The 141326-nt window shown below is 38.1% G+C and overlaps 1 pseudogene; it reads right to left on the bottom strand.

The window, feature by feature from the left end:
• Positions 1 to 23410: 23410 nt before the first annotated feature.
• LOC150042147 (vomeronasal type-2 receptor 116-like) lies at positions 23411 to 101138 on the bottom strand (annotated as a pseudogene).
• Between the last annotated feature and the right edge of the window lie 40188 nt (positions 101139 to 141326).

Below are 141326 nucleotides of genomic sequence, written 5' to 3'. Positions count from 1 at the left end.
TTAATTTTAAGGTTGGGTTTAAGTTTTGGGTTAGGTTCTGGTTAGGTTTGGGGTTGAGTTTACTGTTAGGGTTAGGGTTTGGGTTTGGGATAGGTATTAGAGAAGGATTAATATTAGATTTAGGGTTAAATTTACAGTTAGGTGTAGGGATAGGATTAGGGTTTGTGTTCAAGTTAGGGATAGGGTTAGGATTCAGTGTAGGTTTTGGTTAAGGGTTAGGGTTAGGGTTAGGTTTCAAGTTATGTTTAGGGTTAGGATTATGGTTCACGCTCGGGTTAGCTTTCAGGATAGGTTATAGTTAGGGATAGATTTTGGTTTAGGGTTTGGGTAAGGATTAATATTAGGGTTAGGGTTAGAGCTTGGGCTAGAGTTAGGGTTAGGTTTAAGTTTAGGATTTGTTAGTGTTCACTTTAGGGTTTGGGTTCATGTTAGTTTTTGGATTAAAGTTCAGGTTAGGGTTATGTTTAGGGTTCAGGATAATTGTGATTATGGCTAGTTTTGGGGGTAGAAATAGGTTTAGATTTAGGGTTAGAGTTATGATAGGGGTTCAGGATTGGGTTCAGACAAGGTTTAGGTTTTGGGTTAGGGATCGGGTTAGGATTAGTGTTATCATTCGGGTCAGGGGTATATTTAAGATTCTAGTTAAGTTAAGGTTTCATATTTGGGTTCTGGATATTGTTAGGATTAGGGTTTGGTTTAGAGTTACGGTTAAGGTTGAGGTTCGGTTTAGTCTTAGCTTAAGGGTTAGAAGTAGGATTTGGGTTAGGGTTCTGGTTAGAGTTAGGGTTAGGGTTCGGGAAGGGGCTTAGTTTTAGGGTTAGGATTCAAGTTCGGTTTGGGGTTAGAGTTAGTGTTAGGGTTAGGTTTACCGTTCGGTTCGGGTTAGGGTTAGGTTTCTTTTAGGGTTAGGATTCGCTTTAGGGTTTTAATTCGGGTTTGGTTGGTTAGTTTCAGGTTCCCGTTATGGTTACGGTTATGATTACGATGTGATATAGGTTACAGCTTAGAATTATGATTAGGTTTTAAATTAGGTTTCAGGTTAGGGTTAGGGTTAGCGTTAGATTCCAGGTTCAGGTTCGGGTGGTTTAGGTTTAGTGTTCAGGTTAGGGTTAGGGCTCTGTTTAGGATTAAGTTTAGGGTTAAGATTAGGTTTCAGATTATGGTTATGTTGGGATTATAGGTAGGTTTTAGGTTAGGGTTATTATTCGGCTTTGGGTTCAGATTTAGGTTAGAGTTAGGGTTCTGTTCTGTTTAGGGTTAGGGTTCAGGGTTGGTTTAGATTTAGGGTTCGGGTTACTGATAGGGTTTGGGTTTGAGTTCTGGTTTGGGTTAGGATTAGAGTTCGGTTTAGGGTTAGGGTTAGGGCTTGTTTCTGGATAGGGTTAGATTTTGGGTTCGTGTTAGGGTTACGGTTAGGGTTAGGATTTGGGTTAGGTTTGGGTTTAGGTTTCAGTTTCAGGTTAGGGTTAGGGCTGGTGTTAGGGTTCAGGTTAAGGTTGGGTTTGGGGTTTGGGTTCATGTTTGGATTAGGGTTCGGGTCTGTGTTAGGGTTACAATTACTGATAGTTTTCGTGTTAGGGTTTGGGTTAGGTGTATCATTATGGTTAGGATTAGCGTTCAGGTGAGGATTGGTTTTCAGGTTTGGATTCATGTTCAGGTTAGAGTTAGCATTTGGGATATGGTTAGGATTCAGGTAAGCGTTAGAGTTCGGTGCAGGTTAGGGTTATGGATTAGGGTAAAGATTTGGCTTTGGTTAGTGTTATGGTTAGGGTTAGATTTTGGGTTCAGGTTAGATTAGGGTTAGCCATAGGTTTAGGTATAGAATTACAGTTCTGGTTCACATTTGGGTTATGGTTAGGATTTGGTGTTGGTTTTGGTTTAGGGGTAGGGTTAGGTTTATGGTTTAGAGGTAGGGTTAGGGTTTGGGTTACGTTTGGGGTTCAGGTTAAGGTTAGGTTTCATGTTAGGTTAGGGTTAGTGTTCGTGTTAGGGTTCAGTTTGGGTTCAAGTTATGGTTATGGTTAGGTTTAGAATTAGGTGTGGAGTTAGGATTTGGGTTAGGTTTTGGGTTAGGGTTATGGTTAGGATTAGGGTTTGGTTTAGGCTTAGTGTCCGGGGTAGTGATAGGGTTAGAGTTAGGGTTAGGGTTCAGATTCTGCTTAGGGTAAGTGTTCGGATTAGGGTTAAGTTTAAGTTAAGGATTACTTTTTGTTTAGGGTTAGAGGAAGGTTTACAGTTTGGCTTTGGGTTATTGTTAGGGTTTGGGTTAGGGTTCAGGATAGGGTTAGGGTTAGGGTGAGGGATCTGGTTTGGCTTATATTTCTGGTTCAGCTTAGGGTTAGGCTTTGGGTTTAGGTTTAGGGTTAAGTTCAGGTTACATTTACGGTTTGGATTCGGTTAGCCTTCGGGTTAGGTTCGGGTTTGGGTTAGGATTATGGTTAGGGGTAGGTTTCAGGTTAGGGTTAAGTTTCGATTTAGGATTTGGGTTAGAGTTAGGGTTTGGGTTCTGTTTATGGGTAGGGTTTAGGTTAGGTTTAGGTTTATCGTTCGGGTTAGGGTTATGGTTCTGTTTCAGAATACGTTTCAAGTTAAGGTTACGTTTCTTTAAGGATTAGGATTAGGTTTAGAGTTTGGTTTAGTGTTAGGATTCGGGTTAGACTTAGGGTTAGTGTTAGGGTCAGGGTTTGGATTCAAGTTAGAGTTTGGAATGGGAGTTATATTTAGGGTTCGGGTTAGAGTTAGGGTTAGGGTTTGGTTTATACTTATGGGTAGGGTTAGGGTTACAGTTTGTGTTATGGTTTGGTTTAAGTTTAGGGTTTGGTTTAGGGTTCTGTTTAGAGTTAGGGTTCAAGTTTGGGTTAGGTTTAGAGTAAGGTTTCCACTGATGATTAGGGTTTAGGTTAAGGCTTGGGTTAAGGTTAGGGTTAGTGTTCAGGTTAGGGTTGGATTTTGTGTTAGCATTAGGTTTCAGGTTAGAGTTCAGGTTAGGGTTAGGTTTCAAGTTAGGGTTTGGTTATGGTTTCTGGCCAGGTTAGGGTTTGGGTTAGTGTTAGGATGCAGTTTAGGATTACAGTTAGTGTTAGTGTTAGGTTTCATATTTGAGTTATGGTTGGCCTTAGGGTTAGGACTCTGGTTAGGGTTATGCTTAGGTAAGGGTTAGGATTATTGTTAGGGTAGGGTTAAGTTCGGGTTCAGGTTATGGTGATGGTGAGGGTCGGGTTCGATTTCAGATTCGGTTAGGGGTAGGGGACTGCTTAGGGTTAGGGTTAGGTTTAAGGTTTGGGTTAGTGTTCGTTTTAGGGTTTGGATTAGGATTCATGTAAGGTTAGGGTTCTTGTTAGGGTTAGGATTAGGATTATGGTTATGGTTAGGGTTAGGGTTGGGTTTGGGTTCACGTTCCAGTTAGGGTTAGGTTGTTTTTTATTGGGTAGTTTTTAAGGTTAGGGTTAGGGTCCAGGTTAAGGTTAGTGCTAAGTTTAGGGTTCGGGTAAGGGTTAATGTTAGGGTTAGGATTAGAGTTTGGCTTATGGTTGGGGTTAATTTTCACTTTCGTCTTAGTTTAGCTTTAGGTTTTGGTTTTGGTTTTAGTTTGGTTTTGGGTTCGAGTTACGGTTCATGTTTGGGTTAGATTAGGGTTAGGTTTCACCTTTGGATTAGGTTTATGCTTAGAATTAGGTTTAGGGATAGTATTAGGAATTATGTTCAAGTTTGGATCGGGTTAGGACTCAGTGTAGGTTTCTGTTTAGGGTTAGGGTTAGCTTTGTATTTGGATTAGGATGCCGGTTAGAGTTTTTTTTAGGGTTAGAGTTAGGGTTCAGTATCAGGATAGGATTAGGGTTCTGGTTAGGGTTAGGGTTAGCATTTGGGGTCGGTTAGGTTTAGATTCCGGGTTAAGGTTAGGCTTAATATTCAGATTAGTGTTCAGGTTTTTTTTAGGATTAGGGTTAGCGTCTGCATTAGGGTATGGGTTAGGGATATGGTTTGGGTTGAGGGTAGGGGTAGGATTTGGATTAGGTGTCAGATTAGGGTTAGGTTTCAGTTTCAGGGTCAGGTTCGTGTTCCGGTAAGGGATAGGGTTAGGGTTCTGTTTAGGGTTAGAATTAGTTTGCAGGTTACAGTTAGGATTAGGGTTAGTGTTAGGGTTCACCTCCTGTTCAATTCACGTTCATTTTAGGGTTAGCTTTTGGGTTCATTTTAGGGGTATGGTTAGGGTTCATGTTAGGGTTAGTGTTCGGGTTAGGGCTCAGTTTTGGTTTCGGGTTAGGGTTAGGGTTCTGGGTTGGGTTCCGGTATGGTTAGGATTATGACTACGTTTTGGGTTAGGCTTAGGGTTGTTGTTCATGTTAGGGATAAGTTTCGTGTGAGGGTTAGGATACTGGTTAGGGTTATCCTTAGGATTCTGCTTAGGGTTTGTGTTCAGGTTTGGGTTAGTGTTAGTGTTAGTTTTAGGGTTAGGTTTTGGGTTAGGTTCAGGTTAGATTTAGGGTTAAGTTTCAGGTTAGGGTTAGGGTTCTGGATTAGGGTTATGGTTAGGGTTAGGCCAAGGATTAGGTTTTGGGTTAGAGTTTGGGTTAGATTTAGAGTTAGGTTTCAGGTTAGGGTTAGGGTTACAGTTTCAGGTTATGGTTATTGTTACGTTTAGGGATTGGGTTGTTTGCGTTAGGGTTAGGGTTTAGATTAGGGTTAATGTTAGGGTCCGTGTTTTATTTAGGGTTAGGATAAAGGTTAGGGTTCGGGTTCATGCTCAATTTAGGGTTAGGGTCAGGATTTGGTGTAGGTTTCTTTTGTATGTTAGGATTGAGGTTAGGCTCTTTGGTTCAGGTAAGGGTTACAATTAGGGTTAGGTTTAGGCTTAGGTTTCTGGTTAGGATTGGTTTCGGTTAGGTTTAATGTTAGGTTTAGATTTGGGGTTCGGGTTCTCACAGGGTTAGGTTTAGAATTAGAGTTAGGATTCTTGTTATGGTGAGAGTTAGGTTTAGAGATAGAATTAGGGTTCGGGTTCAAGTTTGGGTTAGGCTTAGGATTCAGTGTAGGTTTTGGTTTAGGGTTAGGTAAGGGTTAGGGTTAGGGTTAGGGTTAGGATTCAGATTAGGTTTCAGATTACGGTTAGGGTTAGGGATAGCGTTCTGCCTCCAGTTCGGGTTCAGGTTCAGGTTCAGGTTAGGATTAGGGTTAGGGTTAGGGTTATGATTAGTTTTCAGGTTATGGTTATGGTTGGGGTTATTGTTAATATTGGGGTTCCAGTTCTAGTTCGGTTTACTGTTAGGATTCGGGTTCATGTTGGAGTAGGCTTAGGATTTGAGTTCCTGTTAGGGTTACGGTTAGGGTTCAGGATAGGGTTAGGATTCAGATCAGGGTTAGGATTCAGGTTTGGATATGTGTTAGGGTTAGGGTTCTGGGTAGGGTTCTGGTTAGGGTTAGGATTAGTGTTTAGGTTAGTGTTAGGCTTGGGTTTCAGGTTAGTCTTAGGGTTATTCTTAACAAGAGTGCAGTAGAGTTTCATGTAAGCCACATCCCCACCAGCATTTGTTGTTATGTTTCCTGATAAGGGCCATTCTAATTGAAATGAGGTGGAATATCAGTGATGTTTTAGTTTGCAGCTCTTTTATGGGTAGAGATGTTGAACACATCTTTATGTGTCTTGTGGCCATTCTTATTTCTTTCTCAAAAAAAAAACAACCCTCCCTACCCTAACCTTACCTTACAACCTCAATACATCCATTGGATAGTCAAATTTTAACATCTTATTTTTTTCTTCATTGACATTGGGGAGTGGACATTGTAATAGTAAATTGGCATACATTCAGACATGAAATACACTTTGTTCTACTATAGGAATCTTTGGATGTAGACATTTAGGAGATGCTTAGGCATGTGGGAAATAGGTTTGCTTGGAGGAATTTAGACAAAACACCAAAGTTTCAGTTGGGAATTATTGCTGTCTTCTTTCTTATGTCAGGAGCATTCAGGGAATTTTGTCACTAGCTGATGTGAAACATGATAAAGGACTTTTTCTCTGTATAAAGCTATTATTTATAAACACCTATGTTTAAATCTCTGTATTGCAACATTTCAGAAAATGTAAGATTTAAACTTCTTGTGTTTGAAATTCAGTGAAAACTGAACATCCAATCTTTGGCCATATACTCTGTGCTTTTACTGTAAATGATATGAAAGTCTTCCTTTCATTCAAAGGAATCAATAGGGTTGAACATAATTTTCTCAGTAAAAACTTCATCAGAATTTAACAATAGCTAAAATCTGTAAGAGTAGTAATGCACTATATTTGAGAGTCTCTGCTTAATACTGAATTATAACTGTTTTTTTACTTTAATAAGACTTTTCATGCTTCTCTTCTAAGATGTCAGTGTTCTAGTTGTATTTTAGTGGGGTAGGCTATCACTTGGGAGTAAGTAGGGAAAATACACTCTACTTCTTTCCTTCAACCTAAAGGGAGAACAATGGAAACAAAAGAGGTAAAACTAGCTTTAGTAGTTGCTACACACTAGCAGATTGCTTGCAAAACATCAAGAGTGTGTGCCATGGTACTCACATAGAATTATGTCAGAATGTACTATTTAATTCCAGAATACCATATACTGAGTAAATTACTTTTACTTGCATACTTTTTTAAGAGTTTTGTTTGGTTTTAACCAGAAAAAAAACCTTGTGTCATTTTCTGCCAGTCCTGGGTCTTGATTTCAGGGGCTGGGCATTTCCGTGAGCTTTCTCAAGGCTGGAGCTCTACCACTTGAGCCATGGCATTATTTCTGGCTCTTTCTGTGTATTTGATAATGAGGAATCAAACCCAGGGCTTCATGTATGGTAGGCAAGCACTCTATTACTAGGCCATGCCCCCAACCCTACTTGTCATTTTTTAATGCAGAGAAGAATGAAGAATATCTAACAATAACAGGTGTAGGAATGGGCAGATCAGTGTATCCAAGGCTTGCTACATGAATGGAAATGAAGAAGAATCAGTGAAAGACTGGCATTCCCTATCTGATGCCTGGAATGGGCTTCACATGTATGTGCACATGAACGCCCTCACACACGTGTGTTTGTGTGTGTGTGTGTGTGTGTGTGTGTGTGTGTGTCTTAAAACCAGAGCCTAGGTGCTCTCCTTGATTTTTTTTGCTTAAGGTTAGCGTTCTGCCTCTTGGACCATAGCTCACTTCTGGCATCTTGGGGAGGAATGTGATGGTTAATTGCAGACTTTCTTGTCTACACTGGCTTTGAAATATGATCTTCAGAACTCAGCCACCTGAAAAGCTATGAACCTGATGGTTTTTCCTGTTGTAGTGCATTGCTGATTTATTCCAGGAAATAGTATCAATCTACAAGAAAGAGTATCTATATACATCAATTATCGCTTTACTTCAGTCCTCATGAGGTAGCTGTTATGGTATTAATTCATTCTTACCATGTCTTTATTGTATTGTTTTTCTGTCAGTAGACATTCTGTTATGCTTTCACTTTCACCAAAATTTGCTGACACAACAACTGCAATATAGGTGTTTGTGGATGGCTTTTCTTGAAGAATAAATGACTAATAAGCGGCATGTTTCCATTCACTTCCACCAACCATCCTCTATCAAATATATATGTTGCATATTTTTTACTTAAAAAGTGTGTGGGTCCCACTGAAACTTTCATTGAATTCTTTTTCTAAAGTCTGTGATTGTTGTTACGGATGTCATAAAATAATACTTTGACTTGTTGTTTTGTTTTGAAGAACTGGATGAAAACTGCCAGTGATATAGCACACATTTGCTTAGAGAGCTGAAGCTACATGATTGTCATTCCAGGGTTTTTCTTTGACATTGGCTTCATAACAAGCAAATAGAGGCATGATTTACAAGCATCAATATCAGAATTTCTGCAGCCCAAATCTCAGTAGCCAGGTTAACCTCTAACAAGGCTAATCTCTAGAGTGGAGTTTTAGTTTGCAGAGTCTATTAGAAGTACCAGCAATTTTCATGGAGTGTTTTGAAATTTGTTTCTCTCTGCCTCCAGCATTTCACTGACTTGTTTGTTTTCAGGAATTTTAGCCTAAGAAACATACTGCTTCTCTGAATCTTTTCTCTGGGTTGAGGCTTGTCCTCGAGGAATAGACACCCTCTACCTGAATGGTTTTTGGCTCAAGGCTTGTATCCTACCACTTTGAGCCACAGCTCTACATCTGGTTCTCTGGTTGTTAAGTGAAGATAAGTTTCTTAGGACCTCCTGCCAGGGCTGTATTTGAACCTCAGATCTCATCCCCCTGAATCACTAGGATGAGTAGTGTGAGCCACAGAGCTCCGCTGTTTCTAGTAATTTCCATTAACCTTGAGCTTAACACACTGTGTCTAAAAGAGGTGTTGAGTTTTATTTCATTTGTTTTCCTTGTGTGCATGAGCATATGGCTTTCTGTATCCTCACAACAGGCAATAAAAGTAAAATTGTGTGACATCATTTAACCCTAAAAGTACCAGAGTTTTGCTCTGTTTTTGTGCCTCTTATGAAAATAAGATGAGCCAAAGCCTGGAATATATGTTACAAGATTGAGTGGCCAGTGAGCCCTCATCTTAGTGAGCAGTAAAATTTGAATATTCTGTCATTTTATGATGTTTGATTATCACCAATGTTAACATCAGAACTTCACCTCTCTAATGACTATACCATTTGCACATCATTGACAGGATATATAAAGCATCATCTCTCGTGTCATTGTCTTAATTAGACTTCATAACCTTATTTCCTTTCTGATGGCCAACATGCATACTGACATAAGAATAGTGGATATTGGGGAATTCATGTGTTCTGACGAGTATGAGTTGATTCTTACTAAATGGGACATCACTGTTTTACTTGTGAATAATAATCCAACCCCATTTAATAACGTATTAAAATAAATCAGAAAATAAATTATGAACTTCAATAGAAACTGAAATATTGTCACCATATATTTAATGAAAATGCTAACAATTTAGGAATATTTGCACAGTAGTGTCCCATTTAAAACAAACATTAACACAATGGGTTTTTTGACAACTACATTATTATATTTCCAGTACAAAACTAATGTAATAGGTGTCTATTGGAAACACAAAGGTGAGAAGAAAAGTACAATGTGAATAAATGTGTAGTGCAATGTGTAAATGAATGTGAAATACTAATATTATGTGATTATGTGTGTTAAAGAGTCATATGTTTCTTTAAATATGTAGAACACAGTAATTCAATCTGTTTAAAATAACGAATGATAAAGCACTAGAAATAAAATATCTTCTTGGTATATATTGCAACAACATTAAGTGATAACATAAAAAGAAAAAATATGTATATATAACATATATAATTGTATATATATAATGTAAAGTGATTAATAAAATTTGAAAAATGCATTCAACAATTTTTTGTTTTTGTTTTTGTTTCATTTTTCTGTTTTTTTTCCTCCGCATATCTCAACTTTAGTTTTTTTATTTTTACATATATATTTTTATTGTAATTAAAGAAGGATTACATTATATTCACCACATAGAAGGTGCATTACTTTACAAACATAGATATCCCTTCTCATGTCTTGGTCCCCATTTCCCACCCCCCAAATCTGACCTTCATCTTCTTTGTTTTTGTCTCTCTTTTTTATTGTAATTAATAAAATGGTTACATGATATTTGCCAGATAGAAGGTGCATTAATTCACATACATTGATACCCTTTCACATGTCTTGGTCCCCATTACCCTCCCACCACCTGCCCATCTTATTTTCTCCCCTTCCCTATCCAATTTCAAATAACCAAATACAAATATATCCAATATATCAGATAAGAAAGTAAGATACTGTAACAATATGAGATAACCAAGGCACAGCAAAAGAGATGAGAGATAACATAGTACATTAAGTACAACAATCACTCATTATATGGCTTTTGTTTCTTTATCCTGGAGATACTTTCATTTAGAATCATACTATATGACCTCATGTATCTAGATTTTATTCTATTTCAAATCTCTGGTATGAGAGCCCAAGGTTTCTACTGATTAAAACAAATGAGGGAAACCATTGAGCATATGTTACTTTGAGTCTGCCTTAACTTCACTTAGTATGATTTTTTTCTAAGTCTTTCCATTTCCTAACAAATGGGGGGGATGTCGTTCTTTCTGACAGCAGCATAGAATTCCATTGTGTACAAATACCACATCTTGTTGATCCATTCATCAACTGAGGGACATCTAGGTTGGTTCCATATATTTGCTATGGTAAATAGGGCTGCAATTAACATTGTTGTGCTAGTGGAGTTAGTATGTCCTTGTTTCTGGATGATTGTTAAATGTCAAGCAGTGGAAGTGCTGGGTCATAGAGGAGCTGTATGTTTGCCCTTTTGAGGCACAACCATACTGCTTTCCATAGTGGCTAAATGAATTTGAACTCCCACTAACAGTGTAGAAGTGATCCCTCCTGGCCACATCCCGTCCAGCTTCTGTTGGTATTAGTTTTCCTGATCCTGGCCATTCTAACTGAAGTGAGGTGTAATCTTAGTGTTGTTTTGATTTGCATTTCTTTTATGACCAGAGATGTTGAGAATTTCTTCATGTGTCTATAGCCCATTTTTGTTTCTTCTTCAGGGAAGACTCTCTTTAAGTCATAGGCCCATTTTTTAATGGGATGGCTGTTACTTTGGAGATTAGTTTTGGAGTGATTCAATTTTTGAGCAGTTGATATATTTTAGATATGAGGCCTTTGTCTATTGTTTGGTTAGTGAAGATCTTCTCCCACTCTGTAGGCTTCCTAATTAATTTACTAGCTATGTTCTTTGGCATGCAAAAGCTCTGAAGTTTAATGCAGTCCCACTTATCCAGCCTTTCTCTGATTTGTTGTGATTCTTGGTCCTTATTAAGAAAGTTTTGACCTGTGCCAAGGAGGCCTAGTTCATCTCCTATTCCTTCTTGTAAAGTTTTTAGTGGGTCGACTTTTACCTCTAGGCCTTTGATCCATTTGGAGATATTTCTAGTGCAGGGTGACAAAGAATGATCCAACTGTAGTTTTCTGCAAGTGCTTAACCAGTTCTGCCAGCACCTGCTGTTGAAGAGGATATCTTTCTTCCATTCTATATTTTTGGCTCCCATGTCAAAGATTAGGTGGCTATAAGTCTGTGGTTTAATATCTGAGTCCTCAGTTCTATTCCATTGGTCTTCAGGCCTGTTCCTGTGCCAGTACCAAGCTGTTTTGTTAATTATAGCTCTGTAATAGAGTCTTACGTTTGGTACTGATATTCCTCCTGCGCTGTTCTTTCTGCTAAGAAGTGTTTTTGCTATACGGGGTCTTTTATTATTCCATATGAAATTTTAGATAGGCCTCTTCTATTCTTTAAAGAATGACATTGGGATATTGATGGGTATTGTGTTGAATTTTTTAGATAGCCCTTGGCATGATTGTCATTTTCACAATGTTGATTCTTCCAATCCATGAGCATGGGAGCTTTTTCCATTTCCTTAGTTCTGCTTTAAATTCCTTTTTCAGGGTTTTAAAGTTTTCATCAAAAAGGTCCTTTACATTCTTAGGAAAGGTAATTCCTAGGTACTTCATTTTCTTTGAGGCTGTTGCAAAAGGAGTTGCTTTCCATATTATTGCCTCATTCCTCTCACTGTTTCCATAGAGGAAAGCAGTTGCTTTTTGAGGGTTAATTATATAGCCTGCTACCCTTCCAAAGTTTTGAGTCAGCTCAGGGAGCTTGGGAGTAGAATCTATAGGATTCTTTAAATACAGAATCATGTCATCTGCAAAGAGGGAAAGTTTTACTTCCTCTTTCCCTGTTTCGATCCCCTATATGCTTGCATCTTGCCTTATTGCACTGGCTAGGAATTCTAATACTATGTTAAGAGGTGTGGAAAGAGGGGGCATCCTTGTCTCATTCCTGTTTTTAGATGGATTGGCTTTAGCTTTTTGCCATTATGTGTAATACTAGCTGTGGGTTTGTCATACATAGCCTTTATTATATTGAGGAATGTTCCATGGATTCCTACTTTCTTCAGAGCTTTTAACATAAAGGGGTGTCAGATCTTGTCAAATGCCTTTTTTACATATATTGAGACAATCACGTAATTTTTGTCCTTGCTTCTGTTGATGTGCTGAATTATATTAATTGATTTGTGTAAGTTGAACCAGCTTTGCCTCCCTGTGATGAATCCTGTTTTATCATAGTCTATTATCTTTTTGATAAGTTGTTGTAGACGGTTGGCCAGTGTTTTGTTGAGAAGTTTTGCAACGATGTTCATCAAAGAAATACATTTATAGTTCTCTTTCTTTGATGAATCTCTGTCTGATTTGGGGATGAGGGTTATACTGGCTTCATAGAATGATTTTAGTAAAGAACCTTCATTTTCAATTTCATTGAAAAGCTTGTGGAGTATTGGTTTGAGCTCTGTTTTGAAGACCTTATAGAATTCAGCTGTGAATCCATGTGGCCCTGGGCCTTTTTTGGTGGAAGGTCTCTTATTGCCATTTCTATTTCAGTGCTTGAAATAGGCCTGTTTAGTTGGGGTAGTTCTTCTTGGTTCAGTGTGGGTATGTTAACATGGGCTAGGAATTCATCCGTTTCTTCTAGATTCTCAAATTTGTTAGCATAAAGTTTTGAGAATTATTCCCTCATGATACTGTGGATCTTGGTAATTTCTGTCGTGATATTACCATTTTCGTCTGTGATTTTGTTTATTTCAGTATGCTCTCCTCTTTTTTGCTAAGATTGCTAAGGGTTTGTCAATTTGTTAATTCTTTCAAAGAACAAACTCCTTGGTTTGTTGATTCTTTCTATAGTTTTTTTTGGATTCAAAATAATTTAATTCTGCTATGATTTTAATAATTTGCTTCCTTCTACTTGGATTAGGGTTAGTTTGTTGCTCTTTTTCCACGACCTTAAGGTTACACATTAACTTGTTGGTTTGCGATTTTCCCAACTTGTTCTTGTAGGCACTCAGATATATAAATTTTCCTCTGAGTACTCCCTTTGCCATGTCCCAAGGGAGCTGGTATTTTGTGTGTTACTTTTTGTTAAATTTCTAGTGAGATACACAGACCTGAGTCACAGAGGGAAAATGTAGAAATCCAGCACAAAGAAGACAGCTGGGACCAGTTCCAGCCACTCGGAGTGGCCGCGGAGACAAAGCGTCTCTTCTGAATCTGAGCAGAACCACTGCTCAGCACCACAAACCAACCAGGTGCAGACAGAGCCACACAGAGCCTTCGTGAGACCAGAGCCGACACCCGGCCATGCAGGGACCTTCCAGCTTCACGGAACAGGAAAATCCAGCAATTTGTGAGTACCTCCGAGGAGAAGTTTCCACTTCTGCTCGAGGATTGGCATTGGGAGGGAGCCCCTCCCTGACAAGCTGAGAGCAGCGCCATCTTGAATACTGGTAAAGACCTGGCCAAAGCAATTATAACCGGGGAGGTGTTCCTGACAGCACCACCTTTCTTACTGGCAAAGGATTTCCCAGATATCCTTTAACCAGAAATCTGGCCCCAGCGCTGCTGAAGTCCATCCCCTGTGCCAGCCACAAGCCTGGTAAACAAAACCTGCCTGCGAATCTTTCAGCTTGTTTTCACAAACAAACAATCGGACCTGAAGAACCTCATAGCCAAATCACAAAAGAAAAAGACTTTCTGAAGTGTTTACATTCCAGACTTTCTGAAGTGTTTACATTCCAAATTTAGTGGAGACACAATTTTCCTTCCCTGCCCTGACCCCCCCCCCAAAAAAAATCCTGAAGAATACCCTTTTTTATTTTTTTTGTTCTTTTTCTTTGTTTGGGTTTGTTTTCTTTTTTTTTCTTCCATCCCTTTTTTTCATTTTCATTTTTAGGTGTTCTTATTTTCTCTTCACCACCCTACCTACACCTTTTTTTTTCTCTTTCCTCTCCAGCATCCCTATGTCACTGTGGTTTTTCCTGGAAACTTAGTGACAGCTCTGGGTACCATCTGAATACAAACGATATCTGTATTGATACAGTCACCTGCTTTTTAATCTCCTAGTCTCAACCGTAGTATTTCTTAAGTAAGAGCTCACAATGGCGAGGAATCTCCTCCCACCTTTTTATTTTTCTTTTCTTTTTTTGATTTTGTTTTTTTTCTTGCTGTTGTTGTTGTTGATGATTTTGCTTGTTTGTTTTTGGTTTTTGTTTCTCTATTTTTCGTTCTGTATGTTTTTTTTGTTTTTCTGTGCTTGTTGTTGTTTTTGTCTTACTTTACTTTTTTTCTTTCTTTCTTTTTAAAATTTTTCATCATTGAAATCTCCTATATCTACCTCCCTCTTTTCTCGATATATTCTTCTTATTACCCTTCTTACTTTCATAAGTTTTATCTAATTCTTTCCAAACTTTGTACTCAAATACGCTACCTGCTTTTCAACTTAGGTCATTTACCCTTATGCTATACCTTTTATTCATTACTATAATAATCTTACACTCCTACATTATTCCCTCATACTTCCCCTGTTCTCTCTCATACTATTTTTCTATCTCTGGTCCTCTGTTCATCTTTCAACCCTTATAATGCATGGATCTACACTTGATGGTTATTGAGCAATACTGTATATCTAGGTGTTCAATTATATTCTAGGTCCAGAGTGACCTAAATACAACAGAGATTAGATTGAGAGGCTTATTGTTTTGGTCATAAATCGGTTATCAGTGGTTGTGTAGACTGGTCGGTATGTGCACAAAAAGAAAGAGTGATAACACCAATCAAAAACTGTGAACATCTAATATCTGCCAGCTACAGAGGTCTAGGTTGGTTATATGTGAAAAATTATAATCTTGTTTAGTATTAATCTTGCTCCCATTTTCAAATGGGCAGAAGAAGAAACTCAAGAAAACTGTCAAATCAAGGAATAACATCCCCCACCCAATATAAAAAGACAATCACTGGCAAACCTAGAGGAGAGTCTTCCACGTGCTATACAAATGCAATTGATAAATATCCTTAATGAAAAATGTGACAATAAAAAGATAGAGATAAGGAAGGGAGCCATAGCTAAACAAGAGGGAACCATAAACAAGGTGTTATGTGAAAAAGTAGAAGCCATAAAGGAGGCCATAATAAAGGTTTTTCAAAGAAAAATGGATGAATTCATAGAAACCACAAACAAAAAGGTGACTGAACTCTAGCAAATGTCCAAAGAGTATGAAGCTACTGAGCTAACTGTAAGGTTTGCCAAAGGAAACTCCATGCAGTTCAGGAGAAGAGGGTTTATTGCATGAGGAAAGAGCAGACTCCTGCCGCCCAAGATGGAGTCTGGGGAGCAACAGAGCTTAGGGCGGGAAGTGAGTGATTATATAGGGGGAGGGATATAGACACAGCAGAAACAGATGTGATCTCAGAGGATGGGGAAATGCCTCAGTGGGGACCTCCCACTACTCCCAGGGATGCCAGTTGCCAGGGTTAAAGGTGCTGGGCGGGGATTTCCAGGGTGCAGTGGGAGAGAGCCAAGGGAAGAAGTCATTTCTTCCAGTCGGACCTACCACTAACCACTCAGATGGAAATCAAGAAGCTACAGAAATCCATACATGATCTAAAAGAAGAGATGCAAGGCATCAAACATGAGCAATTAGAAGCAAGATAGATGAAGAATAAAGTAAATAGCTTTGATAGCAGGTTAGACAATGCAGAAGAGAGAATTTCTGAGGCTGAAGATAATTGCATTGTTATAGAGAAAGAACAGAAAATGAGTCAATTCAAATCTGGAAATATGAGAAAACGCTACAGGAGGTCCAAGATACAATTAGGAAGCCTAATTTAAGGCTAATTGGTATCGAGGAGGGTCTGGAGAAAGAGATCAATGGTATTGGAAATATACTTCAGGGAAGCATTCAGCCATGTTTAAGCAAGCTATTTTTGTCTATTCCTTCTTGGCTATTAATCCATAAATGTAATACAATATGAGCATATGAAAATATGGAACATTTTTAACCATATATTTTTATTGCAATTAATAGAAGGGTTACATTATATACACCAGATGGTAAGTGCATTACTTCACAAACATTGATACACTTTCTCATGTCTTCGTCCCCATTTCCCTTCCTCCACCCCTGCCCCTCCTCTTGTTTACCCCCTTCCCTATCCTGTTTCCAATAACCAAATAAGCATATGTACAATATATCAGATAAGAAGGTAAAATACTGTATCAGTATGAGATAACCAAGGGAGAGCAAAAGAGAAGAGAGATAACATATTGCCTTAAGGACAACAATCACTCATTATATGGCTTTGTTTCTATAACCTAGATACATAAGTCCATATAGGAGCATTCTTCAGGGGAAAATGCTAACAGAATGTATGTAAGGATTAAACAGCATAGTGAAAGTTAGTATAATATAAAATATAGAATAATATCTATAATTCTAGACACTCAGGAAGCTGTTGATTGGTGATCACGGTTTGAATACAACCAGAAGAAAAATTCTTATCTCTAATTACCCAGCAAATAGCCAAATGTGATGTGGGTAGTTGAAGTGCTAAAGCCCCAGCTTTAATAAAACACCCAGGGATGATAGCCAGGTTTTAAGTTCAAGCTCCAGGACAAGTAATGAAAACACACATTTTAGCAAAGAATTATGAAAAAAAGTAAAAGAAGTGGCATTGAAAGCCAGAACTACAGTTAAAATTTTAGCCAAGACTGCAGAAACAGTTACAGTGAATGTAACTCCAAATGCGGTTTGTTGTAGAATGCAGGTGACTGTGTTGGGACAGCGAATAAAGAGCAAAGGAAAGAGAAATCAGAAGATAAGGGAGATGAGCAGGATGTAGTTGAGAACCTGGTTATTACCCTTGACAATAGGGGTGTTCTGATGTTTCATAAACACCCCAAGAACAACTGCTGTGAGTGTAGAAAAAACAAGACATATACATGTTTAGCCATCCCGAAAGGCTCTCCATAACCTAGGATACTTGTTGCTCTTTGCAAGCACTTGTTTCTCTCTGTTGGCATACTGATGATCTGGGCAACTCACATATGGTGCAGAACTCAAATAACAATCAGGCCCTCTTAAAGAATTTAAAAGGAAATTAATAAATCCTTATGTAGATATATTTTTGACATGTCAATAATTACTAGCTAAACAATATTTTCACTAAATATTATAAGGTATGCTCATTACTATTTTTATACCTAATATGTTCTCATATTGACTGCCACAATCCAAGTTGAAGTTGTTTACTTGAGATGACTATCATGCATGTTGTGTCCTGCATATCTAATAACATAACAATAATTCTCTATATTTCGTCATGCTTCCATCATAATTCTCATCCTTTCATGTACAGCTCAATGTACTCAACAAGGTGAATAGGAAAGCTTGTACTCTCCTGTATGTCTATGTGCAACATGAATACTTGCCCTGTGGCCCTTCCTTGCAGTTATATTTGTCTCTGCTACTCACCTGTCATGCAGTAAGGAACCCAGAACCAAATCATTTATTGAAGGTATAAATTCATGATATGTACAACATTTGTAGCTTCTTCTTACATCAAACCTGACCCAACACTTGCTCTGTTTTAAGAACATATCTGCCCACAAGAAGCAAAGCTGTGGAAGATCTGTGTTTCCCTTATAATATAAAAATAATTTGGAGAGAACTGAGACCTTGTAATTAAAAGGGTTTTTCATATAATGTAACAGAGATCAAATTTAAATTACGGAGTAGTTGAATAAACATGAATACAATAGACTCCAGAAAAGGTAATCGTATATGTAATTCAGAACCCACTGTATTTTTCTCAAAAAGCAGTATTTGGGGCCAGGAGTTTGGCCTAGTGGTAGAGGGCTTGCCTATCATTCACAAAGACCCAGGTTCGATTCCTTGATACACTACACACATAGCAAAAAGCCGGAAGTGGTACTGAGGTTCAAGAGCTCTAGCCTTGGAAAACCCAAGGAGAGTGCTCAGGCCCAGGACTGGCAAAAAAAACAAAAAGCAGTATCATCCATTGTCACAATTAAATTACTAAGTAAAAGAAGGAAGACTGATTCTTAACGCACAATATTCTTACACATTTGCATGGGTTTCAGGGGCACTAGCAAGAGTATAAATTTCTCCCAAAGCCGAGAACATACCTGTCCCATTAGCAGTCTCATTCTCTGAGCAAGGATTACAGTCAAAGCAACAGGCAGCCTTTTCCTTCTGAGAGGATTTCCTGAATCCAGGAGCAAAACTCTCACAGCAGGCAGAGTGAGTAGGCTAAAAAAATCAAATGAGTGCCAGTATCTGTTTAGCCTTTTTCCTAATTCTCCCAGCGTTCTATTATTTCCAATAATTGGATTTTGAAACAAAGTATTTCTACACATATAAATCCAGTCCGTTAATTAAATGGTGTTATGGTTTGCACATCATGTGACCAAAAAGGCTTATGTACTATCAGGTTGTTCTGTAGGCTCTTGAACTACTGATATACATGAACTTTTAAAATTCAGAAATTAATATTGAGAATGTAAATCTTTGTGGAGCATCCTTGAATTCATGTCATTTCATGTCTCCTAACCATCTGTGAAATGGTAAAGAGCAAGGAGGAAGAACTAAAAAATATGCTATAAGGTAAAGCACAGAGCTCCCAATTTAGGATCATGTGAACCACATATACATATTATGTTCTTACTTTTTCAGTGTCTGTACTGGGAGAATCTTTTTCTCACAAATTCAATGATTTTATTCAAAGATTCCTTTCTTAAAAATATCTGTGTAGCAGACCAACCTACAATTAAATGAACTTCCACAGAAGTGATCAAAATTAACCATTCAAACACATAAAGTGATCCCTCAGATAACCTATAACAAGGTTGGAACATGCTAACAAATATGCAAATTGTATTTTTGATAAATAAATATTTAGAAACAAATTTACAGTTTCTTAGGGGGATGCTGATTTTGGAGCTTGAATTCAGGGTCCAGACAGTATAATAGACCTTTTCTTACTCAAATTTAGCACTGTACCATTTGACCAAGAGCTCAAGCTTATTTTATTGGTTATATGTTGACAGAGTCTCACAGACCTTGCAAACTCTTAGGCTTAAAATTCGTCTGTAGTTTTATATCTGAGCAAGGCAGCGTCCTGATTAGATAGGATTACAGGCATCAGTCACCAGCACACAGACCTGATTTTGTGGTGGTTAAATTAAGATAACTCTTGTCCAGGTATTCCTGCTTGGATTGACTTCAAACCCGTGATAGTCAGACCTGAATAGCTACCGTTATAGGAATCACTTGTTCCCATCCAATCAGCTATACATTTTTAGGGTAAAGTTAACCTCTATATCCTTAAAATATTACCGTTAAATGCAAGCCACCTGTGTTGATTCTATGGCCCACTCTATCATATCTTCAGATAAAGACAGTTGATGACCATGTAGAACATTTGGAGAAAATTTTCCTATTTTCACATCAAGATGAAGACCTTCTGGAAAACTCCAAATGTTCACAATGTCATATTCTGCCACAAATTTGCTGTTGTCATCTAAAATCACCTGATCTCCACCAGGATTATAAAATAATGATGTTTTTCAGAAAATAGTGTATCAGAAAGAGATACATTATCTTATTGTGAAGTATATTCCAAGGTTCAGTTAGAAAACCTGAATTGAGCAAAGTTCCTGATTGCTTTTAATTTCTGATTAAGAATTCAAGGGTAGAAGAAACATCTAATGAAGTACTCCAGAGGAAAATCTTTGAAGGAGTGAAAATAATCTTTCTGAATCTTGGTCAATTGGCAAAGGAGTAGAAAGCTTTTTTTCAAGAGACTCTTATTTCACATAAATAATCATAAATGAGACATTTCTCATATAGCTATTTCCAGTTTGCCACAAACATTAACTCTATCAGAGTCTATAGTTTAAGTTCCTGAAAATTATAATACCTACAGTAGAATGCAAGTAGGTCACTTACAAGTATATATGCATACACACACACACACACCCATACATACACACACATACACATATATATGTATATGTAGTTACTATTGTTCAGCAGACCGTAGAAACTAATAGGGAAGTGTATACATTTGTTCTTTTTCAAAACATTAGTTACAAATACATTGAGTCTATTTGTAACTTAAAGAATTTGTAAAACATGGAATTCATTTGGTCCTTGTTATTGGCATGTTCTTCCTTAAGAGCAGATGAACACATGTTTAGACTGCCTAACAAACATGTACAGAACTATAATTTCTTTTTGGAAAAATATCTGAAAAATTTAATGTGATATGGTAAGAAATACCTTTAGGAAGTGACTTGGCTCATAGTTTGAGTCATCCAAAAGAGAAGGCCTTACCTGTACAGAGGAAGATACTATCCCTTTCCTATTTCCCATTGCTTGTACTTCTGTTTGATGAACAAGGAGTTCATGCAGAGCCTGGGCCACAGCATACACAGTGTTGTATATATTGTTACTGTGTTCAGACACAGTCATGTCAAAAATGTGCCTAGGCAACCAACCCAAGAAAGCTTAGTGAGGACAGTTTTTCCATGTTATACAGTCAGACTCAGAATGTGAACAATTAAAAGAGAGAGATCACAGCCTAGCAAGGAACAAGTCTTTTGGGTATTTGGAAGGGCTAACTGCCTTGACAAAATCTGTGAATCCAGAAAGCTCTGGGGAATGGTGTGAAAAAATGTATTGCTTCCTTCTACTGGGATTAGGATTGGTTTGTTCCTCTTTTACCAGGAGCTTTACGTGACACATTAAATTGTTGGTTTGCGATATTTACAATTTGTTATTGTAGGCACTCAGAGGTATAAATTTTCCTCTGAGTACTGCCTTTGCCATACCCAAAAGGAGCTGGTATTTTGTGTGCTCCTTTTTGTTAAATCTCATAAACTGTTGGATTTCTGTTCCATATCCTCGATGATTCATTGGTGATTCAACAATATGTTGTTCAGTCTCCATGAGTTACAAGGTTTTTGTTGGTGGAGATGGGTGTTCAGTTCCAATTTCATGGCCTTGTGGTGTGAGAGAGTGCAGGGAATAAATTCAGTGTTTCTGAATCTGCCCAGGTTTGTTTTATGCCCTAAAATGTGGTCTGTTTTGGAAAATGTTCTGTGTGGTGCTGAAAAAAAACATATATTGTCTTGTTGCTAGGTGGAATAATCTGCAGATGTCTGTTAGATCTAGTTGGTCTATAAAGTTGTTCAAATCTAAGGTTTCTCTGTGGAGTTTTTGCATGGTTGATCTGTCCATAGGTGAGAGTGGTGTGTTATGTCACCAACAATCTGTCTAGTTCGATCTATGTATGTTTTCAGTGAAAGTAGAGTTTGTTTGATGAGGTCAGTGTTCTGAGATTAGGTTTGTAGATATTTAGGATGGTTATGTCCTCCTGGAGGAAAGACCCCTTTAGTAGCATGTTGGATTTCTGTCACCTATTTGTTGTGGATTCTATGAATTCATCCATTTTTCTTTGAAAAACCTTTTTTATGGCCTCCTTTATGGCTTCCCCTTTTTCACATATCACCTTGTTTATGGTTTCTGCTTGTTTAGCTATGGTTTCCTCCCTTACTCTTTCTTTATATTTTCACACTTTTCATTAATGATGTTTATCAATTGCATTTGTATAACACTTGGAAGACTCTCCTCTAGATTTGCCACTGATGGCTCCATTGCCGGTTTGTATTGGGTGGGAGATGCTATTCCTTGATTTGACAATTTTCTTGAGTTTCTTGTTCTACCTGTTTGAAAATGGGAGCAAGATTAATACTAAACAAGGTTATAATTTTTCATATATAACCAACCTAGACCTTTTTAGTTGGCTGACAATAGATGTTCACACCTTTAGATTGGTAATATCACTGTCTCTTTCTTTTTGTGCACTTACATACAAATCTAATACAACCACAGATTACCGATTTATGACCAAAACAATAAGCCCCTCAATCCAATCTCTATTGTATTTAAGTCCCTCCTAACCTAGAATGTAATTGAACACCTAGATACACATCATTGCTCAGCAACCTTCAAATGTATATCCATGCATTATAAGAGTTGAAGGATGATCAGAGGACCAGAGATAGAAAAATAATATGAAATACAATAAGGGAGGTAGGAAAAGAATAATGCAGGAATGTAAGTTATTATAGTAATGAATAAAAGTTATAGTGTAAGGATAATTGACCTAGGATGATAGACAGGTAATATTTTTGTTCACAGTTTAGAAGAACTTAGATAAAACTTAAGAAAATAAGAAGAGTAATAAGAAGAATATAGAGAGAAAAGGGGGAGGTAGATATAGGAGATTTCAATGATACAAATTGAAAAAAAAGAAACAAAAAAACAACAAAACAAAACAAAAGAGAACACAACAAAAAAAGAAAAAAAAGTTTGGGGGCGATTCCTCAGTATTGTGAGTTCTTACCCAAGAGATTCTATGGTTGAGAACCAGGAGATTAAAAACCAGGTGACAGTATCAATATAGATATCATTTTTATTTAGACTACACTCAGAGCTGTCCCAGTGTTTCTTGGAAAAACCACAGTGGCAGAAGGAATGCGGGAGAAGAGAACAGAAAAAGAAAAAGAAAAAAAAAGGAATGAATCATAACGTTTAATAAAAGGTGCAGGTAAAATGGCAAAGAGAAAATAGGAACTCCTGAAGATGCAAATGAATAGGGGTAGAAGAAGAACAACAACAACAAAAAAGGTTATTCTTCAGTTTTTTGGGGGGCGGGGTGGTGGGCAGGGTAGGAATCTTTTGTCTCCACTGATTTAGGGATCCAAACAATTCACAAAGTATTTTTCTCTTCTGATTTGGCTTTGTGGTTTTTTGGATCAGATTGCTTGATTGGGAAAACAAAGCTGAAAGATTTGCGGACGGCTTTGTTTACCAGATCTGTGGCTCAGTGCTGGGGACAGACTTCAGAAGCACCAGGGTTGGATTTCTGGCTAAGGTATCTCTGGGAAATCCTTTGCCAGTTAGAATGGTGGCACTGCCAGCAGCACCTCGCAGGCTCCAATTGATTTGGCCGGGTCTTTGACAGCAGTCAAGATGGTGCTGCTCTCAGCTGGTGCCTGAGGGGGCACCCTCCCCATGCCATTCTGTGAGCCAAAGTGGAAACTTCTCCTCAGAGATACTCACAAATTGCAGGATTCTCTGGTTCCGTGAAGCTGGCAGCTCCATGCACGGCCAGGTGTCGGCTCTTGGCTCCCGCAGGCTCTGTGTGCCTCTGTCTCCATTTAGCAGTTCTGCGCTAATCAATTTTTGGTAGAGAACTGTCCCCTAGGCAGCCAGAAATTGCATCTTGGTGGGACATCAGAATGACTCACATTGAACCGCCGCCATCTTCCGCCAATCTCCTCCTCATTGAAGAAATATCTATATTATTATCTAATGTAATTCCAGGAAAGAAATACAGATTAAGTTCAGATCTTCTATCCCATGACCATTCACATTAGTCATGTAGGGTAGGCTTTGTTCCTCTAGTATGTGTTTTATATCTGAAGCCATATACAGAATTTCTTTCTGGTCTCAACATGATGAGGTAACATTTGGGGGCAAAGATGCAGCCTAAGAGCCCTGCACTGGAAGCCAAGATAGAGAATATCTTCACAGCTGCCATGTTCTTCCCCTTGGTGCTATGATATACTGGCAGAAAATTAGCCCAGACACTGCAGAACAACAGCATGCTGAATGTTAGGAACTTGGGTTCATTGGAAGCATCAGGTAGGTTCCTATCAAGGAAAGCTACAGCGAAGCTGGCCAAGGCCGGGGAGCCAAGGTATCGCAGAACACAATAGAAACTTGTGAAGAAAACTTGAGGACGTGGCCATATTCATAATGTGCATCTGTATCAATGAAGGAGGAGAGGCTGTGACCCAGAATCTAGAGATTGCCACCTTGATAAGGGTGCAGAGGGGGATAATGAAAATAAGAGCCCCTGATAACAACAGCCACTTTATTCTTTTTTCCTAGAGAAGTGACCTTGAATGCTTGGACCACAGTCACAGTTTTTGGGAGCACTGTGGAAATTGCTGAGATGAACACAATTCCAAATGTGATCTGCTGTAGGATGCAGGTGATTGGGTTGGGATGGCCAATAAACAAAAGGGAGCAGAGGAAACCGAACATAAGGGAGATGAGCAGGATGTAGCTGAGAGCCTGGTTATTGGCCTTCATGTTTGGAGTGTTGTGGTGTTTCACTAAAACTTTTAGAACAATAGAAGTGAGAATAGAGAAGCAAACAGCCATAAAGTCCAGGGCCATTCCTAAGGTTTCTCCATGAGCCATAAAACTTACAGATTTTAGGAGACAATGGTTTCTCTCTGGGTTGGCATATTGATTATCTGGACACCTCACATATTGCTCCATATCTAGGGAGGAATATGAATTATCATTAGTCTGTGATCCATAGTTTCCTTTCTTCATAGGAAATTTGGCAATCACCCTTTAGAGGTAAATTTAACATGGCAATATTTATGATGGTAAAAGCAAGAATTCGCAGATACTTCAAGAAATATCTGCTATTCTCTTTCTATCTCTCTCTACCACCATAATTCACCTTGATTCCTGTGTTCTATTTTTTAGTGCTAAGAAATCTTTCTGGATCTTTATTAAGTGAATAAATAAGGAAGAAGGCAAGCAAAGAAGCACACGGATAAGCAGAAAGGCAGGGAAACACTCTGTCAGAGTTTGGATGCTGTCAAAGGGAGAGAGACACCATGCTCTATTTTTTACTTTCTGAATGCAACTCCTTTTTACCTTTAGTTCTTATCATAGATAGTGATATTGTGATAGTTTTGTAATTTCTAGTATCTTGGCAATAATTATTAAAATTTATGATGGTACAATATTAATGTTCTTTACTGTATACACAATTCAGTGAACATCATTCAAAATTATCGATAATAAAACTTATACTTTCCTATGTATTTGGCTAACATTAATAGAAGCCTTTTAGCACACTCTTGAATTTAGCACGTTATATTTCTCACCTCACATCCTGTAGAACAAGAACCAAAGAATTCATTAAAGCTCAGTAGTCACGTTATGTATGCATAACACTTGTATCTACTTTGTTAAAGTAAACTCAGCTTTCAGATCACTTGCTCTGTGGAAACAGCAGTTGTAAGCAGTGGGAATAAATTTTTATGGGTTTTATTGTAGTTGAATCCTAATTAAAAAAACATAAAGACACTATTCTACATAATACTTCACATTATTTTTGATAGAGGTTCAACTCAACTTGCTGAATAGAGAGAGGAGAGAATTTTTTGAAATAAACACCTATATATCCAAATCCGACAGTTGTGTTATTATAAAAAGCAGTTTTCCCAAGTGCCAGTGGCTCAGGCCTTATGGAAACTTAGAAAGATATTTTCAAGATCTCAGTTTGAATTCAATGGGACAGAAAATTCTGTGAGAATTAATCTCAATTAACCACCAAAAGGGCTGTAAAGTATAATTGTGCCTCAAGTGTTAGAATATTAACCTTGAGTAAAAAAGATTAGGGACAGTGCCCAGGCACAAGTCACACACACAACACACACACTCAGACACACAGACACAGACACACACACACACACACACACACACACACACACACACACACACACACACACAAAGAAGAAATAGCATAAGGAAAGAACTATTTTTTTCCTACCATCGTAATTTAGAACTATTTTTATCAAGTTAGATGAATTAAGAAAAATGTGGAGAGTTGGAGAATGACTACATAGGACATATGCTTTCCAGTCACATTAGCAATTTCATTCTCTGGGCAAGGGATGCAATCAAAACAATAGGCAGCCTTTCCATCCTGGGGGGATTTCCTGAATCCAGATTCACAATTGTCACTGCAAACTGAATGAGATATCTGAGAAAAAGAAAGGAAGAAAGATATCAGTAGCTACTTAGAAATTATCTAGAAATCACAAATGTTCACTCTAGATACTACCCAGGTAATGGCAGCCACAAAATATCAAGCTCTGTATTATCAGTATCTTCCCCCATAAATACACATCAGGCAGTAAAAAATGAATTTTATTTCTGGTCCTCTGCTCAGCTCTAGGTACAGATGAGACATTGTTAGGCCACCATCAACATAAGAAAATCCTGTGATCTTCATTAACAAAGATCTCATTAGTGTCTGTGAATTGATGCTCCTCAGAGGTCTACCAATTGATGAGTTTTGAGAATTTCTAAGCCTCTCACGCCATTGAGATGTTTCAAATACTATGGATATAATGGTTACATTTTACACGTGAAACCCTGCTTTCTGACCTCACATTAGAATATGGCAACATAAAGAATAGAACTCCCATTTGCATGCTCCTGGAATGCAAAGACTTGGCATGTCTCCTAAGAGGTGATCTTCATGTATTTGTCTGCTGAAGCAGTGACAAGATAGCGCTTTGATTTGACTATTCAGATCAACATTAGAAATTTCATTATTGTGTGCTTTAAGTATATAAACTGTCTTGTCTGAATTGGCATCACATATAAATACAAATCCATGTCCCATGCTAGTTAAAAAATGCACAGGTATGAGCTGGGAGTTTGGCCTAGTGGTTAGAGTGATTGCCTAGCATGCACGAAGACCCGGGTTCAATTCCTCAGCACCCCACATACATAGAAAAAGTCAGAAGTGATGCTGTGGTTCAAGTGGTAGAGTGCTAGCCTTGAGAAACTCCAAGGACAATGCTCAGGCCCTGAGCTCAAGCCAAAGGACTGGCAAAAATAAAAAACAATGCACAGGTAAAAGGTGATTCTAAGTGACTCATCATCTGCACAATGAATTGCAACATTTGCTGGATTTATTCCGGAATTTGGAAGTCATACATTGGCACTGATTTATAATCTAATTCAGAAATCAGTGTCTGCGCTTTGAGTGGATGAAATTGTCAAGTCTGGACTTTGTCTGTGTGCATGAAAATGGTGGCCACTGCTTTCCCTATGGACATATGTGATGGGACTATGTGGTTGTCAGCCAATGCCCTCACCAACACATTCTGCCATGAACAGTCAAGGAAAACATCAATATGCCCTTCTGCTGAGGAGTTCTTACATTTTTGACAGAGGAATTCATTTTATTTGTTTTCAAGAATTCCAACAAGCCCCCTGCATATCATTCAGGTGAAGATATGTACAAAGACAAGCAACATCTTGCCATTACATTAATTTCTGTCACCACAGATAACCATTTAACAGGCCAACTAACCACTGAATGACTTACCCACAAAAGCGATCAAATGAACCTTTCAGCTTTATAAATTTATACTCAGGAATATTGTCACAAAGATGGAAATTGTTAAAGCAGGCTTTATCTTTGATTATACATCAACATTCCCAAATTTACTGATTCTTTCCACCCAAGACTCAAGAATAGAAAATTTTTGAAGCTGGATATACTTAAATGTACAATGGTGGGGCATAAATGAGAAAGAGGGGCATAAATTTCAGATTTTTGCTTACTTCTGTGTAATTGAAATTATGATGATTTTTATCAAATCCACCTCGGTAAATCCTAAGGCCCACTCTATCCTATATTTTGATAAGTACAGCTGATGACCATGTGGGGCGTCACTTTACTTTGAAGACCCTCTGGAAAATTCCAAATGTTGAAAATATTATACTCTGCCTTTAATTTCTTTCTTCATCCAAAATATAATTGTTTCCAGCAGGATTGTGAAACTGGATACGCTTTTAAAAAAAGGGTGCAGTTATTAAAATAGGTGTGGTGGATCACATCTGTAATCCTAGCTATTCAGGAGGCCGAGATCTGAGAATTAAGGTACAAAGCCAGCCTGAGACTCTTATCTCCAATTAACCCAGAAAATGGGAAGTGGGGCTTGGCTGAAGTGTAGGGTGGTAGACTTGAGCTGAAGAGCTCAGGGGAAATGCCCTGGCCCAGTTGTAGGATGGTAGCCTTGAGATGAAGAGCGCAGGGACACTATCCAGGCTGAGTTCAAGCCCCATGACCTACAGAAAGTTGGGCTTATTAAAGGTATATATATAATTACAGATTATAATTTCAGATAATATTACAGAAACTCAGAGACTACAACCAGATACCTAATTTAGAATATAATAGCTGTGAGCATGCTGACTCATTTGGATCACAAAAAATTAAATGGAATATGACATTCATTTCTTTTATGTCAAATATTTCTTTACGTGCACATGAACACAGGTTAGGAGTACCTTCAAATATTTAAACAAATAAAAGTATCTTTTGTCAGTTGCAAGTGTCTCACACTTGTATCATCCTAGCTACTCAAGAAGCTAAAATATGGGAATTGAAATTTGAAGCCAACCCAGTCAAAAAAGACCCTTTGAGACTCCTATTTCCAAGTAACTACTCAAAAACTGGTAGTGAAAGCTGTGGCTCAAAATGGTAGTGTTCTAGCCTTGAGGAAAAAGAGCTCAGGGAAAGTATCCAGAGGTCAAGCCCCAAGACTGACAAAGAAAATAAAAAGAAAAGAAGCTGCTCTTGAGCTTTACAAAAATGATCTGAAAGTACTTCATTTAATTCTCTATAAAATCCCCTTACAGAATGTTGTGGAAAAGCTTCAACCAATACAAACACGATACTCACTACACCCTATGTTAGAAATGAAGTTTACAATTTGGGGAGAGGACAATAGGAATGGGGGAATAGGGGAAAAGGAGGGTGGGGTAATATTTTTAAAAATAAATGTACTAATACATGATCTTTACAATAAAAATTTAAAAATAAAAATAAAGCTAAATTAAAAGCTAAATTACTTACCAGAAAAAAAACAGACCAGAAATAAACAAAAAAATGTGACTCTGCTGTTCCAACAAAGGGAATGACCGGTGTAGGGGAAGGCAGCATCCTTTTCCCAATACTCATCAGTGTCAATTCTGTTTGATCAACAAAGGTTTCATGGACAGCATGGGCCAGAGCATACACAGCATTATATATGTTGTAACTCTCTTCAGACATGGCCATGTCAAAAATATGCCTCGACCACCATAAGGAAGGATGATGAAGACAATTCTCCCATGTAACACAGTCTCACTCAGAAACTGAATAATTAAATGAGAGAAACCACAGCCTTGCCAGATAAAAATCCTCTGGGAATTTTGAAGGGTTAACTGTCCTGACAAAATCTGTGAATCTGGTAATATCTTCATGGTGGTGTGAGAAAATGAGAGGTATTTGGAATGAGTCTACCATGAAATACCTCCTTCTGATGGTTAAATTCTGCTGTGAGTTTATAATACAAAGTTTTCCTCTCATTAAAAATTGTTCAATAGCACTGAACTTTATCAAGCAAACCTTACTTTCACTGAAACCATGCACAGTGATGGACAGATCAACCAGGCAAAAACTAAACAGAGAAACCTTAAATTTGAACAACTGTATAGACCAACTAGATCTAACAGACATCTGCAGACATCTGCAACAACAAAATATACGTTTTTTTTTCAGCAGCACGTGGAACATTTTCCAAAATAGACATTTTAGGGCATAAAACAAACCTTGGCAGATTCAGAAACACTGAAATTATTCCCTGCACTTGCTCCGACCACAGGGGCATCAAATTGGAACTGAACACCCATCTCCACCAACGAAAACCCTGTAACTCATGGAGACTGACCAACACATTGTTGAATCACCAATGAGTCATCGAGGATATCAGAACAGAAATCCAACAGTTTATGAAATATAACAAAAAGGAGCACACAAAATACCACCTCCTTTGGGACTCAGCAAAGGCAGTACTTAAAGGAAAATTTATAAATCTGAGTGCCTACAATAACCAATTGAATATATCGCAAACCAACAATTTAATGTGTTTCCTTAAGCTCTTGGAAAAAGAGCAACAAACCAACCCTAATCCCAGTAGAAGGAAGCAAATTATTAAAATCAAAGCAGAATTAAATGAATTGGAGACCAAAAAAACTATAGAAAGAATAAAAAAAACAGGAAGTTGGTTCTTTGAAAAAATTAATAAAATTGACAGACCCTTAGCGAATCTTACAAAAAAAAGAAAGGAGCATACCAAAATAAAATCACATATGAAAATGGTAATATCACGACAGAATTTACCAAGATCCAGAGCATCATGAGGGCATACTTCTCAAACCTTTATGTCAACAAATTTGAGAATCTAGAAGAAATGGATGAATTTCTAGCCAATACTAACATAACCGCACTGAACCAAGAAGACCTAATCCAACTAAACAGGGCTATTTCAAGCACTGAAATAGAAATGTCAAAAGAGACTTCTACCTAAGAAAAGCCCAGGGCCAGATGGATTCACAGCTGAATTCTATAAGGTCTTCAAAGCATTTGGCAAAGTACCATAATTTATAATAATATAACAATATTTTGGAACATCAGTGGGTGTAAAATTGAGTAACCATATCTAGCCTACTAATATCTAATTGCAGTAGTCCAGTTTTCTACAGGAAAGAATTTCCTGAGAAAATATTGCCATCTGTGCTCAATACCACACATAAAATTGTATTTAATCCAAGCTACACTTCTCTTCATATCTATTGATATATAAGAAACACCCACCGGCTGAAAGTGTAACATTTAATGTTTCTTAGAATACTAATAAAAAATAGTCAGATATATTCTGGGCAATTAAGAGAAGGAAAATCAGCAAAACATGGGTAGATACAGTTGAGTAAGAAAAATATGCTAAGCTGAGTACTGATGCTTCATGCCTGCATTTCTAATTTCCCTTGTAGCTGACATCTGAGGATTATGTGTTGATCTCATCTTAGACTTGGAGTCTGGGAAACAATTAATTTAAAGTTAACAACCAAAAGTGCCAGATATGAACCTGTGGCTCAAATGGTAGAGCAATAACCTTGAGCCAATAAGTTCAAGAATAGTTCCCAAAAGCAGCAGAACAGAAATAAAGATATGCAAACAAACCAGCACCATATACAAATATATATATATTTTCTATACCAGGGAAGAGAATAATTTTTAACACTGCCACCTTCTCTTCAAGCTATGGGAGGCAATCTCAGGATACACTTGTCAAACAAACAATTGAGAAGAATGAAAATATAGAGGCAATTACATCTTATCCTGCAACAGGCAAGGAATATGTTTCCAGATTATCTTGAAATTATGTTCTTTTCTTGAAGTTCTTTACGTTATACAGCCATTTATTAGTGAGAGATTTTTATAACTGTTTGTGTCTAGATTGTGAAGCATATCTGACATTAAATAATGATGCAATGCTTAGTTGGAAACAGTGATTACTTGCCTATAATAAAGTGTATGTGTGTATGTGTGTGTGTGTGTGTGTGTGTGACAGAGAGAGAGAGAGAGAGAGAGAGAGAGAGAGAGAGAGAGAGAGAGGAGTATTTGTGTATGTGTGTGGGTTCTAGAGAATGAAATGAGTGGCAAAATGTTCTTTGTGAGTTTATTGTCTCAAGGCTAGGATTTTGGCACTTCAGTTACTGGTCTACTTCCATATTTGAGTGTTTAATTGGAGATTAAAGTCTCATAGGCTGGCTACAAACTTCAATCATCAGACAGAAGCCTTCTTAGTACTTAGGATCACAGTCATAAGCCACCACCCTAAAGTAATAATTTTGTAACTACCCTCACAATGTAAGTATTAGCCAATAAATCTCAGACCACTGGTCATCATGGAAGGAAATGGGTCTGCAGACTTTTAGTACAGAACTCATGCCACTGATTCAGTTTGTTTGTAATAGCATTACTTCGTATTCTACATTGCCAGCTGGTATGGAGGAGATACAGGGAACCTGGAATAAAGTGTAGAGATTACAGCCCTGGAAAGATAGCAAACCACAAATCCTCTCCTAACACCAGATAGAAAATTACTCCACAGTAGCTACAAGATAATACAATGAAAGTAATCTACTTCTTGTGCATAGGGATGGAAGTTCAGGGTAGAGAACACAGAACATTCTTATGTGTACTTGGAGTTCTCACAGCTATAGCTCATACTGAAAACAAAACAGTACATGAAAAGGCAACATTGAGTTACTTACGGCTTGTTCTCTTCATGACGAGAATCATCACTGGTATTGCCTTCTCTTCCCAAAGGGTAGAGAGGGAAAAACCCAGAAATCATCACATCTCCATCCATGTGTGCTCGGGGTTTCATTGTAGAAAAGCAGCTAGTGCCAGCCAAGGACCTGAGAGAGTGTGAAAGCTGGTGAATAATGACGGTGAAAATCAAAAGGCACATCCCCAAAGCAACTACACAGCTGAAATTCTGGCTAGAAGTGAGGCCCATAATATCAGATAGTATATCCATATACACTTAATTCTAAAATTCTCATCATATGTTATTAAGACATGTGCATGTGTGTATGCATGCAATGGGAACTCAGACTACAAAAAATATAATTTCTTGTAAAAAAAATCCATACCAATTTCCTTAGCACATGCATTAACTTGCATTAATCATGTGCTTGTTTCCCCTTTACCTTCGTTTTTGGCAGCATATATTCTTAGTCTTCTTCATAGACATTGTCACTGGAGTGAGATAAAAGACAGTGTTGAGGGTTGGGAGGGTGACCTAGTAGTAGACTGCTTACCTAGTATGCACAAAGCCCTGGATTTGAGTCCTTGGTGCCACAGTGAGGGATCAGGATGAACTATTTTAATTCATCTAGCTTTCCTGTAAAGAAACATAGCTGCTAGAAGTGTTGCCATGACACGCTGTAAATTTGCAAAGAAGAAAAACTAGGCCCAAGCCTAAGTTTTGCTTCCCTGCCAATGAGTTGCAGTTTCCTTAAAGTCCTCTGCCATACCATAATATTAGGTCCCCCAGCAACAACCACAGGAAGGCAGAGACTATGGGCATAAAACAACGGTTTGGGGAAGACTTCAGAACCAATCAAAACACAAATGATCTTTTTGTTCAAATTCTATCCATCCAGGGTATACTGTGATGGGATTTCCCCTAACCTCCTACCATTGCAAGTAAAAATCACTTCGCCACGCCTTTTGAGATTCACTGCCAGCTGGCCCTGCTACTTTAGAATGTGCTGGTGTGAGTCCAGCCTGGAGCTTGCCCTGCAATAAAGACCCTTTTGCTTTTTGCACCTGTGGTGGTCTCCTGATGTTCTTTGAGGATACCTCAATCTGTACATTTCAACGGAAACAGAAAAATCTGGAAGTAGTGCTTTGGTTATGTATATTATTAATTCACAATAGATTTCTATGTTTCTATCTGAAAGAAAGACTTGCAAATTTTGTAATTACATGGAACGACTGGGAACTTTTTTTATTATGATCAGTAAATCAGTCACAGAGATGACAATAGTGCCTTTCTACCTTTGGAAAACCTGAAGGATAGTGGTCTGAGTTCAAGCTGCAAGACTAGCAAAACAAATTTCAATGTTGAGTAGGAGATGATGGCCAAAGGAGAATAGGGAAAAGTAAAACTCTCTCCACAGAAGCAGAGTTTATTTTCCCCTCAGGATTTATGCATTTAGGAACCGACACCAAGTAAGATTTAATTCTCCACATATAAACCAAAGAATAGGTGAGCTGAGTCAGGGAAAAGTAACCATGACAACATTGGCCTAGCATGTGGGCTTCAGCTGTTCCTTCAGTTTGAATTTAAACAGAAAAAAGGGAGACCAAAGCTCATCCATATAGTTGGTTGCTCAGCCCCCAGCTGGCCTGGCTCCCCTCCCCGACACCAACAGGTGGCCAATGACCCCGCGGTAGTCGGAGGGGAGATCAAGGCTGTCAGTAGGCCAGCAACAATGCTGAATTTTTGGGAGAGCTCACAACTGTTCAAGGAAGAGCCTCCATTCCGACCTGCCTTTTTTCAGGATCCCACAGGACCTGGATAGGTGTCAGAAGTGGGTGGAGAATTGTAGAAGAGCAGACTTGGAAGATAAAACACTTCATCACGGAAATACACATGATTCACAATGAGACCGCCATGATCTGTAGAACTAGTCCTCACAGGACAGTTATCTGTTTCTATGTTTGACGGCTGATTGAGCAGTGGGCTCCTATTCCACCCATTTAATTTCAGGGAAAGCCCACCAGCTGGGCTGACTCTGCTACTGTTGCCACCTCTGACTTGGCTCACTGATTCTTTGGAGAAGACCTCTGTATCATTATAGCTTCCTTGATGTGAATCCATAGACTGGAAAGCCTAATGCCCACCTAAAACTCTTCTATGGAGAGATACTAGTTGCTCATTGGAGACATAATTTCTTCCCTGCTATTTACATCATCTTCTCCTACTTGAGATCGAATTTTTTCTCACTCTGATGACGATGTCCTTTAGGAAGTCTAATAATAAATGCTGCCGAAATTAAGGGCCAAGGAATAATTACACATCATTCAAGTAGGTTACACAAGGAAGTATAAAGAGCTTTATGATATTAAGCATAACAACTAGCTTGTGGGAATGAGGCCCATTGCACCTATATATGTATTCTTTCTATATAATCTCTTTGTATGGTTAACTTACAATAATGAAAATTTAAAATTTTACGTCATGAAAACATCCTATAAGAAACCTCCACACTGCTTTCCAGAGTGGCTGAATTAGCTTGCAATCCCACCAGCAGTGCAATAGGGTTCCTTTATCTCCACAACCCTGCAAGCATTTGTCATTGTCTGAGTTCAAAATCTTGGCCATTCTTGTTGGGGTAAGATGGTATCTTAGGGTTGTTTTTACTAGTATTTCATTTATGAACATGGATGATGAGAATTTTCTCATATGCTTTCTGCCATTTTAACCTCTTCTTTTGATAAGTCTCTCTTTTCTATCCTGAACATCATAACCCAGGATATGATAAGGACACCTGCTCAGCTCTGTTCATTACTGCACTATACCCAATAGCCAAGGGGTGGAAACAATCCAGATGCCCTACTGCAGATGAATGGATAAAACATGTGATATATATATATATATATATATATATATATAATGGAATACTACATAACCAACAGACAAGATAAAATAATGGCATTTGCAGGTATGTAGATGAATCTAGAGCGATTCATGTTGAGTGATAGAAGTCAAGACCAAGGAACAAAAGATGCATGCCGTCCTTAATATTGGGCTATTTGATCCAATCAGTACAAGAGAAATGACTCCATATTTCCTTACCCAATGCTATGGACAAGGTATTAGGAATGTAAACACAACTATATAGACATAAAAATTTGTGACTCTAAATTATGATCATATAAAATGTAATGAATAGGCTATTACAATAGAATGGAATTCTCATTAGAAAGTACAGAATGGGATTACAATCCTGAAGTAAATCTGTTTTCAAGGCCATTGAGATGTCTTCATTGAAAATGTGTCTTATATATTTTGACAAGTAGAAATCATAGTTAGCTATAATATTAAGGCTTATAATAGAGAACTTTTTCTTCTACTATCACATGTTCTCAGACAAGTACATCATGAAAAAAACTGATTTGTGTGTGTAGAAAGTTCAGTATAAGTTACCAGTTTTATTGGGGGCTGAGTGTGGAGTCAGACTGAGCTTGCACCTGCAGTACTGCTTAGAGCAAGGCAGACAGGAGATGAGCTGCCATGAAAAACAACTTGTATCATAATGAAAGATGCCACGCTTACCAACTTTGAGCTATGTCAACAGTATTGTGAACTTTCTGGCTTTATCGCTTCTTGTTGGGGTGCTATGTCTGAAACTTGCTTGTTGTTTTGTATGAAAGTAACCCCTGGATGTTTCCTGTTTCTAAGATAGTATAAAAGACTAGAACCAAAAATAAATGGTGCTACAATATAAATCTGCTCTCTCTTAGGCTCCCGTCTTAAGCTGTAGACCTACCGACCCCATCTGTTTCTTGTGTTTTTCTTCTCATCCTCACCCCCTAAATCAGGAATCCTGCCTTGATTCTGCCTGGCTCTGGCACAGTTTGAAGGAGCAATGTCAGAATACAAACATGCAACACATTTATGGCAATGACTTTATTAACATGAAATTGCTGGTTTCACCAACGTCATTGCTGAATTAGGCAATAGCATATGGCTGCATTTGTGGAGGCCACTGTACAGTAGCTTGAATCAAATAGTAATGTGTGGATCTTATGGCAATTTGGTGTGCAAATTGACCATCTGTGTATGATGCCCTAATAACTTTGGTTGACATGTCACTGGGTAAGAGTTTTTTCTAGCCATTTCTATGTGCATCTGATGTAGCATCCTCTGATGCAATCCAGTTGCATCATCCTAAATGCCTATCATGAAAGTAGTTCCTTGGCACAGATGTTGAACCAAACTTATCAAAGTTAACTTCCTTCCTGGGGCCTCACTCTGATTTTGGAGGAAATCCATATTACCTGAGATGAACAAGGAGAATCTGAAAACATGTTTTCCAAGTCGTGGTATTTTCCAAGATGCATAGCCACAGCTGCAGAGCCACAATAAAAGAGGTTTACATATTCCACCTGTGGCTTCACCAAAGCATTTGGTGGAAGATGAGCTACAGTGTCACTACAGACAAAACTGCACCTATACAAAGATATATGATCATGTATACCTGACACTGTGGGCATCTTTTAGCCAGAATTTCAGCTGGACAGATATTTCAGAGATGTGTCCTTTGATTTTTACCCTCAGTCTTCTCCAACTTTCCCTTTCTGACAGGTCCTTGGTTGGAACTAGCTGCTTTTCTACAATGAAATATTGAGAATATGTGGATGGAAATGTGATGATGTCTGGGTTTTTCCTTCTTTACACACGGGAATCAGATGGCAGTAACAGTGATGATAACAGGGATGAACATACAAGCCATAAGTAACTCAATATTTTATTTCCCTTTACCATTTTCTTCTCAAGATGGGAAGCAGGTGAGGGAAGTCTAGGTACACAGATGATGTTATCCATCTGTACTACTATGACATCCTACTCCCTATGCACTTGAAACAGTTTATTTTCATTGTTTTATTTTGATTCTGTTTGTGGTAATATTCTGCCTGCTAGTATGAGAGCACTCTGGTTTCCTTCTCTTCCATATCTGTAAGCTCCTCACTTCCAGCATTACTTTATCCACTCCATCCAAGTTGTTATTGCAGGGGATTAAATGATGTTATTACTATCATCCAGAGTCAGTGGCATGATTTCTTTTTTTTCCCATAGTTCTTTTTTTATTGTAATTAGTAAAAGGGTTACATGATATTTGCCAGATAGAAGGTGCATTAATTCACATACATTGATACCCTTTCACATGTCTTGGTACCCGTTTCCCTCCCCCCCCACACCCCCCACCCGTCTTGGTTTCCCCCCTTCCCTATCAAATTTCAAATATCCAAATACAAATAAATTCAATATATCAGATAACAAAGTGAGATACTATACCAATATGAGATAACCAAGGGACAGCAAAGGAGATGAGAGACAACATAGTACATTAAGGACAACAATCATTCATTATATGGCTTTTGTTTCAGTATCCTGGAGGCATGATATACTAAAAGGCTTCAGAAACATTTCCATCCTCACAGACAAGTGGTCTGAGAAGATCTGTTTGGTAACTTGTATAGTGGGGACATCAATAAAAATTCTTATTGTAGGCTGGTGGCTCATGACTGTCTATTCTTCACTATGCTGGAGGCTGGTATTTGAGGACTAAGGTCTGAAGCAAGCACCAACATAAAAATCCGTGAGACTATTATTTCCAATTACCCATGAAATCTGGAAGGAGAGCTGTGGGTCAGGTGGCAGAGTTCTAGCCTTGAGAAAATAAGCTCAAAGACAGTATCTGGCCTCTGATTTCATGCCCTAAGACACATACACACTAAGACACACACACACACACACACACACACACACACACACACACACACACAAATACACACACAGACACATTCTCTTTTACTGCAGACAAATAGTTACTTTTACAAACTAACCACTGTAACACTATTTCATGTCAGATATGCTTCACGATTCAGGCATGACCAGGCATTGTAAAAGATCTTTTATGATAGACTTTTGTCTGCCCCCAGTAAGTTTTGGTTTACTCATGTACATATATATCCTTGGCTCTTGTCCTGGAACAGGGCCTCAGTAATAAATGCCTATACAAAGAAAATGGAAGGGAAGAGAAGGGGAAGGGAGGAGATGGGATGGGAGGGGGGAGGCATAAGAAAATAACTATTTGGAACTCTAAGAAACTCTAACAGCCTACTCCACATGTATTGTAAGAAAAAATGTCACTGCCTCTATCATTTTCATTATTTTTCAACTGCTTGGTTGACAAGTGGGTCATTGGGTAATTGCCCACATTTGGGAGCTAAAATGGCAGTGATAAACCTGATATATTGCATATATGTCTTTATCTTATATGTCACTGATGTTTCCTTATCTTTATTTCTTTTGTGCTGGCCCTGGGATCCCAGCACCTGCACACTCTCCCTGAGCATTTTGGATGGAGGGCAGTGCCCTACCACTTGAGCCACAGCTCCACATCTGCCATAATTTGGATGTTAAATAGAGATTGAGTCTCTTAGACACACCTACTGAGGATGGGTTCAAACATGGTCCTCAAATCTCAGATTTCTGAGTAGTTAAGTATGCAGACATAAAAGACCTTTGCCTTAGCTTATTTTGTTTCCTCACCACTATTTGCCTATGTTTTTCTAATTTTCCTTCTCTTAAATTTCCCCAAACATATTTTAGTCCCTTTGCACATTAGTGCTAAGATAGACATATTAAGCAGTATAGTTTCAACATATTGATGTTTCTTATCTATCTGCAGAAATGAAGAAAAGTATGGTCTGGGTTAGGTAAAATTTTATGTTTGGAATTGATTACACACATGAGTATTTATTCATGAAGTTATTCATATAGATAAGTATATTGCTGCAACTAGAAATTGGTAAGTTAGAGATTTGACTCAATTCTACATCCACTGATGCTCCAAATTTTTTCTCAATTGTTATACAATAGGGTACTTTTGCCACCTAACTGATTCATATTGTTCTACCTTAGATGCCATGTACTTTGATTGTATTTATGGTCATATTTATACCTTGTCACACATCCTTTTTTCTCTCTCATATCACTTGAGCCACCCATCTACTTCTGGCTTACCATTGGTTAACTGCATATATGAGTGTCTTGGAGAGATTTGCAATAGAGCAAAACCTAGATACATAAGACCATACAGTATGATGCTAAATGAAAGGACCTCTAGGATATAGAAACAAAAGCCATATAATGAGTGATTTTTGTCCTTAATGTACTATGTTATGTCTCATCCCTTTTGTTGTCCCTTGATTATCTCATATTGTTACACTATCTCACTTTGTTATGTGATATATTGGATAAATTTTTATTTGGTTATTTGAAATTGGTTAGGGAAGGGGGAAAACAAGATGAGGGGTGGGGGTGGGGCGGAGGGAAATGGGGACCAAGACAGGAGAAAGGGTATCAATGTATGTGAATTAATGCACCTTCTATCTGCCAAATATAATGTATCCCTTCTATTAATTACAATAAAAATATATGAAAAATTTTTTTTAAAAAATTTTAAAAAAGGGTATCATGGAACTTTCTGCTCCAGCTTGCCTTCATTGAGGCTCTTTGGATATCATCCTCTTGGTCAGCTATGATTATAGGAACAAATAGTTTTAATTTCTTTAGGTATCCCCAATTTATACTTTTTACCATCAAAAAAACTGCAGTTCCTTTTTTATAATTTTTATTTTGTCTGTTACTTAGTACAAATTATATTTTGAAAGGGTTCCATTGTGATTTTTTTCCACAAAAGTGCCTAGTATATTTGGAATAAATTTACTTTCTAAATTTACCTTCTCCTTCATATATTTTATAATAAAGAAATTAAGCAATGATTTTCCGAATCAATCTCTGTGATCCAGAACATTAGCATGAACACTGACTGATTCATTTTATGGACATAATTCCAGATACAAATGTGCATGAATGACTACTTGGACTGTAAATTATCTACCTATAAATATATTTTTAATGTTATCAATGAAATGAGAAGCCTCTAGTTTTCATGGCATTTGCATGACAAACTTTACCGACATGTAAATAAGCAATGAAAATGTAAACTCATACTATCTCTATGGGACTCTTTGAGGTACTAATCTGCAAGTTCTCTCCTTACAATGTTATTTCTTCACTTGAGGTTGCAGGTATTTAATTAAAAATTAAATGCTATACCAGAAATATATACACCTTCATGTCTACAAGAGAGGAACAGCACTTAAATACCTTGTGTCTAGCATGCAACTCCAGCTCAGATCATAGCCCTTCACTTTAAAGGCTTCATGTCATCATAACATAAACTGGAGTGTCTCAAAACAAGATTTTTCACACAGGTAGAGCTAGTGACTCTGAGATAATGGTAATAGAATATATGCTATCTGCTGAAATCCCACTCTATTGTTCATGGATGACATGTTTTGTGGGTGTGCATCTGTTAATAAAGCACTTTTTCTGCTGAAATAAGTTTCTGAATCTCATTCATGAAAAATTCTCTTCAAGTCCTTACATAATCCTATATACACTGCATTAATGTTCCATTCCCATTGTGGTTCATGTTTATACATACTCATTGGCAAAGGAGCAAGCATTCAATCTATCAAAATCATGAGCTTTGAAGTACTCTCAAATTTCTACACTCTGTTCACAGATGTATCTTTATTGAAGTACTTCTAAATTTCAGTGTTCTGTTCACAGATTTATCTTTAAGAACTATCAATTTTCTTTGGCCTTGACTTTTGCTATGAAGAGATCAATGAAAACCCTGATCTTTACATAACTTGAGTCTTGGGTTTGATGTATGTAATGTTCAATGTGAGGCTTGGAAAGCATTTAAAATTCCCTTCAACAGCCTCTTGGGGGAACTATAACATTCCAAACTACTCCTATATGAGAGAGAGAGACCAAATCTCTAGCAGCACTTACAGGACCATCGACATTAACAACTGCTGAAGTTGGGACACTTTTGGACCTCTACCCTTTTCTAAAAGTAAGGGTGGGAGGAGTGGAGTGATATTGTTTAAATGTGAAGTTTGGTACTGGAAAATTATATAAAGAGACTGGATTTATGAGCATATCAAATTGGTAATATTAAAACATAGGTATTCAAGATAATGGGAAATATTGTCCAATTTCTTGGCAAAGATGAAGGAAAAGTGGAGCATACAAATGGAGTTTTTTGAAGGTTTTAGCTTTATCAATTATTTTCTTTAAACTACCAGGAAATGAAAAATGAATATAGCATATAAAGGCATAATGAGCTGGTGCTTTTGGCTCACAAGTGGAATCTTAGCTACTCAGGAGATATATTTCTAATTCACTAGCAAAAAGACAGGAGGAATATGTGGTTCAAGTGATACAATGCTACCTGTGTTATTTATTCACAATGGAATTCTATGCTACTATCAGAAAGAATGACATCCCCCCATTTGTAAGGAAATGGAAAGGCTTAGAAAAAATCATATTAAGTGAAGTAAGCCAGACTCAGACATAGGCTCAATGTTTTCCCTCATTTGTCATAATCAGTAGAAACTTGGACTCTCCTATCAGATATTTCCTATAGAAGAAAACCTAGATATGTAAGGCCATACAGTATGACTCTAAATGAAAGACTTCCAGGATATACAAACAAAAGCCATATGATGTGTGATTGTTGTCCTTAATGTACTATTTTATCTCTCATCACTTTTGCTATCCCTTAGTATGGTTTCTTTTAAAAGATATCCTCATACTTGTCATTTCTTAAAGACATAATACTAATGAATTCATTACCCTGAAAGTACATTGAATTCTTGGCATTGGGGGTTCATATTTGTAATTGTAGTTATTAAGGAGACTGGGATCTGAGTACAAAGACAGCCCAGGTAGAGAGGAACATGAGGCTCTTCTTTACAACTATAAAACAGCCTACAGTGGAGCTATGGCTCAAGAGTGAAGTACCATCCTTGAGTGAAAAAGCTAAGAGGCAGAACTTAGGCTCTGAATTCAAGCCCCAGTACTGGCACACACAGACACACAGACACACAGACACGCACAAACACACAACACACACACACACACACACACACACTTGCACACACAGATGTGCGTTTTGGATCTAAAACTAAGAATATGATGTATGTATGAATCCTTCTTCTTTATTTAAATTTTATTCATGCGACAAATATTTTTATGGTAAAGGTGATATACAGAGAGGTTACAGTTATTGTAGTCAAGTAATAGTGGGTTGCTTCTTTCATGTTTAATAAACAAGTGTTCAAGGAGGGATTCTTTTTTTCGTATATTTTTATTGTAATTAATAAAAGGGTTGCATGATATTTGCCAGATAGAAGGTGCATTAATTCACATACATTGACTCCCTTCCACCTGTCTTGGTCCCCATATCCCTTCCCAAATCTCCACCCCTTATCTTGCTTTCCCCCCTTCCCTATCCAATTTCAAATAACCAAATACAAATATATCCGATATATTAGGTAATAAAGTGAGATACTGTAAAAATATGAGATAACCAAGGGACAACAAAAGAGATGAGAGATAACATAGTACCTTATGGACAACAATGATTCATTATATGGCTTATGTTTGTATATTCTAGATATGCTTTCATTTAGTGTCATAACATAAGGCCTTTGGTATCAAGGTTTTGCTCTATTGCAAATCTGTGCTAGAAGAGCCCAAGGTTTCTACTGATTATGGCAAATGAGGGAAACCATTGAGCCTAAGTTCTTTGAGTCTGGCTTGTTTCAATTAAGATGATTTTTTCTAAGTCTTTCCATTTCCTAACAAATGGGGTGATGTCCTTCTTTCTGACAGCAGCATAAAATTCAATTCTGTACAAATACCACACCTTGTTGATCCATTCATCAACTGAGGGGCATCTAGGTTGGTTCCATATCTTTGCTATGGTGAATAGTGCTGCAATGAACTTTGTTGTGCTAGTGGATTTAGTATGCCCTTGTTTCTGTTTGATTGGGTAAATGCCAACTAGCGGAATTGCTGGGTCATAGGGGAGCTCTATGGTTAGTCTTTTGAGGAACTGCCATACTGCTTTCCATAGTGGTTGAATGAATTTGCACTCCTGCCAACAGTGTAGTAGTGATCCCTCCTAGCCACATCCCCTCAAACATCTGTTGTTATTAGTTTTCTTGATATTGGCCATTCTAACAGGGGTGAGGTGAATCTTAGAGGTGTTTTGATTTGTATTTCGTTTATGACCAGAGATGTTGAGCATTTCTTCATGTGTCTATAGGCCATTTTTGTTTCTTCTTCAGAGAAGACTCTCTTTAAGTCTTTGGTCCATCTTTTAATGGGATCGTTGTTACTTTGGAGATTAGTTTTGGAGTGATTCAATTTTTTGATCTGTTGTTATATTTTAGGTATGAGGCCTTTGTCCATTGTATGGTTGGTGAAGATCTTCTCCCACTCTGTAGGCTTCCTAATTAGTTCACTAGGTATGTCCATGCCATACAAAAGCTCTGAAGTTTAATTCAGTCCCACTTATCCAGCCTTTTTCTGATTTGTCATGATTTTTGATCCTTATTAAGAAAGTTTCGACCTGTGCCAAGGAGGCCTAGTGTATCTCCTATTCCTTCTTTTAAAGTTTTCAATGTGTCGGCTTTTACCTCCAGGTCTTCGATCCATTTGGAGATAATTCTAGTGCAGGGTGACAAAGAAGGATCCAACTTAATTTTCTGCAGGTGCTTAACCAGTTCTGCGAGAACCAGTTGTTGAAGAGCCTATCTTTCTTCCACTCTAATTTTGGGTACTTTGTCAAAGATTGGGTGGCCACAGGTCTGTGGTTTAATATCTGGGTCTTCAGTTCCATTCCATTGTTCTTCAGGCCTGTTCTTGTGCCTGTACCAAGCTCTTTTGATAATTATATCTCTGTAATAGAGTCTAAAGTTTGATATTGAAATTCCTACTGTGCTGGTCTTTCTGCGAAGCAGAGTTTTTGCTATACGGGGTCTTTTACTATTTCATATGAAATTTTGGATTTCCTCTTCTGTTTCTTTAAAGAATGATATTGGGATATTGATGGGTATTGTGTTGAATTTGTAGATAGCCCTTGGCAAGATTGTCAGTTTCATAATATTGATTCTTCCAATTCAGGAGCATGGGGGGGGGGGTTCCGTGTACTCAGTTGTGCTTTAATTTCTTTTTTCATGATTTTAAAATGTCCTTTACATTCTTAGTTAAGGTAATTCCTAGGTACTTTATTTCCTTTGAGGCTATTTCAGAAGGAGTTGCTATCCCGATTGTTGCCTCATTCCTCTCACTGTTGGCGTAGAGGAAGGCAGTTGATTTTTGAGGTTTAATTTTAGAGCCTGCTACTCTTCCAAAGTTTTGAATCAGCTCAAGGTGCTTGGGAGTAGAGTCTATAGGATTCTTTAAATACAGGATAGTTTTACTATCCCGCAAAGCGGGATAGTTTTACTTCCTCTTTCCCTGTTTTGATCCCCTATATGCTTGTATCTTGCCTTATTGCACTGGCTAGGAATTCTTATACTATGTTAACTAGTAGTGGAGAGAGTGGCGTCCTTGTCTCATTCCTGATCTTAGAGGGAATGGCTTTAGCTTTTCACCATTAAGTATAATACTAGCTGTGGGTTTGTCATACACAGCCTTTATTATATTGAGTAATGTTCCTTGGATTCCTAATTTCTCCAGAGCTTTTAACATAAAGGGGTATTGATACTGTCAAATTCCTTTACTGCATATATTGAGACAGTCCCTGCTCCTGTTGATGTGATGAATTATATTAATTTATTTGCGTATGTTGAACAAGCTTTGCCTCCCTGTCATGAATCCTGTTTGATCATACTGTATAATTTTTTGATGAGTTGTTGTAGACAGTTGGTCAGTATTTTGTTGAGAAGTTTTGCCTCGATGTGCATCAGAGAAATAGGTCTATAGTTCTCTTTCTTTTATGAATCTCTGTCTGATTTGGGGATGAGGGTTATGCTGGCTTCATAGAACGAATTTTGTAAAGAACCTTCATTTTCAATTTCATTGAAGAGCTTGAGGAGTATTGGTGTGAGCTCTGCTTTGAAGACCGTTTACAATTCAACTTTGAATCCATGTGGCCTTGGGAGTTTCTTAGGTGGAAGGTCTCTTATTGCCATTTCTATTTCAGTGCTTGAAATAGGCCTGTTTGGGTTTGTTCTTCTTGGTTCAGTGTGGGTATGTTAATATTGGCTAGAAATTTATCCATTTCTTCTAGATTCTCAAATCTGTTGGCGTAAAGTTTTTAGAAGTATTCACTCATGATGCTCTGGTTCTTGGTAATTTTGGTCGTGATATTACCATTTTTGTCTGTGATTTTGTTTATTTCGGTATGCTCTGCTCTTTTTTTGGAAAGATTTGCTAAGGGTCTTTCAATTTGTTAATTTTTTCAAAGAACAAACTCCTTGTTTTGTTGATTCTTTCTATACCTTTTTTTTGGACTCCAATTCATTTAATTCTGCTTTGATTTTAATAATTTGCTTCCTTCTACTGGGATTAGGGTTGGTTTGTTCCTCTTTTCACAGGAACTTAAAGTGACCCATTAAATTGTTGATCTACCACCCCCCCATCTGACTATCTTCTACTTATTGCTATCTATCAATCATCCATCCAACCATTTATCATTATCCTTTGGGTATCTATCTTCAATCAATTTATCTATCATCCATCTATGTACCTGCCTATGTATGTACATTTGTATGTATATATGTATGTATGTATGTATGTATGTATGTATGTATATATGCATGTATGTAATCTGTCTATCTATTGTTTGATTGATCTGTCTTTCTACCTGTGTATCTTTATTTTCTATCATCTGTTTTTGCTATTCAGTTGAAACTCTCAGGTTTGTATGCTAGATAATTTTTACTGATTTGCCAATGGCTATATTACTTTTTAAATTTTAAAAAGTGATATGGTACATGATTTTGATATTATTTATTAGAAGAACATACCTGAATTATTGTTGTTCTCAAACAACTCAGATATTAAATAATTCCATGGTTCAATGTTTCTTGATTTATAATCACCTAGGGATGGTGTTTTATAAATCTCTTTGATTTATAAAATTTATTTTATTATATTTTTTTGTCCTGGGGATTGAACTCAAGGCCTAAGCACTGTTCTTGGGCTTTCTCAAGCTAGGATCTTTACCACTTGAGCCACGGCACTACCTGTGCCATTTTCTATGTTTTTGTCACCAAGGAATTGAACCCAGGTTTTTATTCATGATAGGCAAACACTACCACGAGGCCAAACCGCCAGCCCCTCTCTTTCCTTTTTTTGATAATTTTGTTCAGACACAAAGTTTGGCCTTTTCAAATGACCCATGAGTAGCTGGTATTGGGATTCTTTCTGCTTCATATTAGCATTGTGTTTGTGGGGGGGGTTGTGTGTGTGTGTGTGTGTGTGTGTGTGTGTGATCTTTGTGTCACTCGAAACGTTATTCTCTATTATCATACTATGGAAAAATTACCTTTGCTCCCTAATGGTCCACTGCTCCAGCCTTCCAAAAATGAGGTAAAATCCTGGAAGTCACTTTCTCTTACTGTTACAATGACAGATTCATTTCTAAAATTGTTCTTACCGACATGCCATTGAAAGGTGTATTGAGATGTGTTGTTTATAATTCATGTTCCAGTTAGGGAAGCCCTGGCAGTTTCTTCCTAGATAAGCAAAATCTGTCTTGGCTGTGTTTCTTTGATTATATGCTGACTTTATACATTCTCTTCTACCTAAATGAATCAACATCTGGTACTTGAAATATCTGAGGAAGAAAGCTGTTGATCACAGAATTTAGGTCAGGGATAATGGGAAATGTGGTACATTTAAAGTGAAGACTTGAGAATTATTTGGTTTGAAGACAATTGTATTTCAGAAATATTCCAGACTTTTACAGTAAATGCAACATAATATAAATGATATAGGTGCATTATGTGTGAATAAAAATTTCCAATGCGTTGCCAGTGGCTAATGGTCAAAATCCTTCTCAAGGGGCCTAAGATCCAAGGATCCTGATTTGAAACTAGCACAGGCAGGAAATTACGTGATACTCATATCTGCAAAGATCCACCAAAAAGCCAGAAGTGGAACTGTGGCTTAAATGGTAGAGTTCTAGCCTTGGGCAAAAAGAAGTATAAGGACAGTGCCCACGCTTGAGTTCAAGCAAAGACTGGCACAAAAAATAAAAATGAAATAAAAAATAAAGTTTCCAGCCCAAGTGAGTTCTAGGAAGTTGCTGTAACAGCCTTCAGAGGTGCATTGAGATCAAAAATTTTATTTATTAAAATGACAAACCCTTCAGACATCTATGAGTGGTTCAAATAAAATGCTTTTCTTTTTTCCAGCAAGACATCTTTACTTTGTTGGGTTTGTTTTCTTACCTTCTCATTCTGATCAGAGATTTATAATCTGATCTGTTTTGCACTTACAGAGAAGAGTCACATTCTCCTTAGGGCGTTAGAATCTAAAGTCAGCCAGCAAATTATGAAGGATCTATAATCAAAGTTTCTCTGAATAAGTTTTCTGACCTGAACAATCTACAAAGGACAATATAAATATTTCAAGATCTATAATCTCCAATGGTATTTTTAAATCTTTTTTGTATCCTGTAAGTACTGCAGCCTGGGCAGTGTCCCTTAGCTATTTTGCTCAAGGATTGTACTCAATCACTTCAGTCATACTTTCACTCCCAGGTTTTGGCTAGGTAATTGAAGGTAAGACTTTTTTCTAATTGTATATTATTGTAGGGGTAGTATATACAGGGGTTACAGTTACATTTGTCAGGTAGTGAAGGTAAGTCTTACGGACTTTCCTGCCCTCGCTGGTTTTGAATAGAGATCCTCACATCCCAGACACCTGAGTTGAGTAGCAGAAATTTCTTAAGAATAACAAGTTATGAGAATAAATGAAAAAGAAACTGGTTAGACTCATTTAAAGAATTGTACTTTAATGAAAAGCATAAAATGACTTCGATAATTGACAAAAACTTCCCCTAAAATAAAATGACTCTCTTAAATATTGTCTCTATGTTTAATATTCCTTTGAATGAATAGAGGGAAATTTATGTGAAATTAACTAGTAAAGTGCATTTTTCATCCATATATATATTTATTGTAATTAATAGAGGGTTACATTATATAGACCAGATAGAATGTGCATTACTTCACAAACATTGATACCCTTTCTCATGTCTTGGTCCCCATTTCCCTCCCCCATCCCTATTACAGAGCTTTATATAAAGTGCTATCTTAGTTTCACACTGCTACAATAAAATACCTGAAAGGTTTATTTTGAATCACAGTTCCAAGATTTGGGTCTATCATGAAGGTGTCATATAAGGATGGGAATATGTATTTGAGTATTTACATTTTGAGCCAGGAGGGAGAGAGGGAGGGAGGGATGGAGAGAGAGAGACAGAGAGAGAGAGAGACAGAGAGAGAGAGACAGAGAGAGAGACAGAGAGAGAGACAGAGAGAGAGAGACAGAGAGAGACAGAGAGAGACAGAGAGAGACAGAGAGAGAGAGACAGAGAGAGAGAGAATTTTATAATCCAACTTGAGGATATAATTTCAGTAACTTTCAACTAGGCAATACTTCTCAAAGTTAAAATAGCATTTATCAATCTTATGACATAAACCTTTAGAAGAGAGCTTTGGGGAACACAGTCGTATTTAGGTGGAAACCATTTGGTCACACCTGCAATCTTAGCTACTCAGGAGGCTGAGATTTGAGGATTGGAAGAAAGATTGTGAAAATCTTATCTCCAATGAAGCATTAAAAATGTTAAAATGGAGTGGTTGGCTTAAATGATAAATCACTAGCCTTGAGCACAAAAGCTCAAAGAGCACTAAGTTCAACCCCAAGAACCAACAGGCACGTGAGCACACACAGACACACACTCACACACACACATACACACACACACACACACACACATACACACACACAGTTACATCATAGAAAATAGTGAATAAATATTTGCTGAATTTGTATCAAGTACAGCTTGATCCTATCCATGAGTACGCTATGTTTGGAAAAGTTATTTTGTTTGTTGATTCACTTCTGTCTTAGCTGCCCCATTGAACACGTTATTCTCACAAAATCTTCGTTTTCTTAGAGTTTATCATATGTTGATGGAGTCTATGAATATCAGAAAAAAGTCTTAGTTTTTGTTTTCAATAACTTCTCTCTCTATTCTTGCAATATGAAACCTTGTTGCCAAGGAAACAGTTTCCTTTCTAGGGTCAAAGACCTTCAGGTTGTCTTTATGAATTCTTTTGGACTTGAAAGCTGCCTCTGGTGTTGGCTACAGTGTCTAGAGAAAGCCAGCAGATGGACATCTTTGCCCATTACTTATGTTTGGTTGACCTAGTTGTTCTGTGCTCTTGGGGATCACACGATACATTGAAGGCAATGGCTGTGGTTAGAATGAGCCTAATTCTCATCTATCCCAGAATCCTCCTTCCTTGTTCATTTACATGATTGAGATCTCTGGGGCTATATGCTATCCATAATATGAAATGAACAATTTATTTTTGAGGATCATGCAACTTTAACCCTGGACCTGGGCGCTGTCCCTGAGCTCTTCGGTTTAAGGCTACCACTCCACACTTGATCCAAGCCCTACTTCCCCTTTTCTAGTGATTACTTGGAGGGAATATCTCACGGTCTTTAGTGCCTAGGCTGGTTTGGAACATTGATCCTCAGATCTCAAACTCCTAAGTAGCTGGGATTGCAGGCGTTAGCCACCATGCCTGGTAAAATGCACATTTTCTAAGCTGTTTTGTCCTAGATTCGTAGTGTATTTTCTAAACACTTCTATTGCTTCCCAATTAAGAAGAAGGAGAACAAGTTGTTCTACTTAAAATGGGGAAATCTGAGATCTGCTGGAACAGAATCAGAATGTTGGATGTTAAAACAGAATGTTGGTGCTTGCCCAGGCCATAAGAAGGCAGAAGTTACATTTGGTTGGGCCATTCCTCAGCTCTGCAATTTTGAGCATAGAGCTTCTCCATACTCCTAATTGGGTGCCAGTGGCTCATGATTGTAACCCTAACTACTCAGGAGGCTGAGATCTGAGAATAAAGGTCAAAACCAGCCAAGCAGAAAAGTCTATGAGACACTTTTTCTCCAAATAACCCAAAAAATTTGGAAGTGGACAAATGGCTCAAGTGTTAGAGCACTAGCCTTGAGCAAATTGTTACAGGAACAGTTCTCAGGCTTTGAATTCAAGCCCCAACACTGATACACATACTGACATAGGTAACATATAGATACATACACACACACACACACACACACACACACACACACACACACACACACACACACACACTTCTCCAAGCCTCCCATTATTTTGCTGAATAAATGATGAGGATAAATGCATTTTCTACCACAATCTGCCATCAGGTCCTTAACTACTCTTAAATATAGATATATAGATATTTGTACATTTATGAATCCAGATATTTGTAAAAGAGCACTACTGATAGATCCATTTAGCTTTGAGGGCGTGACTTTTGGTAGGCATTGGAATTATACTCTTCAAATGGGTACATCTGCATGCATGTCAATGGCCTGGCCACGTGAGTCAGAATTATATTTAGATCCTTCCAATGAAGCAAAAATATTCTCATGAAATTTTCTATACCTCAGGCCCTAGAGCTATGAAGACAAGGACAATGAGTTGTTCTACATTTCTATAAATTAAGTCAAAATGATATCATTTGACTCAAATCAACATTTGAATGTATCTCTTTCTGATTTGAAGTGAAAACTGTCCTTTTCTTACAATCTAGTAACTTAAAGAAGAGAAGAGAAAATTGAATTATTACTGTCTTTAATTTTAGGAAAGAGTTTATATTTTTATACAGTAATTACTTTGTATTAGAAAATTCATTATAGCCAACCACTTGTGGTTCATGCTTATAATCCTAACTACTCAGAGGGCTAAGATCCAAGGATCAGAGTTCAAAGCCAGCCTGGATAGGAAAGGCCATGAGACTCTAATCTCCAATTCCTACCAAACACACACACACACACACACACACACACACACACACACACAGACCTCGAAATGAAACCAAACCAAACTCAACATCTCAGAAGTGGAGATGTGGCTCAATTGGTTGAGAAATATTTTGAGAAATAAAGCTCAGTCTTAGCACCCAGGAACTGAGTTCAAGACCTGGGACCAGCACCGAGAAGTATATATCTATACTTACATCTATAAATAATACGTAAATTATATAGTGCATATGGAATGGTAATATAACAATACATATAATTAATATACTATTATTTTAACATATTATATAATACAATATGTAATAATGCATGCATATGCATAATAATTTTATGTGTAAAAGTATATGATACACATACATCATATAATATTCATATTCTATGCTATGTAATTGTATATACTATACTATACACATTCTATAGTGCATATACAATTATATAGTATATATGACATTCTATATAGTAATACATATTATTCATTATGTAATGGATATTATATATTATATAATTGTATAGTGTGTACAAAGTATATTATATGTATTATATAGTATGTTGTCTGAATTTATTTCAGTATAAATCTAGCATAATTATTAATCCACACAGTTAATAAAATGTTAATACAATATAATGTAATAATATAACTAAGATAATTGAGTTAATATAATTAACAGAAGAATTTATAATAAATGTAAACAAATTATGTATTGTGTATTATTCTGGTTTTGTATGATATGATACTGATAAAATCCACTAATTCCAGAAATGTTTGCACATGTTACTATATAGACACTAATGTCCTATGTGGACAAAGATGCTTTTCTTCTTAAATATTTTATCATATATATTGAATTTATATGTATTTGGTTATTTGAAATTTGATAGGGAAGGGGGGAAAACCAAGATGGATAGGGGGTGTAGGGGGGAGGGAATGGGTACCAAGACAGGTGAAAGGGTATCAATGTATGTGAATTAATGCACCTTCTATCTGGAAAATATCATGTAACCCTTTTACTAATTACAATAAAAAAAGAAAAAATATATTATCATATACTTGGACACTTTTGTATATGGTGTTCTAGGTTGACCCTATTTCCTCAGGCATACTGGGTACTAAGTGAGCTCACTGCTAGTAACCTACATTCTTGTTGTCTCTGTATTCTGGGAACCTTTAAGTTTCCTGAAGGCTTCCCTTTGTGTGTGCAGTTTAAAATTTGTGATTACTTGTTTGCTTCTCCGGAGGATTTAAACCTGCTACTTTCTAGTTTTCTTTCAGTGTAGCTTTATAGATACAGAGCATATAATACAATATTTATGAAAGTTAAAATCTATAATGTATTTTGTAGAATATGGCATCATCTGGTGGTGAATGCACTATGTTATTTGATAGATTGTGTACATTGCAGTTGCTGTCATGAAATGTTCTGTCACGTTAAATGAGTTCAATAGATGGAACATGATATGAAGTGCAGCAGTGTCATTTCTGACATTCTAGACTTTCTAATCTATTACTCATCTAGATGCCTCAAAATCACCACATAGAGTTATGGATCTTGATTTTGGTTTTCTCTTTCTCTTGTGATTTGATACTCTCTTTAGCATACCTTTTATCAAAAAACCTATTAAAGATCAGTATACTTCTAGGAAAAAACTGTAATCTTAATTAGTCCCATTATTCCTTTAGTCATACAGTTTCACATAAATATATTTGTTATGCCTTTATGTCTATGTTCTTCATGTTTAATTATTTTTAAGATATCCATATCTATTTACAAGTTAAAATGTAATACATTGCTCATGTCTACATTGTGGAAGTGTTCAGGTGAGGAAATTGATATAAATATTGATATATGAGCTCCTAATTACCATTCTGTTGTGATGAAATTACTTAAAACTGAATTCCTTGGAGATTTCCCAGATATTCTTAAATGTGGTCATCATTGTTTGATATACATCTGTCAGATTATTTTCTTCTGTATAGCTGAAATTTTGATTCCACCAAAGTGTACATCCAGGACCACCCCATAACATGTATCTTTATATTTAAAGATTTTTTTTGTTTAGCAACAGGAATTAGTCCTTCTCTTCTAGTTTACTGTCTTTATATTGTAATTATTATATGTAGATAATTCAAATATGAAGTGATCATTGATCCACAGAGATAACTATGCATAGTCATATGTTTTCTATTTGTTTTTTCCTTAGAGAATATGCACAAACTTCTCATGATTTCTGTGCACTCATCACAATTCAGCTGATATTTTGCTGCACATTCATGTAATTATATTTTATACTGCAATTCTTTTTGCTAGACCTGGACTTGATCTGAGGGCCTGAGCACTGTCCTTGAACTACCTCATGGTTAGGCTACATCTCTTCCACTTAAGCCGCAGCACCACATCCAGCTTTTTCTATGAATGTGGTACAGAGAAATCAAACCCTGATCTTTCTTCATACTAGGCAAGTACTCTACCACTATGCCAAACTCCCAGCCCTGAATTTTTTTTGTACTCAGAGATAACATACATTTTCCTTCTCTAGAAAATTCCTTTAAACAGTTCCTACAGTGCAGAAGCTGATGATATAGTCTATTCAGTTTACTGTTCTTCATACTGTATGAATACATTAATTTTTTACCTTCATGAATGATTTTTTGTTGTTTTTGGTTTTTTTTCCAGTCCTGGACTTGAGCTCAGGCCCTGAGCACTGTCCTTGGTCTATCTCAAGGCTAGAGCTCTACCACTTGAGCCTCAGCACCACTTCCAGTATTTTCTGTGTATGTGGTACCAAGGAATCGAACCTGCATCTTTGTGCATGCTAGGCAAGCACTCTACCACTAGGCCAAACGCCCGGCCCCATGAATTTTTTTTTGTCCTCTTCTGCTAGTGCCCCACTAAGCAAAAGTAGTAATGGCTTCCTTAAAGTGACTTTATACATGCATAATTTCTCTTTAGTCTTTATGATGATATCTAATTATTCCTTTATATATCTTACACAAGCATAATTTTCCTTTTTCTGAGGCTTTTTTTTCATTGTCATGCATGTGAACACTTTCGTTACACTTCTCAATTTCTAGTGTGTTGTCTTTTAAGTTTTGTGTCTGAGATTTGTTGAAAATTGTTTCATTTCCATTGAAAAATTATTTCCTTGCTTCATTGTTCATGGCTACAATATTTACATTGATATTTTATTTTTTTCATTGTCATTGAAGAGTGGATATGTAAAGAGTAGAATGGTATAAGTTCAGATCTCAGATTCACTTTTTTTAGTGTAGGAATCTATGGTTTCATACAGTTCTGAAGTGGTCAGGAATGTGGGAAATCTGTTTTATGGCAGAACATTGTCAAAGGCCCAATTTTTCAAATCAATATTGTGGTCTAAGTGATTGAGTGTTTGCCCTCTGACACTACTTCAATATTTGGTACCACATACACAGAAAAAAAGCAGCAAGTGGTTTTGTGACTCCAGTGGTAGAGCACTAGCCTTAAGAAAAACCAAAGACAGTTTTCAAGCCCTACATTCAAGCCCCAGAAATGGCAAAACAAAACATACCAAAACAAAACAAAAAACCCCCAATATTTCCATCTGGATACTTTACCCTTTTCTCCCCAATCTCAGAAGAAGTCAAGGGAATTTTAACTGTTTGTCAGGGTGACATGGCACTGAATTTTTTTCATCTTCAGTTTTCAGTATAATTCATTTTCAAAGCAGGTGCTGGTGGCTCATGTAATCCTAGCTAATCAGGAATCTGAGATCTGGGAACTGTGGTTTAAAGCCAGCCCAGGTACAAAAGTCCATGAAACTCCTATCTCCAATTAGCTACCCGAAAACTAGATATGGTGCTGTGGCTCAAAGTGATAGAGCAATAGCCTTGAGATGAAGATTAGGCCCAGAGTTCAAGCCCCACAACTAAAGAAAAACAAAAACTCAAACAAAAGAAGGCTATCTTTCCTTTAACCAAAAGGCTGTTAAAGCATATATGTTGCAATCTTTACGAAAACATAAGATTTTAACTCCCTTTTTTTGAAATTCAATGTAAACTAAGTATCAAACCTTAGTCCATAAACACAGTATTTTTTCTACTTGAAATGTGAAAATTTTTTCATTCTAAGGAATCAGGAACTTTGAATAAAATGTTCTCAATAAAGTGGTCAATGCAATTTTACCATAACTAGAATGTGTGAGACTAGTACAATATATTTGCATTACCGTCCTTACAACTGCATTACGACCAACTTCCTACCAAAGTTCCTTGCATTTTAAAGAGCCTTTTCATGTCTCTCTTCTAGGAAATCAGTGTTTCAGCTCTGCTATCACATTGGGGTAAGGAGAGAAAATCAAGGCCACATGTTCATTTCAAACTACAGGGAGAATTGAGGCAAAATAATGATACTAGATTTTTCAGCTTATGAAAGACCAAGAGTATGTGTTGTACGATTCTGATAGAAGTATGTAAGAATGTAGTATTTATTTCCAGATTATAAATGTGATTGCTAATTTCCTTTTACATGGTTACTTAAATTTCCTATTTCAAAGAATTTTGTTTGATCTTTATCTGAAAAAGATCCTTGCTTGTCATCTTTTTTCTTGTAATCAAGAGAAGACTAGGAATGTGAAGGCCAATAGGATCCAAGGATTGTCACATATACTCAAATGTGGAAGACTAAGTGAAAGATTTGCCCCACCCCAGATGGTGCCTGAAAGTCCACTTCACATGTTCCTGTCCGTGTGTGTGTGTGTGTGTGTGTGTGTGTGTGTGTGTGTGTGTGTGTGTAGATATGTGTAGAGGTCATTGGGCTGGGTGCTGTCTCTGAGCATTTGCACTCAGAGGTTAGCATTCTGCCACTTGTGCCACAGCTCCACTTCTAGTTTGGGGAGTGGTGATGGTGAATTGTACTTGAGGGTCTCATGGACTTTTCTGCCTAAACTGGCTCTATGATCCTCAGATCTCAGCCTCCTCAGTAGATAGGGTAATAGATGTATCTTGTTTTTATTACCAGTATATTTGCTATGAATTGTGTTTGATCTTGGTTTTCTGCATCTAAAAGAGTTGTTCCTTTTTATATACTTTTCTTGTGTGCTTAAGAAGATATTTTCTATATCCTTTCAGCAGGAATTATAATGTTAAAGTATGTGACATCATTCAACCATGATGGTAATGGAGTTTCACTCTGATTTTGTGAAAATAAGGTGATCAGAAGCCTGGGAACATCATTTTAATGAAAGGGGACTCAGTCCAGTCATACATATGTTCTTTTCAGTGAATCTATAAATACATAAAATACTATGTGTATTTAAGTTGTACTTCCCAGAAATACTTGCTACCACTTTGAGTGGCCTTCTCATCTCATGAACTATCATTTCAGGGAGTAGAAAGCCTTTACATGCCCTCTTGATTTTTTTGCCAGCCTTGAGGCCTGAACTCAGGTGCTGAGCACTGTCCTTGGGCTTTCTCAAGGCTAGCACTCTACCACTTGTGCCACAGCACCATTGATGGCATATTTTGTGTATGTGGTACCGAGGAATCACAGCCAGGTCTTCGTGTATGCTAGGCAAGCATTTTAACACTAGGCCAAACTTCCGGCCATTCCGCTTGATTTTTATGCTTATTATCACTATTGTTAACACCAGAGCTTCTATCTACAATGGGTATAACATTTGCACAACACGGATGGGATGTCTTAAGGACCATCACATGTCTCTTATTCCTTACTCAGACTTCATAACCTGCTCTCTTTCCTGATGGTCAACATGCACTCTGACTTCTGCACAGTTGATACTGCGGAGTTTGTATATTGTGATAATTGTTAATTGGATTTTTACTGAATGTGTAAGCAGTGCTTAACTCAACAATAACCAACTCTGTTGATAAAATTAAGAGGAAATTTAAAAAATGAGCTTCATTAGAAACAAAGAGTTTCACCATCTCTTATAAAATATTAACAATTTAGAAATATTTCCTCAGTACTGTCCCTTTTAAAAGGAACATAAGCACTGTGTTATTTTTAGCCAATACATTGTTATACTTCCAATTTCAAACTAAAGTAATAAAAGTCCACGGTCAGTAAGTGATTGTCAGTATATAATCACTAACTTATTAGAAACATAAATTTATAAAGGTAAAATTAAAATGAACAGGAAGGATGGCCATTATGTGACACTATGTCTTAAATAGTTATGTTTCTTTAAACATGTATACAGCCCAATGATTCAGTCTATATAAAATAATGAATAATACATTTCATAAAAATAAGGTAATAGAAATGTAACATTGTTATAATCATCAGGTAACCAAGTACATGTCTAATATAATTATGTTCCACAATTTAAAAATAATTAAACAGAGATTTGTAATAGAGCAAAACCTAGATACATAAGGCCCTATAGTATGACGATAAATGAAAGGACCTCTAAGATATAGAAACAAAAGCCATATAATGAGTGATTGTTGTCCTTAATGTACTATGTTATCTCTCATCTGTTTCACTGGCCCTTGGTTATCTCATATTGTTACACTATCTCACTTTGTTATCTGATATATTGGATATATTTGTATTTGGTTATTTGAAATTGGATAGGGAAGGGGGGAAAACAAGATGAGCGGTAGGGGTGGGGGGCAGGGAAATTGGGACCAAGAAAGGAGAAAGGTTATAAATGTATGTGAATTAAAGCACTTTGCACATTCTATCTGGCGATTGTAATATAACCCTTATGTTAATTATAATAAAAATATATGAAAAAATAATTGAACAAGGATATGTTGAAAAGCATATCCAGCAATGTATAAGCAAACTTAGGAATCCACATTTTTCTTCAGCTATTGCTTCATAAATCTAATACATTGTAATATACATCAGAAGTATATTTTTGTAGGATATATAAGTAATACTGACATTCTAAAAACCATATAGAAAAAGAAGCCTTATAGAAAACCATAGAGAAGAAGTAGGCGGATGAAAAAGAGGGAAAAAGAAAAGAGAGATGGAAGGGAACTAGAGAGGATGGGGCAAGGTAGATTGATTCAAACAAACAGATTTATAAATACTACAAAAAGCAGATGTGGGAATAGAAACTATTAAATAAAATGCAGTAATGAGTATATGAAATCATGGAACATGTTAATAGGAAAATATTATTGAAATGTATTTGAGGACTAAGCAGCAAAATGATATGCATGCAAGAATTTAATGTACTTTAAAATTTAGTTCCTAGGTACTCAAAGAGCTGATTTCTGATTAACACAGTTGGAAACCAACCTGGATAAGAAAGCCCATGAGAATGTTATCTTCAGTTAACCACGAAAGATCCAACAGTGTGGCTGTGGTTTAAGAGGTAAAGCACTTAGCTTTGAACAAAAATACTCAGTGACAGTACCCAAACTTTAAGTTGAAGCCCCAGAACTGACACAAAATAAGAAATTTTAGACAAGTTATTAATAAAGCAATATAAGAAAACAAGTCAGAAGTGAAAATATAATAGTGAAGTTGGTTGTGGAGGCTTATGCCTATAATCCTAGCTACTCAGGAGGCTGAGATCTGAGGATCAAGCTTCAAAGCAGCCTGTGAACAAAAGGACCTAAGACTTTTATCTCCAATTAACCTCTAGAAAAAGGGAAGTGGGACTTGGCTAAAGAGGAATGTGGAATCCTAGAGGTGTAGAGCTCAGGGCCAGTGGCCAGGCCGAGTTCAAGCCCTATTATACATGCACACACACACACACACACACACACACACACACACACACACACGCACACAGATACACACACACACATACACACAAGCTCATAGACACACAAAATATAACAGTGAAGATGAAAGGAGATGGAAGGTTAAATAAAGAGCAAATAGAAAGAACCAAAAAATACAGAATAAAATTCAAAATTACCTGGCTCTGGCTACTACTTGTGACTGTACCATTACTAGAGAAATGAATGTCACTCATATGTTGACGTGATTCTAAGAACATAAATGGGTATATTTGGTGAAATATTTAAATTTCAGTTAAGAGGGCCTATTTGTTTGAAGATGTCTTCTTTCCCAGAAGCCATACAGAGAATTTCTATCTGGCCTTAACAAAATGATGTGCACTTGGGGGCAAAGATTCAGCCCAGAAGTCCAGCACTGGAGGCCAAGATAGAGAAGACCTCTGCAGCCACCATGACTTTCCCTTTGGCACTGTGGTAAATACGCAGGAAAGTGAGCCAGACACTGCAGAACAACAGCTTTCTGAGGTCAGGAACTTGGCTTCATTGAAGGTATTAGGCAGGTTCCTGGCAAAGAAAGACACAGTGAAGCTGGCCAAGGCCAGGGAGCCCAGGTATCCCAAGACACAGAAGAAAGAGGTGAGAGATCCCTTGCTACATAACATGATGAGGTGACCATGTTCAGAGTATGCATCTGTGTCAATGAAGGGAGGAGAGTTTCCCAGCCAAATTCCATAGAGAGTCACCTGGATCAGGGTGCAGATGGGAATGAAGAAGTTAGGAACCCCTGATACGAGTAGCCACCTCATTCTTATCGCTGGAAGATTGACCTTGAAGGCCAGAACGACAGTTACAGTTTTGGCCAAGACAGCAGAAACAGCTACAGTGAACACAATTCCAAATGTGGTTTGCTGGAGAATGCAGGTGACTGTGTTGGGATGGCCAATAAAGAGCAAGGAACAGAGAAAGCAGAAGAGGAGGGAGATTAGCAGGATGTAGCTGGGAGCCTGGTTATTAGCTTTGACAACAGCAGTGTTCTTATATTTCACAAACACCCCAAGAACAACTACTCTGAGTGTAGATAAAGAAAGAGCCATGCAAGCCAAGGCCACCCCCAAGGATTCTCCAGAAGGCAGGAAACTTGCAGCTCTGAGGAAGCCCTGATTCCTCTAAATGTTGGCATACTGTGTTGGCATACTGTGTTGGCATTTCTCACACTGCTCCAAATCTGATAAGAAAATTGTCATTAGTCCCTTTTCAGTACTTAAAAAGCTAACATTCTGACATGTGAAAATTTAGTAGCATAAAGTAAATATTACCAGATATGCTCAGTATTACTTTTATGCATTCTTCATGTTCTTACAGTAATTCTTACATTCTTATATTTTTCTCTGAGTGAAAATGTTTGCTGCCAATGATGATTGCTCATATTATTTATTGCCATTTTTAATACCCTACAAATTATTTCTTTTTTTAATATTTTTATTGTAATTAATAAAAAGGTTACATGATATTTGCCAGATAGAAAGTGCATTAATTCACATACATTGATACCTTTTCACATGTCTTGGTACCCATTACCCTCCCCTCCACACCCCACCCGTCTTGGTTTTCCCCCATTCCCTATCAAATCTCAAATAACCAAATACAAATTGATTCAATATATCAGATAACAAAGTGAGATACTATAACAATATGAGATACCCAAGGGACAGCAAAGGAGATGAGAGATAACATAGTACATAAAGGACAACAATCAGTCGTTATGTGGCTTTTGTTTCAATATCCTGGAGATTCTTTCAATTAGCTTCATACTATATGGCCTTATGTATCAAGATTTTGCTCTATTGCGGATCTCTGCTAGTAGAGCCCAAGATTTCTACTGATTATGACAAATGAGGGTCCTTATTAAGAAAGTTTCAACCTGTGCCAAGGAGGCCTAGTGTATCTCCTATTCCTTCCTGTAAAGTTTTCAGTATGTCAGCTTTTTCCTCCAGGTATTTGATCCATTTGGAGTTAATTCTAGTGCAGGGTGACAAAGAAGGATCCAACTTTAGTTTTCTGCAGGTGCTTAACCAGTTCTGCCAGCACAACTTGTTGAAGAGGCTATCTTTCTTCCAATCTACTTTTTTGGCTCCCTTGTCAAAGATTAGATGGCCATAGGTCGGTGGTTTAATATCTGGGTCCTCAGTTCTATTCCATTGGTCTTCATGCCGGTTCTTGTGCCAGTACCAAGCTATTTTGATAATTATAGCTGTATAATAGAGTCTAAAGTTTGGAATTGAAATTCCTCCAGCACTGTTCTTCCTGCTAAGAAGTGTTTTTGATATAGGGGTCTTTTATTATTCCATATGAAATTTTGAATTGCCTCTTCTATTTCTTTAAAGAATGAAATTGGGATATTGATGGGTATTGCGTTGAATTTGTAGATAGCCCTTGGCAAGATTGTAATTTTCAATGTTGATTCTTCCAATCCAGGAGCATGGGAGGATTTTCCATTTCCTTAGTTCTGCTTTAATTTCCTTTTTTCGCATTTTTTATTGTAATTAGTAAAAGGGTTACATGATATTTGCCAGATAGAAGGTGCATTAATTCACATACATTGATAACCTTTCACATGTCTTGGTACCATTTCCCTCCCCCCACACCCCCCACCCGTCTTGGTTTTCCCCCCTTCCCTATCAAATTTCAAATAACCAAATACAAATAAATTCAATATATCAGATAACAAAGTGAGATACTATAACAATATGAGATAACCAAGGTAGAGCAAAGAAGATGAGAGACAACATAGTACATTAAGGACAACAATCATTCATTATATGGCTTATGTTTCAATATCCTGGAGGTCCTTTCAATTAGCTTCATACTATATGGCCTTATGTATCAAGATTTTGCTCTATTGCAGATCTCTGCTAGTAGAGCCCAAGGTGTCTACTGATTATGACGAATGAGGGAAACCATTGAGCCTAAGTTCCTTTGAGTCTGGCTTACTTCACTTAATATGATTTTTTCTAAGTCTTTCCATTTCCTAACAAATGGAGCGATGTCATTCTTTCTGACAGCAGCATAGAATTCCATTGTGTACAAATACCACAACTTGTTGATCCACTCATCAACTGAGCGACATCTAGGTCGGTTGCATATCTTTTCTATGGTGAATAGTGCTGCAATGAACATTGTTGTGCTAGTGGATTTAGTATGCCCTTGTTTCTGGATGGTTGGGTAAATGCCAAGTAGTGGAATTGCTGGGTAATAGGGGAGTTCTATGTTTAGCCTTTTGAGGCACTGCCACACTGCTTTCCATAGTGGTTGAACGAGTTTGCACTCCCACCAACAGTGCAGTAGTGATCCCTCCTGGCCACATCCCCTCCATCATCTGTTATTATTCGTTTTCCTTATCCTGGCCATTCTAACTGGAGTGAAGTGGAATCTTAGACTTGTTTTGATTTGCATTTCTTTTATGACCAGAGATGTGGAGCATTTCTTCATGTGTCTAAAGGCCATTTTTGTTTCTTCTTCAGAGAAGATTCTCTTTAAGGACCACAAGAACTGTCAAGGCACAGGCCCTAATAAAAACTTTTTAAAATGGTAGAAACTAATAAATATCTCTCAATCCTAACTCTCAATATCAATGGACTTAACTCTCCAATTAAACAGCATAGGCTGTCTAGTTGGATCAAAAAGCGAGAGCCATCGTTCTGCTGTCTTCAAGAGACACATCTTACCCAAAAAAAGAATCATCTTTTGAAAGTGAGAGGTTGGAATAAACTCTATCAAGCTAACGGTCCCCATAAACAGTCTGGTGTTGCCAACCTCATATCAGATAAAATAGACTTCAAACTAAAATTAGTAAGAAAAGACAAAGAAGGTTACTACATACTACTAAAGGAATCTTTCCTCCAGGAAGACATAATGCTCCTAAATATTTACACACCCAATCCCGGAGCTCCAAACTTCATCAAGCAAACTTTACTTACACTGAAACCATACATAGATTGAAACACCGTGATTGTCGGCGACTTTAACACACCACTCTCACCTATGGACAGATCAACAAGACAAAAACTCAACAGAGAAACCTTAGAACTGAACAACTATATAGACCAACTAGATCTAACAGACATCTGCAGAATATTCCACCCAGCAACAACACAATATACGTTTTTGTCAGCAGCACATGGAACATTTTCAAAAATAGACCACATCTTAGGCCATAAAACAAACCTGGACAGATTCAAAAACACTGAAATTATTCCTACAGATTATTTCATTTCTTCTTCATGCTGACATAACTCACAGACTTATGTACACAAGTCCAACCCTCATTCAAAATTTTATATATTGGTGCCAGGAGTGTTGCCTGGTGGTATAGTGACTGCCAAATATGCACGAAGCTCTGGCGTTTGATAACTTAGGACCACATACACGGAAAAAGATGTAAGTGGTGCTGTGTCTAACGTGGTAGATAACTAGCCTTGTGAAATTCAAGGACACTGCCCAGTCCATGAGTTCAAGGGCCAGCACTGGCAAAAAAGAAACATTTGTGGAGTAAACCTTGCTTGTTCCTGTATGACTCTGTAGCACACTGTGGTCCTACCTTTCAGTTGTTGTTTGTATCTTCTATTCATCTGTACAGGAACAGATAATCAAATCACTCTTTGAAGATATAAAGTCATGCTATGCACAATACGTGTGCCTGATTCTGACTCTTTTTGTTATTGTTTTCAGGCCTGGGGTATGAACTCCAGCCCTGAGCACTGTCCTTGGGCTTTCCTCAGGCTGGAGCTCTACCATTTGAGCTCCAGCACCAGTTCCGGCCTTTCTATGTATGTGGTACCAAGGAATTGAACCTGGGTCTTTGTGCATGCTAGGCAAGTACTCTACCACTAGGCCAAACTCCCGCCCCTGTACCTTATAATTAAATCACCCTAACCCAGATTACTTGCTCTGCTGCACCATGATTTCTAAGTAATAGGAAGTAAAGATGTGCAAAATCTGTGTTTTCTTTGTAGGTTCGAACGTAATATTGAAGATACAGTTCTTGTTCTTAAAAATTCTTTGCACGTAATGTGATAGAAGTTAAAGTTATATTACTGAGTATTTGAGTAAACATACATACAACAGAGTAGAAAAAAATCTTACATGTAAATCAGAGCCCATGTCTTTTTTTTCCCCCTGAAGAGACGTAGCAACCACTGTCACAATTAAATTCCTAAGTGAAGGAGGAAGAATTTGAATTTGCAATTCTGCATTTGTATTGATTGCATGGATGAAGATACTAGGAGACAGTATGAATTTCCCTCGAAGACATGAGCTTACATGTTCCATTAGCAATCTCATTGTCTGGGCAAGGTGTGCAATCAAAGCAACAGGCAGCCTTTCCCTCCTGAGGAGATTTTCTGAATCCAGGACCACAACTCTTACTGCAGACAGAGTGAATAGGCTGACGAAAATCAGATATGTGTCAGTAACCAGTAACTGCTCAGAATTTTACATAATACTCCAAAAATATATCATTTTAACATAATGTTCCATTAAGCATATTATTTCTTTTTTATTGTCAGTCATGGGGCCTGAATTCAGGGTCTGGGCACTATCCTTGAACTTTCTCAATGCTAGTGTTCTAACACGTGAGCCACAGCACCACTTCTGGCTTTTTATGTGTATGTGGTAACTAAGGAATCAAACCCAGGGCTTCATGCATTCTAGGGAAGCACTCTACCACTAGGCCAAGCCATAATATCGTCTTACTTTCTAGTGGCCATGAAGTGAGAATCTTCTCACACAGGCTCATTCAAGGATTCCTTGAAGATGCTTAAAATAGTAGACCAACTAACTACTGAATGAAACCTCCACAGAATGTAGCAAAATAAACATTTCAACCACATGAAGTGATTCCTGTGTTAGTTTGAAAAAGTGTTAAAAACTTGCTAAGAAATATGGGACTTGTATTTTACGATACTATTCTAAATCATTGCTATTCTAAACAACCAGTGCATTGACCTTGGGCTTTTTTTTCCCAGTCCTGAGGCCTGAAATGACGGCCTAGGCACTTTCTCTGGTCCAAAGCACCACTTCCAGCTTTTTCTGTGTATGTGGTACTGAGGAATTGAACCCAGGTGTTCATGCATGCTAGGCAAGCAAATCTACCTCTATGCCAAATTCCCGGTCCTGTTCTTTTTTTTCCCCATAATGGTAGCACTCTACCACTTGACCCACAGTTCTACTGAAGATTTTGGTGGCCAATTGAGATAAGAATCTCAAACAATTAATGGACAGGCTAAACTTCAAACAGAACTGTAATCTTACATGTGAGGACGTCGGCTTCCTCAGTAGATAGGCATGAGTCACTAGCCCCAGCCCTTCGTTCCTGGGGGTTAAATGAATTTAAGAGTCTCACAAAAGGTCTTAGTTGGACTGCCTTCAAATCATAGTATTTGTAGCTCACCTACCTAAGTAGAAGTTATTGCAGGAGTATATTGCTTGAATCCAACCAGGTATAAATTTTATGGGTGAAAGCCTACAGAGGAGGAGATCTTCACTAACCATACAACAAACAAAGGCCTAATAGCTAAAATATATCAAAAGCTCAAAAAATTGAATCACTCCAAAACTAATTTTCAAACAATCATCCTATTAAAATATGGGCCAAAGATTTAGAGTATTCTCTGAAGAAGAAATAAGAGTGGCCTATAGACACATGAAGAAATGCTCGATGTTTCTGGCCATAAAAGAATTGTAAATCAAAACAACTCTAAGATTCCATCTCACTCCAGGTAGAATGGCCAGGATCAAGAAATATAATAACCGATGCTGGTGGGGAAGTGGCCAGGAGGTATCATTACTATACTATTGTTGGCAGGACACATTCATTCAACCGCTATGGAAAGCAGTATGGTGGTTTTTCACAAGACTACACATAGAGCTCCCTTATGATCCAGCAATTCCACTACTTGACATTATCAAATGGTCCAGAACCAAGGGCATACTAAACGCACTAGCACAATGATGCTCATTGCAAGACTATTTTCCACAGCAAATCTATGGAACAAACATAAATGCTCCTCAGTAGATGATTGGGTCATCAAGCTGTGGTATTTATTAACAGTGGAATTCTATGCTGCCATCAGAGAGAATGACATAAAGGAAATGGAAAGACTTAGGAAAAGTCATATTAAGTGAAGTAATTCAGACTGAGATGAGCATAGGGTCAATGGTTTCTGTCATTTTTCATAATTAATATAAACCTTGAACTCTCTTAGCAGAGGTTTACAATAGGGCAAATCCTACATACATAAGGCCACATAGGATGAGGCTAAATGAACAGACATTCAGGATATAGAAACAAGAACCATATGAGGTGTTACTGTTGTTCTTAATGTACTATGTTATTTCTCATCTCTTGTGTTGTCCCTTGGTTATCTCATATTGTTACAGTATCTTACCTTGTTATCCGGTATATTGCATGTATATTTATTTGTTTATTTGAAATAGGATAGGAAAGGGGGAAAATGTGAGGGGAGGGTGAGGCGGGAAGGAAAGGGGGACAAAAGCATGAGAAGGGTATCAATTTTTGTGAAGTAATGCACCTTCTATCTGACAAATATAATGTAACCCTTCTATTAATTACAATTTTTAAAATAAAGTGGAAGAAGCTTCAGTTAATGCAGAGAACAAGTCACCTATTAGCTGTGTTGCAATGAAATCTGTTAACCATGACTGTGAATGGAAATGCCAGAAATTCTACCAATAAAAATTAGAATGGCCAGGTGCAGTGGCTCACAACTGTCATGCTAAGTATCCGGGGGGCTGAGATCTAAGGATAAAAGTTCAAAGCCAGCCCAGGAACTAAATTCTGTGAGTCTCATCTCTAGTTAACTGCTAGAAAAGTGGAAGTGGTCGTGTGGCTGAAGGGTAGGGTGGTTGCCTTGAGGTGAAGAACTCAGTGTCAATGCTCAGACCCAGAATTCAAGCCCCGATGGTCAAAAAAGGGTTAGAATGGCAAAATGTAGCAAAACTCAAGGTCAAAGGATACCTTGATGTCAAGAAACACACTTCACCATCAACGCCCCTCAGTGAGTATAAGAAAGGGTAGTCCATACAAATGAAATCTTAAAGAAAGCTGCCGTATCTTTACATATCACATCCAATAGACTTGAATCAAAGTGACAAAAAGTTACACAATTGTAATGTAATGAAAGGATCAAATTTTCAAGATGAAATTGCAGTTTGAAATGTTTATTTACTTACACACTATCCAACCACTGACTTATGTTAATCAGACTTTGAAATAGTCCTCAATACAATACTAGCTGAAGATTTTATGGAGGGATTCTCCAGACAAAATTAAGAGGGAAGAATCAGAGTTTAATTTCACACTAGATCAGGATATCCTTATACAGACTCACAGAATATTTTGTTCAACATCTGGATAAAACTTTGCTCAACATACTGAGCATTCACCAGGAGAAATTACCGTATGGGACACAAAGTCAGCCAGATTTTAAAAAAATAACATTGAACGTATATTGAGCACACATGCAGACATGTGGTAAGGAGGCCAGAATTTAATGAGGAAAAGATTCACATAGTATGAGAGTTAAATGAATCACTTGTGAACCATAAATAAATAGTAAAATAATAATGAGAAAAGTGTTCAACTAAATTAAATAAATATTTATGATAGTGAATTGTTTTTCAAGACAAATTTCATTAAATAAACTTATCCTTGGAACAAATGAAAATGAAAACCATATGTATATAAAAGGGGGTGGGAGGAATAACAGGAAACTGTAACGTTTTGTTAAATCAAGCATACAGAAACTGAGTTAAAGAATCTACAGTACATCTCAAGGAACATGAGATTTTTTATAGTACTATTTGCTGTTCTTTTTCCTCTTTTTTTGATTTTTTTCCTATCTTTTTTCTTTGGTTTATTCCCTTTCATCATCGTTTTTATTTCTCTACTTTATCTTGCATATAAGATGGTCTGATTTGGGGAAGAGAATGTGAAACACATAAAGGGCAGGACAAAGGGTGAACCAATTCAGCAGACATTACATAGTATAGTGGAAACATACTGTACAACTTGGCATGGAGACAAGTCTGAATGGTTAAAACAGAAAATAAAGAAGGGATTTACATTGATCAACAAGAAATATACTCATTATCTGAATTATGCAACTAGTCTGTGTATCATGTACAATAAAAATTTAAAAATTTAAAATAAAATAAAAATAAAATAAAGTAAAAGAACAAACACTGAAGAATTTACACAGAATCTCAAAGAACTAGAAATAACAATCTTCAAGTTAGTAAAAGGAATGAAATAATCAAGCAGAAAGAGTAGGTCAAAGGATGAGCCAACTCAGTGATATGAGACACTGTATTTGAAGTGAACTTTACAGTTTGATGTGGGGAGTGGAGTGGAGTTAGGAGGTCAAATGGTGGGAGAAAATGAGGGAAGAGTGACACTGTTCAAAAAAATGCATTCATTAATTGAATTACATAAATTTAGCCTCTTTATATTTCACCTTTATAATAAAATCTCAATTAAAACAGTAAAGGAGATGGTTTGAAAATGTGGTATCAAGGAAAAAAAACAGAGGAGTTTCCACAAAAACAAAAAGGAGATAAAACAAGTAAAAAGTATGAAGAGCTTACTGTCCTGGAAAGATGATACACAAAAGAAAACTAAGGATCCTCTTCTACAAACAGGCAGAAAATCACTTAAAGGTAGATTCAAGACAAACTAATGAAACTAAGGTGTTTCTCTTGCATAGGGATAGGAGGTGATGGTAGAGGATACAGAGAGCATACGTGTATAAAAATAGAATTCCATCAGCCATGCCCATCCCCAAAACAAATCCGCAAATGCAAATAAAATGTTGAGGTACTTATGGATTGTGAGATGTCAACCAAAGATATTAGTGCATCATACTCAGATGGTCAATATGCACACCCATTGCCCAAAACAGCTACAGAACGTTGGTAGTTGATTCAAGGAGGTTTCAGTAAGAATTCCACATACAGATGCCTCCACACATGCATCCATTTACTATTGCCTAAGGAAACAATGATGTTCCTGATACCACATATTGTTTACTTGTTGTGCTAAAGAGTCTGATATAATCCATTTGTCAATTCTTGCTTTTATTTTGTAAGCTCTTTGAAGTTTTAATCAGGAAGTTACTGCCTAAACAAAATGTTTCCTTTTTTTGTTATCCACATTGTAATGCTTTAAGTTTTAGCTCTTTAATATATGGGTACTAGAAAAACAAGGATCATTCACAACTTATGGTATCCTGGGATGCCTGGTTACAGGTTCCCAGGTGTGAAGTGTGTTCATAGAGAAAAAAAGGTCTGTGAGGAAATAATCAGCACATTTTTTAGTTTTGGTGTGCACAGATGGGGGGCATATAGAGCTGAAGTCAACATGGTGGCTAAGAATTTCTCAGCAGCTAGCATTGCTTCCAGGACTCAGAATAAAGTCCCACAAAGGACAAAAGGATCAAGAAAGGAGATATTGAAATTCTCCACTTCCATAAGATTCTGCACCATTCACAAGGAAATGGAAAGATGTGGAAAAATATTCTATGAAGTAAGCCAGACCCACAGATATATTGGTTGCAATGTTTCCTTCATTTTTTGCTATCTAAAATATGTATATAAATCTATAAGTAAACACAGTAGAGTGTAAAGGAAAAAAATATACACTTGGACATAATAAATGATACTGAACTCCAGATAGTCACACTATAAGATCTAAGGAGGGAATTCTGTTTTCCATAATTAGAAGATTTTTTAATTGGAATGTATACATATAATTTTTACATATTGTTACATATCCACATCTATTTATCATTGATTCAACTATCTAATAGTATTTATTAAATAACTGAGGAAGGTATCATATCTACCGAAACAAAATAGTTATCCATGTTCCTTGGTTGTGATTCACACATAAAAATGTGTGATACAGGACACTGAAGTTGAATATTTACATGACTTTGGTCAGCATAATTCAACTCCTTTTCAGAATATAGTTACACATTAATTACATTTTTAAGAGGAAAGAAAATGAACTTAAATCACTTAGCAGTGTTTCCATGAAGACTCTGGAGGATAAACATTTCATGATGCAGATCTCGAAATGTAAAGTATCCCACATATGTTTGAATTTCTCCTGAAAAAAATTAAAACCTATTAAATTATAAAGAGAACCAGCACATAGGAAAGTGACCTGATGTTAGGATGCTAGATTGTTGTACTTCTGGGTCATTATTAAGAAAGTTTGACCTGTGTCAAGGAAACCCATTGTCACTCCTATTCCTTCTTGTAAAGTTTTCAGAGTAACTGATTTACCTCAAGGACTTTTATCCATCTGGGCTTAATCCGGATGCAGGGTGACATAGAATGATCCAACATTAATTTTCTACGTGTGCTTCACCAATTTTGCCAGCACCCCTTGTTGAAGACACTGTCTTTTTTGCATTGTATTTTTTGGCTCCTTTAACAAAGATTAGGTGGGGTTGCCTTATGGGTCTTCAGTTCTATTAAATTAGTCCTCAGTCCTATTCATATGCCAATACTAAGCTGTTTTGCTTACTATAGCTCAGTAATAGAGTCTAAAGATTGATACTGATATTCCTCCATGGCTGTTCTTTCTACTAAGGATTATTTGTGCTAGACAGGGTCTTTTTTCCATATACTTTTTATTGTAATTAATAGAAGGGTTACATTATTTTCACCAGATAAAAGGTGTATTTCTTCACAAATGTTGATACCCTTTCTCATGTCATGGTCCTCATGTCCATCCCCGCCACTCATGTTGATTTCCCCCCTTCCCTATGGAATTTCAAATAACCAATTAAGTATATATAAAATATATCAGATAACAAGGTGAAATATTGTAACAATATATACAGGGTCATTTAATAGTCCATATGAAATTTTGAATTGCCTCTTCTATTTCTGTAAAGAATGACATTGGAATACAGATGGGTATTGCATTGCATTGAATTTGTAGATAGTTCTTGGCAGGATTGCCATTTTCATGATGTTAATTCTTCCAATCCTAGAACATTGGAGTTTTTCCCACTTCTTCAATTCTGCTTTAATTTCCTTTTTCTTCTTTTTTTTAAAGTGTTCATCATAAAGGTCCTTTAAATTCTTAGTTACATTAATTCCTAAGTGCTTTATTTTCTTTGGGGTTATTGCAAACGGAGTTGCTTTTCTGATTTTCTGCCTTGTCACTCATTGTTGGCAAATAAGAAAGCAGGTGATTTTTGAGGGTTAATTTTATACAGTGCTACCTGATCAAGTTTCAAATCAGCTCAAGCAAGTAGTGAGTGTAATGTATAGGATTCTTTAAATATAGAATCATGTCATCTGCAAAGAAGAATGTTTCACTTCCTCTTTTACTATTTAGATCCCCTCTATATGTGCATCTTGCCTTATTGCTCCAGCTAGGAATTCTAATAGTACATTAAAGATGAGTGGAGAGAGTGTGGTTTAGTTTTTTGGCCATTAAGTATAATGCTAACTGTGGATATGTTTTACACACCCATTATTATACTTAATAATGCTCCGTGGATTCCCTGTTTCTCCAGAGCTTTTAGCATGAAGGCATGTTGTATCTTATTAAATAGCTTTTCTGCATCTATTTAGATAATCAGGTGATTCTTTTACTTGCTCCTGTTGATGTGAATTATATTTACTGACTCTTGTGTATGGAACCAGTTTTGCATTATTCTGATGAATCCTGTTTGATCATAGTGCATAATTTTTTGATGAGTTGTTGAAGATGGTTGAGCAGTATTTTGTTGAGAAGTTCGGCATCAAGATTTGTCAAACATATAGTCTATAGATGTCTTCTTTAATGATTCCCTGTTTGGTTTTGTGATGAGGGTTATGCTGGCTTCATAAAAGGAATTTGGTAAAAAAGTCTTCACTTTCAATTTCATTGAAGAGCTTGAGGAGTATTGGTGTGACCTCGAATTTGAAGGCCTTGTTGAATTCAGCTATGAATCCATAGGGCTTGGGCTTTTCTTGGATGGGAGGTCTCCTATTGCCATTTCTATTTCAGTACTCTAAGTAGGTTTGTTTATTTGGTTTAGGAATTCTTGGTTGAGTTGGGGTTTGTCAATATTGCATAAAAATTCATCCATTTGTTCTAGATGCTTAAATTTGTTGGCATACAGACCCATATAAGGGTCTGTATCTCGGTTATTTCTTTATGATATTTCCATTCTTTTCCATCATTCTGTTTATTTTGGTATGCTGCCAAATTGGGGGGGATATTTGCTTATGGTCTGTCAATTTTGTTCACATTTCAAAGAACCAACTCCTTCTTTTGTTTATTCTTTCTATGTGTTTTGACTGTAATTCATTTAATTCTGCAATGATTTTTAATAATTTGGTTCCTTCTACTGATATTGGGATCGGTTTGTTGCTCTTTATCCAAGCTGTTAAGGTATAATATAAAACTGTTGGTTTGAAACAAGATCCAATACCCCTTTTTACTAAAAGTTCTGGAGAAACTAGGAATTCATGGAACATTACTCAGTATAATAAAGGCTGTGTACGACAAACCCACAGCTACCATAATACTTAATGGGGCAAAGCTAAATACATTCCTGCTAAAATCATGAACAAGACAAGGATTGCCAGTCTCTCATCTCCTCTTAAACATAGTATTAGAATTCCTAGCCAGTGCAATAAGGCAAGAAGCAAACACAAGGGATTCAAATAGGAAACAGGAAGTGAAACATTCCCTCTTAGCAGATGACATGATTCTGTATTTAAAGAACCATATAGACTCCACTTCCAAGCTGTTTTTTGGTGATTCAAAACTTTGGCAAGGTAGCAGGGCATAAAATTAACCCTGAAAAATCAACTGCCTTCCTCTATGCCAACAATGAGAGGAATGAGGCAACAATCAGAAAAGCAACTACTTTGGCAATAGCCTCAAAGAAAATAAAGTACTTAGGAATTAACTAAGTATGTAAAGGACCTTTTGATGAAAGATTTAAAACCCTGAAATAGGAAATTAAAGCAGAACTGAGGAAATGGAAAAACATCCCATGCTCCTGGATTGGAAAAATTAACATCATGAAAATGACAATCTTGCCAAGGGCTATCTACACATTCAATGCATACTCATCAATACCCCAATGTCATTCTTTAAGGAAATAGAAGTGGCAATCCAAAATTTCATATGGAATAATAAAAGACCCATATAGCAAAAACAATTCTTAGCAGAAACAACAGCACTGGAAGTATATCAGTACCAATCCTTAGACTGTATTACAGAGCTATAGTAAACGAAACAGCTTGATACTGGCCCAAGAACTGCACCAATGGAATAGAACTTAGGACTTGGATATTATCCCACAGACCTGTGGCCACCTAATCTTTAATAAGCTTGCCAAAAATATAGAATTAAAAAATGACAGCCTCTTCAACAAGTGGTGCAGCCAGAACTGGTTATGAACCTGTAGAAAACTAAAGTTGTATTGTTATTTGTCACCCTGCAACAGGATTAATTCAAAAGGGATCAAAGACTCTTGAGGTAAAATCAGATCCACTTGACAAGAAGCAATAGGAGGTACAGTAGGTTTCCATGGCATAAGACGAAACTTTCTGAATAAGGACCCAGAAACACAACAAATCAGAGAAGTCTGGATAAATGGGACTACATTAAACTGCAGAGCTTCTGCAGGGCAAAGGACATAGCTAGCAAGTTAAATCAAAAGCCTTCAGAATGTGCGACGTTCTTCACTCACAATACAACAAAAACCTCATGTGTAAAATATATCAACAGCTCAAAAATTTGAATAACTCCAAAACTAATCTCCAAAGTAACAAACATCCCATTAAAACATGGGCCAAAGACATAAAGAGAGTCTTCTCTGAAGAAGAAATAATGAAGGCCTATAGACACATGAAGAAATGCTCAACATATCTGGCCATAAAAGAAATGCAAATCAAAAGATTCCACTTCACTCCAGTTTGAATGGCAAGGATTAAGAAATCTAGTAACAACAGTTGCTGGTGGGGATATGGGCAGGAGGGATCACTACTACACTGTTGATGTGAGTGCAAAGTTGTTCAACCACTATGGAAAGCAGTATGGCAGTTCCTGAAATGACTACACACAGAGCTTCCCTATTAACCAGCAATTCCACTTCTTGGAATTTACCCAATCATACAGAAACAAGGGCATACTAAATCCACTAGCACAACAATGTTCATTGTAGCATTATTTACCATAGAAAAGATATGGAACCAACCCAGATGCCCCTCAGTTGATGAGTAGATCAACAAGATGTGGTATATATGCACAATGGAATTCTTTCCTGCTGTTAGAAATAAAGACATCACCCCATTTGTTAGGAAATAGAAAGATTTATTAAAAATCATATTAAGGGAACTAAGCCAGACTCAAAGGAACATAGGTTCAAAAGTTTCCCTCATTTGTCATAGTCAGTAGAAACCTTGGGCTCTCCTAGCAGAGGTATACAATAGAGCAAAAACTAGATACATAAGGACTTACAGTATGAGCCTAATGAAAGGATCTCCAGGATGTAGTATTAAAAGCCATATAATGAGTGATTGTAGTCCTTAATGTACTATGTTATCTCTCATCTCTTTTGCTGTTCATTGGTCATCGTATATTGGTACATTATTTTTCTGTTATCTAATATACTGTATATATGCTTATTTGTTTATTTGAAATAGGACATAGAAATGGAGAAAACAAGATGAGGGGTGGGGCTTGGGAAAGGACATAGGGACCATAACATGAGAAAGGGTATTAAAGTTTGTGAACTAATGTACCTTTTAACTGGTCAATACAATGTAGCCCTTCTATTAATTACAATAGAAACTACGTTAAAAAACTTAGTAAAAGAAAGTGAGTTCCAGAATTTTACCTCATTTTTGGAAAGCTGAAGCAGAGGATCAGGAGAGAGCACCATAGTATGGTGATAGAGAATTATCTGTTTCTAGGGAGACAAAGATCACATACACACACACACACACACACACACACACACACACACACACACACAATCACACACACACACTGGAAGATAAAAATACAAAGTCCTCAAACTTCTATAGACTCCTGCTTACTTAGAGAGCATTTGTTTGACTTCATTGGAAGTCTTGACACACCTTGGCCTTGGGGTCTTTCACTCAGAGGAAAGATGATCTGAGAATCTGGGAAATATTTCCATGGTTATCAGAGCACAGGAGAGGAGAGAGCTGCACAAACACACAACTGTCGAAAACTCCAGAAGGATGCATACAACTTTACATTTGATTATTAATTAACCAAGTAGAGAAGGAAATTACTCAAGCCTTTGGAAAAATCCAACAGAAATTATTAGGAGAGCAATGTCTATAGGTCAAAAAATGCCAAGAGATGTGTTTAACCAAATCCACAAAATGGAAAACTTTATAGTTTATGGAATACTAACAAGGGTTTGGCCTCAGTCATATGTAAAAAATTAACTCTAGATGAAACATTTCTTTGGTCCTTGTTTATAAAATTTAAATCATGACCAAAAGAATCAACTTCCCAAATATCTTCAACATATCCCAGAACAAATATCAAACATAAACACGGACAATTTTTTCTCAGATTATCCAGCTGCCACTTCAAAATGAAAAACATCTAGTATCTGACTTAAAATAACAACAATTAAAAACAAACAAAGTAAAAATTTCAAAGCCAGGTGAAGGATGCTTACACCTGTAATCAAGCTACTCAAGAGACTGAGATCTGATGAATGTTTGAAGCCATCCTGAGCAGTAAAAAGCAGAAAGTGGAGGTATGGTTGAAGTAGTAGAGCCCTGAGCAAACAGACAGGTAAGAGAGTGATTCCCTAAGTTCAAGTTCTGGTACCAGCACAAAAAGAAAGGAAAGGCAAGAAAGGCAAGGCAAAGCCAGGCTTGAGCATATGAAATAGAAAGCTAGAAAATACATAAAAAGAATGGGGCTGGGAGCATGGCCTAGTGGTAGAGTGCTTGCCTAACCTAGCATGCAAGAACTCTGGGGTTGATTCCTCAGTAAGACATACACACGGAAATGACCAGAAGTGTGCTGTGACACTCAAGTGGTAGAGCACTAGCCTTGAGAAATTTCCAAGGACAGTGCCCAACCTCTGAATTCAAGTCCCAGATCAGGACAAAAGAAAAAGAAAAAGAAATGAATTCAAATATTAAAGATGAAATCTATATTCAGATCAAAATATACTGGATTAATTTGAGAAAGGATGAAATATATCAAAATAAATATTGAGTACCTTAAAGACATAGATATTTAAATTATTTAAAATAAACCCAAATATGAACAGAACATTAGCTGGCTGGAACTGGTGGCTCACATCTGTAATCCTAGCTCCTCAGGAAGCTAGGATCTGTGAATCACAGTTCAAATCCAGCCCAAGCAGAAAAAGTCCATGAGGCTTTTAAGTATTTAAATACTAATTTACCACCAAAAAGTCAGAAGTGGATCTCTGGTTCAAGAAGTAGAGTGATAGCCTTGAGTAAAATATTCTCAGACACAGTGCTCAGGCCCTGAGGTCAAGCCCCATGACCACAAAAGAAGAATATAATCTTATGATGTTCATCATATGAAAGAACTGGTTAAGTAATGAACTGAGTCTCAAATAGAGCACAGAAGAAATGATGGAACCGATGTGAAGAAATTCTGGCCAAAATTTTCCCAAATTTGATTCATTTTTGACTTACACATGCTGAGATTTAAACAGAATATTCTCCTAACATAATGAATGAAAAGATATCTAAGGACAAATTTACCATAATAATACCCTTGAAATAAAAAAATGTCTTTTATATTCTTGTTGATGTTGAATATTCCTTTTTTTGGTTACTGTATTTTATTGCCATGGTGATATATAATTGGGTAACAGTTACATTCGTAGATAGTGGGTAAATTACTTCTTGAACATTGTTACCCCTTCCCAGGTTTTTCTTTATTTTCCATTTTCTCTTTCCCCACCCTCTCCCAATCATCTTCGTTTTCCCCTTTCCCTTTCTTCTTTCAAATAAATGCATTTACAAAATGCTTGGTAACAAAGTCATATACAGTAACAACATGATGTAAAGCATAAGAGAAAAAAGAGAACAGAAATAATTTCACATTGTATGTTAACAACAACAATTCCCAAGGTAAAACTCTTGTTTCCATATTCTGGAGTTCATTTCGTTTGCCCTCATCCTATATGACCATATCTACAAAGCTTTTGTGATCCTCTGCTAAGAGAGTCCTATATGTGTACTAAGAATTACTATTGAGGGAAATCATGGATGTTTCTTTGGGTATGGCTTATTTGACTTAATAAAATGTCTAAAAAGTCTTTGGGGATTAGAAACATTACATATAGAAGGGATGCAAACAGCCACATATTTTTCTAGCGAAATGGTGAAGTCTAGAAGGAACAACAAAGCAGAATTTAAAAAAAATTCTTTGGGCCTAGAAGTTATTACCTGGTAGAAAATACCTCTCAGAATTAAAACATGACTAACATGTTTTCCCAGGAATATAAAAAGAGCAAGAATTGGCATCCATCTTTAATCCTTTCTACTCAGGAAGATGACATCTGAGGATCATAATTCAAAGCCAGCCCAAACAAAAAACTCTGTGTGACTTTTACCTTCAGTGAACCACAGAGAAAGCTGGAAATGACAATGTAGGCCAAGGGTAGAGCACTAGCCTTGATCAAAAGAAGATCAAGGATAATGGCCAGCCCCAGAGTTCAAGCACCTGGACTGACACAAAACGCGGGTGGGGATAGTAGTAATCAAAACCCAGACTTCAAGAGAAGGAAGCGGGCTCCGAGACAATAGGGACGCTACCTAGCTTTCTCTGAGAAAAAGAGAGAACCAGGGAGTCCCACGAGCCAACTACCTAAAGAAATCAACAACAACAAACTCAAAAAGCAATGGAGAAGGACTCAAACCGGAAAAGAAATCCAGATAAAGCTCACATCCAAATTTCTCAAAGAATTCGGAACTCGAGGACCAGCTCTAATCCACGAAAAGCGGCGGCAGTGGAGGGTGCCAGGCTGGGAGCCCAACGTCTGCAGAAACCAGCACAGAACCGGGCCATCGAACAGCGGAAGCAGCAGAACCCAGACGCGGAACCAGAACAGCAAGCAGCAGAACCCAGACGCTAAGAGCTAGTCGCGCAGCAACACATAAGTTTTATTCTAATACTTTCCAAACTTTGTACTCAAATATGCTACCTACTTACCCCCGGACCTCTCTCATTCTATTTTTCAATCTCTGGACCTCTGCTCCTCTTTCAACCCTTATACTGCATGGATCTACACTTGATGGCTGTTGAGCAACATTGTATATCTAGGTGTTTAATTATTCTCTAGGCTCAGAGGGACTTAAAGACAATAGAGATTGGATTGAGAGGCTTATTGTTTTGGATATAAATCGCTTATCAGTGAATTATTAGACTAGTCGGTAACTGCACAAAAAGAAAGAGTGATAACACCAATCCAAACTTGTGAACATCTAGAGTCTGCCAGCTACAGAGGTCTAGGTTGGTTATATCTGAAAAACTATAATCGTGTTTAGTATTAATCTTGCTCCCATTTTCAAATGGGCAGAACAAGAAACTCAAGAAAAATGTCAAATCAAGAAACAACATCCCCCACCCCCTCCACCCAATGTAAATAACCAAAGGAACAGGCACTGGCAAACCTAGAGGAGAGTCTTCCAAGTGCTGTACAAATGCAATTCATAAAGATCATTAATGAAAAATGTGAAAATATAAAGAAAGAGATAAGGGAGGAAGCCATAGCTGAACAAGAGGAAACCATAAACAAGGTGATAAGTGAAAAAGAAGAAGCCATAAAGGAGGACATAATAAATGTTTTTCAAAGAAAGATGGATGAATTCATAGAATCCACAAATAAAAAGGTGACCAAACCCCAGCAAATGTTCAAAGAAAATAAAGCTACTGAGCTCACTACTCAAATGGAAATCAAGGAGCTAAAGAAATCCATACATGATCTAAAAGAAGAGATGCAAGGCATCAAAAATGAGCAATTAGTAGCAAGGGAGATGAAAAATAAAGTAGATAACTTTGATAGCAGGTTAGACAATGCAGATGAGAGAATTTCCGGGGCTGAAGTTAATTTAGTTATTATAGACAAAGAACAGAAAATGAGTCAATCCAAATCTAGGAAAAATGAGAGAGCGCTTCAGGAGGTCCAAGATACAATTAGGAAGCCTAAGTTAAGGCTAATTGGTATTGAGGAGGGTCTGGAGAAAGAGGTCAATGGTATTGGAAATATACTTCAGGGAATCATCTCAGAGAATTTCCCAAATATCCAGAAGGGCAGACCCATCCAGATACAAGAAGCTTTTAGAACCCCAAACAGACCTGACCAGAAAAGAACATCCAACCGCCACATCGTAATCCGAACTTCGTTAATAGAAACCAAAAAGAGGATCCTAAAGGCAGCCAGAGAAAAGGGTTCAGTAACCTATAAAGGAAAACCAATCAGAATAACACCAGATTCCTCAGCAGAGACCATGCAAGCAAGAAGTAACTGGAAGCATATATGTCATGCCCTTAAGTCAAATAACTACCAACCAAGAATACTGTACCCAGCTAAGCTCTCATTCATAACTGAGGGAACGATAAAAACATTCCATTCCAGGGAAAAGCTGCAACAATATGTCGCAACAAAACCAACACTACAGAGAATTCTGAAAGATGTTCTATACATAGAAAACCAAAATAAATGCAATATAGGGAAAGAAATGGCACCTAAACAGCACATCATTTAAGGACCACAAGAACTGTCAAGACACAGGCCCAAATAAAAGCTTTTAAAAATGGTAGGACCTAATAAATGCCTCTCAATCCTAACTCTCAATATCAATGGACTTAACTCTCCAATTAAACGGCATAGGCTGTCTAGTTAGATCAAAGCAAGAGCCATCGTTCTGCTGTCTTCAAGAGACACATCTTACCCAAAAAAACAATCATCTTTTGAAAGTGAGAGGTTGGAATAAACTCTATCAAGCTAATGGCCCCCATAAACAGGCTGGAGTTGCCATCCTCATATCAGATAAAATAGACTTCAAACCAAAATTAGTAAGAAAAGACAAAGAAGGTTACTACATACTGCTAAAGGGATCTTTCCTCCAGGAAGACATAACGATCCTAAATATTTACACACCCAATCCCGGAGCTCCAAACTGCATCAAGCAAACTTCACTCACACTGAAACCATACATAGATCGAAATACGGTGATTGTCGGTGACTTTAACACACCACTCTCACCTATGGACAGATCAACAAGGCAAAAACTCAACAGAGAAACCTTAGAACTGAACAACTATATAGACCAACTAGATCTAACAGACATCTGCAGAATATTCCAACCAGAAACAACACAATATATGTTTTTCTCAGCAGCACATGGAACATTTTCCAAAATAGATCACATCTTAGGCCATAAAACAAACCTGGACAGATTCAGAAACACTGAAATTATTCCATGCACACTCTCAGACCACAAAGGCATCAAACTGGAACTGAACACACATCTCCACCAACGAAAACCCTGTAACTCATGGAGACTGAACAACACTTTGTTGAATCACCAATGGGTCATCGAAGAGATCAGAACAGAAATCCAACAGTTTATGATATTTAACAGTAAGGAGCACACAAAATACCAACTCCTTTGGGACACAGCAAAGGCAGTACTCAGAGGAAAATTTATAGCGCTGAGTGCCTACAACAACAAGTTGGAAAAATTGCAAACCAACAAGTTAATGTCTCACTTTAAGCTCCTGGAAAAAGAGCAACAAACCAACCCTAATCCCAGTAGAAGAAAGCAAATAATTAAAATCAAAGCAGAATTAAATGATTTGGAATCCAAAAAAAACTATAGAAAGAATCAACAAAACAAGGAGTTGGTTCTTTGAAAGAATTAACAAAATTGACAAGCCCTTAGCAAATCTTACCAAAAAAAGAAGAGAGCATATCGAAATAAACAAAATCGCAGATGAAAATGGTAATATCACGACAGAAATTACCAAGATTCAGAATATCATGAGGGAATACTTCTCAAATCTATATGTCAACAAATTTGAGAATCTAGATGAAATGGATGAATTCCTAGCCAATATTAACATACCCACACTGAACCAAGAAGAACTAGGCCAACTTAACAGGCCTATTTCAAGCTCTGAAATAGAAATGGCAATTAGAGAACTTCCACCTAAGAAAAGCCCAGGGCCAGATGGATACACACATGAAATCTACAAGGTGTTCAAAGCAGAGTTCACACCAATACCCTCAAGCTCTTCAACGAAATTGAAAATGAAGGTTCCTTACCAAACTCATTCTATGAAGCCAGTATAACCCTCATCCCCAAACCAGAGAGAGATTCATCAAAGAGAGAGAACTATAGACCTATATCTTTGATGAACATCGATGCAAAACTTCTCAACAAAATACTGGCCAACCGTCTACAACAACTCATCAAAAAAATTATACACTATGATCAAACTGGATTCATCACAGGGAGGCAAAGCTGGTTCAACATACGCAAATCAATTAATATAATTCAACACATCAACAGGAGCAAGGACAAAAATCACATGATTGTCTCAATACATGCAGAAAAGGCATTTGACAAGATCCAATACCCCTTTATGTTAAAAGCTCTGGAGAAACTAGGAATCCATGGAACATTCCTCAGTGTGATAAAGGCTGTGTATGAGAAACCTACTGCTAGTATTACACTTAATGGTGAAAATCTAAAGCCATTCCCGCTAAAATCAGGAACGAGACAAGGATGCCCACTCTGTCCACTCCTCTTTAACATAGTACTAGAATTCCTAGCCAGTGCAATAAGGCAAGAAGCAAGCATAAAGGGGATCCAAGTAGGGAAAGAGGAATTAAAACTATCCCTCTTTGCAGATGATATGATTCTGTATTTAAAGAATCCTATAGACTCTACTCCCAAGCTCCTTGAGCTGATTCAAAGCTTTGGAAGAGTAGCAGGCTATAAAATCAACCCTCAAAAATCAACTGCCTTCCTTTACGCCAACAGTGAGAGGAACGAGGCAATAATCAGGAAAGAAACTCCTTTCACAATAGCCTCAAAGAAAATGAAGTACCTAGGAATTAGCTTAACTAAGAATGTAAAGGACCTTTTTCACGAAAACTTTAAAACCCTAAAAAAGGAAATTAAAGCTGAACAAAGGAAATGGAAAACCTCGCATGCTCCTGGATTGGAAGAATCAACATTGTCAAAATGACAATCTTGCCAAGAGCTATCTACAAATTCAATGCAATACCCATCAACATCCCAATGTCATTCTTTAAAGAAATAGAAGAGGCAATCCAAAATTTCATATGGAATAATAAAAGACCCCGTATAGCAAAAACACTTCTTAGCAGAAAGAACAGCGCTGGAGGAATTTCAATTCCAAACTTTAGACTCTATTACAGAGCTATAATTCTCAAAACAGCTTGGTAGTGGCACAGGAACAGGCCTGAAGACCAATGGAATAGAACTGACAACCCAGATATTAAACCACAGAACTACGGCCACCTAATCTTTGACAAGGGAGCCAAAAAAAATAGAATGGAAGAAAGACAGCCTCTTCAACAAGTTGTGCTGGCAGAACTGGTTAAGCACCTGCAGAAAACTAAAGCTGGATCCTTCTTTGTCACCTTGCACTAGAATTAACTCCAAATGGATCAAAGACCTGGAGGTAAAAGCTGACACACTGAAAACTCTACAGGAAGGAATAGGAGATACACTAGGCCTCCTTGGCACAGGGCGAAACTTTCTTAATAAGGACCAAGAATCACAACAAATCAGAGAAAGGCTGGATAAGTGGTTCTGCAGTAAACTGCAGAGCTTTTGTATTGCAAAGGACATAGCTAGTAAATTAATTAGGAAGCCTACAGAGTGGAAGAAGATCTTCACCAACCAAACAACGGTGGGAGTGCAAACTCGTCCAACCACTGTGGAAAGCAGTGTGGCAGTGCCTCAAAAGGCTAAACATAGAACTCCCCTATGACCCAGCAATTCCACTACTTGGCATTTACCCAACCATCCAGAAACAAGGACAGACTAAACCCACTAGCACAACAATGTTCATTGCAGCACTATTCACCATAGCAAAGATATGGAACCAACCTAGATGTCCCTCAGTTGATGAGTGGATCAACAAGTTGTGGTATTTGTACACAATAGAATTCTATGCTGCTGTCAGAATGACATCGGCCCATTAGTTAGGAAATGGAAAGACTTAGAAAAAATCATATTAAGTGAAGTAAGCCAGACTCAAAGGAACTTAGGCTCAATGATTTCCCTCATTCTTTATAATCAGTAGAAACCTTGGCTCTACTAGCAGAGATTTGCAATAGAGCAAAATCTTGATACATAAGGCCATAGAATGTGAAGCTAATTGAAAGGACCTCCAGGATATTGAAACATAAGCCATATAATGAATGATTATTGTCCTTAATGTACTATGTTTTCTCTCATCTCCTTTGCTGTCCCTTGGTTATCTCATATTGGTATAGTATCTCACTTTGTTATCTGATATATTGAATTTATTTGTATTTGGATATTTGAAATTTGATAGGGAAGGGGGGAAAACCAAGACGGGTGGGGGATGTGGGGGGGGAGGGAAATGGGTACCAAGACATGTGAAAGGGTATCAACGTATGTGAATTAATGCACATTCTATCTGGCAAATATCATGTAACTCTTTTACTAATTACAATAAAAAATTAATAAAAAAAAACCCAGACTTCATACTTCAAAATATGTGAACAGAAATCCTTCAAGCAGAATAAAATAACTGAAACCAAAAATGCTATTAACTTCAGTAGATAATAAAGAATGTCCTTTATTATTTAAAATTGTTGGAAGGTTATTAGATTGAACTAAAAGGTTAAGAAGCATTGTAATGTTTATAACCTATCCACAAAGGGAACCAAGTGCACAAATCCATGAGTTCATAAATTTTGTTTTCTCTACTACGGATGAAAACAAGGTTGTTCTGGTGTATGCAAGGTAAAATCTCTGGCAATACTACATTTTATGGTGACAAATGTTTTGAAAATGCTGCAGTTAAGGAGCTTTATTCAGGCTAGACAAGTCCTCTATCACACAAGCCATGTCCCTAACCTATGGGGTCTGTGGTTGTTGATCCATTCATCAAGTGAGGGACATCTGGGTTGGTTCCATAACTTGGCTATGGTAAATAGTTCTGCAGTGAGCATCATTGTAATAGTGGATTTGGTATGCCCTTGTTTCTGGACATTTGGGTAAATGACAAGTAGTGGAATTGCTGGGTTATAAGGGATCTCTATGTTTAGTCTTTTGAGGAACTTCCACACTGCTTTCCATAGTGGTTGAACGAGTTTGTACTTCCACCAACAGTGTGGTAGTGATCCCTCCTGTCCAATCCCCTCCAATATCTGTTGTTATTAGTTTTCTTGATCCTGGCCATTCTAACTGGAGTAAGGTGGAATTTTAGAGTTGGTTCGATTTGCATCTCTTTTTGGACGGAGACGCTGAGCATTTCTTCATGTGTCTATGCACTATTCTTATTCTTTATTCAGAGAAGTCTGTCTTGCAGATTTAGCCCATCTTTTAATGGGATGGTTGTTTCTTTGAAGATTTTTGGACTTTGGAGAGATTCAATTTTAATTAGCTATAGATATATTTTAGATATGAGTCCTTAGTCTCCTGTATGGCTAGCTGTGCTCTTTGCCATACAGAAACTCTGTAGTTTAATGCAGTCCCATTTGTCCAAAATCTCTTTAATTTGTTGTATTTCTTGTTCTTTTTTTATTGTAATTAGTAAAACGGTTACATGATATTTGCCAGATAGAAGGTGAATTAATTCACATACATTGATACCCTTTCACATGTCTTGGTACCCATTTCCCTCCTCCCCACACCCCCCACCCGTATTGGTTTTCCCCCCTTCCCTATCAAATTTCAAATATCCACATACAAATAAATTCAATATATTAGATAACAAAGTGAGATACTATACCAATATGAGATAACCAAGGGACAGCAAAGGAGATGAGAGACAACATAGTACATTAAGGACAACAATCATTCATTATATGGCTTTTGTTTCAATATCCTGGAGATCCTTTCAATTAGCTTCACATTCTATGGCCTTATGTATCAAGGTTTTGCTCTATTGCAGATCTCTGCTAGTAGAGCCCAAGGTTTCTACTGATTATGACGAATGAGGGAAACCATTGAGCCTAAGTTCCCTTGAGTCTGGCTGACTTCACTTAATATGATTTTTTCTAAGTCTTTCCATTTCCTAACAAATGGGTTGATGTCATTTTTTCTGACAGCAGCATAGAATTCCATTGTGTACAAATACCACAACTTGTTGATCCACTCATCAACTGAGCGACATCTAGGTTGGTTCCATATCTTTGCTATGGTGAATAGTGCTGCAAAGAACATTGTTGTGCTAGTGGGTTTAGTATGTCCTTGTTTCTAGATGGTTGGGTAAATGCCAAGTAGTGGAATTGCTGGGTCATAGGGGAGTTCTATGTTTAGCCATTTGAGGCACTGCCTCACTGCTTTCCATAGTGGTTGAGCGAGTTTGCACTCCCACCAACAGTGTAGTAGTGATCCTTCCTGGCCACATCCCCTCCAGCATCTGTTATTATTCTTTTCCTTTTTTAGGGTTTTAAAGTTTTCATCAAAAAGGTCCTTTACATTCTTAGTTAAGCTAATTCCTAGGTAATTTATTTTCTTTGAGGCTATTGTGAAAGGAGTTTCTTTCCTGATTATTGCCTCGTTCCCCTCACTATTGGCGTAAAGGAAAGCAGTTGATTTTGAGGGTTGATTTTCTAGTCTGCTACACTTCCAAAGTTTTGAATCAGCTCAAGGAGCTTGGGAGTAGAGTCTATAGGATTCTTTAAATACAGAATCATGTCATCTGCAAGGACGGATAGTTTTATTTCCTCTTTCCCTACTTTGATCCCCTTTATGCTTGCTTCTTGCCTTATTGCACTGGCTAGGAATTCTAGTACTATGTTAAAGAGGAGTGGACAGAGTGGGCATCCTTGTCTCCTTCCTGATTTTAGAGGGAATGGCTTTAGATTTTCACCATTAAGTGTAATACTTGCAGTGGGTTTCTCATACATAGCCTTTATTACATTGAGGAATGTTCCATGGATTCCTACTTTCTCCAGAGCTTTGAACATAAAGGGGTGTTGGATCTTGTCAAATGCCTTTTCCGTGACTATTGAGACAATCATGTGATTTTTTCCTTGCTCCTTTTGATGTGTTGAATTATATTAATTGATTTGCGTATGTTGAACCAGCTTTGCCTCCCTGTGATGAATACAGGCCATTTTGGCTTCTTCTTCAGAGAAGCAGGCCTTTGTCCATTGTATGGGAGGTGAACATTCACCAGTATATTAAAGGCTGTGTACAACCAACCCACAGCTAGTATTATACTTAATGGTGGAAAGCTAAAGCGATTCCAATTAAAATAAGGAATGAGACAAGGATGCCCACTCTCTACTCCTCTTTAACAAAGTGTTAGAATTTCTAGCCAGTGCAGTAAGGCAAGAAGCAAGCATAAAGGGGATCCAAATAGGGAAAGAGGAAGTAAAACTTTCCCTCTTTGCAGATGATATGATCCTGTATTTAAAGAATCCTATAGACTCTACTCCCAAGCTCCTTGAGCTGATTCAAAACTTTGGAGGGTAGCAGAGTATAAAATCAACCTCAAGAATCAACTACAATCAACAGTGAGAGGAATGAGGCAACAATCAGGACAGCAACTACATTAGCAATAGCCTCAAAGAAAATAAAGTACCTAGGAATTACCTTAACTAAGAATGTAAAGGATACTTTTGATGAAAACGTTAAAATCCTGAAAAAGGAAATTAAAGCAGAAATGAGGAAATGGAAAAACCTCTCATGCTCCCGGATTGGAAGAATCAATATCATGAAAATGACAATCTTGCTAAGGACTATCTACAAATACAACGCAATACCCATCCATATCCCAATGTCATTCTTTAGAGAAATACAAGAGGCAATCCAAAATTTCATATGGAATAATAAAAGACCCCGTATAGCAAAAACACTTCTTAACAGAAAGAACAGCGCAGGAGGAATCTCAATACCAAACTTTAGAATCCATTACAAAGCTATAATTATCAAAAGAGCTTGGTACTGGCACAAGAACAGGCCTGAAGACCAATGGAATAGAACTGAAGATCCAGATATTAAACCACAGACCTACGGCCACCTAAACTTTGACAAGGAAGCCAATAATATAAAATGGAAGAAAGATACACTGTTCAACAACTGGTGCTGGCACAACTGGTTAAGCACCTGCAGAAACCTAATGTTGGATACTTCTTTGTCACCCTGCACTAGAATTAACTCCAGATGGATCAAAGACCTGGACGTAAAAGCTGGCACACTGAAAACTTTACAAGAAGGAATAGGAGATACACTAGACCTACTTGGCACAGGTCGAAACTTTCTTAACAAGGACCAAAAATCACAATAAATCAAAGAAAGGCTGGATAAGTGGGAATGCATTAAAATTCAGAGCTTTTTTTTGCAAAAGTCATACCTAGTAAATTAATTAGGAAGCCTGCAGGGTTGGAAAAGATCTTCTGAAGATACTTTTGTTCCAATACTGCAGTTTGAACTCAGGGCTTCATGTTTTTAGATTTGTACCCAAGGCATGCAATCTATCATTTGAGCTACAATTCTACGTGCAACATTTTGGTGTTTCATTGGAGATAGAATCTCCTGGACTTTCTCACTAAGACTGGCTTTGAAATATATTCCCCATATTGAAGCCTGTTGAGCAGCTAAGATTACAGGCTTAAGCCATTGGTGCTTGGCTAAAAGAAATCTTTAAAAACATGAAGTTTGTCGATTCACTGTAAATATGTTGTTTAGAGGTCGGAGTTGGGCTAGGACGTAGATTCCTTGCCTAGCATGCAAGAACATCCAGGTTTGGTTCCTCAGTACCACATGCATAGAAAAAGGCAGAAGTGGTGATGTTGCTCAAGTGGGAGAGCACTAGACTTGAGAAAGCCTAAGGACAGTGCTCACATCCTGAGTTCAAGCCCAGGACTGGCAAAAAAGGAAAATATATTTGTATCATTTATTATATTTATATGAGTAGACACTGGGAGGCGATGTTATTTCATTGTTGTTTTACTATGATGATCAGAGGAGAAAGGAGGGAGGGATAAACGAAGGATGAGGGGGAGAAGGAGGGCAGGAAAAGGAAGAGAATGTGAAGAAGGAGAGGGAGAAAAAAGAAGGGAAGGAGAAGAGAAGAGAGTGGAGGGGAGGGTAAGGGAAAGAGAAGGGAACCATCACGGCCACACTAGAGATAATCTTATGATTTGTTCTTTATAGTTAATTAGTGGTTTAAAGACTATATTTGTTGGGTACTGCTGGGTCTTGCTTGTAATCCTAGCTACTCACGAGGCTGAGATGTGGGGCTCACAGTTTTAACCTAGGCAGACAAATCAGAGAATCCTCATGTCTAGGTAACCAGTAAAAATCTGGAAGTGCGTGCGGGGCAGAAGATGGTGGTGGTTCAGTGTGAGACATACTGAGCTCCCAACAAGATTCAAGTTCTGGCAGTTTAGGGGACAGTTCTTTACCAGAAATTCATCTTAAGTAAGTTTTAGCACCACAGAAATCTCAGTCAGAGAGGAAAAAGGCAGAATACTGGCACGAGAAGATAGCGTGGGGCCTGGTCAGCCTTGGGGCAGACAGTGCTTCACGGTGGCGCAGACCCGCGGGCTGCAGACAGAGCCACACAGAGCCAGCATGAGCCAGAGCCAACACCCGGCAGTGCACGGCCCTGCCAGTTTCATGGAACCAGAGAATCCAGCAATTTGTGAGTACCTCCGAGGAGAAGTTTCCACTTCTCTTTGAATGGCATTGGGAGGGATTCCCTGACCCTCCACCGAGAGCAGCGCCATACTGACTGCTGGCAAAGAATCAGCCTAAGCAATTATAGCCTGAGAGGTGTTGCTGACAGCGCCATCATACTTACTGGCAAAGGATTTCCCAGAAATCCCTTAACCAAAAATCCCACTCCATTGAATTACTTTAACTAAGAATGTAAAGGACATTTTTGATGAAAACGTTAAAATCCTGAAAAAGGAAATTAAAGCAAAACTGGAACAGTTCGAAACTTAATAAGGATCAAGAATCACAACAAATCAGAAAAAGGCTGGATAAGTGGGACTGCATTAAACTGCAGAGCTTTTATATGGCAAAGGACATAGCTAGTAAATTAATTAGAAAGCCTACACAGTGGGATAAGATCTTCACCAACCAAACAACGGCCAAAGGCCTATCTAAAATATATCAACACCTCAAAAAATTGAATCACTCCAAAACTAATCTCTAAAGTAACAACCATCCCATTAAAAAATGGGCCAGACTTAAAGTGAGTCTTCTCTGAAGAAGAAACAAAAATGGCCTATAGATACATGAAGAAATGCTCAACATATCTGGTCATAAAAGAAATGCAAATCAAAACAACTCTAAGATTCCACCTCACTCCAGTTAGAATGGCCAGGATCAGGAAAACGAATAATAACAGATGCTGGAGGGGATGTGGGCAGGAGGGATCACTACTACACTGTTGGTGGGAGTGCAAACTCGTTCAACCACTATGGAAAGCAGTGTGGCAGTGCCTCAAAAGGCTAAACATAGAACTCCCCTATGACCCAGCAATTCCACTACTTGGCATTTACCCAACCATGCAGAATCTAGGGCATACTAAATCCACTAGCACAACAATGTTCATTGCAGCATGATTCACCATAGCAAAGATATGAAACCAAACTAGATTTCCCTCAGTTGATGAGTGGATCAACAAGTTGTGGTATTTGTACACAATGGAATTCTATGCTGCTGTCAGAAGAAAACGACATCGCCCCATTAGTTAAGAAATGGAAAGACTTAGATAAAATCATATTAAGTGAAGTAAGCCAGACTCAAAGGAACTTAGGCTCAATGGTTTCCCTCATTTGTCATAATCAGTAGAAACCTTGGGCTCTACTAGCAGAGATTTGCAATACAGCAAAACCTTGATACATAAGGCCCTATACTATGAAGCTAATTGAAAGGACCTCCAAGATATTGAAACAAAAGCCATATAACGAATGATTATTGTCCTTAATATACTATCTTATCTCTCATCTCCTTTGATATCCCTTGGGTATCTCATATTGTTACAGTACCTCAGTTGGTTATCAGATATATTGAATTTATTTGTATTTGGTTATTTGAAATTAGATAGGAAATGGGGAGATCCAAGACGGGGGGTGGCTGTGGGGGGGAGGGTAAAGGGTACCAAGACATGTGAAAGGGTATCAATGTATGTGAATTAATGCACCTTCTATATGGCAAATATCATGTAACCCTTTTATTAATTACAATAAAAAAAAGAATCCTGTAGACTTCACTTCCAAGCTCCTTGAGCTGATTCGAAACTTTGGAAGAGTAGCAGGGTATAAAATTAACCCTCAAAAATCAACTGCCTTCCTCTGTGCCAACAGTGAGAGGAATGAGGCAACAATCATAAAAACAACTCTTTTTGAAATAGCCTCAAGGGAAATAAAGTACGTAGAATTATCTTAAATGAGAATGTAAAGGACATTGTTGATGAAATCTTTAAAATCCTGAAAAAGGAAATTAAACAGAACTGAGGAATCGGTAAAAGCTCCCATGCTCCTGGATTGCAAGAATCAACATTGTGAAAATGGCAGTTTTGCCAAGGGCTATCTACAAATTCAATATAAAACCCATTAATATCGCAATGTCATTCCTTAAAGAAATAGAAGAGGCAATCCAAAATTCCTATGGAATAATAAAAGACCCAGTATAGCAAAGACACTTCTTAGCAGAAAGAACAGTGCAGGAGGAATTTCAATACCAAACTTTAGAATCTATTACAGAGCTATAATTATCAAAAGAGCTTGGTACTGGCACAAGAACAGGCCTGAAGACCAATGGAATACAACTGAGGACCCAGATATTAAACCACAGATCTATTACCACCTTATCTTTGACAAGGAAGCCAAAAAAATAGAATGTTGTAAAGACAGCCTCCTCAATAACTTGTGCTGGAAGAACTGGTTAAGCCCCTGCAGAAAACTAAAGTTGGATCCTTCTTTTTCACCCTGCACTAGAATTAATTCTAAATCGAACAAAGACCTCGAAGTGAAAGCCAACACCCTGAAAACTTTACAAGAAGAAGTAGTAGATACACTAGCCCTCTTTGTAACAGGTCGAATCTTCCTTAATAAGGACCAAGAATTACTACAAATAAGAGAAAGGCGGGTAAGTGGGACTGCATTAAACTGCAGAGCTTTTGTATTGCCAAGGACATAACTAGTAAATTACTTAAGAAGCCTACAGAATGGGAGAAGAACCATACAACCGACAAAGGCCTCATATCTAAAATATATCAACAGCTCACAAAATTGAATCACTCCAAAACTAATCTCCAAAGTAACAACCATGCCACTGAAAGATGGGCCAAGATATAAAAAGAGTCTTCCCTGAAGAAGAAAAAAATATGGCCTGTAGACACATGAAAAAATGCTCAACATCGCTGGTCATAAAAGAAATGCAAATCAAAACAACCCTAAGGTTCCACCTCACCACAGTTAGAAAGGCCAGGACCAATAAAAGTAATAACAACAGATGCTGGAGGGGATGTGGCTAGGAGGGATCACTACTACATCGTTGGTGGGAGTGGAAAGTCGTTCAACCACTACAGAAAGCAGTATGGCATTTTCTGAAAAGTCCAAACATAGAGCTCCCCTATGACCCAGCAATTCCTCTACTAGGCATCTACGCAATTTCCCAGAAGCAAGGACATGCTAAATCCACTAGCACAATGATGTTCATTGTAGCACTATTTACCATAGCACATATGTGGAACTAACCCAGATGTCCCTCAGTTGATGAGTGGTTCAACAAGTTGTGCAATTTGTACACAATTGAATTCTATGCTGCTGTCAGAAAGAATGACATTGCCCCATTTGTTAGGAAATGGAAAGACTTAGAAAAAATCACATTAAATGAAGTAAGCCAGACTCAAATGAACATAGGCTCAATGGTCTCCCTCATTTGTCATAATCAGTAGAAAACTTGGGCTCTCCTAGGAGAGATTTGCGATAGAGTAAAACCTAGATACATAAGGCCATATAGTATGATGCTAAATAAAAGGACCCCTAGGATATGGAAACAAAAGCCATATAATGAGTGATTGTTGTCCTTTATGAACTATGTTCTCTCTCATCTCTTTTGCTGTCCCTTGGTTATCTCTTATTGTTACAGTATCTCACTTTGCAATCTGATATATTGGATATATTTGTATTTGGTTATTTCAAATCAGATAAGGAAGGGGGGAAAACAAGTTGAGCGGTGGGAGTGGTGTGGGAGGGACAAGGGGACCAAGACATGAGAAAGGGTATCAATCAATGTGAAATAATGCACCCTCTATCTGGCAAATATCATGCAACCCTTCTATTAATTAAAATAAAATATGTGAAAAAAATCTGGAAGTGGAACCGTGGCTTAAGTGATATATAGAGTTCAAGCCTTGAGGGACAAAATGCTCAGGGACCATGCCCAGGTCCTGAGTTCAAGTCACAGGACTAACAGATGAGGTGAGGTGGGAAGAGGTAGAAAAGACATGCATTCTTAGTCTTGCCTTAGCGAAAATAATTCCTATCTTTATGACACTTAGATCAGATCATGAAATCCTATAAAAAATGAAGTCTTCTTTGTATTGTTTCAAACTATCCAGTGAAATGACACGTAGAACTTTGGACAACAATAAGCATCATTGTATGTGAAGGAAATTATATTATTTTTTTCATATATTTTTATTGTAATTAATAGAAAGGTTACATTATATTCACCAGACAGAAGGTGTATTCCTTTTTTATTATTTATTGTTTTTTTAATTGTAATTAGTAAAAGGGTTACATGATATTTGCCAGATAGAAAGTGCATTAATTCACATACATTGATACCCTTTCACATGTCTTGGTACCCGTTTCCCTCCCCCCCATACCCCCCACCAGTCTTGGTTTTCCCCCTTTCCCTATCAAATTTCAAATATCCAAATACAAATAAATTCAATATATCTGATAACAAAGTGAGATACTATACCAATATGAGATAACCAACGGACAGCAAAGGAGATGAGAGACAACATAGTACATTAAGGACAACAATCATTCATTATAAGGCTTTTGTTTCAGTATCCTGGAGGTCCTTTCAATTAGCTTCACATTGTATGTCCTTATGTATCAAGATATTGCTCTATTGCAAATCTCTGCTAGTAGAGCCCAAGGTTTCTACTGATTATGACAAATGAGGGAAACCATTGAGCCTAAGTTCCTTTGAGGATGGCTTAGTTCACTTAATATGATTTTTCCTAAGTCTTTCCATTTCCTAACAAATGGGGCGATGTCATTCTTTCTGACAGCAGCATAGAATTCCATTGTGTACAAATACCACAACTTGTTGATCCACTCATCAACTGAGTGACACCTAGGTTGGTTCCATATCTTTGCTATGGTGAATAGTGCTGCAATGAACATGGTTGTGCTAGTGGGTTTAGTATGTCCTTGTTTCTGGGTGGTTGGGTAAATGCCAAGTAGTGGAATTGCTGGGTCATAGGGGAGTTCTATGTTTAGCCTTTTGAGGTACTGCCACACTGCTTTCCATAGTGGTTGAATGAGTTTGCACTCCCACCAACAGTGTAGTAGTGATCCCTGCTGGCCACATCCCCTCCAGCATCTGTTGTCATTCGTTTTCCTGATCCTGGCCATTCTAACTGGAGTGAGGTGGAATCTTAGAGTTGTTTTGATTTGCATTTCTTTTATGTCCAGAGATGTTGAACATTTCTTCATGTGTCTATAGGCCATTTTTGTTTCTTCTTCAGAGAAGACTCTCTTTAAGTATTTGGCCCGTTTTTTAATGGGATGGTTGTTACTTTGGAGGTTAGTTTTGGAGTGATTCAATTTTTTGAGTTGTTGATATATTTTAGATATGAGGCCTTTGTCCGTTGTTTGGTTGGTGAAGATCTTCTCCCACTCTGTAGGCTTCCTGATTAGTTTACTAGCTATGTCCTTTGCCATACAAAAGCTCTGCAGTTTAATGCAGTCCCACTTATCCAGCCTTTCTCTGATTTGTTGTGATTCTTGGTCCTTATTAAGAAAGTTTCAACCTGTGCCAAGAGGCCTAGTGTATCTCCTATTCCTTCCTGTAGAGTTTTCACTGTGTCAGCTTTTACCTCCAGGTCTTTGATCCATTTGGAGTTAATTCTAGTGCAAGGTGACAAAGAAGGATCCAGCTTTAGTTTTCTGCAGGTGCTTAACCAGTTCTGCCAGCACAACCTGTTGAAGAGGCTGTCTTTCTTCCATTCTATTTTTTTGGCTCCCTTGTCAAAGGTGGCCATAGGTTTGTGGTTTAATATCTGGGTCTTCAGTTCTATTCCATTGGTCTTCAGGTCTGTTCCTGTGCCAGTACCAAGCTGTTTTGAGAATTATAGCTCTGTCTCAATAGACGCGGAAAAGGAATTTGACAAGATCCAATACCCCTTTATGTTAAAAGCTCTGGAGAAACTAGGAATCCATGGAACATTCCTCAATGTAATAAAGGCTGTGTATGAGAAACCTACTGCTAGTATCACACTTAATGGTGAAAATCTAAAGCCATTCCCTCTAAAATCAGGAACAAGACAAGGATGCTCACTCTCTCCACTACTCTTTAACATAGTACTAGAATTCCTAGCCAGTGCAATAAGGCAAGAAGCAAGCATAAAGGGGATCCAAGTAGGGAAAGAGGAAATAAAACTATCCCTCTTTGCAGATGACATGATTCTGTATTTAAAGAATCCTATAGACTCTACTCCCAAGCTCCTTGAGCTGATTCAAAGCTTTGGAAGAGTAGCAGGCTATAAAATCAACCCTCAAAAATCAACTGCCTTCCTTTATGCCAACAGTGAGAGGAACGAGGCAATAATCAGGAAAGAAACTCCTTTCACAATAGCCTCAAAGAAAATAAAGTACCTAGGAATTAGCTTAACTAAGAATGTAAAGGACCTTTTTGATGAAAACTTTAAAACCCTAAAAAAGGAAATTAAAGCAGAACTAAGGAAATGGAAAAACCTCCCATTCTCCTGGATTGGAAGAATCAACATTGTGAAAATGGCAATCTTGCCAAGAGCTATCTACAAATTCAATGCAATACCCATGAACATCCCAATGTCATTCTTTAAAGGAATAGAAGAGGCAATCCAAAATTTCATATGGAATAATAAAAGACCCCGTATAGGAAATTATTTTAAAATATGACAATAGCTAAGTTTGTGTTAACACTTTTATTATGCCAAGCATTGACACTAACATTTTCTTTGCCCAGTTACTTTTAATGAAACTCCTAAAATCCTTAATCCCTAATGCAACTTGCCCCCGGCAGCTTGTCCTCAGGTTTGTCTAGAACAGTCATTACCAAACTTTCCCAACAGAAAGTGGACCAGGGAGAAGAAAGGAAAGAGTGAAATCCATCAATGTCATCAACACATAAGTCAATTCCAGAACATCAAGAGCTATAACTATTTAGGAATCTCTTGTAGTCATAAAGGAATTAAGATGACCCAAAGTTGTACTTGTGTCTCTCAGAAACAAAATCACAACACAAAAGTACAAAAGATGGGGCCAGGAGCGTGGTCTAGAGGTGGTGTGCTTGCCTACCATGCTCAAAGCCATTGGTTTCATTCCTCAGAAGAACATACACAGAAAATGCCACAAGAGTTGCTGTGGCTCAAGTGGTGGAGCAGTAGCCTTGAGAAAGCTCAAGGATAGTGCCCAGGCCATGTTTAAGCCCCAGGACTGGCAAAAAAAACTGTAAGGAAATGGGAATCCTATTTTTTTCAACTGTCAAAGCTAGGAACAATCAAATTTTTTTGCCAGTCCTGGGCTTGAGCTCAGGGCCTGAGCGCTGTCCTTGGACTTTCTCAAGGCTAGAGCTCTACCACTTGAGCCTCAGCACCACTTCTGGCTTTTTTTCTATGTATGTGGTACCAAGGAATTGAACCCGGGTCTTGGTGCAGGCTGCACAAAGTCCTCTACCACTAGTCCGAACTCCCAGCCCTGAAACTCAAATTTTTATAGATAAATGTTTTTTAAGAAAGAATCTCACAATGCAAATAAGCATTTTTTGCAATTTATAAAGTAGAAATATGGGAGATAAGAAAGATGAGTCATGCCACCTGTTTCGCCTACACCAAAAAAATTTATTAAAATGCCACTCTGGAATAAACATTTGGTTAAAAAGTTAAGTCAAGGGTTTTATACCCTTTGGTTCACAGCATTGCTAAAATGGAAGCATTGTATCTTTTCTTGTTTGTTTTGGGATTTGGTTTTTGTTTTTCCTGAAAGTATATTGTTTCACACAGGGCTTGAAATATAAGACTTTTATTCCACTGAGCAAATAGACATCGTGTGTGTGTGTGTGTGTGTGTGTGTGTGTGTGTAAGAGACAGAGAGGCAGAGAGAGAGAGAGAAAGAGAGAGAGAGAGAGAGAGAGAGAGAGAGAGAGAGAGAGAGAGAGAGAGAGAGAGGATCTTGCGATACAATCTAGGCTACTTTGATCTTTGAGACTTCCTGCCTCCAAAATGCTGTGATTATAGGCATGCACTCCTTCATGCAGCTTTAAATATATATATATGTATATATATATACATGTATATTTATGTATATATAATACACAACCTTATTTTAATAGTATATATGAACTTTTAATACTTTTAATAGTAATGTATATAACCCCCCTCTTTTTTGGCCAGTCCTGGTTTGAACTCAGGGCCTGAGCACTGTCCTTGGGCTTTCTCAAGACTAGAGCTCCACCACCTGAGCTACAGAACCAGTTCCAGCTATCTTTTTATGTGGTACCTAGGAATGGAACCCAGGTCTTCATGTGTGCTAGGCAAGCACTGTACCACCAGGACAAATTTCCAGCCCTATATAACCTTTGTTTATATATAATATATAAAGTATATATTATATATCTAATATAAATAAGGTTAAATGTCAGATTACATAAGCAATGTGGTAAGTTTCATATATATATACATACATATATAAAATATAATGTAATTAAATATGTAACATGTATATATAATATATAAAATGTAATATAAATATATAACATAAAACATATTATAAATATAATGATATAACATAATGTATATGTATAATATATATGCATAAATAAAACTATTTATATTATATCCCCATCCTTTGTTTCAGTTTGTTTATTTTTGTTGTTGTTGTTGTTTTTAATGTGCTAGTTCTAGAGCCTGTGTTCTGTCCCTGAGATTTCTTTTTCTCCTCAAGGCTGGTGCTCTACCACTTGAGCCGTACCTCCACTTCTGGCTTTTTTGCTGGTTCATTGGAGACAAAAGAATCATGGACTGGGCTGGGAGTTTGGCCTAGTGGTTAAAGTGCTTGCCTAGCATGCACAAAGACCCGGGTTCGATTCCTTGGTACCACATACATACAAAAAAGCCGGAAGTGGTGCTGAGGCTCAAGTGGTAGAGCTCTAGCCTTGAGAAAGTCCAAGGACAGAGCTCAGGCCCTGAACTCAAGCCACAGGAATGGCAAAAAAAAAAGAATCATGGACTTTACTGTCCAGGTTGGCTTTGAACTTTGGCCCTTAGATATCAGCTTCCTGAATAGGATGAGGGTGGGGGTGGGGGGGAGGGAAATGATGACTAAGACATGAGAAAGAGTATCACTGTATGTGAATTAATGCACCTTCTATGTGACGAATATAATGTAACCCTTCTATTAATTACAATAAAAATATAGGAAAAAAATAATCATGGACCTTACTATCTAGGTTGGCTTTGAACTTTGGTCTTTAGATCTCAGTTTCCTGAATAACTAAGACTGCAGGTGTAAGCCCCCTTTTAAAGAATAGTACTTAGGGCCATGGGTGTAGCCTAGTGGTAAGTGTGCTTGGTACCACATACTAAGGAAAAGCCAGAAGTGGCACTGTCCCACACTGGTAGAAAACTAACAAAAGAAAAGAAGAGAGAAGAAAAGTAAAGAATAGTACTTATTCTGATCACTATCCATGATGATGAATAATATTATGATTGCTATTCCTATAATGGTAAATATATTAAAAGCCTGTTTCTAAAAGGCAATATTCTAGTTGCATGTGATCTTTAGATACTCCAATATTACATTTTATATAGTATATATGTAATGTAACATATATATTATATTATTTTTAAAAAAATTAATATTAAATACTTCTATTTATTAACACTGGTATATCTAGTTTGACTTTCCTCTTAAATAATGTATATGGGTTTCCATTCTGACAGTCTGGGCTCAGATTCATACTGTATGTTATGTATGGCCTACTACAATTTGCTGTGCCTGAAGCAAACAATTTTGACTTGCAGATAAGTGTGATTGTTTGGTTTGGTTTGAGTTCATTACTAAGAACTTAATACCAGGATGTGGGCAGTCTAGCTTTTTCACTCAAAGCTGATGCTCTGCTATTTAAACCATAGCTCCAGTTCCAGCTTTGCCGTAGTTCATTGGAAATACGAGTCTCATGGACTTCCGGGATTGGGAGTTTTGCCTAGTGGTAAAATGCTTGCCTAGCATGTATGAAGGCCTGGGTTCAATTCCTAGGTATCACATACACAGAAAAGGCTGGAAGTGGTGCTGTGGCTCAAGTGGTAGAGTCCTAGCCTTGAGAAAGCCCAAGGGTATTGGTCAGGCCTTGAGTCCAAGCCCTAGGACTGGCAAAGGAAAAGAATGAAGGAGAAAAAGAAAGAAAGAAAAGGAGAAAGGAAGGAAGGAAGAAAGAGAGAGAGAGAGAGTGAGAGAGAGAGAAAGAAAGAAAGAAAGAAAGAAAGAAAGAAAGAAAGAAAGAAAGAAAGAAAGAAAGAAAGAAAGAAAGGAAGGAAGAAAGAAAGGAAGACAGAAAAAAAATTCATATGGGATTCTTAACTGAGCTGACCTGAACCATGAGCCTCAGAGCTTAGATTGCTGAGTAGCTGGGATTACCGTCGTGAACCATCATTCCCTGTCTTGTGTGGATTTATATGGATTTCTCCCCTCCCGGATTCAGATGACAGATTAAGCATCTTCAAAGGCCCCATGAGTACAAGTCAAACTCTAATAAACTCAAGGTACAAACATGTAGTACAGAACTTGATCTCACATCTGATATCAAGCAGCAAAGCAGGAGAAAATTGGCTTGTAGTCAGCCTGACACAGGTTTAAATGCATGCACTAATGCTTAAACATCTAAATAACCTTGGACAGGTTATTGTACATTTCTCTAGCTTCTTGAAATAAAATTAATCTAATGGAGTTACTGATGGTTTTAAGGTCATGACAATACAAAATAATGATTCAGTTCAACGCTGCTATGATATTTTTTTAAAAAAATTTAAACTTAAGCAAGCAGTTTGAATCATTATGTATCTAGAGTCCTTTATTTGCAAAATGAGGATATGCATATGATTGCTCAAAGGACTTTTCTATCAATACTTGCTGGAATTAATATTGCAGCAGCAGCAGCCACACCTTTCAATTCCTTTTTCAGGCAAATTGCTTCTGACCACTTCTTTCTAAACTGGCCATTTCATGGGAATTTTCAGTGAAAGTGAGGTTTCACCCTATGGCCAAAAGGCTCTTTCTTTTCTTCCCTTTTTTGGCCTTTTTCTTGTCTGTTTTCTTTCCTCCCTTGCTTGCTTTTTGGGTTATGGGGCTTGAACTCTGGGCCCCGTCCCTGAACTCTTCAGCTCATGGCTACTGCCCTACCCCTGGAGCCAAAGCCCAATTTCCCATTTTTCTAATGATTCCTTGGAGGTGAGAGTCTCAGATCCTGTAGTTGCCAGGCGGGCTTTGAACTGCATTCCTCAGATCTGTCTCCTGAGTAGCTAGGATGTTCAGACTTGAGACACCCCTCCCCAAACCGACTTTTTTCCTCCCTCCTCCCACAACTCATTTCTCTCCATCTCATGCTTTATGACTTAACCACACAAGGTGGGCAAGCTCGCTGGAAACATCCATCCTACCTTGTGTTTCCTAAAGATAGTTGAGGGAGTGTATGGCATGGTATTGGGGCATCCTCCTACAGTTTATTTTTGGAACTCCTTAGGAACCTCTGTTGGGCAGGGTCTTCACCCCTTGAGCCCTGCCCTCATCTCACAAGTTATCACCATCCCAACTCAACACAGAGGGAATCCAGGAGCACTAGGGCCCTCACAGCCCTAGGGTCATCTCAGCTATGGGGAAAGCATGAACAGGAGGATCTCAGTCAGCTTTGTCTAGGAATGTGGTCCCAAGAAATGGGACCCAGCAAGGCAAGCAATCCATTGCACTGGGCCAAACGACCGGAGCCTGTCTTTCCTTGCGTATTTGTTGGTTACAGTTTTGTTTGTTTTTACTTTAGTGTTCCTGTTTTTCTGTTTAGGGTTTTTGGGGGGAGGAATAGTTCACTTTTTAGTTTTTGGTCTCATTTGGGGTTGGGTGTGTTGTTGCTTTGTTTTGGCTTTTGTTTTTGGAAGAGGCTCTTCTGTTTTGGCATGGTCTCTTCTGGACTGTGATCTTCCTGTTTACCCTTTCCCCATAGCTGAGACGAAAGGCCAGAGAGCCCCTGGCATACCGGTTGGTTGAGTTGGGATGGCAACAACTTGTGAGCTGGGTTCTCGGGTGCGGAGTTCCCAACACCTGGAAAGGCTTTCCACTCACTGCAATGGGTTACCCCTGTGAAAAGCGGGCCTGACTGGAAATTGCAGAGTGATATTGGGGTATCTCCAGATAAGGGAACTCTTGGCGACATTCCAAAAGCTCACAGTCCCACTGTCCAGGTCAAGGAAGACCCCAACCAGGTCCAGAGGCATCTCCATGTAATGAGACACAAGTGGAGAAGTGGTGAACAGACTGTCGTAGGTGTTGGATTTCATAGTTAGGAGAAGAAAGAGGTCCTGAGATTCATCCATCCATAGGGAGGTCTCTCCCCATCACCGAGTCCCTGCACACTCCTACAGCCCAGGTGGAAGGACCATTGGCACTGAGCTCCCAGTAATGTTTCCCCGAGCTGAAGACCTGGGCCCTGAAGGTGGTCGAGTCGATGGAGTGTTCAGCAGGATTCGCAAGAGCCTCTCCAAGAGCAGATCCAACCTCTTGCGAAGGAGTGGGTGACTCATCTTGATTGCGGGCAGCCTCTGGCATGGAAATGCTCACTCGGTACTTGTTGAGCCTCTCCAGTACTCCGGGGACTGGAAGAGCATGGAGCTGTGGCCTCAGAGAGCCAGGCATGAAGGTCAGTACTTCCTTACAACTCTCCAGTGTCAAGTCGACAGCCCGGAGAAGTTCCAGGTGTATCTTGTGGTATGTCTGGATCAGCTCCTGGTAGGTTTCTCTGAGCTGGCGCCTCTTCTGAATCATCTGGGTCTCCATTTGGCTGAGTTGCCCTAAAACCTGTCTTCCTTGGCTGAGAAGTCTCTCTGAATGCTGCTTTTCCTCCTCATGGTGTTCCTGATGCAGCATTGCAAAAACCTCCTTGGTGGTCACTCGGTACAGGTCACATAGCGAAATCACTGGACGATCAGTCTCCTGTTCTGTGGATGTTCCTCTGGTTTTCTTGTACCATGTTCCAGATGGTGGACATCAGCTTGCAAATGGCCTTCCGCTGCTCTACAGCAGCCCTTTCCCCGGGTTGATGGCTGTGAGACTCGTGCTCCTGAGAGTGGGAGCACTGTGCACAGAGCAGGCCCTTGCCGACCTGGCAGAAGATATGCCTTGTGTCCTTGTGTGGGCCACACTTGTGTTCTTCCGAGCTCAGGAATCACCAGAAGCTGGCTTTTCTGGCAAGGGCCGCCATGCTCTTCAGAAGGAAGACAGACTTGAGGTCTCCCTGCTGGGTGGGTTCGCGGCAGGCTGGGCAGGTTTCTGAGGGGGGGGGCCTGCCTTTCTTCCCAGGACAGGCAGAGACAGAGTCGACAGAAACTGTGGCGGCATTCTATGGTGACTGGGTCTAGGAAGGTATTTCTGCAGATAGTGCACCTAAGCTCCTTCTGGAAGGCTTGCAGAGCTTCACAGTCCATCATTGAAACCGGGGACCTGGGCGTCGCCGGCTCACACCACTGATCTTAGCCACTTGAGGGGGCTGGGATCTGAAGGTCCTGCTTCCAGGCCTGCCCAAGCAGGAAAGCGCTCCTGACCCCCTTCTTTCCTCCCTCTGATCAACCACAAGGTAATCAGGCGAGGCGCTGGGGCTCCAGTGGTACAGCGCTAGCCCAGAGCCCAGAGGGCCTCAGGGGTCGCCCCCATGCCCCAGCGCTAGCCCCACAAGCCACGAAGACTTGCTATCCAAGCTCCCAGCGCAGACAGTCTCGCTGGGGTGGCCCTTCCTCCGAGAGGCCTGAGAGGCAGACCAGTGCTCTTATTTATGCTGAGAGGGGCGGGGCCCATGGAAGGGCTTGCAAGGTTGCACCTGTGCCAGGCAGCTTGATTTACATATCAATACGGACTGGAATTTTCATTGCAGCAGCAGCATCAGCACCTTTCAATTCCTTTTTCAGGCAAATGCTTCTGACCACTTCTCTCTACACTGCCCATTTCAGGGGAATTTTCACTGAAAGTGAGGTTTGACCCCATGGCCAAAAGGCTCTTTCTTTTCTTCCCTTTTTTGGCCTTTTTCTTATCTGTTTTCTTTGCTTCATTGCTTGCTTTGTGGGTTATGGGGCTTGAACTCTGGGCCCCATTCCTGAACTCTTCAGCTCATGGCTACTGCTCTGCCCCTGGAGCCACAGCCCAACTTCCCATTTTTCTAACAATTCCTCGGAGGTGAGAGTCTCAGGTCATGTTGTTGCCAGGCTGGCTTTGAACTGCATAGAAAGAATCAACAAAACAGGGAGTTGGTTCTTTGAAAAAATTAACAAAATTGACAGACCCTTAGCGAATCTTACCAAAAAAAGAAGGGAGCATACCAAAATATAATCACAGATGAAAATGGTAATATCACGACAGAATTTACCAGGATCCAGAGCATCATGAGGGAATACTTCTCAAACCTTTATGCCAACAAATTTGAGAATCTAGAAGAAATGGATGAATTTCTAGCCAATATTAACATACCCACACTGAACCAAGAAGACCTAACCCAACTCAACAGGCCTATTTCAAGCACTGAAATAGAAATGTGAAAAGAGACTTCTACCTAAGAAAAGCCCAGGGCCAGATGGATTCCCAGCTGAATTTTATAAGGTCTTCAAAGCAGTTGGCAGAGTACCATAATTTATAATAATATAACAATATTTTTGGAACATTAGTTGGTGTAGAATTGAGTCCCATATCTAGTCTAATAATATATAATTACAGTAGTCCACTTATCTACAGGAAAGAATTTCCTGAGAAAATATTGCCATCTGTGCTCAATACCACACATAAAATTGTATTTAATCCAAACTACACTCCTCTTCATATCTATTGATATCTAAGAAACACCCATCGGCTGAAAGTATAACATTTAATGTTTCTTAGAATACTAATAAAAATAGTCAGACATATTCTGGGCAATTAAGAGAAGGAAAATCAGCAAAACATGGGTAGATACAGTTGAGTAAGAAAAATATGCTAAGCTGGGTACTGATGCTTCATGCCTGTATTTCTAATTTCTCTTGAAGCTGACATCTGAGGATTATGCGTTGAACTCATCTTAGGCTCGGTGTCTGGGAGACTCTTAATTTAAAGTTAACAACCAAAAGTGTCAGATATTAACCTGTGGCTCAAGTGGTAGAGCAATATCCTTGAGCCAATAAGTTCAAGAACAGTTCCCCAAAGCAGCAGAACAGAAATAAAGATAAGCAAACACACCAGCACCATATAAAGATATATATTTTCTATACCAGGGAAGAGAATACTTTCTAGCACTGCCACCTTGACTTTAAACTATGGGAGGCAATCTCAGGATACACTTGTCAAACAAGCAATTGAGAAGAATGAAAATATAGAGGCAATGACATCTTATCCTGCAACAGGCAAGGAATATGTTTCCAGATTATCTTGAAATTATGTTCTTTTCTTGAAGTTCTTTACTTTTATACAGCCATTTATTAGTGAGAGATATTTATTACAGTTTATGTCTAGATTGTGAAGCATATTTGACATAAAATATTGATAGAATGCTTAGTTGGAAACAGTGATTACTGGCCTACAATAAAGTGTGTTTGTGTGTGTGTAAGAGAGACAGAGAAAGAGAGAGAGAGAGAGAGAGAGAGAGAGAGAGAGAGAGAGAGAGAGTGTAATTGTTCATGTGTGTGTGTTCTAGAGCATGAAATGAGTGGCAAAATATTCTTTGTGAGTTATTTTCTCAAGGCTAGGATTTTGGCACTTCAGTTACAGGTCTCCTTCTATACGTGAGTGTTTAATTGGAGATAAAAGTCTCATAAGCTGGCTACAAGCCTCAATCATCAGACAGAAGCCTTCTCAGTACTTAGGATCACAGTCATAAGCCACCACCCTAAAGTAATAATTTTATAACTACCCTCACAATGTAAGTATTAGCAAATAAATCTCACACCACTGGTCATCATGGAAGGAAATTTGTCTGCAGACTTTTAGTACAGAACTCATGCCACTGATTCAGTTTATTTGTAATAGCATTACTTCGTATTCAACATTGACAGCTGGTATGGAAGAGACACAGGGAACCTGAAATAAAGTATAGAGGTTACAGCCCTGGAAAGATAGCAAACCCCAAATCCTCTCCTAACACCGGATAGAAAATTACTCCACAGTAGATACAAGATAATACAATGAAAGTAATCTACTTCTTGTGCATAAGGATGGGAGTTCAGGGTAGAGAACACAGAACATTCTTATGTGCACTTGGAGTTCTCACAGCTATAGCTCATACTAAAAACAAAACAGTACATGAAAAGGCAACGTTGACTTACTTATAGCTTGTTCTCTTCATGACTCAAAGCATCACTGATACTGCCTTCTCTTCCCAAAATGTAGAGAGGGAAAAACCCAGAAATCATCACATTTCCATCCATGTGTGCTCGGGGTTTCATTGTAGAAAAGCAGCTAGTGCCAGCCAAGGACCTGAAAGAGCATGAAAGCTGGAGAATAATGAGGGTGAAAATCAAAAGGCACATCCCCAAAGCATCTACACAGCTGAAATTCTGACTAGAAGTGAGGCCCATAATGTCAGATATGTATATCAATATACACTTAATTCTAAAATTCTCAACATATGTTACTAAGACATGTGCATGTGTGTGTGCATGCAATGGGAACTCAAACTATAAAAAATATAGTTTCTTGTAAAAAATACATACCAATTTCCTTAGCACATGCATTAAGTTGCATTAATCATGTGCTGGTTTCCACTTTACCTTTATTTTTGGCAGCATATATTCTTAGTCTTCTTCATAGAGATTGCCACTGGAGTGAGATAAAAGACATTGTTGAGGGTTGGGAGGGGGCCTAGTTGCAGAGTGCTTACCTAGTATGCACAAAGCCCTGGATTTGAGTCCTTGGTGCCATAGTGAGGGATCAGGATGAACTATTTCAATTCATCTAGCTTTCCTGTAAAGCAACATAGCTGCAAAAAGTGTTGCCATGACACACTGTAAATTTGCAAAGAACAAAGAACTAGGCCCAAGCCTAAGTTTTGCTTCCCTGCCAATGAGTTGCAGTTTCCTTAAAGTCCTCTGCCATACCATAATATTAGGTCCCCCAGCAACAACCACAGGAAGGCAGAGAATATGGGCATAAAACAATGGTTTGGGGAAGACTTCAGAACCAATCAAAACACAAATGATCTTTTTGTTCAAATTCTATCCAACCAGAGTATACTGTGATGGGATCTCCCCTAACCTCCTACCATCGCAAATAAAAACCACTTCCCCACGCCTTTTGAGATTCACTCCCAGCTGGCGCTGCTATTTTAGGATGTGCTGGTGTGACTCCAGACTGGAGCGTGCCCAGCAATAAAGACCCTATTGCTTTTTGCACCTGTGCTGGTCTCCTGATGTTCTTTGAGGATACCTCAATCTGGACGTTTCAACGGAAACAGAAAAATCTGGAAGTAGTGCTTTGGCTATGTATATTATTTATACACAATAGATTTCTGTTTCTATCTGAAAGAAAGACTTTGCAAATTTTGTAATTAAATGTAAAGACAGGGAACTTTTTTATTATGATCAGTAAATCAGTCACAGAGATGACAATAGTGCCTTTCTAGCTTTGGAAAACATCAAGGAGAGTGCTCCGAGTTCAAGCCGCAAGACTAGCAAAACAAATTTCAATGTTGAGAAGGAGATGATGGCCAAAAGAGAATAGGGAAAAGTTTTAGTTTCCCCTCAGGATTTATACATCTCGGAACTCACACCAAGTAAGATTATTTTTCCAGATATAAACCAAAGAAGAGGTGAGCTGAGTCAGGGAAATTAACCATGACAACATTGGCCTAGCATGTGGGCTTCAGCTGTTCCTTCAGTTTGAATTTAAGCAGAAAAAAGGGAGACCACAGCTCATCCATACAGTTGGTTGCTCATCGCCCAGCTGGCCTGGCTCCCCTCCCCGACTCCAACAAGTGGCCAATGACCCCGCCGTGGTGGGGGGGGAGAACAAGGCTGGCAGTAGGCCAGCAACAATGCTGAATTGGGAGGGCTCCCAACTGTTCAAGGAAGAGCCTGCACTCCCACATGGCTTTTTTCAGGATCCCACAGGACCTGGATAGGTGTCAGAAGTGGGTGGAGAATTGTAGGAGAGCAGACTTGGAAGATAAAACACTTGATCAGGGAAATACACATGATTCACACTGAGACCTCCATGATCTGTAGAACTAGTCCTCCCAGGACAGTTGAACGGTTTCTATGTTGGACTGTGGATGACTGAGCAGTGGGCTCCTATTCCACCCATTTAAATTCATGCAAAGCCCACCACCTGGGCTGACTCTGCTACTGTAGCTACCTCTGACTTGGCTCACAATTTCTGTGGAGAAGACCTCTGTATCATTATAGCTTCCTTGATGTGACTCCATAGTCTGGAAATGCTAATGCTCACCTAAAACTCTTCTATGGAGAGATGCTAGTTGCTCATTGGAGACATAATTTCTTCCCTGCTCTTTCCATCATCTTCTCCTAGTTGACATCGAATTTTTTCCCACTCTGATCATGATGTCTTTCAGGAAGTCTAATAACAAATGCTCCCGAAATTAAGGGCAAAGGAACAATCATACATGATTCAAGTAGGTTACACAAGGAAGTATAAAGAGCTTTATGATATTAAGCATGGTAACTAACTTGTGGGAATGAGGCCCATTGCACACACACATATATATATATATATATATATATATATATATATATATATATATATATATATATATTCTATATAAGCTTTTTGTATGGTTAACTTTCAATAATGAAAATTTAAACTTTTAAGTGATAAAAAGATCCTATAAGAAACCTCCACACTGCTTTCCAGAGTGGCTGAATTAGCTTACAATCCCACCAGCAGTGCAGTAGGGTTCCTTTATCTCCACAAGCCTGCAAGCATCTGTCATTGTCTGAGTTCAAAATCTTGGCCATTCTTGTTGGGGTAAGATGGTATCTTAGGGTTGTTTTTCTTGGCATTTCCTTTATGAACATGGATGATGAGAATTTTCTCATATGCTTTCTGCCATTTCAACCTCTTCTTTTGATAAGTCTTTTCTATCCTGAACATCATAACCCAGGATATGATAAGGACACCTGCTCAGCTATGTTCATCTCTGCACTATTCCCAATAGCCAAGGGATGGAAACAATCCAGATCCCCTACTGCAGAGGAATGGATAAAACATGTGACATATATATATATATATATATATATATAATGGAATACTACATAACCAACAGACAAGATAAAATAATGGCATTTGCAGGTATGTGGCTGAATCTAGAGTGAATCATGTTGAGTGATATAAGTCAAGACCAAAGGAACAAAAGGCACATGCTGTCCTTACTATTGGACTATTTGATCCAAACAGTACAAGAGCAGTGACTTTATATTTCCGTACCCAATGCTATGGACAAGGTATTACAAATACAAACACAAAAATATAGACATAAAAACTTGTGACTCTAAAATATGATCATAAAAACTGTAATGAATAGGCTATTACAACAGAATGGAATTCTCATTAGAAAGTACAGAATGGGATTACAATCCTGAAGTAGTCTGTTTCAAAGGGCCATTGAGATGTCTTCATTGAAAATGTGTCTAGTGGTGATCGCTCCTGGCCACATCCCCTCTAGCATCTGTTGTTATTCGTTTTCCTGATCCTGGCCATTCTAACTGGAGTGAGGTGGAGTTTTTTTGATTTGCATTTCTTTTATGACCAGTGATGCTGAGCATTTCTTCATGTATCTATAGACCATTTTCTTTTCTTCTTCAGAGAAGACTCTCTTTAACTCTTTGGCCCATTTTTTAATGGGATGGTTGTTGCTTTGGAGATTAGTTTTGGAGTGATTCAATTTTTTGAGCTGTTGATATATTTTAGGCCTTGTCTAGGAGGGATCACTACTACACTGTTGGTGGGAGTGCCAAGTCGTTCAACCACTATGGAAAGCAGTATGGCACTGCCTCAAAAGGCTAAACATAGAGCTCCCCTATGACCCAGCAATTCCACTACTTGGCATTTACCCAACCATCCAGAAACTAAGGCATACTAAATCCACTACCACAGCAATGTTCATTGAAGCATTATTCACCATAGCAAACATATGGAACCAACCTAGATGCCCCTCAGTTGATGAGTGGATCAACAATTGTGGTATTTGTACACAATGGAATTCTATGCTGCTGTCAGAAAAACGACTTCGCCCCATTTGTTAGGAAATGGAAAGTCTTAGAAAACATCATATTAAGTGAAGTTAGCCAGACTCAAAGGAACTTTGGCTCAATGGTTTCCCTCATTTGTCATAATCAGTAGAAACCTTGGGCTCTAATCGCAGAGATCGGTATTATAGCAAAACTTTGATACATAAGGCCATAGAGTATGGAGCTAATTGAAAAGACCTCCAGGATATTGAAACAAAAGCCATATAATGAATGATTGTTGTCTTTAATGTAGTATGGTATCTCTCATCTCTTTTGCTGTCCCTTGGTTATCTCATATTGTTACAGTATCTCACTTTGTTATCTGATATATTGGATTTATTTGTATTTGGTTATTTGAAATTGGATAGGGAAGGGGGGAAAACCAAGACGGGCGAGGGGTGGAGGGGATCGTAATGGGGACCAAGACATGTGAAAGAGTATCAATATGTGTGAATTAGTACACCTTCTATCTGACAAATATCATGTAACCCTTTTAGTAATTACAATAAAAAATATTAAAAAAAACAAAATGAGGGGGGGAGGGAGGGAAATTCGGACCAAGACAGGTGGGGGGGAATCAATTTATGTGAATTAATGTACCTTCTATCTGGCAAATATTAATTACAATAAAAATATATGAAAAAAGAATAAAAAAATCATATTAAGTGGAGTAAGACCAAAAGGAACATAGGCGCAATGGTTTCCCTCGTTTGTAATAATTAGTACAAATCTAGGACTCTTCTATCAGAGGATTACAATAGCTCAGAACCTATGTACATAAGCTCATATAGGATGAGACTAAATGAAAGGAACTCTAGGAAATGGAAACAAGAACTTTCTGTTATGAGAATGTTGTTAATAATATACTATGTTATTTCTCTTCTCTTTTGTTGCCCTTTGGTTAACCTCATGTTGTTACTGTATCTGACTTTGTTACCTGGTATATTGTATATGCTATTTGTTTATTTGAAATAGGAAAGGGGAGGAGGGAAAACAAGATGATTGGGAGGAGTTTGGGGGGGAAGTGGGTACAAAACATGAAAAGGGGTATCAGTGTGTGAGAAGTAATCCATCTACTACCTGGTAAATGTATCTGTAATCCCTCTATGCATCACCCCTACAATAAAAATAATTTAAAAAAAAGAAAATGTGTCTAATATATTTTGACAAGTAGAAATCATAGTTAGCTATAATATTAAGGCTTGTAATAGAGAACTTTTTCTCTATTATCACATGTTCTCAGACAAGTACATCATGAAAAAAACCCTGATTTGTGTGTGTAGAAAGTTCATTAAAAGTTACCGGTTTTGTTGGGGGCAGAGTGTGGAGTCAGACTGAGCTTGCAGCAGCAGTACTGCTTAGAGCTAAGCACACAGGAGATGGCCTGCTATGAAAAACAACTTGTATCATAATGAATGATGCCATCCTTTCGAACTTTGAGCTGTGTCAACTGTATTGTGAACTTTCTGGCTTTATCGCTTCTTGCCGGGTGCTATGTCTGAAACTTGCTTGTTGTTTTGTATGAAAGTACATACATGGATGTCTCCTGCTTCTAAGATAGTATATAAGACTAGAACCAAAATAAATGATGCTACAATATAAATCTGCTGTCTCTTTAGGCTCCCGTCTTAAGCTGTAGACCTACCGACCCCATCTGTTTCTTGTGTTTTTCTACTCATCCTCACCCCCTAAATCAGGAATCCTGCCTTGATACTGGCCGGCTCTGGTACAGTTTGAAGGAGCAATTTCAGAATACAAACATGCAACACATTTATGACAATGACTTTATTGACATGAAATTGCTGGTTTCACCAACGTCATTAGTGAATTAGGCAATAGCATATGGCTGCTTTTGTGGAGGCCTCTGTACAATACTTTGAATCAAATAGTAATCTGTGGATCTTATGGCAATTTGGTGTGCAAATTGACCATCTGTGTATAATGCCCTAATAACTTTGGTTGACATGTCACTGGGAAAGAATTTTTTCTAGCCATTTCTATGTGCATCTGATGTAGCATCCTCTGATGCAATCCAGTTGCATCATCCTAAATGGCTTTCGTGAAAGTAGTTCCTTGGCACAGATGTTGAACCAAATTTATCGAAGTTAACTTCTTTCCTGGGGCCTCACTGTGATTTTGGAGGAAATCCATGTCACCTGAGATGAACAAGGAAAATCTGAAAACATGTTTTCCAAGTCGTGGTATTCTCCAGGATGCATAGCCACAGCTGCAGAGCCGCAATAAAAGAGTTTTACATATTCTGCCTGTGGCTTCACCAATGGATTTGGTGGAAGATGAGCTAAAGTGTCAATACAAAGACAAAACTGCACCTATACAAAGATATATGAGCGTATATACCTGACACTGTGGAAAACTCGCCGGAATTTCAGCTGGACAGATATTTCAGAGATGTGTCCTTTGATTTTACACTCAGTCTTCTCCAGCTTCCTCTTCCTGTCAGGTCCTTGGCTGGAACTAGCTGCTTTTCTGCAATGAAATATTGAGTATACGTGGATGGAAATGTGATGATTTCTGTCTTTTTTCTTCTTTACACTCGGGAAATAGATGGCAGTAACAGTGATGCTACCGGGGCTGAACATACAAGCCATAAGTAACTCAATATATTATTTCTATATACCATTTTGTTCTCAAGATGGGAAGCACGTGAGGGAAGTCTAGGTACACAGATGATTGTATCCATCTGTACTACTCTGACATCCTACTTCCTATGTACTGGGAACACTCTTTCATGACAGATATGCTTCACGATCCATGCATGACCAGGCATTGTAAAAGATTTTTTGTGATATACTTTTGTCTGCCCTCAGTAAGTTTTGGTTTACTCATGTACGTATATACCCTTTGCTCTTGTCCTGGAATAGAGGGCCTCAGTAAAAAATGCCTATATGAAGAAAATGGAAGGCAAGAGAAGGGGAGGGGTGGGGATGGGATGGGAGGGAGGAGGCATAAGAAAATGGCTATTTGGAGCTCTAAGAAACTCTAACAGCCTACTCCACATATATTGTAAGAAAAAATGTCACTGCCTCTATCATTTTCATTATTTTTCAACTGCCTGGGTGACAAGTGGGTCATTGGGTATTTGCCCACATTTGGGAGCTAAAATGGCAGTGATAAATCTGATATATTGCATATATGTCTGTATCCTATATGTCACTGATGTTTCCTTATCTTTATTTCTTTTGTGCTGGCCCTGGGATCCCAGCACCTACACACTCTTCCTGAGGTTTTTGGATGAAGGCCAGTGCTCTACCACTTGAGTCACGGCTCCACATCTGACATATTTTGGATCCTAAATAGAGACTGAGTCTCTTAGACACACCTACTGAGAATGGTTTCACACATGGTCCTCAAATCTCAGATTTCTGAGTAGTTAAGTTTTCAGACATAATACATCTTTCCCTTAGCTTATTTTGTTTCTTCACCACTATCTGCCTATGTTTTTCTAATTTTCTTTCTCTTAAATTTGCCCACACGTATTTCAGTTCTTTTGCACATTAGTGCTAAGATAGACATACTAAGCAGTATATTTTCTTTTTTTGTAATTCTTGATATTTATTTATTTTTTTTACATTTTTTATTGTAATTAGTAAAAGGGTTACATGATATTTGCCAGATAGAAGGTGCATTAATTCACATACATTGATACCCTTTCACATGTCTTGGTACCCATTTCCCTCCCCCCCCCACACTCCCCACCCGTCTTGGTTTTCCCCCCTTCCCTATCAAATTCCAAATATCCAAATACAAATGAATTCAATATATAAGATAACCAAGTGAGATACTATACCAATATGAGATAACCAAGGGACAGCAAAGGAGATGAGAGACAACATAGTACATTAAGGACAACAATCCTTCATTATATGGCTTTTGTTTCAATATCCTGGAGGTCCTTTCAATTAACTTCACATTATATGGCCTTATGTATCAAGATTTTGCTCTATTGCAGATCTCTGCTAGTAGAGCCCAAGGTTTCTACTGATTATGATGAATGAGGGAAACCATTGAGCCTAAGTTCCTTTGAGTCTGGCTTACTTCACTTAATATGATTTTTTCTAAGTCTTTCCATTTCCTAACAAATGGGGCGATGTCATTCTTTCTAACAGCAGCATAGAATTCCATTGTGTACAAATACCACAACTTGCTGATCCACTCATCAACTGAGGGACATCTAGGTTGGTTCCATATCTTTCCTATGGTGAATAGTGCTTCAATGAACATTGTTGTGCTAGTGGATTTAGTATGTCCTTGTTTCTGGATGGTTGGGTAAATGCCAAGTAGTGGAATTGCTGGGTCATAGGGGAGTTCTATGTTTAGCCTTTTGAGGCACTGCCACACTTAAGCAGTATATTTTCACCAGATTGATGCTTCTTATCTATCTGCAGAATGAAGAAAAGTATGGTCTGGGGTAGGTAAAATTTTCTGTTTGGTATTGATTACACACATGAGTATTTATTCATGAAGTTATTCAAATAGATAAGTGTATTGCTGCAACTAGAAATTGGTAAGTTAGAGATTTGACTCAACTCTACATCCATTGATGCTCCAAATAATTTCTAAATTGCTATACAACAGGGTACTTTTGCCACCTAACTGATTCATATTGTTGTACCTTAGATGCCATGTATTTGATTGTATTTATGGCCATATTTATTTATTTTTGCCAGTCCTGGGCTTGAGCTCAGGGCCTGAGCACTGTCCTTGGACTTTCTCAAGGCTAGAGCTTTACCACTTGAGCCTCAGCACCACTTCCGGCTTTTATCTATGTATGTGGTACCGAGGAATCGAACCCGGGTCTTCATGCATGCTAGGCAAGCACTTTAACCACTAGGCCAAACTCCCGGCCCCTTATGGCCATATTTATACCTTGTCACACCTCCTTTTTTCTCTCTCATATCACTTGAGCCACCCATCTACTTCTGGCTTACCATTGGTTAACTGCATATATGAGTGTCTTGGAGAGATTTGCAATAGAGCAAAACCTAGATACATAAGACCATACAGTATGATGCTAAATGAGAGGACCTCTAGGACATAGAAACAAAAGCCATATAATGAGTGATTGTTGTCCTTAATGTACAACGTTATCTCTCATCTCTTTTTCTGTCCCTTGTATATCTCGTATTATTACACTATCTCACTTTGTTATCTGATATATTAGACATATTTGTATTTGGTTATTTGAAATTGATTAGGGAAGGGAGAAAAACAAGATGAGGGGTACAGGTGGGGGGAGGGAAATGGGGACTAAGACAGGAGAAAGGGTATCAATGTATGTGAATTAATGCACCTTCTGTCTGCCAAATATAATTTATCCCTTCTATTAATTACAATAAAAATATATGAAAAAAAAATTTAAAAAATTTTAAAAAGAGTATTATGGAATTTTCTGCTCCAGCTTGTCTTCATTGAGGCTCTTTGGATATCATCCTCTTGGTCAGCTATGATTACAGGAACAAATAGTTTTATTTTCTTGAGATATCCCAAATTTGTAATTTTTACCATCAAAAAAAGCTGCAATTCTTTTTTCATAATTTTTTGTTTTGTCTGTGACTTAGTACAAATTATACTTTGAAAGGGTTCCATTGTGATTTTTTCCACAGAAGTGCCTAGTACATTTGGAAGAAAATTACTTTCTAAATTTACCTATTTTATATTAAGGAAATTAAGCAATGATTTTCAGAATCAAGCTCTGTGATCCAGGACATTAGCATGAACACTGTTTCATTTTATGGAGATAATTCCGGATACAAATGTGCATGAATGACTAGTTGGACTGTAAATTATCTACCTATGAATATATTTTTAATGTTATCAATGAAATGAGAAGCCTCTAGTTTTCATGGCATTTGCATGACAAACTTTACCGACATGTAAATAAGCAATGAAAATGTAAACTCATACTATCTCTATGGGACTCTTTGAGGTACTAATCTGCAAGTTCTCTCCTTACAATGTTATTTCTTCACTTGAGGTTGCAGGTATTTAATTAAAAATTAAATACTATACCAGAATATATATACCTTAATGTCTAAAACAGAGGAACAACACATAAATACCTTGTGTCTAGCATGCAACTCCAGCTCAGATCATATCTCTTCATTTTTATCGGCTTCATGTCATCATAACATAAACTGGAGTGTCTCAAAACAAGATTTTTCACACAGGTAGAGCTAGTGACTCTGAGATAATGGTAACAGAATGTATGGTATCTGCCGAAAGCACACTCTATTTTTAATGGATGACAGGTTTTGTTGGTGTGCATCTGTTAATAAATAAGTTTCTGAATCTCATTCATGAAAAATCCTCTTCAAGTCCTTACATAATCCTATATACACTGCATTAATGTTCCATTCCCATTGTGGTTCATATTTATACATACTCATTGGCAAAGGAGCAAGCATTCAATCCATCAAAATCATGAGCTTTGAAGTACTCCTAAATTTGTATACTCTGTTCACAGATGTATCTTTATTGAAGTACTTCTAAATTTCAGTGCTCTGTTCACAGATTTATCTTTAAGAACTACCAATTTGCTTTGGCATTGACTTTTGCTATGAAGAGATCAATGAAAACCCTGATCTTTACATAAATTGAGTCTGCGGTTTGATGTATGTAATGTTCAATGTGCAGCTTGGAAAGCATTTAAAAATCCCTTCAACAGACTCTTGGGGAACTATAACATTTCAAACTACTCCTATATGAGAGAGAGAGATCAAATCTCTAGCAGCACTTACAGGACCATCGACATTAACAACTTCTCAAGTTGGGACACTTTTGGACCTCAACCGTTTTCCACAAGTAAGGGTGGGAGGAGTGGAGTGATATTGTTTAAATGTCAAGTTTGGTATTAGAAAATTATATAAAGAGACTGGATTTATGAGTATATCAAATTGGTAATACTAAAACATGAGAATTCAAGATAATGGGAAATATTGTCCAATTTCTTGGCAAAAATGAAGGAAAAGTGGAGCATACAAATGGAGTTTTTTGAAGTTTTTAGCTTTATCAAATACTTTCTTTAAACTACCAGGAAATGAAAAATTAAAATAGAATATAAAGGCATGTTGAGCTGGTGCTTTTGGCTCACAAGTGGAATCTTAGCTACTCAGGAGATATATTACTAATTCACTAACAAAAAGAAAGGAGGAATATGTGGTTCAAGTGGTACAATGCTACCTGTGTTATTTATTCACAATGGAATTCTATGGTGCTATCAGAAAGAATGACATCCCCCCATATATAAGGAAATGGAAAGGCTTAGAAAAAATCATATTAAGTGAAGTAAGCCAGACTCAAAGGAACATAGGCTCAATGGTTTCCCTCATTTGTCATAATCAGTAGAAACTTTGGACTCTCCTATTAGATATTTACCATAGAACAAAACCTAGGTTCATAAGGCCATGCAATATAATGCTAAATGAAAGACTTCCAGGATATAGAAACTAAAGCCATATGAAGTGTGATTGTTGTCCTTAATGTAATATGTTATCACTCATCAATTTTGCTATCCCTTAGTGTGGTTTCTTTTAAAAGACATCCTCATAATAGACATTTCTTAAAGACATTATACTAATGAATTCACTTTCTTGAAAGTATATTGAATGCTAGGCATTGGAGGTTCATATTTGTAATCATAGTTATTCAGGAGACTGGGATCTGTGTACGAAGCCAGCCCAGGGAGAGATGATCATGAGGCTCTTATTTATGATTATCAAAAAGACTAAAGTGGAACTATGGCTCAAGAGTGAAGTACCATCCTTGAGTGAAAAAGTTAAGAGACAGAACTTTGGCTCTGAATTCAAGCTCCAGTACTGGCACACACAGACAGACAGACACACACACACACACACACACACACAAACACACAAATGCACACACACACACACACACTTGCACACATAGATGTGTGTTATAGATCTAAAATTAAGAATATGTTGTATGTATGAATCCTTTTTTTAAATTTATAAATGCTACAAATATTTTTTTATTGTAAAGTGATATACAGGGAGGTTAGTTATAGAAGTCAAGTAATAAGATGGCGCCGAGACAATAGGGACGCTGCCTAGCTTTCTCTGACAAAAAGAGAGAACCAGGGAGTTCCACGAGCCAACTATCTAAAGAAATCCACAACAACAAACTCAAAAAGCAACGGAGAAGGACTCAAACCGGAAAAGAAATCCAGATAAAGCTCACATCCAACTTTCTCAAAGAATTCGGAACGCGAGGACCCCTCCCCCACCTCTCGCCCAAAGCCGCAGAAAGCCACGCCAGACCAAGGTGCGAAAAGCGGCTTGAGCTGGCACCTGCTCCAAGCGGGGAAAACGGGGGCGGGCACCGGCTCTAATCCACGAAAAGCGGCGGCAGTGGAGGGCACCAGGCTGGGAGCCCAATGGCTGCAGAAACCAGCACAGAACCTGGCCAGTGAACGGCGGAAGCAGCGGAACCCAGACGCGGAACCAGAACAGCAAGCAGCGGAACCCAGACGCAGAACACAGGCGGTGGCGGAGACCAGAAGGGAGTGAAACACTCCCCACCACCATGGAGCACCCGCAGACGGACACAGAGGCCTGAGTAATACAGGGCATCCCCAAACACATCGGGAAAGCAGAGAGGGTGCCAAGCAATAGAACTTAACTCAGACCCGAACACCCCGCCCCGAGAAAGACTGGCGGGAGCAGGGGGGCAAGGAATTTAGAATCCTGTCCCTCCCCTCAACAGCCCCCTCCCTCAGGCCATTGACTGGAGATTGACAGGAGGGATACCCATAAGACCCAGCACCCCACCAAGGGAGGCAGGGCTGCCCCAACTCCCACCCGCCCAACGGGCTCAACCCCCAGCCCTCTGACTGGAGACTGACAAGCGGGCGGACCCTAAGACTCAGCACCCCACCAGGGGAGGCAGAGCTGTCCCAGCTCCCACCCACCCACCAGGCTCCTCACCCAGGACACTGGATCTGGAGAGTGGAGGACTTTGGGACCCTGCCTTACAAAAGTGGGTAGGGGGTGCCAGTAAATAGGAGCCAGCATCTGCCCCCCCTCAATTCTCCAGCGGGGCATCCTCCAGCTGGGAATCCTGAGCAAGACACCACCGAGGGCCCGCCCCACAGTCACAGACTCTGACAAAGCGGTGGAAACACAGCAGGGATCTGAAGGGCTGACCAGCAGCCAAGCTCCCCTTCTGAGAACCAAAAAGGCGTGGCCCGCCCTTGGAGCCCACGTCCCCAGCTGGGCCCCGCCCCTGGGAACAGAGGGGCCTCCTGCTGGTCTTGCTGAGAGCTCCTGAAACTCTCAATCCCCAGACCCTTGGCTTGGGGCCGCCCCTGGAAGCAGCACAGGAAAACCTCGGCCAACCGCGCTCAGACGGAAGCTCGCAGATCCATCCCATGGTCCACTGTGAGGACACTGGCTGGGCTAAGAGCTAGTCGTGCAGCAACACATAAGTTTTATTCTAACACTTTCCAAACTTTGTACTCAAATACTCTACCTACTTACCCCTGACCTCTCTCATTCTATTTTTCTGTCTCTAGACCTCTGCTTGTCTTTCAACCCTTATACTGCATGGATCTACACTTGATGGCTGTTGAGCAACATTGTATATCTAGGTGTTTAATTATTCTCTAGGCTCAGAGGGACTTAAAGACAATAGAGATTGGATTGAGAGGCTTATTGTTTTGGATATAAATCACTTATCAGTGAATAATTAGACTAGTCAGTAACTGCACAAAAACAAAGAGTGATAACACCAATCAAAACTTGTGAACATCTAGAGTCTGCCAGCTACAGAGGTCTAGGTTGGTTATATCTGAAAAACTATAATCGTGTTTAGTATTAATCTTGCTCCCACTTTCAAATGGGCAGAACAAGAAACTCAAGAAAAATGTCAAATCAAGAAACAACATCTCCCACCTCCCTCACCCAATGTAAACAGCCAATGGAACAGTCATTGGCAAACCTAGAGGAGAGTCTTCCAAGTGCTGTACAAATGCAATTAATAAACATCATTAATGAAAAATGTGAAAAGATGAAGAAAGAGATAAGGGAGGAAGCCATAGCTGAACAAGAGGAAACCATAAACAAGGTGATAAGTGAAAAAGAAGAAGTCATAAAGGAGGCCATAATAAAGGCTGTTCAAAGAAAGATGGATGAATTCATAGAATCCACAAATAAAAAGGTGACCGAACTCCAACAAATGTTCAAAGAAAATAAAGCTACTGAGCTAACCACTCAAATGGAAATCAAGGACCTAAGAAATCAATACATGATCTAAAAGAAGAGATGCAAGGCATCAAAAATGAGCAATTAGTAGCAAGGGAGATGAAAAATAAAGTAGATAGCTTTGACAGTAGGTTAGACAATGCAGATGAGAGAATTTCCGGGGCTGAAGATAATTTAGTTAATATAGAGAAAGAACAGAAAATGAGTCAATCCAAATCTAGGAAAAATGAGAGAGCGCTTCAGGAGGTCCAAGATACAATTAGGAAGCCTAATTTAAGGCTAATTGGTATTGAGGAGGGTCTGGAAAAGAGGTCAATGGTATTGGAAATATACTTCAGGGAATCATCTCAGAGAATTTCCCAAATATCCAGAAGGGCAGACCCATCCAGATACAAGAAGCTTTTAGAACCCCAAACAGACCTGACCAGAAAAGAACATCTCACCGCCACATCGTAATTCGAACTGGATCAGTAGAAACCAAAAAAAGGATCCTAAAGGCAGCCAGGGAAAAGGGTTCAGTAACCTATAAAGGAAAACCAATCAGAATAACCCCAGATTCCTCAGCAGAGACCATGCAAGCAAGAAGTGACTGGAAGCATATATTTCATGCCCTTAAGTCAAATAACTACCAACCAAGAATACTGTACCCAGCTAAGCTCTCATTCATAACTGAGGGAACAATAAAAACATTCCATTCCAGGGAAAAGCTGCAACAATATGTCGCAACAAAACCAACACTACAGAAAATTCTGAAAGATGTTCTATACATAGAAAACCAACATAAAGTCAATATAGCCAAAGAAATGGCACCTAAACAGCATACCACCTAAGGACCACAAGAACTGTCAAGACACAGGCCCAAATAAAAGCTTTTAAAAATGGTAGGACCTAATAAATATCTCTCAATCCTAACTCTCAATATCAATGGACTCAACTCTCCAATTAAACGGCATAGGCTGTCTAGTTGGATCAAAAAGCAAGACCCATCATTCTGCTGTCTTCAAGAGACACATCTTACCCCAAAAAACAAGCATCTTTTGAAAGTGAGAGGTTGGAATAAACTCTATCAAGCTAACGGCCCCCATAAACAGGCTGGAGTTGCCATCCTCATATCAGATAAAATAGACTTCAAACCAAAATTAGTAAGAAAAGACAAAGAAGGGTACTACATACTACTAAAGGGATCTTTCCTCCAGGAAGACATAACGATCCTAAATATTTACACACCCAATCCCGGAGCTCCAAACTTCATCAAGCAAACTTTACTTACACTGAAACCATACATAGATCGAAATACAGTGATTGTCAGTGACTTTAACACACCACTTTCACCTATGGACAGATCAACAAGGCAAAAACTCAACAGAGAAACCTTAGAACTGAACAACTATATAGACCAACTAGATCTAACAGACATCTGCAGAATATTCCACCCAGAAACAAAACAATATACGATTTTCTCAGCAGCACATGGAACATTTTCCAAAATAGATCACATCTTAGGCCATAAAACAAACCTGGACAGATTCAGAAACACTGAAATTATTCCATGCACACTCTCAGACCACAAAGGCATCAAACTGGAACTGAACACACATCTCCACCAACGAAAACCCTGTAACTCATGGAGACTGAACAACACATTGTTGAATCACCAATGGGTCATCGAAGAGATCAGAACAGAAATCCAACAGTTTATGAAATTTAACAGTAAGGAGCACACAAACTACCAACTCCTTTGGGACACAGCAAAGGCAGTACTCAGAGGAAAATTTATAGCACTGAGTGCCTACAACAACAAGTTGGAAAAATTGCAAACCAACAAGTTAATGTCTCACCTTAAGCTCCTGGAAAAAGAGCAACAAACCAACCCTAATCCCAGTAGAAGAAAGCAAATAATTAAAATCAAAGCAGAATTAAATGATTTGGAATCCAAAAAAACTATAGAAAGCATCAACAATACAAGAAGTTGGTTCTTTGAAAGAATTAACAAAATTGACAAGCCCTTAGCAAATCTTACCAAAAAAGAAGAGAGCATATCGAAATAAACAAAATCGCAGATGAAAATGGTAATATCACGACAGAAATTACCAAGATCCAGAATATCATAAGGGAATACTTCTCAAACCTTTATGCCAACAAATTTGAGAATCTAGATGAAATGGATGAATTCCTAGCCAATATTAACATACCCACACTGAACCAAGAAGAACTAAGCCAAATCAACAGGCCTATTTCAAGCTCTGAAATAGAAATGGCAATTAGAGAAGTTCCACCTAAGAAAAGCCCAGGGCCAGATGGATTCACAGCTGAATTCTATAAGGTCTTCAACGCAGAGTGCACACCAATACTCCTCAAGCTCTTCAACGAAATTGAAAATGAAGGTTCCTTACCAAACTCATTCTATGAAGCCAGTATAACCCTCATCCCCAAACCAGACAGAGATTCATCAAAGAAAGAGAACTATAGACCTATATCTTTGATGAACATCGATGCAAAACTTCTCAACAAAATACTGGCCAACCGTCTACAACAACTCATCAAAAAAATTATACACTATGACCAAACTGGATTCATCACAGGGAGGCAAAGCTGGTTCAACATACGCAAATCAATTAATATAATTCAACACATCAACAGGAGCAAGGACAAAAATCACATGATTGTCTCAATAGATGTGGAAAAGGCATTTGACAAGATCCAACACCCCTTTATGTTAAAAGCTCTGGAGAAACTAGGAATCCATGGAACATTCCTCAATGTAATAAAGGTTGTGTATGAGAAACCTACTGCTAGTATTACACTTAATGGTGAAAATCTAAAGCCATTCCCTCTAAAATCAGGAAGGAGACAAGGATGCCCACTATCTCCACTACTCTTTAACATAGTGCTAGAATTCCTAGCCAGTGCAATGAGGCAAGAAGCAAGCATAAAGGGGATCCAAGTAGGGAAAGAGGAAATAAAACTATCCCTCTTTGCAGATGACATGATTCTGTATTTAAAGAATCCTATAGACTCTACTCCCAAGCTTCTTGAGCTGATTCAAAGCTTTGGAAGAGTAGCAGGCTATAAAATCAACCCTCAAAAATCAACTGCCTTCCTTTATGCCAACAGTGAGAGGAACGAGGCAATAATCAGGAAAGAAACTCCTTTCACAATAGCCTCAAAGAAAATAAAGTACCTAGGTATTACCTTAACTAAGAATGTAAAGGACCTTTTTGACGAAAACTTTAAAACCCTAAAAAAGGAAATTAAAGCAGAACCAAGAAAATGGAAAACCTCGCATGCTCCTGGATTGGAAGAAACAACATTGTGAAAATGACAATCTTGGCAAGAGCTATCTACAAATTCAATGCAATACCCATCAACATCCCAATGTCATTCTTTAAAGAAATAGAAGAGGCAATCCAAACTTTCAAATGGAATAATAAAAGACCCCGTATAGCAAAAACACTTCTTAGCAGAAAGAACAGCGCTGGAGGAATTTCAATTCCAAACTTTAGACTCTATTACAGAGCTATAATTCTCAAAACAGCTTGGTAGTGGCACAGGAACAGACCTGAAGACCAATGGAATAGAACTGAGGACCCAGATATTAAACCACAGACCTATGGCCACCTAATCTTTGACAAGAGAGCCAAAAAATAGAATGGTAGAAAGACAGCCTCTTCAACAAGTTGTGCTGGCAGAACTGGTTAAGCACCTGCAGAAAACTAAAGTTGGATCCTTCTTTGTCACCTTGCACTAGAATTAACTCCAAATGGATCAAAGACCTGGAGGTAAAAGCTGACACAGTGAAAACTCTACAGGAAGGTATAGGAGATACACTAGGCCTCCATGTCACAGGGCGAAACTTTCTTAATAAGGACCAAGAATCACAACAAATCAGAGAAAGGCTGGATAAGTGGGACTGCATTAAACTGCAGAGCTTTTGTATGGCAAAAGACATAGCTAGTAAACTAATCAGGAAGCCTACAGAGTGGGAGAAGATCTTTACCAACCAAACAACGGACAAAGGCCTCATATCTAAAATATATCAACAACTCAAAAAATTGAATCACTCCAAAACTAACCTCCAAAGTAACAACCATCCCTTTAAAAAATGGGCCAAAGGCTTAAAGAGGGTCTTCTCTGAAAAAGAAAAAAAAATGGCCTATAGACACATGAAGAAATGCTCAACATCTCTGGTCATAAAAGAAATGCAAATCAAAACAACTCTAAGATTCCACCTCACTCCAGCTAGAATGGCCAGGATCAGGAAAACGAATGACAACAGATGCTAGAGGGGATGTGGCCAGGAGGGATCACTACTACACTGTTGGTGGGAGTGCAAACTCATTCAACCACTATGGAAAGCAGTGTGGCAGTGCCTCAAAAGGCTAAACATAGAACTCCCCTATGACCCAGCAATTCCACTACTTGGCATTTACCCAACCACCCAGAAACAAGGACATACTAAACCCACTAGCACAACCATGTTCATTGCAGCACTATTCACCATAGCAAAGATATGGAACCAACCTAGATGTCCCTCAGTTGATGAGTGGATCAACAAGTTGTGGTATTTGTACACAATGGAATTCTATGCTGCTGTCAGAAAGAATGACATCGTCCCATTTGTTAGGAAATGGAAAGACTTAGAAAAAATCATATTAAGTGAAGTAAGCCAGACTCAAAGGAACTTAGGCTCAATGGTTTCCCTCATTCATCATAATCAGTAGAAACCTTGGGCTCTACTAGCAGAGATTTCCAATAGAGCAAAATCTTGATACATAAGGACATATGATGTGAAGCTAATTGAAAGGACCTCCAGGATAGTGAAACAAAAGCCATATAATGAATGATTGTTGTCCTTAATGTACTATGTTGTCTCTCATCTCCTTTGCTGTCCCTTGGTTATCTCATATTGGTATAGTATCTCACTTTGTTATCTGATTTATTGAATTTATTTGTAGTTGGATATTTGAAATTTGATAGGGAAGGGGGGAAAATCAAGACGGGTGGGGGGTGTGGGGGGGAGGGATACGGGTACCAAGACATGTGAAAGGGTATCAATGTATGTGAATTAATGCACCTTCTATCTGGCAAATATCATGTAACCCTTTTACTAATTACAATAAAAAAAGAAAAAAAAGAAGTCAAGTAATAAGTGGGTTCCTTTTTTCATGTTTAATAAACAAGTATTCAAGGAGGGATTTTTTTCATATATTTTTATTGTAATTAATAGAAGGGTTGCATGATATTTGCCAGATAGAAGGTGCATTAAATCACATACTTTGACTCCCTTCCAACTGTCTTGTCCCATTTTCCCTCCCCCCATCTCCATCCCTTATCTTCTTTTCCCCATTACACTATCCAATTTCAAATAAACAAATACAAATATATCCGATATATCAGGTAACAAAGCGAGATACTCTAACAAAATGAGATAACCAAGGGACAACAAAGGAGATGAGAGATAGCATAGTACTTTATGGACAACAATCATTCATTATATGGCTTATGTTTCTATATCCTAGAGAACATTTAATTTAGTATCATACTATATGGCCTTTGGTATCAAGGTTTTGCTCTATTGCAAATCTCTGCTAGAAGAGCCCAAGTTTTCTACTGATTATGGCAAATGAGGGAAACCATTGAGCCTAAGGTCCTTTGAGTCTTGCTTACTTCACTTAATATGATTTTTTTAGTCTTTCCATTTCCTAACAAATGGGGCGATGTCCTTCTTTCTGACAGCAGCCTAAAATTCCTCTGTGTACAAATACCACATCTTGTTGATTCTTTCATCAACTGAGGGACATCTAGGTTGGTTCCATATCTTTGTTATGGTAAATAGTGCTGCAATGAACATTGTGGTGCTGGTGAACTTAGTATGTCTCTTTTTCTGAATGATTGGGTAAATGCCAAGTAGTGGAATTGCTGGGTCATAGGGTAGCTCTATGTTTAGTCTTTAGAGGCACTGCCATACTGCTTTCCTTAGTGGTTGAACGAGTTTGCACTCCCACCAACAGTGTAGTAGTGATTCCTCCTGGCCACATCCCCTCCAGCATCTGTTGTTATTAGTTTTCTTGATCCTGGCTATTCTAACTGCGGTGAGGTGGAATCTTAGAGTTGTTTTGATTTGCATTTCTTTTATGTCCAGAGATGTTGAGCATTTCTTCATATGTCTACAGGCCAGTTTTGTTTCTTCTTCAGAGAAGACTCTCTTTAATCTTCGTTCCATCTTTTAATGGGATGTTCGTTACTTCGGAGATTAATTTTGGATTGATTCAATTTTTTGAGCTGTTGATATATTTTAGATATGAGGCCTTTATCCGTTGTATGGTTGGTGAAGATCTTCTCCCACTCTGTAGGCTTCCTAATTAATGTACTAAAGCTCTGAAGTTTAATGCAGTCCCACTTATCCACCTTTCTCATTTATTGTGATTTCGGTCCTTATTAAGAAAGTTTCGGCCTAGTGTATCTCCTATTCCTTCTTGTAAAGTTTTCAATGTGTCGGCTTTTACCTCCAGGTCTTGGATCCATTTGGAGATAATTCTAGTGCAGGGTGACAAAGAAGGATCCAATTTTAGTTTTCTGCAGGTGCTTAACGAGTTCTGCCATCACCAGTTCTTAAAGAGGCTTTCTTCCACTCTATTTTTTTGGGTCCCTTGTCAAAAATTAGGTGGCCATAGGTCTGTGGTTTAATATCTGGGTCTTCAGTTCTATTCCATTGTTTTTCAGGCCTGCTTTTGTGCCTGTACCAAGCTCTTTTGATAATTATAGCTCTGTAATAGAGTCTAAAGTTTGGTATTGAAATTCCTACTGTGCTGTTCTTTCTGCTAAGAAAAGTTTTTGCTATACAAGGTCTTTTATTATTCCATATGAAATTTTGGATTGCCTCTTCTATTTCTTCAAAGAAAGGCATTGGGATATTGATGGGCATTGTGTTGAATTTGTAGATAGCCCTGGGAAAGATAGTCATTTTCACAATATTGATTCTTCCAATCCAGGAGCATGGGAGGTTTTCCATTTCCTCAGTTCTGCTTTCATTTCCTTTTTCAGGATTTTAAAGTTTTCATCAGAAATGTCCTTTACATTCTTAGTTAAGCTCATTCCTAAGTACTTTATTTTCTTTGTGGCTATTGCGAAAGGAGTTGCTGTCCGATTATTGCCTCATTCATCTCACTGTTGGCATAGGGGAACGCAGTTGATTTTTGAGGGTCAATTTTATAGCCTGCTACCCTTCCAAAGATTTGAATCAGCAAATGGAGCTTGGGAGTAGAGTCTTTAGGATTCTTTAAATACAGAATCATACCATCTGCAAAGAGGGATAGTTTTATTTCCTCTTTCCCTACTTGGATCCCCTTTATGCTTGCTTCTTGCCTTATTGCACTGGATAAGAATTCTAATACTATGTTAAAGAGGAGTGGAGAGAGTGGGCATCCTTGATTTTACAGGAAATGGCTTTAGATTTTCACCATTAAGTGTAATACTAGCAGTGGGTTTGTCATACACAGCCTTTATTATATTGAAGAATGTTCCATGGATTCCTAGTTTCTCCAGAGCTTTTAACATAAAGGGGTGTTGGATCTTGTCAAATGCCTTTTCTGCATCTATTGAGACAGTCATGTGATTTTTGTCCTTGCTCCTGTTGATGTGTTGAATTATATTAATTGATTTGCATATGTTGAACCAGCTTTGCCTCCCTGTGATGAATCCTGTTTGATCATACTGTATAATTTTTTGATGAGTTGTTGTAGATGGTTGCCCAGTATTTTGTTGAGAAGTTTTGCATCAATGTTCATCAAAGAAATAGGTTTATAGTTCTCTTTCTTTGATGAATCTCTGTCTGGTTTGAAGATGAGTGTTATACTGGCTTCATAGAATGAATTTCGTAAAGAACCTTCATTTTCAATTTCGTTGAAGAGCTTCAGGAGTACTGGTGTGAGCTCTGCTTTGAAGACCTTGTAGAATTCAGCTGTGACTCCATCTGGCCCTGGGCTTTTCTTAGGTGGAAAGTCTCTTGTTGCCATTTCTATTTCAGTGCTTGAAATAGGCCTGTTTGGGTTAGTTCTTCTTGGTTCAGTGTGGGTATTGGCTAGAAATTCATCCATTTCTTCTAGATTCTCAGATTTGTTGGTGTAATGGTTTGAGAACGATTCCCTCATGATGCTCTGGATCTTGGTGATTTCTATCGTGATATTATCATTTTTTTCTGTGATTTTGTTTATTTCCGTATGTTCCACTCTTTTTTTGGTAAGATTTTCTAAGGGTTTATCAATTTGTTAATTTTTTCAAAGAGCAAAACCCTTGTTTTGTTGATTCTCTCTATAGCTTTTTTGGACTCCAATTCATTTAATTCTGCTTCCTTCTACTGGGATTACTGTTGGTTTGTTCCTCTTTTCCCAGGAGCTTGAAGTGACACATTAAATTGTTGGTCTACCACCCCCCCATCTCACTATCTTGTACTTATTGCTATCTATAAATCATCCACCCAACGATATATCATTAGTCTTTTGGGTATCTATCTTCAATCAATCTACCTATCATCCATCTATGTACCTGTCTATGTATGTATGTTTGTATGTACATATGTACTGTACGTACGTATGTATGTATTTATGTATGTATGCATGTATGTCATCTATCTGTCTATCGTTTGATCACTCTGTCTATCTATCTTTATTTTCCATCATCTGTTTTTGCTATTCAGTTGAAACTCTCAGGTTGGTATAGTAGATAATTTTTACTGATTAGTCAAAGGGTATATTTCTTTATGAATTTTAAAAAGTAATATGGTACATCTTTTTGATATTATTTGTTAGAAGAACATTCCTGAATTATTGCTGTTCTCAAACAATTCAGATATTAAATAATTCCATGGTTCAATGTTTCTTGATTTATAATCACCTAGGTGGCGTTAGCCACCATGCCTGGTAAAATGCACACTTTCTAAGCTGTTTTGTTCTAGATTCGTAGTGTATTTTCTAAACACTTCTATTTCTTCCCAATTAAGAACAAGGAGAACAAGTTGTTCTACTTAAAATGGGGAAATCTGAGATCTGCTGGAACAGAATCAGAATGTTGGATGTTAAAACAGAATGTTGGTGCTTGCCCTGGGCATAAGAAGGCAGAAGTTACATTTGGTTGGGCCATTCCTCAGCTCTGCAATTTTGAGCACAGTGCTTCTCCATACTCGTAATTGAGTGCCAGTGGCTCATGATTGTACTCCTAACTACTCAGGAGGCTGAGATATGAGAATCAAGGTCAAAACCAGCCAAGCAGAAATATCTGTGAGACCCTTTTTCTAGAAATAACCCACAAAAATTTGGAAATGGACCGATGGCTCAAGTGTTAGAGCACTAGCCTTGAGCAAATTGTTACAGGAACAGTTCCCAGGCCTTGAGTTCAAGCCGCAACACTGATACACATATTGACACAGGTAACATACACACACACACACACACACACACACACACACACATACACACTTCTCCAAGCATCACATTATTTTGCTGAACAAATGATGAGGATAAATGCATTTTCTACCACAATCTTCCATCAGGTCCTTCACTACTCTTAAATATAGATATATAGATATTTGCACATTTATGAATCCAGATATTTGTAAAAGAGCACTACTGATAGATCTATTTATCTTTGAGGGGGTGGCTTTTGGTAAGCATTGGAATTATACACTTCAAATGGGTACATCTGCATGCATGACAATGACCTGGCCACATGAGTCAAAATTATATTTAGATCCTTCCAATGAAGGAAAAATATTGTCATGAAATTTTCTATACCTCATGCCCTAGAGCTATGAAGACAAGGACAATGAGTTATTGTACATTTCTATAAATTAAGTCAAAATGATACCATTTGACTCAAATCTTCATTTGAATGTATCTCTTTCTTATTTGAAGTGAACACTGTCCTTTTCTTACAATCTATTGACTTAAAGAAGAGAAGAGGAAATTGAATCATTACTGTCTTTTAATTTTAGGAAAGAGTTCATATTTTTATATAGTAATTACTTTGTGTTAGAAAATTCATTATAGCCAACCACTTGTGGTTTATGCTTATAATCCTAACTACCCAGGGGGCTAAGATCCAAGGATCAGAATTCAAAGCCACCCTGGGTAGGAAAGGCCTTGAGACTCTAATCTCTAATTACCTACCAAACACACATACGCACGCATGCACACACACACACACACACACACACACACACACACACACACACCTCAAAATGAAACCAAACCAAACCTAATATCTCAGAATTGGAGCTGTGGTTCAATTGGTTGAGAAATACCTTGAGCAATAAAGCTCAGGCTTAGTACCCAGGCACTGAGTTCAATGCCTGGGTCCAGCACCGAGAAGTATATATCTCTACTTACATCTATATATAATACGTAAATTATATAGTGTATATGGAATGGTAATATGACAATACATATAATTAATATACTATTATTTTAATATATAATATAATATGTAATAATGCATACATATACATATTATATATACTATATAGTATGTTATCTGAATTTATTTCAATATAAATCTAGCATAATTATTAATCCACACAGTTAATAAAATGTTAATACAATATAATGTAATAATATAACTAAGATAATTGAGTTAATATAATTAACAGAAGAAATTATAATAAATGTAAACAAATTTTGCATTGTTGTGTATTATTCTGGTTTTGTGTGATATGATACTGAACAATCCATTAGTTCCAGGAATGTTTGCACATGTTACTATATAGACACTAATGTCCTATGTGGACAAAGATGCTTTTCTTCTTAAAATATATTATCATATACTTGGACACTTTTGTATGGTGTTCTAGGTGGACCCTATTTCCTCAAGCATACTGGGTACTAAGTGAGCTCACTGCTAGTAACCTACATTCTTGTCTCTGTATCCTGGGAACCTTTAAGTTTCCTGAAGGCTTCCCTTTGTGTGTGCAGTTTAAAATTTGCGATTACTTGTTTGCTTCTCCAGAGGATTTAAACATGCTGCTTTCTAGTTTTATTTCAGTATAGCTTTATAGATACAGAGCATATAATACAATATTTATGAACGTTAAAATCTATAATGTGTTTTGTAGAATATGGCATCATCTGGTGGTGAATGCACTATGTTATTTGATAGATTGTGTACATTGCAGTTGCTGTCATGAAATGTTCTGTCATGTTAAATGAGTCCAATAGATGGAATATTTTATGAACTGCAGCAATGTCGTTTCTGACATTCTAGACTTTTTAATCTGTAACTGATCTAGATGCCTCAAAATCACCACATAGAGTCATGGATTTGGATTTTAGTTTTTTCTTTATCTTGTGATTTGATGTTCTCTTTAGCATACCTTTTATCACAAAACCTATTAAAGATCAATACATTTCTAGGAAAACACTGTAATCTTAATTAGTCCCTTTATTCCTTTAGTCATCCTTTTCCTGAGATATGATTTGAACAGTTTCACATAAATATATTTGTTATGCCTTTATGTCTATGTCTCTTCATGTTTATTTGTTTTTTAAATATACGTGTCTATTTACAAGTTAAAATGTAATACATTGCTCATGTCTACATTGTGGAAGTGTCCAGTTGAGGAAATTGATATAAATATTGATATAAATATGAGCTCCTACTTACCATTCTCTTGAGGTGAAGTTACTTAAAACTGAATTCCTTGGAGATTTCCCAGATATTCTTAAATGTGATCATCATTGTTTACTATAGCTCTGTCAGATTATTTTCTTATGAATAGCTGAAATTTTGATTCCACCAAAGTGTACATCCAGGACCACTCCATAACGTGTATCTTTATATTTAAAGATGGTTTTTCTTGTGTAGCAACAGGAATTAGTCCTTCTCTTCTAGTTTACTGTCTTTATATTGTAATTATTTTTGTAGATAATTCAAATATTAATGATCATTGATCTACGGAGATAACTATGCATGTTCGTATGTTTTCTATTTGTTTTTTCCTTAGAGAATATGTATAAACTTCTCATGATTTTTGTGCACTCATCACAATTCAACTGATATTTTGCTGCACATTCCTGTAATTATATTTTATACTGCAATTCTTTTTGCTAGACTTGGGCTTGATCTGAGGGCCTGAGCACTGTCCTTGAACTACCTCATGGTTAGGCTACATCTCTTCCACTTAAGCCGCAGCACCACATCCAGCTTTTTTCTATGAATGTGGTACAGAGAAGTCAAACCCTGATCTTCCTTCATACTAGGCAAGTACTCTACCATTATGCCGAACTCCCGGCCCTGAATTTTTTTTTGTACTCAGAGATAACATACATTTTCCACTGTAGACAATTCCTTTAAACAGTACCTACAGTGCAGAAGCTGATGATATAGTCCATTCAGTTTACTGTTCTTCATACTGTATGAATACATTAATTTTTTACCTTCATGAATGGTTTTTTTTGTTTTTTTTCCAGTCCTGGACTTGAGCTCAGGCCCTGAGTACTGTCCTTGGTCTTTTTCAAGGCTAGAGCTCTACCACTTGAGCCTCAGCAGCACTTCCATCCAGTTGTCTTATATGTATGTGGTACTGAGCAATCGAACATGGGTCTTCGTGCATGCTAGGCAAGCACTCTACCACTAGGCCGAACGCCTGGCCCCATGAATTTTTTTTTGTCCTCTTCTCCTAATGCCCCACTGAGCAAATGTAGTAATGGCTTCCTTAAAGTGACTTTATACATGCATAATTTCTCTGTATTCTTTCTGATGATATCTAATTATTCCTTGATATTTCTTATACAAGCATAATTTTCCTTTGTTTCTGAGGCTTTTTTTCATTGTCATGCCTGTGAACACGTTCATTACGCTCCTCAATTTCTAGTGTGTTGTCTTATAAATTTTGTGTCTGAGATTTGTTGAAAATTGTTTCATTTCCATTGAGAAATTATTTCCTTGTTTCATTGTTCATGGTTACATTATTTACATTGATTTGTTATTTTTTCATTGTCATTGAAGAGTGGATATGTGAAGAGGAGAATGGTATAAGTTCAGATCTCAGATTCACTTTTTTTCAGTGTAGGAATCTTTAGTTTTGTACAGTTCTGAAGTGGTCAGGAATTTGGGAAATACGTTTTATGGCAGAACATTGACAAAGCCCCAATTTTTCAAGTCAATACTATGGCCTAAGTGGTTGAGTGTTTGCTCTCTAACACTAGTTCAATTCTTGGTACCACATACATAGAAAAAAAGCAGCAAGTGGTTCGGTGACTCCAGTGATAGAGCACTAGCCTTAAGAAAACCCAAGGACAGTGTTCACGCCATACGTTCAAGCCCCAGGAATGGAAAAAATAAAACATACCAAACAAAACAAAAACTCCAATATTTCCATCTGGATACTTTATCCTTTTCTCCCCAATCTCAGAAGAAGTCAGCAATTTAAACTGTTTGTCAGGGTGACATGGCACAGAATTTTTGTTCATGTTCAGTTTTCAGTATAATTCATATTTCAAACCAGGTGCTGGTGGCTCATGTAATCCTAGCTACTCAGAAGTCTGAGATCTGTGAACTGTGGCTTAAAGCCAGCCCAGGTACAAAAAGTCCATGACACTCCTATCTCCAATTAGCTACCAGAAAACTAGAAGTGGTGCTGTGGCTCAAAGTGGTAGAGCAATAGCCTTGAGCTGAAGATCAGGCCCAGAGTTCAAGCCCCACGACTAAAAGACAAAACAAAAACCCAAACAAAAAAAGGCTATTTTTCCTTTAACCAAAGGGCTGTGAAAGTATATATGTTGCAATCTTTAAGAAAACCTAAGACTTTAAGTCCCTTTTTTAAAATTCAATATAAACTAAGCATCAAACCTTAGTCCATAAACACAGTATTTTTTATACCTGAAATGTGAAAATATTTTTAATTCTAAGGAATCAAGAGCTTTGAATAAAATGTTCTCAGTAAAGTGGTCAATGCAATTTTACCATAACTAGAATGTGTGAGACTAGTGCAATATATTTGCATTACTGTCCTTACTACTGCATTATGACCAATTTCCTACCAAAGTTCCTTGTATTTTGAAGAGCCTTTTTATATCTCTCTTCTAGGAAGTGAGTGTTTCAGCTCTGCTATCACATTGGGGTAAAGAGAGAAAATACAAGCCACACTTTCATTTCAAACTACAGGGAGAAGACCTGAGGCAAAAGAAATGAGACTACATTTTGGAGCTTATGAAAGACCAAGAGTATGTGTTGTACGATTCTGATAGAAGTATGTTAGAGTGTAGTATTTATTTCCAGATTATAACTGTGATTGCTAATTTCCTTTTACTTGGCTACTTAAATTTCCTGTTTCAAAGAATTTTGTTTGATCCTTATCCGAAAAATATCCTTGCTTGTCATTTTTTTTCTTTTAATCAAGAGAAGACTAGGAATGTGAAGGCCAATAGGATCCAAGGATTGTCACATATACTCAACATATACTCAAATGTGGAAGACTAAGTGAAAGATTTTCCCCACACCCGATGATTCCTGAAAGCCCACTTCTCGTGTTCTTGTCCCTCTGTGTGTGTGTGTGTGTGTGTGTGTGTGTGTGCGTGCGTGTGTGTGTGTGTGTGTGTAGATGTGTGTATAGGACACTGGGCCTGGGTACTGTCTCTGAGCATTTGCACTCAGAGGTTAACATTCTGCCACTTGTACCACAGCTCCACTTCTACTTTAGGGAGTGGTGATGGTGAATTGTACCTGAGGGTCTCATGGACTTTCTTGCCTAATCTGGCTCTATGATCCTCAGATCTCAGACTCCTCAGTATATAGGATAATAGATGAATCTTGTTTTTGTCACCAGTATATTTGCTATGAATTGTATTTGATCTTGGTTTTCTGCATCTAAAAGAGTTGTTCCTTTGTTTCTTTACTTTACTTTGTCTTGTGTGTTTTAGAAGATATTTTCTATATCCTTTCAGCAAGAATTATAATATTAAAGTATGTGACATTATTCAACCATGATAGTAAGGGAGTTAGTTTCACTCTGATTTTGTGGAAATAAGGTGATCAGAAGCTGGGGACATCATCCTAATGAAAGGGGACTCAACCCAGTCATACATATGCCCTTTTCAGTGAATCTATAAATACATAAAATACTATGTGTATTTGAGATGTACTTCCCAGAAATACTTGCTACCACTTTGAGTGGCCTTCTCATCTCATGAACTATCATTTCAGGGAGTAGAAAGCCTTTACATGACCTCTTGATTTTTTTGACAGTCTTGAGGCCTGAACTCAGGTGCTGAGCGCTATCCTTGGGCTTTCTCAAGGCTAGCACACTACCACTTGTGCCACAGCACATTTCTGGCATATTTTGTGTATGTGGTACTGAGAAATCACACCCAAGTCTTCGTGTATGCTAGGCAAGCATTTTAACACTAGGCCAAACTTCTGGCTTGTCCGCTTGATTTTTATGATTATTATCGCTATTGTGGACACCAGAGCTTCTATCCACAATGGGTATAACATTTGCATAACATGGATGGGATGTCTTAAGGACCATCCCTTGTCACTTTTTCATTACTCATACTTGATAACTTGCTCTCCTTCCTAATGGTCAACCTACACTCTGACTTCTGCACACTTGATACTGGGGAGTTTGTATATTGTCATAATTGTTAATAAGATTGCTACTGAATGTGTAAGCAGTGTTTAACTCAACAATAACAAACCAACCCTGTTGATAAAATTAAAAAGAAATAAAAAATGAGCTTCATTAGAAACAAAGAATTTCACCATCTCTTATAAAATATTAACAATTTAGAAATATTTGCTCAGTACTGTCCCTTTTGAAAGGAACATAAGCACAGTAATTATGTGACACTATGTCTTAAATAGTTATGTTTCATTAAACATGTATACAGCCCAATAATTCAGTCAATTTAAAATAATGAATAATGCATTTCATAAAAAGAAGGTAATACAAATGTAACATTGTTATAATCATCAGATAACCGAGTACATATCTAATATATGTATGTTCCATAATTGAAAAATAATTAAACAGAGATTTGTAATAGACCAAAACCTAGATACATAAGGCCCTATAGTATGACGCTAAATGAAAGGACCTCTAGAATATAGAAACAAAAGCCATAAAATGAGTGATTGTTTTCCTTAATGTACTATGTTATCTCTCATCTCTTTTGCTGTCCCTTGGTTATCTCATATTGTTACACTATCTCACTTTGTTATCTGATATATTGGATATATTTGTATTTGGTTATTTGAAATTAGATAGGGAAGGGGGGGAAACAAGATGAGGGATTGTGTTGAGGGGGAGGGAAATGGGGACCAAGAGAGGAGAAAGTGTATTAATATGTGTGAATTAATTCACTCTGCACCTTCTATCTGGTGAATGTAATGTAACCCTTCTATTAATTATAATAAAAATATATGAAAAAATAATTAAACAAGGATATGTTGAAAAGCATATCCAGCAATGTATAAGCAAACTTAGGAATCTACATTTTTCTTCAGCTACTGCTTCATAAATCTAATACATTGTGATATACATTAGAAGTATAATTTTGTAGGATATATAAGCAATACTGAAATTCTAAAACCATATAGAAAAAGAAGCCTTATATAAAACCATATAGAAGAAGTAGGAGGGGAAGAAGAGGGAAAAAGAAAAGAGAGATGGAAGGGAACTAGAGAGGATGGGGCAAGGCAGATTGATTCAAACAAACAGATTTTTAAATACTGCAAAAACAGATATGGGAATAGAAACAAATAAAATGCAGTAATGAGTGTATGAAATCATGGAACATGTTAATAGGAAAATATTATTGAAATGTATTTGAGGACTAAGCAGCATAATAATATGAATGCAAGAAGTTAATATACTTTAAAATTTAGTTCCTAGGTACTCAAAGAGCTGGGATCTGATTAACGCAGTTGGAAACCAACCTGGACCAGAAAGCTCATGAGAATGTTATCTTCAGTTAACCAGCAAAGATCGAACTGTGAGGCTGTGGCTTAAGAGGTAAATCACTTAGCTTTGAACAAAAATACTCAGTGACAGTACCCAGACTTTAAGTTGAAGCCCCAGAACTGACACAAAATAAGAAATTTTAGACAAGTTATTAATAAAGCAATATAAGAAAATAAGTCAGAAGTGAAAATATAGTAGTGAAGCTGGTTGTGGTGGCTTATGCCCGGGAACAAAGGGACCTCAGAGGCTTATCTCCAATTAATCTCTAGAAAATGGGAAGTGGGACTTGGCTCAAGGGGAATGTGGTATCCCAGAGCTGTAGAGCACAGGGACAGTGGCCAGGCCGAGTTCAAGCCCTATTATTCATACACACACACGCACACACACACACACACACACACACACACACACACAAACACACACGTACACACACACACACACACACACACACACACAAAATATAACAGTGAAGATGAAAGGAGATGGAAGGTTAAATAAAGAGCAAATAGAAAGAACCAAAAAATACAAAATTAAATTCAAATTTACCTGGTTCTGGGTACTACTTGTGACTGTACCATTACTAGAGAAATGAATGTCACTCATATGTTGAAGTGATTCCAAGAACACAAATTAGTATATTTGGTCAAATATTTAAATTTCAGCTTAAGAGGGCCTATTTGTTTGAAGATGTCTCCTGTCCCAGAAGCCATGCAGAGAATTTCTATCTGGCCTTAAAAAAATGATGTGAACTTGGGGGCAAAGATTCAGCCCAGAAGCCCAGCACTGGAGGCCAAGATAGAGAAGACCTCTACAGCCACCATGACTTTCCCTTTGGCACTGTGGTAAATAGGCAGGAAAGTGAGCCAGACACTACAGAACAACAGCTTGCTGAAGGTCAGGAACTCGACTTCATTGAAGGTGTTGGCAGGGTCAAGGCAAAGAAAGCCACAGTGACCCTGGCCAAGGCAGTGAGGGAGCCCTTGCTACATAAGATGATGAGGTGACCATATTCAGAGAATGCATCTGTGTCAATGAAGGGAGGAGAGGTTCCCAGTCAAATTCCATAGTCACCTGGATCAGGGTGCAGATGGGAATGATGAAGTTAGGAGCCCCTGATACCAGTAGCCACCTCATTCTTCTTGCTGGAAGAGTGATCTTGAAGGCCAGAACGACAGTTACAGTTTTGGCCAAGACAGCAGAAACAGCTACAGTGAACACAATTCCAAAAGTGGTTTGCTGTAGAATGCAGGTGACTGTGTTGGGATGGCCAATAAAGAGCAAGGAACAGAGAAAGCAGAAGATGAGGGAGCTGAGCAGGTTGTAGCTGAGAGACTGGTTATTAGCCTTGACAATGGCAGTGTTCTTATATTTCACAAACACCCCAAGAACACCTGCTGTGAGGGTAAAGAGCCATGCAAGCCAAGGTCTGCCCCAAGGGTTCTCCATAAGGCAGGAAACTTGCAGCTCTTAGGAAGCACTGATTCCTCTCTGTGTTGGCATACTGTGTTGGCATACTGTGTTGGCATTTCACACACGGCTCCAAATCTCATAAGAAAATCAAATACTCAGTCCCTTTTCAGTACTTAAAAATCAAACATTCTGACATGTGAAAATTTAGTAACATGAAGTAAATATTACCAGATATGATCAGTATTACTTTTATGCATTCTTCATGTTCCTACAGTAATTCTTCAATTCTCATATTTTAGTCTGAGTGAAACTCTTTACTGCCAATGATGATTGTTCATATTATTTATTGCCATTTTTAATACCCTACAAATAATTTCATTTCCTCTTCGTGCTGACATAACTCTCAGACTTATAGCCACAAGTCCATCCATCATTCATAATTTTATATATTGGGGCCAGGAGTGTTGCCTAGTAGTATAGTGCCTGCCTAATATGCATGAAGCTCTGGGTTTAATTCCTTAGGACCACATACACGGAAAAAGATGGAAGTGGTGCTGTGGCTAACGTGGTAGAAAGCTAGCCTTGTGAAACTCAAGGACACTGCCCAGTCCATGAGTTCAAGGGCCAGCACTGGCAAAAAAGAAACATTTGTGGAGTAAACCTTGCATGTTCCTGTATGTCTCTGTAGCACACTGTGCTCCTTCCTTTCAGTTGTTATTTTTGTCTCTTCTATTTATCTGTATGGGAACAGATAATCAAATCACTCTTTGAAGATATAAAGTCATGCTATGCACAATATTTGTGCCTGATTCTGATTCTTTTCGTTATTTTTTTTCAGTCCTGGGGTCTGAACTCAGGGCCTGAGCAGTGTCCTTGGGCTTTCTTCAAGCCGGGAGCTCTACCATTTGAGCCACAGCACGAGTTCTGGCCTTTCTATGTATGTGGTACCAAGGAATTGAATCTGGGTCTTTGTGCATGCTAGGCAAGCACGCTACCACTTGGCCAAACTTCCAAGCCTGTGCCCGATCCTTAAATCAACCCAACCAGAGCACTTGCTCTGCTGCCCCAAGATTTCTAAGTAATAGGAAGTAAAGATGTGCAGAATCTGTGTTTTCTTTGCAGTTCAAAGGTAAAATTGAAGATACAGATCTTGTTCTTAAAAATTCTTTGCATGTAATGTGATAAAAGTTAAAGTTACATTACTGAGTATTTGAGTAAACATACATACAACAGACCAGAAAAAATCCTGCATGTAAATCAGAGCCCAAGTCTTTTTTTTCCCTCGAAGAGAAGTAGCAACAACACAATATACGTTTTTCTCAGCAGCACATGGAACATTTTCCAAAATAGATCACATCTTAGGCCATAAAACAAACCTGGTCAGATTCAGAAATGTAGGGAGCCGGGACAAACGCCATTAGATGGCGCCCGTTTCCTGACTCCTTAGAGGTAAACGACTCCACATAAGGCAATGCGGTGCTCGACTACGTGTCCTAAGTTATGCGCATGCGTGAATCACATGATGATCCCTGGCCAATCCCACGGCACCTCGTTGTGGCAGTAGGGCGGCAGCCAATGGTGGAGCGACCCGTGTTCCTGTTCCCTATATAAGCTGCTGCTTTTGATGCCTCGGCCTTTTTCGCTTCCTGCTCCCCCTTCAATCAAAAGGCTCTCCAATAAAGTATGATTTGAGAAGAATCCTCGAGTGGTGGTCGTTCTTCCTCGCTGGTCGAGGAGCTCGCCGCACAGAAACACTGAAATTATTCCATGTACAGTCTCAGACCACAAACTGGAACTGAACACACATCTCCACCAACGAAAACCCTGTAACTCATGGAGGCTGAACAACACATTGTTGAATCACCAATGGGTCATCGAAGAGATCAGAACAGAAATCCAACAGTTTATGAAATTTAACAGTAAAGAGCACACAAAATACCAACTCCTTTGGGACACAGCAAAGGCAGTACTCAGAGGAAAATTTATAGCGCTGAGTGCCAACAACAACAAGTTGGAAAAATTGCAAACCAACAAGTTAATGTCTCACCTTAAGCTCCTGGAAAAAGAGCAACTAACCAACCATAATCCCAGTAGAAGAAAGCGAATAATTAAAATCAAAGGAGAATTAAATGATTTGGAATCAAAAAAAAACTATAGAAAGAATCAACAAAACAAGGAGTTGGTTCTTTGAAAGAATTAACAACATTGACAAGCGTTTAGCAAATCTTACTAAAAAAAGAAGAGAGCATATCGAAATAAACAAAATCGCAGATGAAAATGGTAATATCACGACAGAAATTACCAAGATCCAGAATATCATGAGGGAATACTTCTCAAACCTTTATGCCAAGAAATTTGAGAATCTAGATGAAATGGATGAATTCCTAGCCAATATTAACATACCCACACTGAACCAAGAAGAACTAAGCCAACTCAACAAGCCTATTTCAAGCTCTGAAATAGAAATGGCAATTAGAGAACTTCCACTTAAGAAAATCCCAGGGCCAGATGGATTCACAGCTGAATTCTATAAGGTCTTCAAAGCAGAGCGCACACCAATACTCCTCAAGCTCTTCAACGAAATTGAAAATGAAGGTTCCTTACCAACCTCATTCTATGAAGCCTGTATAACCCTCGTCCCCAAACCAGACAGAGATTCATCAAAGAAGGAGAACTATAGACCTATATCTTTGAAGAACATCGCTGCAAAACTTCTCAACAAAATACCGGCCAACCGTCTACAACAACTCATCAAAAAATTATACACTATGACCAAACAGGATTCATCACAGGGAGGCAAAGCTGGTTCAACATACGCAAATCAATTAATATAAGTCAACACATCAACAGGAGCAAGGACAAAAATCACATGATTGTCTCAATAGACGCGGAAAAGGCATTTGACAAGATCCAACACCCCTTCATGTTAAAAGCTCTGGAGAAACTAGGAATCCATGGAACATTCCTCAATGTAATAAAGGCTGTGTATGAGAAACCTACTGCTAGTATTACACTTAATGGTGAAAATCTAAAGCCATTCCCTCTAAAATCAGGAACAAGACAAGGATGCCCACTGTCTCCACTACTCTTTAACATAGTACTAGAATTCCTAGCCAGTGCAATAAGGCAAGAAGCAAGCATAAAGGGGATCCAAGTAGGGAAAGAGGAAATAAAACTATCCCTCTTTGCAGATGACATGATTCTGTATTTAAAGAATCCTATAGACTCTACTCTCAAGCTCCTTGAGCTGATTCAAAGCTTTGGAAGAGTAGCAGGCTATAAAATCAACCCTTAAAAATCAACTGTCTTCCTTTATGCCAACAGAGAGAGGAACGAGGCAATAATCAGGAAAGAAACTCCTTTCACAATAGCCTCAAAGAAAATAAAGTACCTAGGAATTAGCTTAACTAAGAATGTAAAGGACCTTTTTCACGAAAACTTTAAAACCCTAAAAAAGGAAATTAAAGCAGAACTAAGGAAATGGAAAAACCTCCCATGCTCCTGGATTGGAAGAATCAACATTGTGAAAATGACAATCTTGCCAAGAGCTATCTATAAATTCAATGCAATACTCATCAACATCCCAATGTCATTCTTTAAAGAAATAGAAGAGGCAATCCAAACTTTCAAATGGAATAATAAAAGACTCCGTATAGCAAAACACTTCTTAGCAGAAAGAATAGCACTGGAGGAATTTCAATTCCAAACTTTAGACTCTATTACAGAGCTATAATTCTCAAAACAGCTTGGTACTGGCACAGGAATAGGCCTGAAGACCAATGGAATAGAACTGAGGACCCAGATATTAAACCACAGACCTATGGCCACCTAATCTTTGAAAAGGGAGCCAAAAAAATAGAATGGAAGAAAGACAGCCTCTTCAACAAGTTGTGCTGGCAGAACTGGTTAAGCACCTGCAGAAAACTAAAGCTGGATCCCTCTTTATCACCTTGCACTAGAATTAACTCCAAATGGATCAAAGACCTGGAGGTAAAAGCTGACACACTGAAAACTCTACAGGAAGGAATAG

The sequence above is a fragment of the Megascapheus bottae genome, chromosome 37, assembly GCF_031878675.1.
Source record: "Megascapheus bottae isolate mThoBot1 chromosome 37, mThoBot2.hap1, whole genome shotgun sequence".
In the NCBI taxonomy this organism is placed as follows: Eukaryota; Metazoa; Chordata; class Mammalia; order Rodentia; family Geomyidae; genus Megascapheus; species Megascapheus bottae.
This window is presented reverse-complemented; position numbering and strand designations above follow the sequence as displayed.